A 144,179-nucleotide genomic window follows, 5' to 3' on the forward strand; every position below is an offset into this window, starting at 1 on the left:
TAACAAATAGCATGCCGAAAGCAGGGGCAAATGTATGAACAGTCAACAGCGGACAGTTTCGCAAGATCTCACACATCTTTAAATGGGATCGCTGGAGGAAGGGAGTATTAACTCCCACACTTTGGTGCCTGAGATGTAAGTACATCTCAATGAGAAGGCTTACTACTTTGCCTCGATAAAGCAAAGCAGTAAAACTTACAGCTGCACGATGTATACCTTTTTTGTAACCACTTGTCTAGGAGATCTGGAAATCATGCTTTAGAAAGTACGGTACTTGTGTATTTTAGCGGCGCTTATCGCATCGCATACCAAAAGGCATGCGATATCGCGCGATGTTGTACAAGGTCATACAATTTTAAAATTTATGACATTGTATATGGCATACAATGCGATGCGATTAAACATTGTATAAGCACCCCAATGGGTGCTTACAATGTTAGATGCACCCCCACGCCACCCCCCCACTATAAACGTGATGGCGGTACACGTCCTACGACCTTTTCATACCCCCACTATCCACGTCGGCGTGGAGTTGAGAATAGAAAGTGCGCTCGCCACCGAGCCCGAAGCGTGGCGAGCCCCACAGATACCTGTGAAGCCCGCGAGGGGACGCGGATACCTGTGAAGGTATCCACATCCCGCTGCGCTCGCCACACTTTGTATTCTCAACTCCACGCCGACGTGGATAGTGGGGGTATGAAAAGGTCGTAGGACACGTACCGCTGCGCTCGCCACGCTTCGGGTTCACGTTTATAGTGGGGGGTTGGCGTGGGGCTGCATTTAACATCATAAGCACCCATTTGGGTGCTTATACAATTTTTAATCGTATAGGGGGCCAAAATCGCATCGCATGCCATCTGGTACATGGCATGCGATTAAAACATCGGGGGCGCCGCTAAAATACACAAGTACCGAAAGTACTATTAAAATCGGACATCGTTAATAAAAAATAAGTGGTAATAGGGTTAATATTTTTCCTCATGAGATGTTGCATAAGATAATTCTCTGCGACCCACCAACCAGTAACACAGACACACAAGTTAGTCAGAATTTAGGAATGTACAGGTACAAACACAAGTATTTGTCCATATCTTTATTTACTAAGCATATTATGAATATACATACATGCTATAAAAAAAGGTTCTGTACGGGTGGAAAAGTGTATAGTGTTAATATACAATGGCACATTTAATTATTTCACTTCATTGCCCCCTTCCATGTAACAAAATATTAGAGATGCAATGTTTCTTTTTCTTTAACATGGTTAGAACAGAAATAAAAAAAAAGTATAGAGAGAGCTTGCCCAGACACTTTGCAATATAAAATATTAGTGATAAAATGCTGGGATCTACCGAAATTAGTAAGGAATGCAGCAGCTGGTTTTGTTCCACTTATCTTAAACACTATGCAAATAATAAATGCACTATATAAGTCAGTGTTGTCTTAATTCATCATTATACATTGTGTAAATGAGCAATTTCTAAATTTAATGTCCCATTCAGTCCAATTTGTTTTCTGAATTTCTATGGACCAAGGGGACAAACATGAAGTTACACAAAAAAGCTAGTTTACAGATAAAAGCATTGAAGGCTCAAGTGATTAACAAAAGGTCAACAATAGTGTGTCTGTTAAATAATACATATGGTATTCTTCCCAATGTTATTAAAAGTTAAATATACTACCTTGCAACAGGGATATATTTTCTTTATACCCTGTGGCAGCCATACTGAAAAAAACTAAAAAATAAAAAATGTTATTGGCAAAAGTTTGCACACCAGTTTCCAAAAGTTACGATGGTAGCTGGCGGTGTATCATGGGAAAGTTGTCTTGGCTACACAGTAAAATGGCGGAGGCTACCAAACTAGCGGCAGCCATTTCAGAACACTTTTTCCTGATACGGTGAGCTAAAAACTATAATTTTTTGCAGAAAACAGGAAGTTTGTGTATTAGAACAACAAATACTGTATCAGGGCATAACCGGTCAGCTCTTAATAGAGGAGATCTTTAGCAGCCTCATTTAACCATCGATGGTCACTGCTCTGTCAACCTTACTACCTATATTTTCTAACACTAGTACACACGTCTTAAACTTGGCATGCAGCCTGCCCAGGAAATAAAAATTAACCCACCTCACTGCAATTTAGTTGTTCGGCTCAGCTGGCAGACCACAAAAAGTGCGCAAGCGCTAACCTACACACTAGGCACCAAACAGGTCACAATTAAAACGGCTGTATATTCAGTGTTAACAACCATCATGTGATCATCTTTTCAGTGTGGCTTTCAAATAGGATACACATTGTAGATACAAAAATCCCCCACAGTAATAAATTTGGTGGATTTGTCAAAAAAAAAAAAAAAAAAAACACACTTACATGCATCCTTACGGATAGCGAACCAAAAAAACCCTTTGCTTTTTATGAATTCGGTGAGGAAGGCAGTGAGTAGCGTAAACATAACAGTGAAGGCAAACAATTGAAATTAGAACTCAGAAACCATGAAATTCCTTTAAAAGCCTTCTGTAAATTATGTAAAGATGTTTGTTATTGTCCCAGGTTGTGTGTTAGCTGCGCTCTTCTTGAAAATTACGGTTATTTGGAAGACATTCATTTCCAGAGATGAATACTGGATCACTGCTAAAATTAATGCCAGCAAAGCAGGTCACCAAGTCGTGATTTAGTTTTCTATTGAGAACATTCTACATTTAGGGTAAACCCATGTTAACAGAAGGACTATTACACAGCTGCTATGGGATAAATATCTCACCAGTACTGCAGAACTTGATTACCATGTTTAATGATAAAAAAAATGTTTAAAGTGTAAGTTTACATATTTAAAAAACAATGTTCTCAAAGGATTTTGATTCTAAATAAAACCATCACTGACAGTCAATGACTTAACAATGCCTTCGAAATGGCAATACTTTGTGGTGCTTTCTGTACTCAAATATTGCCGATTGATTGGTTCATAGGATAGAAAACAAGGCAGTGCTCCGACATGGAAAACAATATGTCCGACTAATTGTAGTCAAATTTGAGTCAACGAAACGTGCTGTAAATAATCCCGTCAATTGCCTATTTAACAAAATGCGCGATACAGCAACATTGAAAATAGGCCAGCAGAAGTCAGAGGGAGGGGGATGTTACCGTTAGCTAGTAGGAGAGGACAAGCCGGATTATTGGAAGAATCTCTATAGATGCATAACAATTTGCATATGTGTTAAAACATGGAAAATAATAATTAAAAAAACAGGTTCATGTTTTTTTGTTATAACAGGAGCACCAATTATTCTTTCATCTATTTACAATAGTGTTCTACAATAAAAATGAGTTTTTGCCTTACGCAGCAAACCTTGTAACATTTAAATTTGGTCTAATAAAAAGGGACGCCCCTGTCAGTTGCGAGAGTGGCAATGTCACATTTAGCCACTACTAGTGTTCAACGGATGAAAGGATGATACACACTGCAAATATAAGTCACCATCTGGCAGCTGTGCATATACTATGGGACACAAGGCACATTCAATGTATAGCCTGGCAATGTGTAACCTTAATAAGTACAGAGGGAAATCCGTGAGTTTATAGCTCATTCACAGAGTGCGTCACTAAGACAGTATCCGCCTCAAGGTGACCGGTTCGGGGAGTTTTTCCCTCACACAACAGGTGAATGGATTGTGCCTTCGCTTCAGGAGCCAGATTCAAATATCCGACATGGGTTATAACTGAATCTTGCTCCTTATCACTGCCACACAACACATAATTTAATTACCAAACAAAAAAAGTTTTCCTGCAACACATGTCTTTCAACCTGGGATTCAGACAGAATTATGGCCAGACAGCCTAATTTAGGAGTTCACTTTAAAAAGAACCATTAGGAAATAGTCATTACGACCAATTTACAACCAAAACAATCAGGTCAGCTTGGTTTAACTGTTTGTCTGGTACTCAGGATTAACCTAGGAGTATGAAACGCCATCCCCATGTTCTACACCATACCTTGTATTAAACAAAAGTTACCTATTAAGTCAGAACACAGTGCACTCTCTAGTAATGTCTACACTGACTAAAACCTAAATCTGTATTTTAACAAATGACTGATTTTAGTGTAAGGTTCCCCCCTAAACAAGGGAAAAAAAACCTCCAATAAGCTAATTTCATATAATAAAAGGGCAATATTCTTGCACTTTGCTTTCATATATCACCAAGAATAGATACATTTAAGAATAAAAGACAATGTATTTTGTTTCCGGTTGGCAATAAAAAAAAAAAAAAGAATTCTTCATTTTAAATGTGCAATAGCTAACAATGGGATTTTATTACATGCTCTCCTATGTATTTGAGAAATTCATTTATTCAAGAACATATTATTGCCTTGAGTTACCAAAAGTAAAGCACTCTGCAAGTGTTAGGTTACGAAATAGATCCCCCCCTCCCCCCCCCAAAAAAAGGGGGAGTGGGGCAGAACTGCCTGTCAGGATGTTGTCAGAAACCCACAGCTCAGCCCCTTTTCAAACTTAATACTGGGAAGAACTGAAGGGTGAGAGAACTCCACATTAGAAGAATGATTAATTGTGTTAACATTGTTGGAGCCAAATCATCAACATACAGTGTTTACCTAAGGAAATATTTAAAAAAGTCAGTTAGAAACTGGTGAAGTCCAACGCCAGGTGTCTTGAGGCTAATGCCGGTCTGCAAAACTTTATAAAGTGAGAAAGGAGGAAATAAAGGACGCTCAAAAAAAAAAAAAAAAAAAAAAAAAAAAAAAAGTCTCTTGTTCAAATAAAATGCCTTGCTACAAACACTTCCGCATCTGCGTGTTCTATTGCCATGGTAGAAGTATTAACTGCTGCCTACTTTCAAAGACAATCCAAGCTCGTGCTAGGACTCTGCCAAATCTCATAAGGACTGATTGCAAATGAGAGGGATTCTGGGACATTACTACTTTCATAACCTACACATCTGGAAACCTGTGGCAGGCAGTCTAAATGGCAGATGAAGGAAGAGGGAAACAGAGCAAGATTGTTCGCATTTTAGGAATGGGTCCAAGTCACACTCAGCTGAAGTCCTCATCGGGGTTCTGTTGATCCAGCAGACGCACATGTGTAAATGGAAAGTGACCACATTTTCCATTGCATTCACCTTCCCATTGACCACTGACGTTAATCTTTGTTACCTTAACAAGGTCACCAACCTGCAGGAGAAAAAAAGGGGAAAAGGTTAGTCTTAAAAACAAAAATGACCCCCCCCCCCCCTTTAAAAAAGATACAAACTGCAGGTGTGCAGAATAGTAAACACATTTAGCTTTACAGCAACAGTCTTGTGACGGGAACGGATACTACAGTAACCCTGACGTTCGTTTCACCTACATAATGTTCCTATGCATCAGCTTTGTACTGGTTGCTACTAGCCTCACCCGTGTGATATCAACCGAACTTAAGGTCTTATTGTGTATTTTTTGAACTATTCTAGAACATGCTGTAAACTAAGTACATTTTGCTTTATGGTGAATAATGGCTGCCAAGAGGGAGGAGAACCCTTCCAAGTACAGGATGGCTATAACGCAAGAGACATTAGGAGAGAAATAACTGGAGTCATGTAAGGCGTCATGGTCATCTTTCACCTACAGTAAGCCATTTCATGATAGGACCAACCAAGTTTTCCCTCTATGCTTAACGCCACCTATTACCCCGCACTCAAGTGTACAACCCACTGCTAAAGGTAAACTATAGATGCATACACAAGGACCGATGCTGGAAACGATCAGACATCATTACCGATGGTTTCAAATCTCTCATGCGTACAATTGAAACACCTCACAAAAGATTGGTGTATGATCTTCTTCCTGCATGAAAAAAAATCATAGACCAATCTTGTGCATAGTGAACGATTTGAACAATTGGTCATTCAGACTGATCGGGAACGCCCACATCTTGCTTCAAATATTACCGTATGTATGCACCGTAACCCTATGTTAAACTAGGGTATCATTAATGTAAATATTAAAAGAGATTTGCTATGATAACTAGAATCCAGAACGTAATTTCCCTGGCAAAATTTAACTTTACACATCTTCAACCTGCTAAATTGTACATTGCATAGCCTTGCCCGAATGTTGCTCCAGCCACACTCATTTCATGCACCAACATGGGGGGACTAAAAGGCAAGAGGTGCCGACGCAAATCTACTGTACATGCAGAATAAATCTACAAGTAGATGCATGGATCTAGGAATCACTGACAAAGACAGCATGGTGCACTACAGTACCTGGCATTAAAGCAAAATTAAATACTAATATGTGGCTGTTACCATGGTTACAGCAATTAACACTTTACCTTCTAGCGAAAGCAGCAAAGGTGTATCCACACTTGCAGTACATAGAAGCTACAGTGACCAGACCACAATGTACGAACACATTTCAGCACAATTTTCACACAACACTTTATTTCTACCTTTAAAACGATATAAAAGCTACCAATAAAAGAGGCAGAACTGAAGTTGTGGGTCTTCAGAAATGCCTGCCACCTAAACATCAGACCACTGTTTAAATATTAACCGGTTCAGACCTAACAATGAGAGGTCCAACAGGAAACTATGCAGATATAAACATGAGTCAACTTCTAGACCCATCTGCGGCTTCCCTAGTACGAGTTTCCGATCCTCACATGAATGAATGACTGAAATTTCCCATTTGTACTTGAAGTAATTTAGTTTGGGACTTCCTTCCTGTCCGACTCTTTATACTGCAAGTCAACTGTGTAATGACTCAAACTTTGGTCACAGCCTTCAGAGCTATTTACGTGGCACTCCAGTTAATGCGGCTTCATAAGTCATGCAATAAAAGACAAGTGGATTCATACATCTGACTGCAGAGGACAAAAGAGAACCAGATTATATTCTGCATAAATGTCCTGAAGTTATGGGGTGGGGGTCACAATTTTCCACAGATGTTGCCGTTAGCTTTTTAGGTATGGACAGGTCACTACTTATTTATGAAATAATATTGTAACACTTAAATATGTATTTTATGCAGAACTGTCCTTTAGAACACAGAAACCTACTGCTAAACAGCGCCACTGTCGCTACATATTAAAACTTAACATGCAGACAAGTATCCAACCAATATGCAAATAGTAGTTCAATTTACTATTTGGGCACATGCAGGTGGCACGCTGCATGGGGTGGGGGCATTCAATGCAACTGAAACACACCCCAGTATAAAAATTAAATATTTACTTTAAATCTAGCTGCATTGCTGAAATATCACTGCTGCCCACAACAGACATGTGATTACAGTAGGGCCAAAGATGGATTCTATACTAGAAGTAAAGGTGCATACACACAGAAAGACTTAAAGCAAGACGTGGGTGTTCCCGATCGATAGTAAAGACCAAGCGTTCCGTGTATTGGTCACGATGCGCATACCCCTCGTTTAGGATTGGTCTATGATCTTTCATGCCGGCAGATCATAGACCAATCTTTTGTGAAGAGTTTTAAATCATTTCAGATGTACGCACGATGAATGATTTGAAACCATCGGTAATGATGTTGGATCGTTTCCAACATCGTTCCGTGTGTATGCACCATACGACAAAATGAAACATTGGAGCCAACAAGCAGAGAATTTTTTATATATCTATCTCTCAGAATGTGATACTGGGGTTATTTGGAAATTGTCCCTTGTAATTATTATGTATATTTACTAAAGTCCAGTTTTTAGAGTTCACTCAGTATTGGGCTACAAAGTAATTCTGAGCAAAGCACTTTACAGAACAAAACCTGCTGTTTGTCACGCTGATTCTATAGACAACAGCTTGGAAAATACTGCGACACACTAACAGTTTGGACCTTGGACACAGGGTTTCAGTACTTATCTCCATTGACACCTGGGTGATTGATCCAGGTTATTCCATGGTCAAACATTAGAACAAGTGTTCCAGTGACCCACATCTTCAGTCTAGTAGTGTAGTTGTCCTCCAGGCACACCAGCATTCCAGGTTTTATGGCTATCCCTGCTTATTCACAGGCGGTATAATCAGTCTGACTGAGGTACTAATTAATCCTTTGAGTGCCAAGCAAATTTGTCAGAATAGGTGAGACAATTGCCACGCAAACGTTTTTATTCATCATAATGACCTGTAATGTTTACTTTAAATAGGAAATCTTTTTTACACAACATTTTTTATTTGAATGTATATAACAAAGGTGAGTGACCGGCATTTTTAGTGGATATTTTGCACATCTAAGATGTTGGCACTCAAAGGGTTAAGTCAGCCTGGATAGCCATAAGACAGGAACTGTTGGTGTGCCTTTAGGACAGCGGTTGAGGACCACTGTAGTAGTGGATGTTTGGAGAGGTAGTCTAAGCTCTATTGTCACCTCCAATGAACAATGTTGGGGCATGACCCAGGTCATAGCTTTCAGACATAAGTCAGGTATAACCCTAGTCCAATCGTTTCCAATTGTAAAAGCGCAACACAATATGCTGCACTATATAAGAAACTATAATTAAATAGACCCCAGACTGTCAAACTGGGTCAGATCTTTACAGACCAAAGCTGGACTCATTTCTGCAATTCAGAAATTCCTGGGTTTGTGCAGCTAATCAAATTCAATCATTGCTCTGATTGGTTGCCTCATAAAGACTGGGCTTTAGCTGCTTATCCAGGTTAAAGTCCCGGTTAGTGCACCCAAACCACAGACCTTTTTTGAACATTTCTTCTCACCGCGTCAGGATCGCTCCCTAATGTACCAATTACAAGTGTTATCGAAATAGTAAAAGACATCGAATGACTAAGGAAACATATCTACCATGAATTATACATAGACATTATGTTCTTAATTAAACCCTTAATATTTGTACCAGAATTTTATGTCATTTTTAGGTATGTTTGCTGCATAGAGATTTACACACCATGTAGCACAACAATGATACTTAAGAAATGTTGCTTAGCTCATACCAAGCACCAATATCTATTAGTGCAAACCACAGAGGCTATTTAGTACACCAGCGTCCAAAATACCAACAAAGACTTCCCACTAGACTTTTTAGCGGGGCACCATGTCCTGGCCAGTTGTAGAACTTCAAAATTCTCCCTGCCCCTATGCTGGCACCCCCCTGGAATAGGCTGCCATCTCCTGTCCAAATAAGCAGGTTTAGCAGTTTCCCTTAAACATCCACGGAATCTATTCCCAATGCAGAGAAAGATTGTCTAAAATGTTATCTTTCAAAATGTAAATATGACCTCCTTACCAGTCGGCACCCTGCACCTATAGTGACCACTAGACATGCAACACTACCCTCCTTTATAGTGTTTCCCCCCCTGCAGACAGAGGAAATGTGTTATACGGTACTATGCTAGACATCACCTTAGCAATAGGAGGCACTTGGACAGGTATTTCTAATATATGAACATTAAGCGTTCCCTCTAAGCGTCTTTTGCTGGGTGCCGCACCCTGCCCGTTTTTTTAAAACCTCAAAATGGACCCTGCCCTTTGTGTGTGGCACTGTGCGCCCTTAAGCTGCCCCCACCGCGCTGACATGCCGCTGAGAACTTTTGTGTGTGCCATCATGTGTAATGGGCATCATGGTGTGTGGTATAATGTGTAAAAGGCATTACAGTGTGTGCCATAATGTCTAAAATTACAACAGAATATGTAATGGACATAGCATGACAATGTTTAATGGGTGTAATCCTAGTGCAGTGTGCAATTTTGTATAATTTTTTTGTTTCTAATGTAAAGTTTCTAATATAAAATGTGCCCTCCTGATTGAAAGAAGTCCCCTGCCCGGTGGTCAGCGCCCTGCCTGGTGGTAAACATCGGCAATATCAACAGAAAGATGAAGCCACACAGAGTTCAGGTTGTACATTATAATTTTGCACAACTTAAGGTAGGAATTTACCCAAGAATAAACAACTGGCAGGAGGCAGTTTTGTTGAGCGCCCATTACTCATGCACCAGGTCTAAACATGTGAAACAGCTAAACCTATGCAAAGTACTAGGGTTCGGGAGCCCAACTTCGGGTGGGTTTCTGCTCGCCGCCTCAGGAGGATGCGCAGAAATAATGGGTGCCTGTGGCACTTATGCCCATTTGCAATAATTGAATCACCCATCAGATGCATATTGCTTACAGGGCACCCAAATTAACTCCTCCTAAAGCATTTAAATAACCTTCAACATAAGGTGGAAATGTAATACCCTACAATTTCCCAGTCTAACACCTTACATATAAAACCTAATTTAGTCTAAATAATGATTGCACTTGAAAGGAAAACCAATTTGAAAAGACAAACTTCCTTGATGGCTGCACCCGTTATATACCTCCAAAGCCAAGGCTGTCTTGTCGTAGGCATTAGGGACACGCTTCTGGATAACCCTGGCAAAAATGGGCCCATTCTGAAGGTTAGGCAGCGGAGTGTTGACACTGGGCTGGGCATAGGGCCCTGGCTCCGGCCCACCCAGTGGCTGCGGATGCGAATTATCCTGGTTACCTCCAATCAGAGCGGACCCGGGAGTTGGAGGCCTGTACTTTTCCACATAAGGCACAGGTATCATGCCCCGTCTTCCTTCGCTGTCCTCAGCATTCCACCACTGCTCCTCAGGTTTGTCTCGGATCCTAAGGATGTCGCCTTTCTTAAATGGAAGATCTTCATCATCATTCCCATTAAAGTCAAAAAGAGCCCGGACATACTCTGCTTCTTCTGGTCTCTGGATCATTCCAGACTGCTTAGATTTGGAAACAGGCTCTATTAAAGTGGTAGTGTCCAGATAATGTATCTTATAAAATTCCAACAGGGCAGGTAATGAGTCAAACTCTTGATCACCTATCCGGAACCGGGATTGATTCAAACCTGGGAAAACAGAAAAAAATTAGTTTTTTTTTTTTCTTTCATTTTTTTAATCTATTGAAAACAATGACTACTCTTTAGGTGCATACACACTGTGAGATAATGGCTATGGACAATTTGGACTATGCAATTTCCCCTTGAAGTGCATGGAGCCGATTTTGACAATGTGTGATTTGGCCTATTGCCAGTCTATTTTTACTTGTGATACCGACCTTGTGGGGCTATGCATTGGTATCACAGGCAGTACAAACACTGTGCTATTTTAATTTTGACTATTTAGTCAAAATCATAAGCCAAAATCACACCGTGTGTATGCAGATTTTAATACCATGGTACAGTATGTCAATTTTTCTCCATCAGCCTATATGGCTTTTCATCTCATCCACTATGCTGCAAGCAAAAGGCACTTACAATGATCCATAATGGATAGTATAATCCCAGTGGGTCCCAAAGGCTGTCAATCAAGGCACCCTAACAGTTCAGGTTTTAAGAATATCCATTCTTATAGCATATGTGAACATAACTATGTACTTTTAGGGCACCTCCAGGATAGAGCTTGGGAAATCCTGGTATAAATACAAGTAGTATGTGCTTGTGGAGAAATAATGCAGGCAGAATCACAAGCAAATAAGGTGGGCGTGTAGGTGGGTGCCAGGTGACCTCACGACAGTCGATATTCTGACTGTCACTATACCAATATTGGAATTATTCTCCCTTGTGGAGGTCCATGTCCCCCATAGAGGGAGCATAGAACCTGTAGCGATCCCGCAAGAGGCTTCTATTCGCTCACCCCTGTCAGAGCACCAGCAGTCGGGTTTTCGATGTCGGTATACGGACTGTGGGAATCATGACTGTCGGGCAGCTATACCACACCGGTGCTCTGTGGCACATCACACCTATTAGTGCAGCCCAGAAAGATTTCAAATTAACATTAGAATAATTCAAAACTGTACTGTAGCATTAACATACTTTATATTCCCACTCAGTTTTACGTAGTTTTTATTTCAATTGACAGCCACCGAAATACAGATGCACTTAGCGGTCACATGAAAATGCTCTTACAACACAGCATGTGCAGAAACATCTTTGAGACCACATCCAAAGCTGCCTATAACGTGGAGTCACATTGACATTATTGATCGGTCAGCGCTGCTGAACATTCGATTTACATTTCAGCACTAGAGTGCTTCTTACAATTTGTAAGAGCGAGAGAACCGCATATGGTGCCTATACACGGTGCAGTGTGCACCAAGCATTTTGCACTAGATTGCATAAAATCTAGTTCAAAACGAAGACTATGTGCTAAAGCAGTGTGCATTTTGACCTAGATGCAATCTAGTCCAAAAAGTATGTGTTGCACATACTCTTTGTACCTTGCGGGAGCGCGCATAGCATGATAAAATAGCACCATGTGTGGGCACCATAACTCTTTCAACGCCGTATACATCCAGTAAAAGTTTGGGCCAATATGTCCAGACTCCACCTGTAAAACATGTTTTACTTAATGGCTTCCCTAAATTGGACATTCCCTTAGAACAGTGATGGCTAACCTTGACTTGTCGTTGAACTACACATCCCAGCATGCCCAGCTACAGTTTTACTATTTGGCCATGCTAAAACTGTAGCAGGGCATACTGGGATGTGTAGTTCAACAGCTGGAGCATCAAGGTTAGCCATAACTGCCTTAGATAGTAATAACCGTTCTGATATTAATTTCTACCCTTATATTTATTTTCTAGACTTTTATTTTGGTTCTACCACAAATATTTCACACACACCAGATGTTATCTTATGCCTATAGCAAGTAGATTCACAACAAATGAAAGTTATATTTAGGGTTCAAAAACCACGAAAGCTAAAATCGAGATAAATAAGTTTATTGTCGAATTCTCACCAACACTGAAAATGTAATAGTCCTACACACGGGGCGATGTGTGCTGAGCGATCTGTCAGGCCCAGTGTTCTCTGGTGCACTGGCCTTAACTGGCGATTTGACTAGATTTAACCTGTATGCAAGATCTTAATTGCCCAGTGGGTACTTGTTTCCTAGCACGGCCACAACGATTTAGATCGTTGTGGTCGGAAGATAAAAAATCGGATCGATCGCATCACATGCGATTAGGTCGCATGCGATTAGGTCGCATGCGATGCGACCGATCCGACCGACCGATTTTTCACCCGATTTTTTTTTTTCACCCGATTTTTTTCAATTGCCCCCCCAAATGTTACTAAGTGGGCTAGACCCCACGATAGACGTCAACCCGAAGCGTGGTGAGTGCAGCGAGCCCGCGAGGGGCGGCGGTGCGCGTCCTCCGACCTTTTCATTCCCCTACTATCCACGTCGGCGTGGAGTTGAGAATATATAGTGTGGCGAGCGCAGCGAGCCACCGAGCCCGAAGCGTGGCGAGCGCAGCGAGCCCCGCGAGGGGACGCGTATAACTTCACAGGTATACGCGTCCCCTCGCGGGGCTCGCTGCGCTCGCCACGCTTCGGGCTCGGTGGCTCGCTGCGCTCGCCACACTATATATTCTCAACTCCACGCCGACGTGGATAGTAGGGGAATGAAAAGGTCGGAGGACGCGTACCGCCGCCCCTCGCGGGCTCGCTGCGCTCGCCACGCTTCGGGTTGACGTCTATCGTGGGGTCATGGCGGGCACATAAAAAATGTGAAATGGGTCATATTGGCCCATTTCACCTTTTTTATCATTTTTCCCTATGTGAGATGGACTTAATCAAGTCCATCTAATCTTGTGCCATTATAATGGCACAAGACCGACGCGATCCTCCCGATTTCAATGTTAAAAGATTTTTTAACATTGAAGTCTATGGAAAAATCGGGTGAATCGGTCGGTCGCATCGCGGCCGATTTTAATTGGTCGCGACCGACCGATTGACCCGATTTCTGTCATTCAAAGGGAAAAAATTGAAAAAAAAATCGGCCACATCGTGAGGATCGTGTCCCTTAATTAAGAGCCACGATCACTCACGATTGTGGCCGTTCTAGGAAACAAGTACCGCCCAGTGATAGCAATGCGTGGCCCTATGTCCCCTACACATGGAACAATGTTTTTGTTTTTTTTTGTGATCTAGTCTGCTTGCTTAGAAAATAGTCTGAAATTGCCCCATGTGTAGGCTCCATAACCGTGCATTACCAATTTCAGAATATAGCATACCCTAGTTTACAATTGGTTAACATGTGCTAGTTATATAATTGATGGTACTGCTAAAAACACAACTCCTGGATAGCCAATAGAAAACAGGTCAAGCAACTGGCTCAGATACACCTAAAGCTTTCTGCCATTTTTAGATCATTTCCTCTAATGCACAAACAAATTGAAATAAAATACTAGCAGTTAAAACCATGAAGGTAATGTATAACTCATGAAAATGCATCTTAATTATGACCATTTCTGGAGAATAATGCCACATCTAGTTACACAGATGCAACATTTCAGTAACATTAATAAGAATTTCAGGGTTTTTTTTTTTAAATAAAAACCACACATTTATTTTTTCTCAAGAAAACGTATTTAAAGAAGTTTGCTTAAAGAACATGAATAACCTGATATCTATGAACAACTCTCCACCCATGGTTCAAGGGCATATTATTCCTTAACAGCATGCAGTTTCTAAAATCAGTGCCCTGTAGGCATTGCATGAAGTTCTGCCATGTAACCAAGCAATGCAGTTGAAGTCTGGAACCTAATCCTATACAGAAATAAGCCAAAATGCAGTGTACAGCATAGATAGCAGTGTATCCTTACTATAGAGTCACAAGTGGGCCGTTTCAATTCAGCACACTATGAATGGCGCTGAAAGGCAGCTCCCGCAGCTATTCAAATCAGAGTGCTGTATGTCAGAGAAAGCCGCTACTCATGGGTGTTTTGCTGCTGGAACAGGCATTCTCCAACTTAGGTGCCCCGTTGCAATGCTGCCTGTGCTGCGCTAGGGCACAAAACAGTATCGACCACCTAGTGCTGGATTTCTGCTCCCGCCCTGCTATGGATGGGAGCACAAATCCATTAGTGCGGCTTAACAGCGCAGTGATTGGTTCAGGACCTCCCTCCCGTCACACTGATTTGAATCGAATAAGGTTTGAATCCTGAATGCAATTATAGCCATGTGATTACTTCAGATAACGCAAGCTTTTATTTATAGGAGACAGGCATTTCTTCTCTGAGCTGCCCAACTTGTATATGGAGTTTTGGACACCTAAGACAAACTTGCCTTTACCAATATAATATTCGCCTAGTTTGATATTAAACCGACACAAATTGCAAGTGAAGCCGCACAAAGCTTTACTTCTAAATGCAGCGGGAACACATGTTGTAGGAAGGATGCGTCTAACAGCACCATACAGTAAGTTCCATAAATGTTACAGTGGATAACTCATCTGCACACATTTAAACTACTTTTTAATACAGGTCTCAAGGTCCTCTGCACAAAAATATTATATTTGGCGTTTACTGTATTGTACAAAAACTAGTGGCCTGTGAGGCTTATGTAGGGTACACACCAGAATGATTTGGCCTCAAAACACCTAATTTAGATACAATCTCGACCGATTGTATCCGATTGTATGTAGATTGGGCATGTTTTGGGTCATTTCTGATCCGATTTGTGGCCCCGCGGGTCGTTTGACAGATTCTACCTGCAGCAAGTAGGATCTGGAAACGACCATTCAGCCGGGTACAGGTCGCAAGCAGATTGTCTGCTCCGACAGATCGTGAGCCGATCGTACAATCGTCTTACGACCTGCATCGTTCTGGTGTGTACCAGGCATTAATGTACAAAAGCTTACATTGTAAGTGTGCAGTAATAATGCTGGCAAGATGAGCACTGTAACACCGGAAGCCCCCTTAACATATTTCAGGCCAGACACCAAAGAACAGATGAAAACATTTGCACTGCACAATAAGAGGGGTGCTGTGAGTCAATTGCTAAGATTGTTTTTGGTATATAGATTCAATGCAATCCTCTCAAAGTTTTTTCTTTTTTTAACAACACAAATTCACAGTTTGCAACAGAAATCTGTGAGTGTGCCTTATATCTTCGGGCTCATCGTCTGATAGCTTCTCATAGAGGACCTCATTAAATGTGTAAATTGGGGTACCCTTTCTAGGAAAGCAAATGTAAAAATGTTTTTCTCTCCCAAAAGCTGTATTTAATTCCAATTATAAATGAGCCCCATGAGGTACCGAGTAACATGGTAAGCAGGGAACAGTTACTAATAAGTGTGCCATTAGGGAATATTGGGGATGCATATCACAGGGGGGCACTGAGGGGGTTGCACATATCACAGGGGGGCCGCTGAGGGGGGTTGCACATATTACAGGGGGCCACTGAGGGTTGCATGTGGCTGAGAGGAGGGTGACTAACTAGGCCAGAAGGGAATAGGGGGAAGGGGGCGTGGGTAACCAGTACAGTGTGACTAGTGGTGTGGGGGTTCTGTGCAGCTGACCCACGCGTGTACGTGTCCCCGCAGCTCCCACTCACCGGGCGTGCTCTGGCGGCTGTTGCTGACGCTGTTGATGATGTAGTGGGACACCTTGGAGTTCTCGCTGACTGAGAGCACGTAGTCCCCCGGGATAGTGGTGGAGTCGCGGACCAGGAACACCCCGTGCCGCTGGCCCTGCAGCAGACTGACCGCTTCCTGCCGGTTCTGCCTCCCCCAGTACCAGCTTGCCCGGTCCTCGGAGTCGAAGTTGCCGGCCATGGCCACTCCCCGCCTCTAGGCGCCTACCGACGCCGCCCGACACACACCCGCGACACCCGACCTCACCGAGCCCGAAATGGCGGCACAGGAAAGGTCTGACCTCACCTTCCGGAAACGCGTCACCCGGGAGCGACTATGTAGCGTCAGCCGAATGCGCCTTCAGGTAGTGGCGCCCTGCCGGCCATCTTTACTTGGGGCAAATAACACGTTATGGGTGTGTGAACAACAGGGACCCGGCGGCGGCGGCGGCAGCGGCAGACATTGTATTGAAGAGAAGCCGGCTGAAGAGTCCCGGGGTGCACTGCCACAAGCTGCCCCAAATAACCAGACGATTCTATGTGACCTACTTGTTGCCATTTACACAGGATTCCATTGAACAAGCTAGTGCCACACCAGAAAATGTAGGATACATTTACTTAAGCTTCTAAAAATGAAAAGAGGTGATGTTGCTAAAAGCAACCATTTTTCATTTCTCTATTGTAACCTAAAAAATGAGACAGAATCGGATTGGTTGCTATGGCAACATTGCCTCTTCATTTTTAGAAGCTTTATTTACTATACCCCTTTATCTTTAATCAATGACAGAAACAATGTTTTAAATAAAAACAGATAAAAAAAAATGGTATCCTAGGTGAACATTTCTGGTGCACACATGTATAATAAATAATAATGCCAACTATTAATTAGGAAAAAAGCACCTAAACTGCTGCCTCTCCTGTCTTACAGGCGTGTAGCGCAAGTGCAGGGCTTGTACATCTACGTGCTGATTCCCTGTGCTAATGGACTAATGATCGTCGAAAGAACCATGGAAAATAAATGCTCCCAGTCATTCTCCGGTTCATGTTGGCTTTACCTGATCCCCCGACACAGGAGAATGGGGAATGAGCTGGATACAGAGCTGCTTTGGAAGCAACCGCTATGTGCAAATATAAAAATCTGCAGGAGACATGATAGGTAAATAGACATCATCCTCTGCAGCTTCCGCTCTCAGGAAAACTGACTGGTGCCAACCTACCAGTTGGTTTTTGGATTTTAGAAGGACACCCACACAAACACAGGGAAAATATACAAATGGGTCGCGGTAAGAATCAGACCTTTATAAAGGTGCTTTGATAAAGAGCAGAAGCTCAAAACGCATAGGCAGGAGGGAGTGTTTTTCTGTTTGGTGGTGCTTATGAGGTGATGGTTTTGAGAAAAGGTAGGATCCAATATTTATCATCTTGGTGTATACGTGGATCCAGACCCAATCTCTATACATCCCCATTGCCCGACAGATTGAACTTCACACTTTTTAAAGAAAATTTCTTTATTGTATATTTTTTAAATAAAAACTTTTTTTGTCATGAGAGGCTTGGCACATACTTTGGGAAATGCAATATTCATATTTGATACCAGGACAAGGTCCAAAAGAAACCTTTTGCATCCTTGCTTGCACCCCATGAATGCTTGACCTGTTAACAAACCGACCAGTTTCATATTTTATTTTTTCATGTTCAATTGTAAAGCGTAATGGAATATGCTGCGCTATATAGGAAACTGTAAATAAATAAATGTACCCTCCATCAACAATATCAACGAGTACAAAAATAGGAGGAACCTTCACCAACACTGAAAACTACATGAATAGATAAGTATATCTGCACCTCAAATGATTCAGCACCATCTTTTCAAAACCCTTTCCCTCTTTTCCAAAAATACGTTTGCATGATCAATAGGAATTGATCCAAGGGAATTGAAACAAAGTCAGCAGAATTGTAAGAGCGCCTCACTTTCTCAAACAAAGCATAAAAATCCAGGGTTACTTGGTTGATTGATTGCAAGCAAATATTATATCAAGGTCATGATGTCTGACATTTAACCTGTAAATGCTGTATAATGTAAGGTATCACAACCAATACTGTCATGCTGGTCCCATACCTCCCAACATTTCAGATGCCAGTCACAGAGCAGGCAAATTTTTTTTGAGGGGGGGTGGTCGGTACTTATGTAATATCTGGACTCCCGTTTTTCTTATGAGACCGCGTCCCCTCGCGGGGCTCGCTGCGCTCACCACGCATCGGGCACGGCGGCTCGCTGCGCTCGCCACACTATATAAAATCAACTCCATGCATAGTTGGATAGTAGGGGTATGAAAAAATGGGGTGCATTTAACATGGGAGTCCAGATAATACATAAGTACTGGGTGGTCTATATTTTCAGCGCTGCCTTGAGGCCACACCCCCATTTTTCGCCACTGTGGGGGCATGCCCAGCAGCTCTGTAAGCTGCTGGCCAGCCCCTCTGCCTGAAAGAATAGATGCATTCACACAGCGTCTATTCACGGAGGACAGGAAGGGACTCCCAACTGCCCATGCCGCAGGACACTGCTGGCTGCGGGAGGGACGTGGGAACGTTCCAAAATACCGGGACGTTCCCACGATAAGCGGGACAGTTGGGAGGTATGTGGTCCTGTAGGTCAGCTTTTCATTTATATAACTATTCTATTGCTGCTACATCTCATAATAACCTGGGACAGAGCTTAGTGGAAAATGGGGGTCCCCCCCAAAAAAACAACAACCATAAAGCAGTACACTACCCCAGGTTAAGGGGCAGTGTAAACAGGTCATCCTACCTGGTCCCAATTACAGCATGGGTACGGTGTCTGTTTCTACCACCAGTGCGAGCTGAAATGCTGGTGCTGGCAGCCGGAAGCGCCAGATTGGAGCTACAGTACATTTATAGCTCCATTGGGCGCCCTATAGGTGATGCCATCGCAAAAACATTTGATTATGGCCTAAAACGTCAATTGAAGAAAAAAACTGTGTAGATATATTTAGAAGTTAAATGGCTATCGTGTTACAAAATTCCGAATGTATACAAGATCCGTTGCTAAAAGAAAAACTGGACAGATACCCAATAACACTTTGAGAAACGTGTGAGATTACCATCATCTCACCAATTTATTTTATTTTTTTTATAGCTTGCAACTTCCTGATTAACTATTTCAAGACTAATTAGAATGTATCTTACTGTTGTATATTTATTTGCCTAAATTGTATACTAAGATACGGGTGCATAGCGCACGCTAGCTGAAGGGACTTAGTCTCTGGTATAAGAGGCAGTGTGGGATATTACAGTGTGCATCCAAAACGGAGCACACGTTACAAACAAATCCCCACTGCTTAACTACCAAAGTGCAAATATCTGCAAGTGCGGTTTACTGTACTAAAAACATCCGCAACTCTCAGTATTCTGACACCTTGCGGCTAGTGTTTAAAAGGTGTGGAAACACTGTGTTGTACTTAATCACCACCATTTACAGGCAGTGTAAATAACCATTGCTTGAAAATAAGTCCAATTTAGGAACCAATTTCGGGATTGCTCCATGTGTACGCAAGATGTGATGAGATTAATAACATCTATGAAGTGAATCATATTGAGGAGGGGTTGCGGGGGTCCGTGAATCGTGGGAGGGGTGCGGGAGTGCCGTGAATCAAGGGAGGAGTGGTGCGGGTGTGTGTGTGTGTCTAGAATTGCGGGAGGGGGGGGGCGTGGGGGTCCACGATTTGTGGGAGGGGGGGCGCGGGGGGGGGCCGTGAATCGCGGGAGGGGGGCGTGAATCGTGGGAGGGAGGCGCGGGGGGCGCGAATCGTGGGACGGGGGGCTCGGGGGGAAATCGCTGGAGAAGGAGTCGTGGGGGGGTCGTGAATCGCGGGAGGGGGGGCGCGGGGGTTGCCGTGAATCGCGGGAGGGGGGGCTGTAAATCACTGGAGGGGGGCTTGCGGGGGTCCGCAATCACGGGAGGTCCGCAAATCACGGGGGGCCACGAATTGCGGGAGGGGGGTTGTGAATCATGGGAGGGGGGGGCGCGGGGGTTGCCGTGAATCGCGGGACGGGGGTCTGTGAATCGCGCGGGGGTCCACAATCGCGGGAGGTGGTCCGCAAATCACGGAGGGCCGCGAATCGCGGAAGGGGGGTCACGGGGGTGTCGCGAATCGCGCGGGGGGGTGGGGCTACAGTGAATCGCGGGAGGGGTAGTCATGAATCATGGGGGGGTCGCGGGGGTGCTGCGAATCGCGGGCGGGGGGGTTGCGGAGGGGTGTGTGTGTGTCGTGAATCGCGGGAGGGGGGTCGCGGCAGGTGCTGCGAATCGCAGGAGGGGGGGTCCGGGGGGTGCTGGCAGAGGGGGGGGGGGGTGCGGGCAGACCTGCCGCTCACCTGGTGGCTGTGGAGTAATGGTGGATGGTGGGCGTGTACTGGTAGCCCTGGCTGGGCGGGGGGAGGTGATGTCAAGGGGGTGGTGGTTTGTAGAATTTCCCTAGCGGGGGCGTGTTTGTGTATCCCGCTGGGCGGGAACGTTATACACATAGAACACTGGTCTTTGCCCCAGGGGGGGGGGGCGGGTTTGTGTATCCCGCTGGGCGGGAACGTTATATACACAGGGGATGAGTGCAGTGTTCCCTCTAAGCTGTGCGCACGTGCGCGCGCACACACCTTGACGAGCGTGCGCACAGACATTACAACTGAGCGCACAAAGCAGCAGTGGTCCCTTTTTGCAGTTGTGGACTCAATTAATGTGTGTTTCACCCACATTGTGTACTGTATTTTGAATGTTTAAATGTTTAATATCATTTTGAAGTAAAGTTAACACAAATGCTGAATGTCATTTTCCAGTTATATATAAGTGACGCAGAAAAATGTAAATTTCATTCCAAAGTTGCACAGCCAAAATCTTTAGCCGCACACAGCCTTCGTAAAATTAGAGGGAACATTGCCCGCGTGGTCAAATCTGTCTGCCTCACTGCCTCATTTCTTATATGCTCAAGGGCTATAAAGCTCAAGGGGTTACATACGGATGACCAGCGGACTGTATTATTTTAACCTACCCCATGTGCATTCTACCCTACTTCCTAAATTTGACACGAACCCAACATCTCTGCCCTTTGGTTACAGTATATGTATGGAAATGCCATGTAGTTCCTAAATGGGGTCACAGCTATATACGATACAATGGATATCCGGTACTTGTGTATTTTGGCGGCGCCCATCGCATCGCATACCATAAGGCATGTGATGGTATGCGATGCGACGCGATATCGTGCGATATTGTACAATGCCATACAATTTTAAAATTGTATGACATTGTATATGGCATACAATGCCATACAATGCGATGCGATGCGATGCGATTAAACATTGTATAAGCACCCTAATGGGTGCTTACAATGTTAAATGCACCCCCACGCCACCCCCCCACTATAAACGTGAACCCGAAGCGTGGCGAGCGCAGCGAGCCCCACGAGGGGACGCGGATACCTGTGAAGCCCGCGAGGGGACTCCGATACCTGTGAAGGTATCCGCGTCCCCTCACGGGGCTCGCTGCGCTCGCCACGCTTCGGGCTCGGTGGCTCGCTGCGCTCGCCACACTTTCTATTCTCAACTCCACGCCGACGTGGATAGTGGGGGTATGAAACGGTCGGAGGACGCGTACCGCCACCCCTCGCAGGCTTGCTGCGCTCGCCACGCTTCGGGTTCACGTTTATAGTGGGGGGGTGGCGTGGGGGTGCATTTAACATTGTAAGCACCCATTAGGGTGCTTATACAATCTTTCATCGCATAGGGGGCAAAAATCGCGTCGCATCGCATGCCATCGGGTGCATGGCATGCGATGCGATTTAAACATCGCACGATGGAGATCGTGGGCGCCGCCAAAATACACAAGTACCGGATATCCTGCCAGAACTGCACACTGGTTATATTAGCCACATGCCCGTATAGAGTTTTCAGAATTTCTTAAGAAAATATGAATCAAAGTTTCCAAATAAGACAAGTTGAGACGTTACCCCTAGCAACCAATAAACTTCTAGCTTTAATTTATCAAGTACATTCTATAAAATCATAGGTAGAGAAGTAGTTTCTTTGACATTCTTGAAAAATCTCAATTCTCTCATTTTAGACAGAGCGGATTTTACAAAATGGCAATCACGTCATCTTATTTCCGGCACCCGCAAGGAGGTGAGCGCTGACCGCAAGTCCACAGCGGTGACATTCTTCAACGGAGATGTGAAACAAGTGATGGCGGATCAGAGAGTGGTAGGTGTCTGAGCTCCGCGATATAGAGGTCATCATGGGGGAATTGCTTTGCGCTTCCCTTATAAATAATCCATTATTTTATTTCTAGATTTATTACTATGCTGATGCCCAGACTACACACACAACTTATCCAGAGGGACTTGAGATACTTCAGTTTTCCAACGGACAGATGGGGTTTGTATTTACAAGACTTACCTTTCCTTTTATTATCTGGTTACTCTTTTGCCGCAAGAACTTTAATTTAAATAAAAACTTTGATTTTGCGAAAGATCCATTTCCCCCCATCTGTAACTTTATGGACAGACACGTTGACGGCTATCATTCTGAAATGAGATTCTAGAAAAAATAGAGCTTGTTTCGGGTTCAAAATATATTAGGGGCAAAAGTATTAAGCTAAATACGCATAAAATAGGCGTATTTGTATTTAAAAATATGCCAATTTTATGCATATTTGTATTCTCGGCATTTACTATACCGAAAATACCACAATTCGTATTCATGGCACATTCGTATTTGTATTTATGCATACGAATGTATACGCCATAGAAAGAATACGAATAGGAATCACCATTCAAAGAACAGTGATTCTTAATTTACTAAGCGTCCATATATAATATGAGGTTGATAATTAGCGGGATACGGTCGCTAATTGGCGATAAAATATGCCTGGAAAATACAGTACACTTCATTTTCCAGGCGTATTTGTCAGAAGCCTGCACGTATCAGTCAGTTGTCAGTAAGTGTCACTTTGTGCATTATGCAATCATATTACAGGTTGAGTGTCCCTTATCCATATTTTTTATTTTGCTAAAAGCTCTACTGGGGACATGATTGGCACTACTGGAGACATGAAACTGTACGTAACTGGCACTATTGGAGACATCTGTAACTGGCACTACTGGAGACATATGTAACTGGCACTATTGGGGACATCTGTAACGCACTACTGGAGGCATGATTTGTAACTGGCACTACTGGGGACATGATATGTAACTGGCACTACTGGGGACATGATGTGTAACTGGCGCTATTGGGGGCACTACTGGAGGCATGATTTGTAACTGGCACTACTGGGGACATGATATGTAACTGGCGCTATTGGGGACATCTGTAACTGACACTACCAGCGACATGATATCTAACTGGCACTAAATATGTGCAAGAAAATTATTGCTTGGCATTCAAATTCAGTGCTTGAGATAGTACACATTTTTTTTCATGCACAAATAAAATATATTTGTGGGTATTTCATGTGTTTGATGTGTTCATACAACATAAATGCAAGATACCTCAAGATATCTCACTGAACTATAAAAATATTCCGAATTATGGAATCATCCGTTATCTAATATGTTTCTGGTCCCGAGCATTTTGATAAGGGATACTCATCCTGTATTTTGATAGTTTTCAGTTCTGCAATCCTCCTAAAGGCATTATGTTAGTTAAATGATTTATGTTATATGAGTAGTGGTTGAGGGGGGGTTTGAACATATTGTTTTTTGCAATATGTTTAAATGTATTATAAATCATCTAACAATTATTTTCCATTTTAGAAAAGCATTTTTTCGACTTAAAGAAAGAGATAACGTTCCAAGACCAGATTATGAAGAATCCGTACCACGATGGGAAGGAAGAGAGCATCTTCCCGGATGGGACCATAATAACAACTCATCTGTAAGTTACTGGGGGGGAGATTCTCTAAGCTAAAAATGCGGTAAAAACCCCGTTACCAGGGTTTTTACTGCATTTTGGGATGCTGTAAGCATCCCCGCTGGGTTACCGTGGCGGGGGGCATCGCTAGAAAAATCTGGCGATGCCCCATAGAAGCCAATGGGCTTCTATCGCAACCCTCCACCGCCCCCCCCCCCCCCTCACCTGTGTCCGGGCAGCACAGCGCAGTGCTGCCCGGACCTGTGACCTCCTCCCTGCACTGATCCTCTTCCGGGTGCAGGGAGGAGGAGAGCCCGGCGCAGCAGCGCCGTGTGTGGGAGGGAGGGGAGAGCCGCCGGGACCTGCTGGGACCCGGCGACTCTCACCGCAAAGGACAGCTCTTAACGCAAGAGAAGTCCTTTGCCTTAATTATCGCATATGTTACAGCATATGCAATAATTAAATATGCGATGGGCGGCGAAGGGGGGCGGAGATTCTTAGAGAATCTCCCCCTATATCTTTGTTTATTCTACATTATGATGAATGTAATTTTAGGCTTTATTACATACTGTAAGTGTTTGTTTGTCTTCCTTTAGCGATGGGACCAAAGTAATACAGTTTGACAATGGGCAGCGAGAACTGCACACAGCGCAGTTTAAGAGGTGAGAATACCCCAATGGAACAGTGAAAACTGTGTATACTAATGGCCATCAGGAAACCAAATATGCATCTGGAAGGGTTAGGGTTAAAGACAAGGATGGAAATGTCATCATGGACACTAAAATGTGATCCCTTATGTTTAAGAGGGGCCTGAAGTTAATCTATTTATATCATTATTTTAAATGTTGCTCCCAGCATGTACATAGGTTTTGTAAATACAGAACGTGGATTGATGTACATGTATAGTATATATCAACTGTACATATTTTATAATGGACATTTATGTAAAATACTTAATGATATATTAATAAAAACAAGACCATGTGTACACAAATTGTCCAATTTAAAATAAAATGAAACATTTGGAATTTGTTTGGAAATAGAGGTAATGTGACATCCTTCACCCCAAATGCATTTACATAATCACTTTTAAATATTTGAATATTTCAGCATCCGCCACCAGGGTTCGCAAAAACACGCTATAGCGTGTATTTTACCCTAAACCGGTCCCCGGGGACGCGCTGTGCTCAACCTGCGAGCCGCTGCAAGCCAATCACTGCAGCGGCTGCCGGGACCAAATCATTGAACAGTGGCCGCCCGGCAGTCAATTACTGTAGGTTTTACAGGTTGCGTTGCAGCCGCTGCGCACCCTGGGGTAGGTGCATGTTTTCTACATCTCCTTCCGCATCCTGTAGCGTCCGCGGTAACCAGGCAGCGTCAGTAGCTACCAGCCGGCGCCGGACACCATGGCGAGGACTCACCGGGACTCCATGCTGGCCGCAGCGTGTGTCCAGACCCCCGTGCACCCCCACACGAGGGGCCCGGTCACCCTGTACGAAAGGCAGGAGGCAGAGCAACAGCGGTTCATCAGCAGCAGCAGGGCATCCCCAGGAGAGGTGAGAGCCAGGTGTGCTCAGCTTTGCCCGCAGTGTGTATTGGCTGATATTGCCCTAAATGCAGCCCCCCGCCATGTAAGTCCAGTAACAGCCGCTCTCAGCAGAGTAGGTGAGCAGGCTGTCAGGGTGGCGGGGGACTGGATGTGGCTAAAACAACTCAGAGCAGCGTGTCAGCTATTCCAGCCACATCCAGTCCCCCTCTGCTGAGCAGCATGTCGGCTTTTCCCCCCCTCCGTGGCAACAAGCAAAAAATGCCCCACTCCACTGTGGCAACGAACCTAAAGTGACCCCCCCCCCCCGCCTCATGGCAACCAGCATAAAACGCCCCCTCCCCTGTGGCAACCAGCATAAAATGTCCCCCCTAGCATGTAACCCCAGGCAAGGAGCATATAACCCCTAGCAACAAGCATGTAGGTAAGCAATTGTCAGTGACAGATACTGAGAATTACACCTACTGGACATGATTGGAGAAGTGGTACTGTGCAATTGTCAGTAACATATACTGTATTCTGAGAATTACACCCATTTTACATGATCACAGAAGTAGTACTTCAATTGTAAGCGACATTTGCTGAGAATTACACCCATTGCCCATTATTAAAGAAGTAGTACTGTGCAATTGTAAAGGTGGCCATACACACGCAGATTTATCTTCAGATCTGGTTGGTTGAAACAAAAACATGGTTATGGATGAGAGCAAATGACAGTTGACCATTTGCTTAGAAATGCTGGAAAACTGTCACTCATCCATAACCATGTTTTTGTTCCAACCAGCCAGATCTGAAGATAAATCTTACTAGTGTATGGGCACCTTAAGCGACATATGCTGAGAATTACACCCATTGCACATTATTACAGAAGTGGCACTGTGCAATTGTCAATAATAGATACTAAGGGCAGGACCTTTCTTACAAAAATTAGTTAACTTTCCCCCAGTTGTATAATTATAGTAAGAGAATAATATTATTTATTAAATAATGATTAATGGACAATGTTATCTTTTATGCTAATGGGGCAATAAAAGTCTTTATGATGGGAGCAACATTTAATATTTTATTATTTGACCATCATTTATATATTGGTAATATAATAATGATTGCCCACATTAGTAATCTATAAAAATTGCCTCGAAAATCTAATAAAGTATTGCTACCTTTGATTATATACAGGTTTAGTATCCCGTATCCGAGTATCCGTTATCCAAATTATTCCGAAAACCATACATTCCAGAAAGTGACATTTTATTTATTTTTTTGCTAAAAACTCACTGGGGACATTTGTAACATCACTACTGGTGACATGATATGTAACTGGCACTATATATGTACAAGAAAATGGTTGCTTGGCATTCAAATTCAATATCTGAGATAGTACACAAATTTTGTTTCCTGTTTTAAAACCGTGTTTTTTGAACAAATAAAATATATTTGTGTGTATTTTATGTGGTAATAAAATATATTTGTCTGTATTTTATGTGTTTATACAACATAAATGCAAGATACTTCAAAATACATATTTGAAATATTAAAATATTCCAAAATACGGAATAATCCGTTATCCAAAATTCTCCTGGTCCCGAGCATTTTGGATACGGGATACTCAACCTGTATTTATTTTTCCCCCCAATATATGAATTAAATAATATTGCCCACATGGTATAACTAATAATGTTTGTTGTTTCCTTAGCAGCATATAATTGTGCAAAAAAAGGGGTGGGGTCACAGCTCATAGGGGCGGGTTCACATAGTAAATGAATGTAAGCTCTCACGGGCAGGGCCCTCTCTCCTCATGTGCCTTTCTTAGAATATATAAACCACTGCCACCCTGATAATTGCTTCAGTGTCCTGTCCCCTGATGTAACTATCTGTATTAACCATGTACTTGTCCTAAACTGTCTTGTAATGTAATTTTGTTTTGTGTTTGCTCATAACTATGCTCTGTACAGCGCTGCGGAATTTGTATGCGCTATATAAGAAACTGTTAATAAATAAATAAATAAATAAATAAATAAATGTATTGTACCTACTTTTGTGCTGCTTTTCCCAATTGTAAAACCGCTACAAATACAGTATCCCAATGTTTTATCAGTATAAAGATGCAGCTGTATGACGGTGTTATGTTATAGTTAGAAGACACTGAGATATATACAGTTATACCCACTAACACTAACTAACTGACTGCATAGCGGCCATCTTGTATCATGACATCATTATGACATCACAAATGCTCTGGCAGAGGACATTCTAACGGCATCAGGAGAGGAAGCTGATTTTATCTCTTGTGCTTCAGCTCTAACTTTTTGGAGGTTACCTATTACTACAGGTGATATTATGGGCTGCTTGTGCAGTAAACTGTGCATCCCTGCACCCAGCAGGAAGGTAAGAGTGCCGTTATATTTATGGATTGTACTTTGTACATACAAAGAATTATCATAGGCCGCCATAGGGGGAGCTCAGCCGATATTGGGAGTTTCTGGGCAGATATGGTGGTGATTTGTCCAATTCTGTAGCCTAAATACGGGGGTATAGGTATATTGTATTGTTATTCTCACTGTTCACACATTTCCACTTTAACTTAAGTTTTTTTTTCATGTATTGAACATCCATGTAACAAAAAGGGTAACGCTGCTCTTCAACTCTATGGGGGGGAATTCAAGTGGTTTTAATGCCAATGACCAATTTATGGTTCATTATTGTTATGTAGCATTAGGGGTACACGGGTAGGTGATGCTCCTGTATGTAGTATTAGGGGTACATGGGTAGGTGGTGCTCCCTGTATGTAGCATTAGGGGTACATGGTAGGGGGATGCACCTTCTCCTTTGCACTGTATAGGTGACCCAGGGTCCTGCTCATGTGGGTCTTCTAGTAACAATCATATAGGGACACATAGTGGTATGGGGGTACAGTGCATAGGGGTGTCTCAGTAACATGGGCACAGACTCAATGGGGATTTATTACGCTCCCCCAGGTCCTCCCCAGCACAGGGCCTGAGATGTAATACTTACACCATTATGTACATCTCCTATACCCTCCCCTGCACAATTCCTAGGCAGCAGTGTCTCATAATGTGGGCATGTTGTGTAGTAATACTCACATTTCACCATAAGCCTCACATTATCAGTACTGAAGTGTCTCCCTGCAGTGTGCGCTTTTCTCCTGCTAGTAGCTGCCTCCTGCCAGACTATAACTGCCACTAACTGCCCATGCCTCCTGGTGACCAGTGTTGCCAGATCATCATTTTAATAAGAGCATATATTAATTACACAGGTCCCAGGTGTCAGAGATCATGCCAACAGTCATTATGTCCGATGAGTAGACAAGTTTAGCCCCAGAACCTGTGTTAAAAATATATTGATTGCTCATTGGATGTAATGACAGTTGGTATGAACTCTAACCACTGGGACCTGTGTAATTCATTTGTGCGCTTATTAAAGGGATGATCTGGCACCCCTGCTGGTGACCCTCATACCAGGGGAAACGCAGGATGTAAGATGGGGGTTTCTCCCAACATGACCCATTCCAGGAGGGACATAATGCTCTGTTCCTGGGATTCCCTCTGATATTATAATTGCTGCCACCTGTGTTGAACTAGTTACTTGTTAAGGTGATAGCAATCCTAAAATAAGTAGGAATTGCCAACAACCATCGATGATTCATAGTCATTGATGGTTTCTGGCTGATGTTGAATAAAACTTTTTTGCCATCAATGGGGGAGAATAAGATGTTTGCCTTCATCGATGGTGCAACATAACACCTGTGATGCCCTGCCCCTGGAACTGATTGGCCCATGAGCCAGTCTGTCACATAAAAGGGATGACCATCGGTTGGTGAAGCCACAATTACACTCTGTAGATGGCTACCATTGATGACTACATGCAATATCACCATCGATGGCAACCACACCGATGGTCATCCCTAATTAAGAGAGAAGTCTTAGAAAATAGCATTTTGTCCATTGTGGAGTAAGTCAAGTTGGAAGCAGTGCCAGATTAAGCCTTCGGGGGGCCCGGGGTACTTTAGCCAGGGGTGCCCCCTTGCACTTGTCATTACTTGCCGCAGAATATTACACTGTCAAAACACAGAGTAAAGGCAGTACAAACTTGGTCAATGGGTAACTGCATATATATATATATATATATATATATATATATATATATATATACACACACACATACACATAAATACATACCATATGAAAAGCCTGTGTTTGTCCCTCTGCACCTTACTCTGTAGGAGACCTCACAGTCCTAGTGCTGCCTTTGATTAAAAACCCTCCCATGACTAAGCTGCTGCTGTTCTCCATGGGCATGTAATGAGCTCCACCAATTAGAGCTCAGCACAAACCTCTCAGCCTCTGCCCTCTGGTTTAACGTGTCATGGGACTTAGTCAACTCCCAGTAAGGCACTGCACACTTGTGCAATCAGTGTGCCTTGGCTCCCGATGCTCAGCACCATTAATCATTGTCACATTGGCAGACAGGTGAAGCTGCAGCACTACCCCACTCCCATGCACAAAACCTTTAGCTAAAAAAAAAAATATTTTTTTTTTTAAATACATGCCAGCAACAGGGGGCCCCTAGCTAGTGTGGGGCCCAGGGGCACTGACCCCTTGTGCCTCCATTATAATCCGGCCCTGGTTGGAAGGTATGTAATATTATATATATGTGGATGTTTCGGTGCTGCGAGCTGGCACTCTAGTCGATAAGGCAGACACCAGTTAAAGTTCTCCAGACAGACTAGCTCGTGGCCAATCAGATCCAGAGACAGGGCATGACACGTGTTATGTTGCACCATCGATGAAGGCAAACATCTGATCCCCCCCCCATTGATGGAAGTATACATATATATATATCTCCCAAATAAATGGTGTCACTCACCAGTCTGTTTTTCTCAGTCAACAGAGTTTATTCAGGCAGCATGGCAGAGGGTGCAGGGCATCTACGTTTCGGTCCTCCTCCAGGACCTTTGTCAAGATAACATGTGGATGGCATTGCCTCTCTATTTATAGTAGACATGACTCAGAAGTACTGGCTGTATTGTGATTACTGTGGGCCTTATTCTGATCGGTGCGGCCGGATCCGAATATGCGGCCAGGACCGTGCGTGCGAAACCCCGCCTTCCATACGGATCGCCAACTCCGTCCGTACGCGGTAAGAAGCTGGCCGAACGGACCGCACGTGTATTTTTCATGGAATACGCCTCCTCCATCTCAGGGAACCTCCCCCATCATTCGATGGTCGCAGACCATCGAATGCAGGACCGAGTGCTCCACCAGCTCCCGCAACCTCAGACCACAAGGACAATTTTCCGTGCAAAAGCAGGGATCTGGGAGGGCAGCTGACATCCGGCGATGTCACATGTCCGCCCCCTACACGTGCGTCACGACTGCATTACCATACGTACGCCCAGCGTTTGCATGGGAACGCCCATGAAACGCGGGGCGTATGCATATGGTAATGAGCCCAAATAGCCCTTCACGCCCCTCTCCACCCCCTGTTCGGAGTGTTCACATTTCATGCGGGATTTGGCCGTACGTCCCGCTCGCACATGCGCAGAGACGCCTCTGCACATGCGCAGACACAAAACATCGGCGGCACGAACGCACGCGGATATTACCGCACCAACCAGAATAAGGGCCTGTGTCTCAAGTAAAGAGCCAATACACAGCAGTAAATAATGTATCAGTATTGCCAGTCATATGAAGTATATATATATAATTTGTGAACGTTTGTATTGTGAGACATATGGTTAGAATTGTATAAAAGATGCCTGTATTGCAACTTGAGTTATAGGTGAAATGTGTTAGAGAGCATATGATTTGGAAGGGGGTGTGCATTGTTTTGTTTAATTAAAAAGCGACTATCTGCACTATATAGTCTATGCAGCCAAGACTTTCTGCATGAGATCCAGATGAGATTTTGACTATATAGTCAAAATCTCATCTGGATCTCATGCAGATTGTACAAGTGTGTACACACCATACATTGATAGTGTGGAGGGTACAGTGACTTTTGTAGGTGTGTGGGGGGTGGGGGTGTGTGTGCATGCGTGTTGTTTAGGTGTGTGTGTGTGTGCAATAGTATAGTAGGGTGTTTTTGAGTCAGCGGATTCCCACTGGCGGAGGTCACGATACAGGAAAACAGGAGGCTGGGTAGTGATGGGGTGTGTGGGCTAAGGGGGACTAAAGAGGAGGGTGGGAGACACTGTGCAGCTTCTGCCAGTGGGTGAGGGTCCAGCATGGCAGCACAGGAGTACAGGACAGTGGCCCTGAGTCAGCGTCTCCTCCTACTGGGTGGGAGTTAGGGTGCATGAGAGCAGGAGGCTGGGCTATGAGGCATGATAGGGGAATGTGGACAACACAGAGTGAGCGGGGCATGAGAACAGGAGGCATCGCAGTGATAGAGGTGTGTGGGTATGAGGGGGACTAAAGCTTTTGTGCTGGTGCAGAGGAGGGTGGGGGACACTGTGCAGCTCCAGCCAGTGGGTGAGCATCCAGCGTGGCAGCGCAGGATTACAGGACGGTGCCCCTGAGTCAGTGTGTTCTCCCACTGTGAGGCCGTAAGGGTGCATGAGAGCAGGATGCTGGGTGGTAAAGCATGATAGGGGAATGTGGGCAACACAGGGTGAGCGGGTCCCCACTGGCGATGGTTGGCATTGATGACGATTTTGCACCCTGCCATCGGTAATAGTAAAATATTACTTGGATAACCATCGATTGTTGTAGCTATCGATGGTCATCCATTATATCTGACTGAATAGGCCGTGGGTCAATCAGAACTCGGTGGCGGGACTTCCGGGTGTGGGGGGTGGAGCTATGCTCCGTGTCCCGGCTCCTTAAAAAAATTTGAAACTTGATCGGTTCTCCTTTGCCATCGATGTAGGGAAACCATCTGGTCCTCCCACATCGATGGCAAAAGTATTCAACATCGGTCATAAACATCGATGATTTGAAATCATTGATGGTCGATGGGCATCCCTAGAACTGGAGGAGGGTGGAGGACAGTATGCAGTGGGTGAGGCACGGGCCTAGGGGCGGCACCTATTAAGGGCGGCAGCTGTCAGACTGAGTCACTGACAGTTGCCAATGAGCGGAACTTTCGGAGACCATGTAATTAATTACCGCACGTCTAAGCCAGAAGGGGGCAACTTCTCCATCGTCTCCTGTCCCTCTAGCTGCAGGAACTAAGGGCTCTAATAGGGCTGCTGCTGACCGCTAGTCGCTGGCAGCAGGCCAGCAGCGTCAGTGTCCTGTGAGGGAGCGTGGTGAGGGGGAATGGAGAGGATGGGAGCACCGCGACTGAGCACTTAATGTGCGCACGCTCAGAGCCGGGGCGGGACTCTGGTTCAGCATCAGCAGCGCTGACTGAGCACAGCGGCCGGCCACCGGAGGGGGGGGGGGGGAGGGTGGAGACATGCTGACTGAGCTCCGTGATGTGCCCCAGCGGGTGACTGTCTGACTGACAGGCTGTGCGGCAGCGCGGTATTCCAGCTGCTGTGAGGTGAGGTCTCTGTGTGTACTGGATAGAGTGAATAACAGGGGTAGGGGGGTGCAGGTGGGCAGGCAGATATGCCTGCCATGAGGAGGAGAGTTAGACATAAATAGAGGGGATAGGGAGCTGATTAGAGGGGTTAGGGAGCTGTCTGTCTGGTGTACAGTAGGGGTATGTATTCACACAGAAGGAGATCTGCTGCCATAGTGACTGCCCTCAACAGTCTATCCCCCTTATCCCTCTATCCCTAACTGTCATTTCCTCTGACAACTTTATCTTCCATTTTCACCTCATTTCTGACCACCGATTCCTCTAATGGGGGGGGAGGGGGCGGCCAAAAATGTTGTGCCTATGGGCGGCATGACACCTAAATCCGTCCCTGGTGAAGGGGTGGGGCAAAATTTATGTGATTCTTTTGAATTATGTCATATTATACCCTCCCCCTCACCATAGCCCCGGGGGGGGTGTGTGTGTGTGTGTTTGAAGTTACTGGGTACCCGCCTTTGTGCTATAGTGCATACCCCCTGGTGCCCAGGGACATGGTCACTTTGTACTCTCCAGTGAGTGTTACACTAACAATGGTTATATGTTACTGACAGTATAAGAAATTTTGTGAAAATACAGCAAACCAAAAAAAATAAAATAAGCGCATCTAATCTCTATCATTATCCATTGCTATAATCTTATTATAACGGCTGACATTGGCACTAATAGTTATAGCAATAACTTATAAGCCACAATGGTGACGCTCCAGCTGATTCCACTGCCCTGATCTGTGCTATTGCTTCTATGGTAAAAAGTGACTAAACTGTTATGTAGAGTTATGTAGTCACAGCTCATGGTGTCTCTTCCTCTGCTCCTTATAGACAGGCAAGTCCGCCAAAGTGAGGAGGATCATGGTCCAGCCCATTAGTGCTGCGAATCCCTCCACCAGCCGTTGCTCCACTCCTCTACGTGTGGTGGGCAAACTTCTGGAGCAGGAGGACATGGTCCAGCCCATTACTGTGAAGGTGGGCACACCTCTGGCGCAGGAGGACATCTACCTGCCCAGTGAGGGTAAGCTTCCTCAGGTGTTATGTATGGGCTGGATGTAAGCTTCCCCAGGTGTTATGTACAGGCTGGATGTAAGCTTCCCCAGGTATTATGTATGGGCTGGATGTAAGCTTCCCCAGGTGTTAAGTATGGGCTGGATGTGAGATTCCCCAGGATGTTGCCTATAACAAGCAATCTGATTCTATCTATCACTTTCTAGAAATGTGTACTGATTCCTCAGACAGCAGCAGCTGTGCTTCTGAATCCAGCAGCAGTGACTCTGACTCCAGCAGCAGCTACACCACAGGGCACCTCACAGAAGCATCACCTCCACCACCAGATCCTGCGGTGGTAGCAGCAGTGAATGCAGTTATATCGGAGAGAGTCGCCTTTTTCCTGTTCGGTGCAGGTAAGCTTCTGCAGGTGTTATGTACGGGCCGGATGTAAGATTCCCCAGGTGTCATATACGGGCAGGATGCAAGATTCCCCAGGTGTTATGTACAGGCCGGATGCAAGTTTCCCAGGTGTTATGTACGGGCTGTATGTAAGATTCCCCAGGTGTTATATACGGGCAGGATGCAAGATTCCCCAGGTGTTATGTACGGGCAGGATGCAAGATTCCCCAGGTGTTATGTACGGGCCGGATGCAAGTTTCCCAGGTGTTATGTACGGGCTGGATGTAAGATTCCCCAGGTGTTATATACGGGCAGGATGCAAGATTCCCCAGGTGTTATGTACGGGCCAGATGCAAGATTCCCCAGGTGTTATGTACGGGCTGGATGTAAGATTCCCCAGGTGTTATATACGGGCAGGATGCAAGATTCCCCAGGTGTTATGTACGGGCCGGATGTAATATTCCCCAGGTGTCATGTACGGGCAGGATGCAAGATTCCCCAGGTGTTATGTACAGGCCGGATGCAAGTTTCCCAGGTGTTATGTACGGGCTGGATGTAAGATTCCCCAGGTGTTATGTACGGGCCGGATGCAAGATTCCCCAGGTGTTATGTACGGGCTGGATGTAAGGTTCCCCATGTGTTATGTACGGGCTGGATGTAAGATTCCCCAGGTGTTATGTACGGGCAGGATGCAAGATTCCCCAGGTGTTATGTACGGGCCGGATGCAAGTTTCCCAGGTGTTATGTACGGGCTGGATGTAAGGTTCCCCAGGTGTTATGTACGGGCTGGATGTAAGGTTCCCCATGTGTAATGCAACAGAAACCACTCGATTTTAGTGGTGAATTGGGCGCTAGTTTGAGAAATAACAGAATTATTATATATAAAAGAAAAAAGGTTTTTTTTTTTTAAAGAATATAAATGAATTTATAATTCAGCTGCAGTCCTCCTGTGTGTACCAGTGCAGGTACCCTACAACTGTCTATCACCTGAACCAATGAAGGTGCAGGTCACAAACAGATACAATTGAAAACATAAAAAAATGGAGTCTCTGCGCTATTATTTTGTTCAAAAATGCACCATGGATGAAGTCACTTCACACACACACATTTTCATTAATTTTAGTTGGTAATTTTATGTATATTTAATTTCTTAAAAAAGAACATATATAAAGACAATACAATTTTATAGGCGGCCACCTGCAACTTCACAATATAGTACAACCAAACAGCAAATAAATATTCCTGTTATTTATAAAATTATTATGCAATAAAAAATTATGCAGTAAAACGATTTTGAGCCTTGAAATATATAAAGATACTCAGTCCATTCGTCTATGGAATGGAAACACTTACTTCTTTTGCAAGAATGTTTGCGTGTGCAGGGCGCTAATAGCCCTTGCCTCCAGATACAGTCCCTTTAGTTGAAATATAATGCGGGACCTACAACGTCTGTGGTAAGTTTGTGAGAAATATTTAGTAACTGGTAGTAGCGCACAGTGGCGCGTCTCTCACCTGCGCACAATGTGCGCTTTGGTCCCAGCCGATACGGAGCGTCCCTCCGGTGAGCGGGTTGTGGGGGGGACACCGTGGAGATGTTAGAGCTGGCGTGTCACTCACCCACGTGGTTGGTCCGGGCGACTAGCGCTGCTCTCACCTGCACTGCCGTTTCTCCCCAGTCTCACCGGAGTTCTCCTAGCGGCTTTCAGGTGCGTGGTGACATCAGATCTGTTCCGCTCTCTCCCCAGATGTAGTGGTGCCAATGTAGATTATGCATAGGAGGCTTGTAGATCCGGAATTAATGGTGTCTGGGCAAATAATTCCAAAAAGGCTTTTAGCTGGGTAGCCCTTTAACGCGTTTCGCCCTATCAGAGGGCTTTTTCAAAGAGTCCACATGTGTTATGCATTGGCTGCTTGTTTCTGATCACTTGTCTAATTGTAGTGTTGCTTTGTTCGGGCACATGCACAGGTGGTGCTGACATTACTGTTATGTTCCGTCAGTGTGACAGGCTGGTAACTAGTATATATGTACTAAGCTGGGAGTTCTGTGACAGGCAGGTAACTAGTATACAGTATGTAATAGGCTGGGATTTCTGTGACAGGCAGGTAACTAGTATATATGTAATAGGCTGGGAGTTCTGTGACAGGCTGGTAACTAGTATATATGTAATAAGCTGGGAGTTCTGTGACAGGCAGGTAACTAGTATATATGTAATAAGCTGGGAGTTCTGTGACAGGCTGGTAACTAGTATATATGTACTAAGCTGGGATTTCTGTGACAGGCAGGTAACTAGTATGTATGTAATAGGCTGGGATTTCTGTGACAGGCAGGTAACTAGTATATATGTAATAAGCTGGGAGTTCTGTGACAGGCAGGTAACTAGTATATATGTACTAAGCTGGGAGTTCTGTGACAGGCAGGTAACTAGTACATATGCAATATGATGGGAGTTCTGTGACAGGCCGGTAACTAGTATTCATGTAATAGGCTGTGAAATCCATATCTCCCAACTGTCCCGTGGTTTTTGGGGATGTTCCCGTGTCCCTCCCGTGGCCGGCAGTGTCCCGCTGCAGGGGGGGGGGGGGAGTTGGGAGTCTCCCCCAATCTGACAGAATAGACGCTGTGCGCATGCACACAGCGGCTAGTTGCGACCGAAAATGGGGCACGGCCTAATTAGCATATGCCATGACCTTTTGCATATGCCACATCCCCTTTTGAGGCGAGTGTCCTATTCTGACATTCATAAGGTTGGGAGGTATGGAGATCTGTGACAGGCAGGTAACTAGTATATATGTAATAAGCTGGGAGTTCTGTGACAGGCTGGTAACTAGTATATATATGTAATAGGCTGGGAGTTCTGTGACAGGCAGGTAACTAGTATGTATGTACTAAGCTGGGATTTCTGTGACAGGCTGGTAACTAGTATATATATGTAATAGGCTGGGAGTTCTGTGACAGGCTCTTAACTTCTATACAGTATATATGTAATAGGCTGGGAGTTCTGTGACAGGCAGGTAACTAGTATATATGTAATAGGCTGGGAGTTCTGTGACAGGCTAGTAACAAGTATACAGTATATGGGCAGTATTCAATGAAAAAGTTCTCCGTGCATGGAGAGCGTTTTATTTCGCTCTCCATGCACTCTCCGTGTTTTAGCGGAGATTCTCCCTGTTCCGGAGCCTCCTGCTCCCACTATTCAATGTATTTAAGACTCGCCGCCACTCGCGGCGAGTCTTAACCCCTGCAGCGGACGAGCGTCCGCGGCAGGGAGTTTTCAGGGAGCCGGGGGACGGAAGAAGCCAGAGAGATTAAAGTCTCCCTGGCTGCTCCAGAGGAATGTGGAGGGTAGGGGGGCTCCCGGGACCCAGGCAGCACAGGCTGCCCCCCCCCTATAGCCAGCGGGGGACCCAGTATTCACTGCACCCGATCTTGCATATTAACGATCGGGTGCAGTGAATATATGAATATCTAATGAGCGGCTCGAGCGCTCCGGCCCCCTGCTGGCTGCACTGTGTAAAAAAATAAAAATAAAAAAATATATATTTTTTAAAATTAAATATATATTCATATATAAATATAATAACATGCCCCTTCACAGAAAAAAAACCCTGATTTTTTTACACCAAAATTAAAAAAAAAAAACCTTTTAGTTTAAAAGTTCACATTCCAGCTCCCCATCAAAAGATGGAGAATTTCTACACGGAGAGAGACGGAGAAAATCACTTAGAAAGACGGAGAATATTTCACATTGAATAGGGTTGCTCGCTTTTGGAGAGAAAAATGCTCCGTCCAAGGCGAACAAAGCACAAATTCTCCATAAAACACAGAGAATTTTTCTCATTGAATACTGCCCTATGTAATAAGATGGTAGTTCTGTGACAGGCTGGTAACTAGTATATATGTAATAAGCTGGGAGTTCTGTGACAGACAGGTAACTAGTATATATGTACATTTACTACAAAGTAAAGAGGTGATGTTGCCCATAGCAACCAATTGGATTCTGGCTTTCATTTTCAGATGATACGACGTCTCTGGATTCCTCTGTTAGCGGCAGCAGTGGCTGTTCAGAGCTCTTGGACCTGGTGGAAACCCCATCAGATAACAACAGAGGCTCTTGTGCGAGCAGAGACTCCTCCCCCTGGTAGGTACAGATAAATGTACTCAGTAAGGGCCACTAACATGGAGCAGGCGCTGGTAGCAGCAGGGCAGGGAATAATGACATGACTTGTACATGGGAAACATTTGTGTCTTCACAATAACAGTCACTGATCAAGGTTTTTATTTATAGGAATGACATCTACTACAAGCCTGCCTCTGTGGGCTTCCTGTGCCAGGACGAGGAGGATGGGATGCCCAAGGTGGATATATAAGACCAGAACCTGGACATCGGACTCACTGAGTCATTTCCATCTTGTGCTGCATGTCCCAGAATTTGGGAACTTGCAGCTTTAAAGTTTATATTGATTGTTATATGCATAAAACTTGAATCATTGAAGTTTATGCAAGTTTTATAATTAATGTTAAAAAGCATGTCCTGTTGACATGTCCTGCTGTCCTGTTGACAGCTTATCCCCCTACCCAAGCCTGTCCCGTTGACGGGTAACCCCCTACCCCCAATCTCTGTCTTCACAACTCCCTCTCTCCATATCCAGCAAGTTTGAAACATATCATTTTGCTTACACTTTCTGAGGAGTCATTTGGTCCGTTGAGTGGCCTATTATGTGTAATATACACTCACATACAGATGAATGTATACAGTATATGTATCTATCTGCTGTTTCAACAATAAAAAGTAAGACAAATCAATCAGTGTCTGATGTGTTATTCTCCACTTACTATTGAGCATGTTTCCCATTGTACTACTGTATTAGTCTGACCCTTACTCGTGTTAGTCTGACCCTTACTCGTGTTAGTCTGACCCTTACTCGTATTAGTCTGACCCTTACTCGTGTTAGTCTGACCCTTACTCGTATTAGTCTGACCCTTACTCGTGTTAGTCTGACCCTTACTCGTGTTAGTCTGACCCTTACTCGTGTTAGTCTGACCCATACTGTATTAGTCTGACCATTACTCGTGTTAGTCTGACCCTTACTCGTATTAGTCTGACCCTTACTCGTGTTAGTCTGACCCTTACTCGTGTTAGTCTGACCCTTACTCGTGTTAGTCTGACCCATACTGTATTAGTCTGACCATTACTCGTGTTAGTCTGACCCTTACTCGTGTTAGACTGACCCTTACTGTATTAATCTGACCATTACTCGTGTTAGTCTGACCCTTACTCGTGTTAGTCTGACCCTTACTCGTGTTAGTCTGACCCTTACTGTATTAGTCTGACCCTTACTCGTGTTAGTCTGACCATTACTCGTGTTAGTCTGACCCTTACTTGTGTTAGTCTGACCCTTACTCGTGTTAGTCTGACCCTTACTCGTGTTAATCTGACCCTTACTCGTGTTAGTCTGACCCTTACTCGTATTAGTCTGACCCTTACTCGTGTTAACCATGTGAGTGCCAAGTGAATTTGTCAAAATAGATGTAAAATTACCAAGCAAACATTTGTATTCATCATAATGACCTGTAATGTTTATAGGACATATCATCTTTTTTTACTCAACATCTTTTCTTTGAATCTATATAACAAGTGTGAGTGACGCTGATATTTTTTTAAGCCGATATTTTGCCGAGATTTTGGCACTCAAAGGGTTAAATAGTTTGGATATTGTAATTTGCAATAAGAAGAATATGGTAGGTTTGTACAGTACTGTGGGCTATAAGCAGGGGTTAAAGGGAGGTGGAACTGGGTGGAACTGAGTTCCACCACCAGTGTTCCCTCTAAGCTGTGCGCACGTGCCCGCGCACACACCTTGACGAACGTGCGCACAGACATTACAACTGAGTGCACAAAGCAGCAGTGGTCCTCTTTTGCAGTTGTGGACTCAATTAATGTGTGTTTCACCCACATTGTGTACTGTATTTTGAATGTTTAAATGTTTAATATCATTTTGAAGTAAAGTTAACACAAATGCTGAACGTCATTTTCCAGTTATATATAAGTGACGCACAAAAATGTAAATTTCATTCCAAAGTTGCACAGCCAAAATCTTTAGCCGCACACAGCCTTCGTAAAATTAGAGGGAACATTGGATGAGTGTCAGATCTGGCTAAATATATAAGAGATATGTGGAGATACATATATGATTCACCCCCCTTGGCAACGAGCAATTTCACCCCCCTTGGCAACGAGCAATATTACCCATTTTTAATGACATCCACAAGAAAAAACAGGGCTGACCCAGGTTCAGTGTAAATGGTGCAGACCCATGTCGAAGTGCTGTGTAAGGGTATACAGTAGCGCACGCAGGGGGGGTTTCTGGGTACCCAGAAACCCCCCCAGGAGTCTCAGGGCCCTAGGCTGAAAGCTGAGGGTCCCCTCTTTCCATGGGTACAAGAATTTTAAAAATCGGCCCTTGGGAACCGGAGATATCTGACTTCAAAGCAGTGGTCCCCATCCAAGCCTGTTAATTGCTCTTCCAAGTCAGACATTTCAGGTTCTGTCTGACTCAGAGTTTCTCTGAGGGTATATTCCAAAAGCTGGGACTCTCCCCCATTGGTGGACACTAGTAACTTGTCTCTACTGTTCCCAGAACCAGAGATATCAGCCTTCCAGCAGCTGGTTACTGCTCCAGCTCCACACACCTGGTATGTAGTTTTATATTCTCGTTGGTAGATTGCTCTGCCTCCTGAACTCTGATCCCCTAGTCCCCATTACCATTTAGTAGGTGGGATTCTCTAGTTTTTAAATCCATTAAAATCTAATAAATGTATTTCTGGGAACTGGAGACATCTGCAGTCAAGCAAGCTAAAAAAAATTATGAAAATTATGAATAATAAGCCCACTCCACTATACACCCCTCCTCTGCATATTAAACATCCTCTACCACCCTGGAAGTTATGTGTCAGGGCCCCTTCATTCAGCCCAGTGCCCCCTTCTCCCACCCCATCTCCCACCATCTGTGCAGTAAAGGGGTAATTAATGGAAATTACTGATCCAGGCCCTACATGCTGAGCAGTTGATATAATACCCCCTACCACCCGGGGGACATCAAAGCTTCCCCCACCCCTACCGCTGGAGGATCAGTAGTGGCCCCAATACATTGCTATGCCCAGGGGTCTACACTGCTGTTGACACCCCTGTATGTATGTATGTATGTATGTATGTATTTATATATATATATATATATATGGTACTTGTTTCCTAGCACGGCCACACCGATTCAGATCGGGGTGGTCGTGTCGGAAAAATCGGGTCGACGCGACCGACCGATTTTTGACCCGATTTTTTTCATTGAATCCAATGTAAATTGGGTCCCTGGGACCCAATTTTACATTGGATTCAATGAAAAAAATTCCCAACCCCCCCAAATTTAAGCGCGTTAACCCCAGCCCACGATAGACGCCAACCCGAAGCGTGGCGAGCGCAGCGAGCCCGCGAGGGGCGGCGGTACGCGTCCTCCGACCTTTTCATGCCCTACTATCCACGTCGGCGTGGAGTGAGAATAGAATAGTGTGGCGAGCGCAGCGAGCCACCGAGCCCGAAGCGTGGCGAGCGCAGCGAGCCCCGCGAGGGGACGCGGATACCTTCACAGGTAAACGCGTCCCTTCGCGGGCTTCATAGGTGTCCGCGTCGCCATGGACACCTGTGAAGCCCGCAAGGGGACGCGTATAACTGTGAAGGTATCCGCGTCCCCTCGCGGGGCTCGCTGCGCTCGCCACGCTTCGGGCTCGGTGGCTCGCTGCGCTCGCCACACTATTCTATTCTCACTCCACGCCGACGTGGATAGTAGGGCATGAAAAGGTCGGAGGACGCGTACCGCCGCCCCTCGCGGGCTCGCTGCGCTCGCCACGCTTCGGGTTGGCGTCTATCGTGGGGTGACGACGGGGACATCTATAATGTGAAATGGGTCATATTGGCCCATTTCACATTTTTTCACATTTTTACAGCATTTCAATGTTAAAAAATATTTTAACATTGAAGCCTATGCAAAAATCGGGTGCATCGCGTCGCATCGCGTCGGGACCAATGTTAATGGTCCCGACCGACGCGATGCCCCCGATATTTTACCTTTCCCGACAAGATTTCAATGTTAAAATATTTTTTAACATTGAAGCCTATGGAAATATCGGGGGCATCGCGTCGGTCGCGTCGGGACCAATGTTAATGGTCCCGACCGACGCGATGCCCCCGATATTGTCTCCTAGCCGGCTAAATGGACCTGATTTCAAAAGAAATCGGGTCCATCGGGGGTAATCGTGTCCCTTAAGTAAGGGACACGGGCCCTTATTCTGATCTGTGCGGAAATTCCCGCATTCTTACGGAGCGGTCCGCACGCCACGGTGTTTTGCCGCATGCGGCCATCGTCCGTAGAAACGCCCACGTGTCCTCCGCATTCGGACGGACTCACTCTTTAAGAACAGGGCGTGTTTACGGACGACATACAAACCATGCGTGTGCGGGAGAAACACTCCGATTCGGCACGGTATTACAGAGTATTACAGAGTATGCTCGGGAATACCGCATCCGACCGGGAGCCAAGCGGTGCTACCGCACGTAAGCGGAGTATTTACGCCAAACAACCCACTATGAAGTATCTTCTGCAAGACATCACATGACCCACTTATTCAATTACCTATCCTCATAAAAAACTGCTTATTTGGAATTGGAATCAATTAGATTCCAATATATCCTTACAAGCATGCCTAACACATGCATTGCACACATTAACCCTTACAGCAATGTAAGTGCAATGGTTTCAATTAAAGCACTGACAAGCGTCCTATTAGTGAGTAATGAGTAAAGGAGTAGATTGTATTGGGTTCAGGTGTTAATGGTTGTAGTCATTAGGCGTACGTTCGCCTACCGCATGAACGAGTGGTGTCCGCAAAGCAATAGTACACTTGTGGACACCGCACATTTCAGCCCTTTTTGCTCGCGTGCATTCGGAGTGGTTTCCGAATGTACGCCCCCCAACATAAGTGTACTCCCCCGTGTCCGCCCATGTTTCCGCCCCGTTTTGCCCACTTTGAAACTACGCCCATGTGTCATTCCGCATGACGCCCATAATACGCCCCTATTTCCCGACTGATTGCGGGGACCAGTTTTGGACGGGCTTTGTCCGAACTGGTACCGAGTCAAGGCGTGGCACATGCGCGTAGCGTTCTCCACGCATGCGCAGACGCCGTAAAGACGCTATCCGTAAGAACGCGGTAAAGTCCGCATCAATCAGAATAAGGGCCACGATTACTTAAGATTGTGGCCGTGCTAGGAAACAAGTACCATATATATATATATATATATATATTGGTCTATCTATAATACTTTAACTGACCCGGCATATACTGGGTCATCTAAGTGTCCATCTCTGTGCTTTGCTCCGCCCCTCTGGAAACCCCCTTCTGAAAATCCTGCGTTTGCCACTGGTATAAAGCAGGGTCAGATCCTGGAAACTCCAAAACTCCAGTGTTCAAAGACCAGGGTCCGACGAGGGTTTTTGGTGTAAAAGGGGTATTACTTTGGTGAGGGGACAAAGCCACTACTCTGGGCAGGGACACATCTTAAAAAAAAAAAGTCAGTAGCAGACAGGCGGACTAATGGGACCTACACATGGGGTGATTTCAGGGCATTTTCTAAGCGATCTTACTTGATCGCTTTAAAACACATGGTAATGACTAATTAATGATGGCCCGTGTCGCGCTGTTAATGGAAACTATTGATGAAGGCCACATCGATGGCCAACCCTAGACAGAAGCTCATGTTCAGTTTATCCCATAACTGTTATGTGCCAAGGAACCCAATGTCCTTATTGCCATGCTTGATCTCACTTCTGAGGAAAAGTTATGCATTTAGGAGGTCATTCTGGTTGGCTCGCAAAGCAGCAGTATTTCGTTGCTTTGTGAGCCATGTAACACCGCCAGTCGGGCGAGCAAATCCCCACTCCCGCTGCACAGAAACCACGCTGCAAATGGATGTGGGCAGCTGATGTCCAGACGTTTTTGTGGGTATGCCCAGGAAACGCAGCATTCCAACATCCTCCACGCTTCTCCTAGTGTGAGCACCATGGCAACTATGCAAGTCTTTGAAGGCGCCTGCACATGCGCTTAAGTGAACATGCGGAGGCCTTCGCAATCGGTCCCTGTTGCAAATTTGCAGGGGAACGAATCAACTAGAATGACCTCCTTGGTCTCTGGTGAACAGTATAGAAAAAAAATGATGCTGCACTTGGAGTTTGTGTTGTGTGGTATTGTGCTGCTCTGGGGGTGCACAGTGGGCACGTGTCATGCCTATGGGAATGCCCAGCATTTTATCGGCGTGCCCATGGTAATTCGGCCGTGACGCAGGTGCCATGGGTGGGCAGCGGACGTCACTGGATGCCAGCCGCCCGCCCTCTTCCCATACTAGGGCGCCGCAAATCTGAGTCAACAGAGAGTGACTTAAATTTGCGATCTCTTTAGAAATCATTGGATGGTCAGCGACCATCCAATGATTTCTAACCCGGAAAATTGACGTCCGTGCGGGTGGCGCTTAGTTGACTCGCAAAGCTGCAGAATTTGCAGCTTTGCGAGTCAACCAGAATGACCTCCACAGCCAGCAGACGTTTTGGTAACTTTTTCCCCCCAATATCCATAGCTTGAAACAGTAGATGGAGGACATCTAGTGGATAGAGGTAGTAATTACAGCCCCTCAAGTTATTTAAATACTTAAGCTAAATTTAAAAAAGGGATGCTTATTTTTATAATTATTATTCTTTATTATTATTTTCATTTATTTACAAAATACAGAACATAAAGGAAAAAATAATTTGTCACAAATTTGGGTACATGTGAGTTATCCGGGCTGCCGATTTTGTCCTCCAAATCGGGGGCATCGCGTCGGTCGTGGCCGTTATAAGGGGCCGCGACGCGATGCCCCCGATTTCCCATAGACAGTAATGTTAAAAGACACGATATCGGGGGCATCGCGTCGGTCGTGGCCGTTATAAGGGGCCGCGACGCGATGCCCACGATTTCCCATAGACAGTAATGTTAAAAGACACGATGGACCCGATTTCCCATAGACAGTAATGTTAAAAGACGCGATGGACCCGATTTCCCATAGACAGTAATGTTAAAATAAAATTACAATGTGAAATTGGGCAATATGTTTTTTAAAAAAATGTTTCATGGCCCCCCACCACCGTTAACGCCACCCCGCTATTGACGCCAACCCGCGAGGGGCGGCGGTACGCGTCCTCCGACCTTTTCATGCCCTACTATCCACTAGGGCGTGGAGTGAGAATAGAATAGTGTGGCGAGCGCAGCGAGCCACCGAGCCCGAAGCGTGGCGAGCGCAGCGAGCCCCGCGAGGGGACGCGGACACCTGTGAAGCCCGCAAGGGCACGCGGATACCTGTGAAGGTGTCCGCGTCCCCTCGCGGGGCTCGCTGCGCTCGCCACACTATTCTATTCTCACTCCACGCCCTAGTGGATAGTAGGGCATGAAAAGGTCGGAGGACGCGTACCGCCGCCCCTCGCGGGCTCGCTGCGCTCGCCACGCTTCGGGTTGGCGTCAATAGCGGGGTGGCGTTAACGGTGGTGGGGGGCCATGAAACATTTTTTTTAAAAACATATTGGCCAATTTCACATTGTAATTTTATTTTAACATTGCTGTCTATGGGAAATCGGGTCCATCGCGTCTTTTAACATTACTGTCTATGGGAAATCGTGTCGGAAATCGGGTCCATCGTGTCTTTTAACATTACTGTCTATGGGAAATCGTGGGCATCGCGTCGCGGCTCCTTATAACGGCCACGACCGACGCGATGCCCACGATTTCGGGCGCGATTAAAAAATCGGCAGCCCGGATAACTCACAAGTACCCAAATTTGCAATGACAGAACTGAGCTTACTTTTCAATTGCATACTCACTGTTATGTTTGCAGGTAATCTTTTATATGCACGTATTTAGTATACCTTCATCAAATATTGAATCAGAAATATACAGTAAAGGTCTATACTTATTTTGCTTTCAGCTTTAGGAGGTTGTCTCTGTATGAGGATACTCCGCATGGCATCCAGCATATTGCTGTATCATACGGACACTTTTACACTAAAAGGTCTACTTTAATTGATTTCAGAACCATTGCATAACCAGGGCTGAAACACAAATTTACCATAATTGCCTACTTTTGAAAAACTAGTTTCAGGGAGATTATAGTTGGTAGCAGAATTTTGCACAGAGCCCCATTGATGGGGCGTGTCATGCTCCACTTAAAGGGCGTGTCTAGTTCCATAAATGGAGAGATTATGAAAAGAGATTGTGAACGTGGCACCTAGAAGCGTGGTTGTGTACTGCTACATCTGAGAGGAATCTTTCATAATTACTTATATCCAAATGTAGATGAGCCCCAAAGCAGTTAGTAAGAGCTACTATACTACTACTATAGCGCTAAAGTGCTGGGAAATGGTGCTGATGATTCAATGTAAATGAATCTGTCTCTCATTCCTTTTTTCCCCAAAAAATGTAACAGTGTAATGTGGTCTAGGTGAAATGAGGGAGATTGCTAGACTAATGAGGGAGAGAGGGAGATTGCTGCTATTTCAGGGAGTCTCCTGCAGAATGCTGGAGGGTAGGCAAGTATGATTTACTAACATCCGTGCAGATGTAGATAAGTCCGTCAGATACTTGCCTTGAGTGAGAAAATGTTTCTGATGATATCAAATTAAAAAGTGCCTCTGTCAATAACAATACCCATAAAACAGATAAATATAACATAAGAAATTGGCAAGTTATTGGATCACTATGTAAAGAAAAAGAGTATGTACTGCACTTAATTAGCAGCTCAGTATAGATATCGGTAGTATTGGTGCAGAGAAATAGAGCACTTACATATCTATGAATGAATTAGAATAAATTAAAATGTGTAATATGTTGCATGCCGTTTATTAAAAAAAAAACAAAAAAACATGTCACCTTGAATGAAATGTTTACAACTCCTTTTGGAGTATCTGTGGGGTTGGTGAGTATGCCGTGACCTGGTTGTTATATAGGTCTGAGGCTGGTCTGTTTTTCACTGAAAGTTTTTGCTGGGAGGTTACCATCCTTCAGCAGTTTTCTTTAGCAGTGTGGCAGACTCCTTGTGCCGGAGCGCTTCCTCTGTACCGGAAGTTCGGGTTGGCGCTTCCGGTCAGCGTGTTCAGCGGCTCGGCATGTTTGGCGGCTCCAAGTGGCGTTCTCAGCTTTCCCCTGTTCACCCAAAGCATTTGGAAGCTCTAGGCTTCCTTGACAAAGAAGCCTAGAGCTTCGAAACGCATTGGTTGAACAGGGGATATTAATACCCTAAAATTCTTCACCCAGCGTAGTTTATTCCAACTACGTTTTGTCATATAATTAAAAGCCTCTATATTGTAGCAGCAATCGAGTTGTGTGGCTCTTACAAGATATCAAATATTTTCATTCTGTACAGCTAGATCTTCAGTAGAGAAAAAAGCGTTTGTTAATAGCCTTATGATCCCGTTTGTTAGTACAGAATATTAATATATGTCTGTCCAGACTATAAAAGGTACATTTTTCAAGTTCAGCTTGATAGTGTCCCAGCTGCTGGTGCTAATCCTTTAATATGCAGCTATATCCAGAAACTCAGTGGCTGTATTAGCTTCTCGGTACCATGGCAATAAGGCATAAATCCTTATGGCATTCCAAGGTGGATGGCAATGGTGTATGACGCGTTTCACTCTTTCCAGTATCAGCTGCTTTTCAGGTAGCGAGATCGCTTAACTTTAAATGTGACAGATTTTAATTCCACTTCAAAAAGCGATAGACTACGCACGCAATCAGGAAGGAAAATATAGTGCTATAGATTGCTCGATGGAAGATTTCCCAAAATCTGCATAGGGCCCCATGAGATATAAATCTGTCTCTGATAACAACACAAGGACAATTACTCTCTTAATATTATCTTTATTGGCTCAGTTTTAAAGTTAGAGAACACAGTACAGTTCAGGATGTCCTTCAGTGTGCACCATGAAATGCATAAAGTTACATAAACCTTCATTCCTCCACTAAAATAGGATGGTTTACTGTGCACAGCTGGGTATTTACAGCAGATATTGGTGCCTAATACTCATAGAAAAGGGTGAAAATCAAGATTTTCATTTGGCATTTCCCACTTATTTGTTCACCATTCTGCTTCTCGTACAAATGCAAGCTGTGAGAACACATTTTCCATGGAATGTCCGTTATGCAATAAGGTCACATTATGAAATTACATAGGGAGGAATTCAATCAGCCTGGAGGCAGGAGAAACAAAAGCCACCATAGAGTTCCGTCATAGATGTCATTTGTACAAACCTGATTCAATAGGTGGAAATGTTCTCTATATCCAACGTTGCGGATATACGCATGTGCAAACCCTCGGAGTGAACGACTTCGGCGAGTTTCACATTCAGCGGGCAGATCCGGATGTCGGATTTGGCAGCTGACTGATGATTACCCAGCCTGTGCGGGGACTGGGTGAGCACGGAGGCAGGCTGAAGGAGCCGGGCTGGGGCCAGGTTAGATGCTCTCACCTGGCGGCAGGACAGGTGAGTGCGGTGGGTTTCAACATCAATTGAATATACCCATAGGCCTGAATCTGAGTTGGGCATAATCAAAGAGCAAGTAACTTCATCTTTACACAACCGCAGATGGGGCATATTTATAATGTACAGAGAGATTTAGAGTTATATTTACTATAGTGCAAGTTTTATAGAAGTACAACGTTGCCTATAGCAACCAATCAGATTCTAGCTATGGTGTTCAAAAAGGTGCTGGTAAAATGCTAGGTAAAATCTGATTGGTAGCTATGAGTAACCCACACTTTAGTAAATATACCCCACAGAGTTGAGAAAGGCGAGTCCAAACTGAGGGGGTTATTTTGGTTCACTCCTGACAAATTCCTTCTTAGATGGAAAAAAACATGTGCAGGTGGGGCAGATGTAAAATGTGCAGAGAGAGTTAGATTTGGGTGGGGTTTTACTTCAAAGTGAGATCAATATTGCAGTGTAAATATAAAGCAGTCAGTATTTTCCCTGCATAGAAACAAAATAACTCACCCAAATCTAATTCTCTCTACACATGGTTTTGTGCATCTAAGAAGGAATTTGCCAGAAGGAGTGAACCAGAATAACCCCCTGAAATCTAAATTGCAGCGTAAAAATAAAGCTGTGCAGCATTTGTGGGCTACATGCAATGGCAACCAGTATTTACTCTGCATGCAAAACAGTAAAACATGTATTTGCACTAACTGCATTGTATCATGGTTAATCCAGGAACGCAGTTATTTTCTCATTCTTACTTTATTCCACACTCAGAATAATGGTTGTATCCAATTAGCCCAATACATTTTAGCCAATAAAAATGGTCTGATATCTCATTGAATGACCTATGGTCATCATCGCTGTATCCAATTAGAGCCTATTTTTATCGGAGGAAAAATGGACTCATAATCGTATGAAGACAGATGGGATCTTGCATAAGTCCATGAGGCATGAAAAGCATAGTGGCCGATAACTGCGGATATTGGGAGAAAAGAAAACCGGCATCGGGACTAATAGTAAAATTGCTAATAGGATACCCCCCATGGCTCAGAATCGAAACTGGAGCCCTGATAAAAGTATTCTGATTAGAGTGATAGCTACACGAAAAGGATTACCCCACATTCTTTATAAAACACGTACATACCTCCCAATATTGGGATGGAGGAAGTGGAATCTTTGGTGTGTCCCGCCAAGAAGGGGCAGAGCCTCACGGTGAATGGAAGTGGCCTTGTGACAAACCCCCATTTCCATCAATAAGTTGCCCTCAGGCTCTGCCTTCAGTGTGAACTTTTCGGCCCACAGAACATTGCGGTTCATAGGTGAAAAAGCGGGACATACAATCGAACATCACCCTATATTGCTAAACTTGGTATAATGTCATCTCATTTCACCTGGCCTGTGTTTAAAGGACAGCCCTGAGCATCTTCATAGTTACACTGTGCATAACAGAACAATGCCTTTCAATGACGGAACGTTGTACTCTTATTAGTGCAAAAGTTCTAACTTCCTGTTAATGAAAAAACGGTACTCTTTACCTAGAACGGCGCCCGCGATTGGCATCGCGGGCAAAAAATCGCGGGCTTCGCGGGTACATAAAAAACTGGTGCGACGCGATGCCCGCGATTTTCCCATAGGGATCAATGTTAAAACTGTGATTGGACGCGATTTTACTGTAAAATGCCTCAATGCCCGCGATTTGGCCATAGGAAACAATGTTAAATGGGCCACAGAGCCCTAATAGTGCCCTTGAACTGTGAAATGGCCCCCACAATTGTTAACGCCACCCCACGATCAACGTCAACCCGAAGCGTGGCGAGCGCAGCGAGCCCACGAGGGGCGGCGGTACGCGTCCTCCGACCTTTTCATACCCCCACTATCCACGTCGGCGTGGAGTTGAGAATAGAATAGTGTGGCGAGCGCAGCGAGCCACCGAGCCCCGCGAGGGGACGCGGATACCTTCACAGGTAAACGCGTCCCTTCGCGGGCTTCACAGGTGTCCGCGTCGCCATGGACACCTGGAAAGCCCGCGAGGGGACGCGTATAACTGTGAAGGTATCCGCGTCCCCTCGCGGGGCACGCTGCGCTCGCCACACTATTCTATTCTCAACTCCACGCCGACGTGGATAGTGGGGGTATGAAAAGGTCGGAGGACGCGTACCGCCGCCCCTCGCGGGCTCGCTACGCTCGCCACGCTTCGGGTTGACGTAGATCGTGGGGTGGCGTTAACAATTATGGGGGCCATTTCAGACTTCACGGTGACTATTTGGGCTCTGTGGCCCATTTAACATTGTTTCCTATGTAAAAATCGCGGGCATTGAGGCATTGAACACTAAAATCGCGTCCAATCTCACTTTTAACATTGATCCCTATGGGAAATCGCGGGCATCGCACCCGTTTTTTAGTGCATTCGATGGTCGCGATGGGCGCCGTTCTAGGTAAAGAGTACCGAAAAAACAATCAACTTACAAAAAAACATTGTCAATGGTTGTATAAACATATTGGTCTTTCTAGTGGTATCCAGTCGATAGCTCAACAGTAGATATGTCAACGCTACAAGGATGACATAGTCAAAAGGTTGACACATGAAAATGTCAACATCATTTAAAAAAATAAAATATATATATATATATTTAAAAATCTTTTTATACTGTTACCATCCACTAGGACTTCGATTAGGAACGGTAAAGTGCGTAGAGCGCAGTGGTAGCGGAGCTTGCCCGAAGCATGGTGGGAGAAGTGGTACACTAATTTGGGGTCTGTGTGCTTAAACCTACAATTTGATAGCAAAAAACCCCATGAAAATGAATGTCAACATTTTTTCTTGTGTCGACCATTTTAACAATGACCTTTTTCTTGTGTTGACCTTGCCCAAGTCGACCATTTGGGGTGGACTTGGACACTGCTGACCAATGTTCCCTCTAATTTTATGAAGGCTGTGTGCAGCAAAAGATTTTGGCTGTGCAACTTTGGAAGGAAATTAAAATTTTTGTGCGTCACTTATATATAACTGGAAAGTGACGCTCAGCATCTGTGTTAACTTTACTTCAAAATGATGTTAAACATTCAAAACACAGCACACAATGTAGTTAATGGGTGAAACGCACATTAATTGAGTCCACAACTGCAAAAAGGGACCACTGCTGCTTTGTGCGCTCTGTTGTAATGTCTGTGCGCATGCTCATCGAGTTGTGTGCGCACAGCTTAGAGGGAACACTGCTGCTGACCTTTTTGACTGTACACCTTTTATACCAGGGATGGGGAACCTTCAGCCCTCCAGCTGTTGTTAAACTACACATCCCAGGATGCCCTGCTACAATTTTGCTATTTGGCCATGCTAAAACTATTGCAGGGCATGCTGGGATATGTAGTTCAACAACAGCTGGAGGGCCGAAGGTTCCCCATCCCTATTTTATACAATAACCCTTTTTAGCTGGTTCTCTAGAACCATCTGTACCTATGGCGGTATCGGGAGGAAATAATGATTCAAGAAACAAGAATCCAGAGGACGGCCGCTGTTTGCACAAAAGACGATGCCCACCTGGCACATATTGCTAAACCGTACCAACACAGAAAAATTGTGCCCAAGTGCAAATATGAAGTTCACATTTTTACTGCCGAATACCTGCATCTGGTTGTTGCTGAATATGGATTTTGCTTTTCCATTTCATAGCCCTATAGTTTATTAGTCACAGATAGAACTAATGGAGTGCGTGTATCCTCAACATACTCCATAAAAAAATAATAATAAAAAAAACCCATATATTTGGCACTTGTGCAGCTGAGGATAGACAAAAAAGCAAACAAGCAGAAGTCCAGTGTTGGTGCAGCATAGTCCATATAATAAAAGAAAATGATATAAATTAAGCAGAAAGTTCAAGTAGAAATGTTTTCTGTATACCGCACCTTGTGTACGGTCATGGTCTTCAAGTATTCAGCCCTGGTCCCAGAGCGAGCTTAAGGCACTAGGTTGCTGCAGAACGCAGCGCGCACAAGCAGAAAGGGATGAGTCACCTCTGTGCTTACTACAACATTCAGCTTCCTGCTTCCACATGTGTCACTCCCACATCATCCTCATCTGGATCATATAAGTGGCTGGTCTCATACATATCAGGGACATCCACATTTCCATTCATTGGTTGTAGCTGTTGGTATGAATATCTCCAGTCTGTCCGTCTCTTTCTGCAAGGCCACACCTGTCTGACATTAAATGCAGCACTAATAACAAGTAGTGTCCCAAAAGTGCAGCTTAATATTGCCCAGGAAATCCTGCGAAGAACAAGTATAGTGTCAGTCATTTCTAAAATGCAAGACATTGGTACGGACTCTGGGGGTGATTTTGGTTGATTCGGTATCTCGTCCCACCCGCAATCCCATTGGAGCGCCCAGCATTTTCATGGGGACGCCCTCGCTCAGACGCTGCCTGGCTGTTCCTATCCCGGATGTGCGGCTCTGTGCAGCGCGACGCGGTCAGAGGTCACTCTGTGCATCATGGTGTGCAGCCCCATCGGCCGCACCGCTGCTGTCCAGTCGCGGCCACTTTGCAGTTCCGGCCTCAACATCAGGGTTTCCTGGACCCTCCGTGCGGGGCGGGCAGTTTGGAAATGGGGGGGAGCGGGGCTTGTTTTTTTTCATTAGGGAGGCCCATCCCAGGATTGAGATTTTTTCAATCCCAAATCCTGGGATTGAAAAAATGCCTCCGGATTGGCATCCCTACTCGGTACCCTAGGCAAAACTTCAATATACTAGGGATGGCCATTGACCGATGTCGAATACTTTTGCCATCGATGGGGGAGAACCAGATGGTTTCCCTCCATCGATGGAACAGCAAAACAATGTTTTGCTTTTTTTTTTTTCAAAGTGTCGGGACACGGAGCATGGCTCCGCCCCCGACACCCACGAAATTCCACCCACAGGCCAATCAAACACAATGGATGACCATCGATATGTAAAAAACACTATCAATGGCCAGTTGCAGAATTGCCATCGATGGCAATGGCAATGATGGCCATCCCTACAATATACTGCTATCTAAATTTCAGTGTAAAAATAAGGCTAACATTTGTTGGCTACAAGCAAAAGCAGTCAGTATTTACCTTACACAGAAAAAAATTGAATGTTCACATGGTTTGCTCCAGACACAAAGTTAGTTGCTTTTTTTCTTCTTGCTTTACTTTAAATAAGTCATGCGCTATGTTACAGAGCAATACTTACTCACGGAGATAAACTATTTTGGCATCAGACGGGACAGCTTTCCACCAGGAGGAGTATATTACTGATTCCATACATTGGCCAACTGAAACAAATTTATAATAAAATGCTTGTCTTAGATGTATGATTGGAATTTTTTTAATTTTCATGCCAATATAAAGTTATACCAACTTGAATATATTTATTATTGAAGATAAAAGGATACTTCAAAAGTTAGTCATTCCTGGATATTATGTAAGAACTTGTCTGGCATGCAACATTTATTAGATATCATGACTTCCGTCTTGAATAGAAGTAGATGAAACACATCTGAAAGGTTTTGTAGTAACCGCAGGAGATTACTGCTATGCAGAGTATTACTGACATTACCAAGGCCAGCTACTTGTGCTATACGAACTACAGATGGGAAGGAACAAAAAAAAAATAATAATACATATATATATATATATATAAGGTGCAGTGTGGGGTGCGGCACTCCAAAAATACAAGGCTCAGTCAGGTATCTGCATTTAATAGCAGTCAGCAACGTTTCAACGCCCCAACGGCTTTGTCATCAGGCTATATATATATATTTATATATATATAATCTTGGTGGGGCGGACCGACACTCTGTCCCTCAGTTTTGTGTGCTGAAGTGCAATTGGTAGTTTAGGGAAGAACATAGGCGGCACTTGCAGGCTTGTAGTGAAAAACTCAATTTATATCCAATCAAAAAAACCGGTGCAAACACAGTGTCTGACGTTTCGGGGCATAGCCCCGTTTTCAAGGTGCAGGAAGACAATGTTTATATATAAAAACTCTTATTTATGCTTATAACCAGTATTCGGAGGCACAAAAAAATGATAGAAGATGCAAAGGTAACTAAATCTATGTAAAGTCCATCTGCAAAGTGAAATTATTTATTGCAATCTTTATAGGGAGTATAATTATACCTTCTGACAGAAATTCTCCCAGACGAGGCTCATGGGTAACATTGCAGCTTCCTGTCACATGATGGCAGTAACACTGTTTTCCACACTGGCAAACCTCCTGGCATTGCAAACCATAATGGCCAGATGGACAAACTGAAATAGAAACAGATAACAATTCTGTGTAGAGAACGTGTATAATATAAGTCTCCTGAACTCACAGTCATTATAATGTTATACAACATTATACTAAACAGTATTATATGTTGCCAAAGTTTGCTGGCTAAAATCTGCTAATTCTACATTAATTTATATACATATATCATAATTTCTTATTTTTATCAAGCTAGTAACAGACAAATTCAGCTTAAGGAGGCCAACAAATAAACATACCACCAAACCTCCCATTTTTCGCGGGACTGTCCCGGTATTTGGGATGGTCCTGTCCCCCTGCGGCGGGAGCTGGCAGTTGGGAGTCCCCCCAGCCTGAAGGAATAGACACTGTGCACAGCATCGCAGAGGGTAAAAATGGGGCGTTACCATAATTTGCATCTGTCACACCCTCATTTACATAGGCCACACACCCTTTTTGGCGCGGCTTAGCAGCGCGAGAGTGCCGCTTCTTATGTTCTGGAAGTCGGGAGTTTTGCTTTGAGCGGGCTTAGCTAGTGTAGAAATACAAATATACATACCAACCAGTTTACATAATGAGTATTAAAAGACAAATGGGGATAATAGTAGCTGGATGGATGTCCCAGAGCTATTCAATTGTCAAGGTACAATCAAAAAAGAGAAAGAGAAATTGCACTATGGATGCACACCTAGGAAGATAATTTTAAAAAATTGATTAATACTTTATTGAACTTATTCTTTAAAAATAAGGGAGAATTAATCCGTTTTCGTTTAATTAATAAGTCTGCGGATAATCTCACCTTATTGGTTGTGAAATTTGTTTAAGAGTTAAAATTGTTGACACACAATGACGAACAAACATATATTGTGATTGGCCAATTGGCACTTTAAAGAGGTTAGAAAAGTGTGTATATAGATTTAAAACATAGGCCTTGATTTCTATGTATTTATATTTAAGTTCATACGCTCCCAAATAAACTTGGTGATTTTACCCAGTCTCTGAGTAATATAATATTTTAATTAAACACCTGTTTGTCTGCGGTTGTGTCTTTTATATTATTCGTGTGTGTTCCATCACAATTATCAATTGGAGTTACTTTGGACACATTTCTATAATGAATAATATATTTTTATGCAGGGTCTTAATGATCCTCTGCTGACCTCTGGTGGTTCTTAAACACAATTGCAGTTATGTTCCACACACTTGTGGTTAACTATACTGTACGTTAATATGACCGTTAATCCCTTCAATCAGGGTTTATGGGTATATCTTCATATTTATTCTGCTATGTAGCAGAACCCGGCCATATAATAGGGTCCCATTGGTTTTGACACTGAAGTGACACAAATGCTGCTTTAGAATTCTAGTGTATGTTGATTAACTTTGCAGCTACTGTCATTAATTTCTTGCAGGAGGCAAAAACGGTGAAAGGCACGTTCTCTCACAACCTGCCTCACCGTAGTGTTATAAATGGTATATAGTTGAGCAGTATTTTATCTGCACATGTTGTGTTTATTAACTGCGCCCTGCTAATTAGTCTTCCAATGGGACAACTGTCATAAAATTATTACAGAGGTGGTTGGGCAGTATATTACCTACACAAATTGGGGTTGTATAATACAATCTGCTAGTTAGCCTTCCAGTGGAAATTCTGGCCCAGAAAGGTCTTTATATCTAGGATATCAGATATTTATCCAGATACCATTGTTAGCCAGAGAATATATATGTATTGTAGGATTATGTTATTCACTGCATACTCTCTCACTGTATGCAGTCAATATTCATAAATACTGGTCAAATTCTGCCTTTATAGGTTCAGCATTATGTTTCAAACCCTTCTTTCAATAGAGGTTAATCACTCTTTTAGATTAGTGGTTATTTACTGACCCCTGGTGGTAGGCTACTGGTCATGCACCTATTGGTGCTTTAACTAGCAATTATATTACAACTAAAATCCCCGTTAGTGGTGCGTGGAAGTTTGTCTCTTACAGGGTTATCCCTTCCCTTCACAGGGGAGAGAGTGCAAGCCCTTCACTGGGCAAGCAAGTCCCCAGAGTCTGGTGCGTGAACTGTAACAATTATTTAAGATTAATAACACATTTGTTTAAATTAACATTGCTAACATAGATCATCAAAGGCCTAAGGTCATAAGGTCGACACGTGTTTCACAACATGCTTTATCAAGACACAAGCCGGTTGTCATTGATTGAAGATATTTATTGATTCCCATCGGCCAATCATTTGGCCGCCTGGGATCACGTGGTTAGCCTCCTCCTATAGTGATTGCCGCTATGTGCCAGGCTTTATGAAGCTCCTTCCGCCCTTCTCTCGGCGTTTAGGAGCATGTGACCGGCGTCTGACGTCATTCCGCCGGTCACATGGTCTGTTTAGACCAATCACGGCTCTAATATGCCGTACCCGGAAGTGCCCCGCACTGCTGAGGCACCCCGGACTGTGTATTGAGTATAATGTACAGTTTGATTATGCTTCATACTGTGGATTTAATTGCGTTCTAGGATCCAAGTTTATGATGATTCAGGTGACGCTCTAAAGGGGGTTGTTCATCTGTAATGTTGCGCTATGGTTTTGATTATAGCGCAGTGTTCTGTATATTTTTCCTTAACTCACGCTGGTTCCGTTGTGAACCCTGCGACCTGGATATTCTAGATCTGGGTTTAATAAAACTGGTTTTTATACGATCTTACTTCTATTGATCCATTGTATATTTATAGCGGTTCATAGTTAGAAATCAAGCTTTTATGTATCTAGCTATTGTTGTTCTTAGTGGTTTGAATGAATCTGTTTGGGGTATCTTATATTTATAATATACTCATTCCCTGGTGAATTTTATTTTAATTAGCAAGGACATTATGTCATTTTAACGTGATTGATGGGTCATATCAGGGTGGTTGTAGACTTTTAATGATGGTACAAAAAAGAGGGGGGGGGAAATAAGTGATAAAGTGAGGAAAAAAGTATAAATATAAATTCTGAAACTGGGAACAAAGTGTGATGATTGTGAGGGACGTGCGAATACATAATAATGTAAGATGGAGATTATGTCTCCAATTTTAATATTGTGTGATTGAACTGATACAGTTATATTGTTATATTTCCGCTTGAGTGTATTGTGCATACAATGTGTTCATCTGTTATGGCATCATTCATGACGTCACTGATAGTAGGTGTGATCATCTAAAATTTACTTGGTGGAATTACTTGGCTGTATCCACTCTGTTGGTGTGTCATACATGTGATTTATTCATGTCTTTTAGCATCTTTTGGTAGATACAGCAGGGAATGGGGTTATTTGTTTTGATTTCTGTTATAGGTTTCTTTTTCTTTTTATTTGTTTTTGTTTTACAGTATTCCAGTGAGCATCAGTATTCCACTGATCCCACATATTCATGTCGACATCTCCGGTGTTCATCCATGGATCATATCGAAGGTAAGTTTTTAGGTGTTATAGTTTTCCTATTTTTATGTATCTCTTTTTCCTTTTTAGGTGTGTAGTGCTCTAAAGAATATTGACACTTCATCGATCTTATATGTGTCTAGGTAAGTATTGATAGCGTTGAGCATCATATACATTGATTGTTTCTTGATTACCCAAGATTTCAATGCTGCAGTTAGGGGTTGGGGATTTAATCCCAGTTAAAGCAATATTTGAGTTCATTTGAATGCTCTAATGGCTGTTCTTGGATCGTTACAGAGAGAAAATAATAAAGTTGGTTGGTCTTATAGTTGAAGTACGGTTTACAGAACCTTTCAAAGGGGGTGGGCAGATTATCTAAGATCCTCAGAGGAACGGCAGATAACTGTTATTTTCATTCAAGCCTCTTGGATGTAGGCTATCTATTAGATAGATCATCTTTGTCTCTGCCTTTAGCAGTTCCTGATCTAAATTTCCTCCTCGGATATTTAGTCTGACATGTTTCATCCCAAAGAACTTCAAGTCCTTGGGGTCACTGTTGTGAGCTTTCATAAAGTGTTTTGCCACGGGGGTGAGAGTTTTGAACTTATCGCGGTCTTTTATTGCGTTTTTTATTGTGCCTATATGTTCAAGTATTCGAACTTTGAGTGTTCTGCTTGTTTTTCCTATATAGGACTTGTTGCAAGGGCATTGAAGATGGTAAATTACCCCTATGCTTGTGCACGTTATATGTTCTGAGATCATCCATCTCTTTCCAAATTTATCCAGGTAACTTTTGGTTGGTTCCATATATTTACATGCCTTGCATTTTCCACATTTAGTGGAGCCTCTGATTTTAGTTTTTATTTCAGGTTCGGCAAGGTGACTGTGAACGAGATGGTCCTTTATACTTCTGGATCTCCGCCAGCTTGTTTGTACCTGGGTTGGGAGGACTTTATTTAGGTCATTATCCGTTTGTAGGATTGACCAGTGGTTCTGGAGAATTTGTCTGATTTTTTTCCAGTTTTTGTTGTATGTCCCGATGAATCTCACCGGTTCTTCTTTAGTCTCTCTCGTTTTTGGTGAGAGTAGAGATTCCCTCGGGATCTTTTCCACCTCCTTTATGGATTTTTTAATGAGTTTTTTGCTGTAGCCCCTTTCAATGAAGCGCTCAGCCAATTCTGTCTGTCGAGTTAGATATATCTCTTGGTTTGAGCAATTCCTTTTGGTGCGTATAAGCTCCCCCTTTGGAATAGCCTTGATGGTGCTTGGCAGGTGGGAGCTAGACGCATGAAGGATGCTATTCGTCGCGGTGTCTTTCCGATATATATCGGTTTGGATGTTTCCTTCATTGTCTATCTCGATCGTTAAATCCAGGAAGTGGATTTTTCTTTGGCTTGCTTCATATGTGAGTCTCAGGTTGAGATCATTGATGTTTAATAACTTCATAAATTCATCCAGTTCTTTTTTACTTCCCTCCCATAGGATCAGGATGTCGTCTATGTACCGGAGAAAAATAAGAATATTGTCAGTGTATTTTTCATTCCGGTCTTGGAAGACGATTTCTCTCTCCCACCACCCCAGGTAGAGGTTAGCATATGTTGGGGCACATGCGGTCCCCATAGCTGTTCCTCTAACCTGGAGGTAGTGGGAGCCGTTGCACGTGAAAAAATTTTTGGTTAAAATAAACCTCAATGAATCTATCAAAAAGATATTAAATTCTTGATTATGGTTCATATCCAAAAAATATATTTTGGATATGAACCATAATCAAGAATTTAATATCTTTTTGATAGATTCATTGAGGTTTATTTTAACCAAAATTTTTTTCACGTGCAACGGCTCCCACTACCTCCAGGTTAGAGGAACAGCTATGGGGACCGCATGTGCCCCAACATATGCTAACCTCTACCTGGGGTGGTGGGAGAGAGAAATCGTCTTCCAAGACCGGAATGAAAAATACACTGACAATATTCTTATTTTTCTCCGGTACATAGACGACATCCTGATCCTATGGGAGGGAAGTAAAAAAGAACTGGATGAATTTATGAAGTTATTAAACATCAATGATCTCAACCTGAGACTCACATATGAAGCAAGCCAAAGAAAAATCCACTTCCTGGATTTAACGATCGAGATAGACAATGAAGGAAACATCCAAACCGATATATATCGGAAAGACACCGCGACGAATAGCATCCTTCATGCGTCTAGCTCCCACCTGCCAAGCACCATCAAGGCTATTCCAAAGGGGGAGCTTATACGCACCAAAAGGAATTGCTCAAACCAAGAGATATATCTAACTCGACAGACAGAATTGGCTGAGCGCTTCATTGAAAGGGGCTACAGCAAAAAACTCATTAAAAAATCCATAAAGGAGGTGGAAAAGATCCCGAGGGAATCTCTACTCTCACCAAAAACGAGAGAGACTAAAGAAGAACCGGTGAGATTCATCGGGACATACAACAAAAACTGGAAAGAAATCAGACAAATTCTCCAGAACCACTGGTCAATCCTACAAACGGATAATGACCTAAATAAAGTCCTCCCAACCCAGGTACAAACAAGCTGGCGGAGATCCAGAAGTATAAAGGACCATCTCGTTCACAGTCACCTTGCCGAACCTGAAATAAAAACTAAAATCAGAGGCTCCACTAAATGTGGAAAATGCAAGGCATGTAAATATATGGAACCAACCAAAAGTTACCTGGATAAATTTGGAAAGAGATGGATGATCTCAGAACATATAACGTGCACAAGCATAGGGGTAATTTACCATCTTCAATGCCCTTGCAACAAGTCCTATATAGGAAAAACAAGCAGAACACTCAAAGTTCGAATACTTGAACATATAGGCACAATAAAAAACGCAATAAAAGACCGCGATAAGTTCAAAACTCTCACCCCTGTGGCAAAACACTTTATGAAAGCTCACAACAGTGACCCCAAGGACTTGAAGTTCTTTGGGATGAAACATGTCAGACTAAATATCCGAGGAGGAAATTTAGATCAGGAACTGCTAAAGGCAGAGACAAAGATGATCTATCTAATAGATAGCCTACATCCAAGAGGCTTGAATGAAAATAACAGTTATCTGCCGTTCCTCTGAGGATCTTAGATAATCTGCCCACCCCCTTTGAAAGGTTCTGTAAACCGTACTTCAACTATAAGACCAACCAACTTTATTATTTTCTCTCTGTAACGATCCAAGAACAGCCATTAGAGCATTCAAATGAACTCAAATATTGCTTTAACTGGGATTAAATCCCCAACCCCTAACTGCAGCATTGAAATCTTGGGTAATCAAGAAACAATCAATGTATATGATGCTCAACGCTATCAATACTTACCTAGACACATATAAGATCGATGAAGTGTCAATATTCTTTAGAGCACTACACACCTAAAAAGGAAAAAGAGATACATAAAAATAGGAAAACTATAACACCTAAAAACTTACCTTCGATATGATCCATGGATGAACACCGGAGATGTCGACATGAATATGTGGGATCAGTGGAATACTGATGCTCACTGGAATACTGTAAAACAAAAACAAATAAAAATAAAAAGAAACCTATAACAGAAATCAAAACAAATAACCCCATTCCCTGCTGTATCTACCAAAAGATGCTAAAAGACATGAATAAATCACATGTATGACACACCAACAGAGTGGATACAGCCACCAGTAATTCCACCAAGTAAATTTTAGATGATCACACCTACTATCAGTGACGTCATGAATGATGCCATAACAGATGAACACATTGTATGCACAATACACTCAAGCGGAAATATAACAATATAACTGTATCAGTTCAATCACACAATATTAAAATTGGAGACATAATCTCCATCTTACATTATTATGTATTCGCACGTCCCTCACAATCATCACACTTTGTTCCCAGTTTCAGAATTTATATTTATACTTTTTTCCTCACTTTATCACTTATTTCCCCCCCCCTCTTTTTTGTACCATCATTAAAAGTCTACAACCACCCTGATATGACCCATCAATCACGTTAAAATGACATAATGTCCTTGCTAATTAAAATAAAATTCACCAGGGAATGAGTATATTATAAATATAAGATACCCCAAACAGATTCATTCAAACCACTAAGAACAACAATAGCTAGATACATAAAAGCTTGATTTCTAACTATGAACCGCTATAAATATACAATGGATCAATAGAAGTAAGATCGTATAAAAACCAGTTTTATTAAACCCAGATCTAGAATATCCAGGTCGCAGGGTTCACAACGGAACCAGCGTGAGTTAAGGAAAAATATACAGAACACTGCGTTATAATCAAAACCATAGCGCAACATTACAGATGAACAACCCCCTTTAGAGCGTCACCTGAATCATCATAAACTTGGATCCTAGAACGCAATTAAATCCACAGTATGAAGCATAATCAAACTGTACATTATACTCAATACACAGTCCGGGGTGCCTCAGCAGTGCGGGGCACTTCCGGGTACGGCATATTAGAGCCGTGATTGGTCTAAACAGACCATGTGACCGGCGGAATGACGTCAGACGCCGGTCACATGCTCCTAAACGCCGAGAGAAGGGCGGAAGGAGCTTCATAAAGCCTGGCACATAGCGGCAATCACTATAGGAGGAGGCTAACCACGTGATCCCAGGCGGCCAAATGATTGGCCGATGGGAATCAATAAATATCTTCAATCAATGACAACCGGCTTGTGTCTTGATAAAGCATGTTGTGAAACACGTGTCGACCTTATGACCTTAGGCCTTTGATGATCTATGTTAGCAATGTTAATTTAAACAAATGTGTTATTAATCTTAAATAATTGTTACAGTTCACGCACCAGACTCTGGGGACTTGCTTGCCCAGTGAAGGGCTTGCACTCTCTCCCCTGTGAAGGGAAGGGATAACCCTGTAAGAGACAAACTTCCACGCACCACTAACGGGGATTTTAGTTGTAATATAATTGCTAGTTAAAGCACCAATAGGTGCATGACCAGTAGCCTACCACCAGGGGTCAGTAAATAACCACTAATCTAAAAGAGTGATTAACCTCTATTGAAAGAAGGGTTTGAAACATAATGCTGAACCTATAAAGGCAGAATTTGACCAGTATTTATGAATATTGACTGCATACAGTGAGAGAGTATGCAGTGAATAACATAATCCTACAATACATATATATTCTCTGGCTAACAATGGTATCTGGATAAATATCTGATATCCTAGATATAAAGACCTTTCTGGGCCAGAATTTCCACTGGAAGGCTAACTAGCAGATTGTATTATACAACCCCAATTTGTGTAGGTAATATACTGCCCAACCACCTCTGTAATAATTTTATGACAGTTGTCCCATTGGAAGACTAATTAGCAGGGCGCAGTTAATAAACACAACATGTGCAGATAAAATACTGCTCAACTATATACCATTTATAACACTACGGTGAGGCAGGTTGTGAGAGAACGTGCCTTTCACCGTTTTTGCCTCCTGCAAGAAATTAATGACAGTAGCTGCAAAGGTAATCAACATACACTAGAATTCTAAAGCAGCATTTGTGTCACTTCAGTGTCAAAACCAATGGGACCCTATTATATGGCCGGGTTCTGCTACATAGCAGAATAAATATGAAGATATACCCATAAACCCTGATTGAAGGGATTAACGGTCATATTAACGTACAGTATAGTTAACCACAAGTGTGTGGAACATAACTGCAATTGTGTTTAAGAACCACCAGAGGTCAGCAGAGGATCATTAAGACCCTGCATAAAAATATATTATTCATTATAGAAATGTGTCCAAAGTAACTCCAATTGATAATTGTGATGGAACACACACGAATAATATAAAAGACACAACCGCAGACAAACAGGTGTTTAATTAAAATATTATATTACTCAGAGACTGGGTAAAATCACCAAGTTTATTTGGGAGCGTATGAACTTAAATATAAATACATAGAAATCAAGGCCTATGTTTTAAATCTATATACACACTTTTCTAACCTCTTTAAAGTGCCAATTGGCCAATCACAATATATGTTTGTTCGTCATTGTGTGTCAACAATTTTAACTCTTAAACAAATTTCACAACCAATAAGGTGAGATTATCCGCAGACTTATTAATTAAACGAAAACGGATTAATTCTCCCTTATTTTTAAAGAATAAGTTCAATAAAGTATTAATCAATTTTTTAAAATTATCTTCCTAGGTGTGCATCCATAGTGCAATTTCTCTTTCTCTTTTTTGATTGTACCTTGCCAATTTTTGCCCGGATAGCACCCCCGCCATAAAGAAACTACATATAAAGGCGGCCCCCATAGACCCACAATAATCAGAAGGGTCACAAACAATAGTGTGCGGATTATTACCTCCACCTCCCCCATACCCTGTTTTTTGCAGCTATTCAATTGTCAGCATGGCGCCCTGCACTTAGTTAAGAGATGTCTTAAACCAGGCGTTTAGTTGTGGTAGAGAGTGTGGGTTTTTTGGATTCCGCACAAGGTTTGACCCACCTAGGGAGGGGGAGGTCAAGTGAGACCTGTCCTCACCATGGTGGGGTACGGCCTGAGTAGCCCATGTGTCTAAAGTGCGGCTGCTAGCCTAGGCAATCAGACGCACTTTAGACAGAGAGACTGTACCGGAGTGGAATACCACATGACCAAACCGACATCACTGTCTGTACTCTCAGCCGCCCAGTAAGGTACTATATCGCTCTCTCATTGGAGGCTTGCAATACACTGACCCTGCTCTGTCTGTGTACAACAGGGAAGTAAGAGGCACTTAACTCCAACAGCAGAAGCGATCCTTTTTTTACTTTCTACCTTCTGCTGGACAGGACGGGGGTGTACCTCTCTCATTACGGAGTCCTCTGCGGGAGCATGACTCTCTAACAGCAGAAGGTTACACTCCTTTTACTTACTCCTTTTTACATATCTTTGTTCTCTACTTTTACTGTGGAGACCATCTGATTATATACTTTTTTCCTATCCTGACATATCTCTCGTTGCAAAGAGTGAAGCAACCGGACACCCTGCAATGCTGTTTATCAACAACAGGGTGTAGCTGCAACACAATGGGGCAACATGAGAAGTGTCAACTCTATCCATTCATGACCCTGCCGACCAGTCTGAAACCCTCTCATCCTCAGTCCTATGCACGATTGTATGACTGAGAGAAAGCAGAAACTCGGACTAGGAACTAAAGGGTCACCCTAGCACATAGATAGAATTAACCCCTCTCAAAAAAGCCCACATAGGGCACAGACGGTTACAGAACAGGACCTCCCTGTTATACTTGGGATGCGGTCATTCGTCAGACTGCATTTAGGTCTACAGTCATTAGGTCGACCCCACTAGGTCGACTGGCAGGAAGGTCGACCTGACTTAAGGTCGACATGGGCCAAGGTCGACATGACTTAAGGTCGAATTTGCATAAAGGTCGACATGAGGAAGGTCGACTGGTCATAAGGTCGACATGGGTTTTTCACTGTTTTTTGAGCCGACATGTGCCGACAGGCGGTATTTCATGCCCTACCATCCACTAGGGCGTGGTGGGAGAATAAAATAGTGTGCCGAGCGCAGCGAGGCACCGTGCCCGAAGCATTGCGAGCGATGTGAGGGTCCGATTCTCATTGCCAACTGTGTCCATGTCGACTGTGTCGACATTCGGATCAAAAAACAGTGAAAAACCCATGTCGACCTTATGACCAGTCGACCTTCCTCATGTCGACCTTTATGCAAATTCGACCTTAAGTCATGTCGACCTTGGCCCATGTCGACCTTAAGTCAGGTCGACCTTCCTGCCAGTCGACCTAGTGGGGTCGACCTAATGACTGTAGACCTAAATGCAGTCTGACGAATGATCCCATTCCTTATACTTATTGTGCTAGCTTGACATTTATGCCATATGGATCATATGACCTTCTGTGCTATCTTGAATAGACAAAACAACTGACACTCTGACCTTTTATGATGTCTCTTTTTTGCATGATTAAACATGTTCTCTCTAATACCCCTTTTACACCACTGAAAAATCTGGGTCAGCGGCGGGTCAGTCCCGGATCATCGGCGGTGTAAATGGGACATGCCGTGTCCCTTTACACGGGACTTCTACCCAGGTCCTGGGTAGAACACGGCCAGGACCTGTGTAGAGGGCGGTGTAAATGGGTACGGGAACGTGCAACCTGCGGACCGCAGTGTCCGCAGGTTGGGCGGGGGGGGGGGGGGCGCACACACAGCCTGCGCTGCTGTCTGCTGTACTCTGCAGACAGCAGTGGCGGCAGCGGAGGAGGTGCCTGTGTGCGGCATCCATTCACCTCCCGGACAAGGGCTGACGGGGTGCACGGGGACTGGGGGCAGCCCAGCAGATTGCCTTAGTGCTGGGCTTGCCCCCAGCGCAGCGGTCCGGGTCCCAGCGGCGGCGATCTGCGCTTGGAGATGATGTCCTCTCCAAGCGGCGGCGGCTCAGGAACCGCCTGCGCCGGGCACCGTTGTAAAAGGGACAAAACGGCGGGTCGCACCCAGCTTGATCCTGGGTCCAAAAAGCCGGGTGCGACCCGGCGTTTCGGTGTAAAAGGGTTACACCAATACCTATGTGAGATACAGGCTGGGAATTTGAGAGTACCATAGAACTCAGCTGGCTACAGAAATACAGTGTTGCCATCTGTGGTCTCTCTAAAGATTTGATACAATTAACAGTGACAGACACATACTGTATTTAAATTAGTTTCAAACCTGTTACACTGTTTAAACATTGCCTGCAAATAAACATTTACAGTGTATTAACACTTTTCTACAAAGCAGTCTTCACACTATAGGGATTTTAACCCCTACCTATATTATATTGAATTCTCCACTTAATTTGCCTCCTACTAATCCCAGTTCAATCGAGCTTTTGCCGCACTGGGTACACACTTGTTACTAAGCATTCCCAACTTGGAACAATCTTTTCCTACACGCCACTGAGGTGCATAGCATATTTTCCAAAAGCTCACTGCACTACGGATGTAAAGAGGAAGTTTTAAACACAATGGGCTCATCAGTTCCATTTATCTTAAAGTGAAATTTCATAAAAGTTACATTTTAAATTTATCAAATTTACATTTCAAGAGTGCCCCACAAAGAGTCCTCTTTTTCTCTCTGGTTGCTTATGTTTAGTGGGGTAACCAGCTTTCCCTGGCTTAAGTTTTGGTTGGTATAAGGGGGTTTACTATGAGCAGAGGTAATTTATCGCTGCAAATAGCTTACCCAGATGTGGTGCACTCCTCGTTCCGGCTCTGATGCCGGAACTTATAGGGGACTAGGCTTATGGTGCCTCAAACACACAAAGAATAATCTGCAATAAACAGCCGCTGGAGCTGCGATAACACATAGGAGTGAGAATTTATCCCAGAATTTATATAGCGCACACATATTTTGCAGCGCTTCACATAGAATATTCAAACATTCACATCAGCCCCTGCCCCAGTGGAGTTTACAATCTATATTCCCTGCGTTTTTTTAGGGAGAGGGGAAGTGGGGAGGTTAAATAGTGCACAGGTTCAGGTCCAAGACTTAAGTTTGAAAAATGATGATAGGATGTCAACAAATGGTCTATAAAGAGAGAGGGAACAAGCCTCTCTAATAATTGAGATGTCTGAAGGTGCACCCTTGAGAGTAAATAGAGTATTTAAGGGAAAAGTAGAAAAAAAGACTATTTTTTTTATTGGGGCACTCTTTGAAAAATGATTACATAAAAGTAATCTTAGATATTAATCTGATATGGTTTTTAACAGTTTAATGGTATGTGGTGGGACATAGCCGGAGATCAACTGACTGGGAGCCTCTCCTGAGATGAGAGGAGTGCTAGGATAACACATTTTTCGGAGCTGGGAAAGTGCCCTTATTTGATTAAAAAGAGTACTAAAATTTAACGGTACATTTCTTAAAATAAATCTCTGTTTGGATACAGCGATTTGAATACACTTTCTTGCAATTTTATTGGGAAAAAAAATCCCCACTAGTGGCAAACGCAGGATTTTTAAAGGGGGGGGTTCCAAATTAACAGTACAGATGGTCTAAAGTACAGGCTATTTCAAACCATTAAATAAGATAAGTGGTCAGGAAATGTTTAAACATATCATAATAAATAAATACACAAACATAATAAAACCAGTACTGCACTTTCTAATCTAACAATCTCCCACCTCATGGTAAGGCTCCTGTCTCTTCCTCCTGGCAGCTGCTCTCTGGTCCATTGCTATGTTTGAGGACTCAGATCCACACATACAGTAAATGTGGTAGAAGAAGCTGGTACACTGGGCATGTGCAGCAGCTCTGCTCTGTCCCTTACACTGCATGATGTGGCGGCAGCTCTAATAATCATATTATATACCAGTGCTATTTTCATAATTTAAGGCACTTGCCAAGAGGAGGGGGTTTCCGGGCAACCAGAACCCCCCCCCCCCTGCATTTGCCTATGCGTGGCACTGTAATTTCGAGTAGATTTCCTTTACCAGGCGTTATAAACAAACCAATGTTACTTTCTGAAAAAAACATGTTATGTATCCTTTGTGTGGCTACTGCATAAACATATGACTGATTTTCACGTGGGAATGCTATCAGTCCAGAAGACCTAAAACAGGCCCAGCACAAGGGTGAGAAATGTCTCAGCGATAAAGATATTTAACTCAACAGCGAGAACGTAGATTTGTCTCAGCATGTTTTTTCATATTAAAAAATTAAAAACTTTTACACTTAATTCTATTACAGTAGAATATTTATCAATACCTTCATCACAGTACGGTCCTATGAATCCAGCCAGGCATTCACAGGTCCCATGAACATGGTGACATGTCCCATTGTTCTGACAGTGGCACTGACTGGTACATCCATCCCCATAGAAACCCTTATGACATGCTGGAGAGAAGAATGGAGCAAGACACATTATATGAGACTAAGGATTGATAAAAGCACTTACAATGAACTATTCATATCCAATTTTACAGTTACTCAACCACTTAACAAAAAGCAATTACGGTTTTAAAAAATATATATTAATATTCGTTCCAGTTGCGAATGTACTAGAAAGGAATAAAGTTAGAGAAAGCTGACATTCTGGATAAACACAGCTGACTTAACACCCGATAATATATGGTCATATAGTCATGCAAGTTATAGATGTGACTTTAGTGCTGATTGGTTGCCATGGGTAACTTCTCATCTGACTCACTTCTCCTCCCTTATCACTGCTTCATACATCTGCCCCAATGTTTGCCTTCAGTTTGTTGTCATTGTATGTCATTTCTCTGTATCAGCTCATGATTCCCACAATGTATAGCGCTGCGTATTATATCAGTGCTTATTAACAAAAGATAAGATAGTGTATAAAGCTTGGTGCATAACATGTATAATGCTAAATAAAAATATATCTAAAATGTGCCTTAATGAGAAATGCAAGGTGCCCATACATGGTGCGATGAACTCCGTGCTTCTAGTACTAGATTGCATAGCATCTAGTAGCATACAATGTGCTACAGCACTGTGCTTTTGGTACTAAATACGATCCAATCTAGTACTATAAGCACGGGCTGCACAGACTTTATGTGCTGTGCGATGGGATGTGCACGGGAGCGCGCATCTCATCGCACTGCCCTGTCGCACCGTGTATGGGAACCTTTACTCTCTCTCTTTCACCTCCCTGGGAATTTTTGTCTGAACCCTTGTCCCATGTCTACCTAGACACCTGTCGACCTTCACCCATGTCGACCTAGAACCCTGTCGACACAACGGTGTCTACTCAAGTCGGGTCGACAATACGATCCACACCCATTAGTACTTGGTACAGGATCTTTGACAGAACAGGAAGGGAGGGTTTCAGGCATTGCCAACATCTATAGTATATCCGTTTGACACTTTTATTAGTAAGGGCCCCCACAAACTCTATTTTGGAGGTGAAATTACCATTGCTACATGTGCTGCCCATCCATCCAGGATCACATAGACATCCACCTGTAAAATACAGAGAGAAATTCATTTTTTAAAATAAACATTCTACTTTTGTCAATTAAGTACCATTAACATTTTCACTTGAAGGGGGATGCTCTAAGTGTAAGCAATCAAACTATTGCTTTCTTTTTCTAAACGGCAGTAGGAATCTGCCAGAATCTGAATGGCTGGAATGGACAATGTACCAGATGTAATAAAGTATTTCCCAGAACCACTTGAGAGTGTATCAGAATGTGTTGACAACTAGGTAACCACAGCACATGATGCTTGAGATCACTAGCTACTTGTCCTGCGCATGAGAAAGCTACTACACCAAAATATGTATAGTGCTTAATACTGTATATTTCTCTTTTGGGGCCAGATGCACCAAGCTTCAAAAGTGATAAAATGGAGAGTGATAGACCACCAGCCAATCAGCTCCAGACTGACATTTTCAAAACAGTCTGTGACATGGCAGGTAGGCGCTGATTGGCTGGTTGTTTATCACTCTCCATTTTATCGCTTTTGAAGCTTAGTGCATCTGGCCCTTGATGTTAACAGATATGTATATGGTGTCTACTTAAGGAACCATGCCCATCTTTATGGGGATTGTGTATTTATTTTACAGTACATTGAAGACATGTGTTGAGCCTTACATACCCTCTGTGCATTTTCCTTGAGAGCTGCAGTTTGAAGGTCCACAGCTGAGGACGCCACAGGAGCTCCCTGTCCAGTAGCCTGTACATTGACACTCTCCAGAAACACACTGCCCATGGCCTCTACAGTCAGAGGGATCACAGAGGGGTTCATGGACACACACAACAGTAGACACGCTCCTTGGGCAGCGCCACATTGGCTTCAACACACTGTGGGCACATCAATTAACATTGTAACAACCTGACGAAAGATATGAACCTTTTATCTATTTTTACATATTGCACTCAAGGTGGTTTAAAGAAACAAAAATGTATATGTATGTATGTATGTATTATATATATATATGGTGTAGATCAATAAGTTAAAATTAGAAAAAAGCTTTTACTGGGAATACACTGTGGCCCTTATTCTGGTTCACTCGAAAGGCAAATCCCTTCTCAAATGGACAAAACCATGTGCAATGCAGGTGGGGCAGATGTAACAGAGAGAGTTAGATTTGGGTGGGGTTTTATTTCAAGATGACATCTAGATTGGGTACTTGTGAGTTATCCGGGCGCCCGATGTGGTCATCGCATGCCATTATAATAAGCATACGATACGACGCGATGCGACGCGATTTTCCATCGCGTCGTATATCGTCGCATCGTATGCTTATTATAATGGCATGCGATGGGATACGATGCGACGCGACGCGATGTTTACACTTCCCGCCCATTTTTAAACCCGCCCTCTGGCACATCTGGCAGAAAATCAGTGTGAGGTAGTTTCCAGAGGAGAGAGCAAGTGTTTGAGTGAGAGAAATTGATTTTCAGCATTGTTGCATATTACTGAGGTGAATTATTGGACATTTACCCCAATATTGCCCCATTTGGCCCTTTACACCTGCCCCATTTCACCCCTTACACTATTATTGGCAAAATGGCTGTGGTTGATGGCATCTTCAGCCTCCCAAAAACAGAGGAAGAGACAGTCACATTCCTCCAGGAGAAAGGGCTGCTCCCATTGACTGCCACATGCCCAAATGGCCACCCTATGCGCCTGTCCCTGAAAGAACGCAAATGGCGCTGCTATATTAAAATCTGCAGCAAAAAGCAGACTCTGCGGGCCTCCCTGTTCTATCCTGGGTGCAGGCTCCCCTTCATGACGATCCTGCGGTTTATCTGGTGCTGGTGCGATGAACTCACATCCATTGAATTCTGTACCAAAAATCTAAAACTCTGCAATAAAAGCACCATTTTCTACAATGCCCTGATGCGGGAGGCATGCCAGTGTGATTTAATGGCACAGCCACAGCAACAGATTGGAGGCCCAGGGAAAATGGTGGAGGTTGATGAAAGCCTCTTTGTCAAACGCAAGGCCAATGTTGGCAGAGTACTCCCACAGCAGTGGGTGTTCGGAGGAGTGTGCCGGGAGACAGGAGACTGTTTTATGATTGCAGTTCCGAAAAGAGATGCACCCACTCTCATTGGTGCAATTGTGCAGCACGTGGCACCTGGCAGCACCATCGTAAGTGATTGCTGGCGTGCCTATCAAACCAGTGAACTGGAGCGGGCTGGTTACAGCCACTTGCGGGTTAATCACCGCTTCAACTTCGTCGACCCAGAGACTGGTGCACACACGCAGAATATTGAGCGACTTTGGGGGTGTGCCAAATGGCGCAACAAACGCCAGCGGGGAACAGCACGCCATCATCTAGATTCCTATATGCAGGAATTCGTGTGGAGAAAATGCCTGGCGAGAGACAATGTATTTGAGCGTATTCTGCATGCGCTCACATTACTTGATAAATCATGATGTTGATAAATCATGATGTTGATTAAGATTATTGTGTGCTTTATGATTATTTGTTATGCTAATTTATTTCATTCTTATGTTAATTACACAGTTATTACCTTTAATTCAGTTGTCGTTAATGTGTCAGATATGCATGATATGGATGAATGATATTGGATGCTCACAGCCAACCCGAAGCGTGGCGAGCGCAGCGAGCCCGCGAGGGGCGGCGGTACGCGTCCTACGACCTTTTCATGCCCTACTATCCACTAGGGCGTGGAGTGAGAATATAATAGTGTGGCGAGCGCAGCGAGCCACCGAGCCCGAAGCGTGGCGAGCGCAGCGAGCCCCGCGAGGGGACACGGATACCTTCACAGGTAAGCGCGTCCCTTCGTGGGCTTCACAGGTGTCCACGTCACTGTGGACACCTGTGAAGCCCACGAAGGGACGCGCTTACCTGTGAAGGTATCCGTGTCCCCTCGCGGGGCTCGCTGCGCTCGCCACGCTTCGGGCTCGGTGGCTCGCTGCGCTCGCCACACTATTATATTCTCACTCCACGCCCTAGTGGATAGTAGGGCATGAAAAGGTCGTAGGACGCGTACCGCCGCCCCTCGCGGGCTCGCTGCGCTCGCCACGCTTCGGGTTCACGTTGATAGTGGAGTGGTGTTAACAATGGGGATGGGACTGACATTGTGTCACTTTTTGGGACACTTTATTGGGGGTTTTACACTGCGAAAATCGGGTGGTATCGCATCGCATCGCATCGCATGCCATGTGGTTAACATGCCATGCGATGCGACACTTTACATAGTACCCGATGTAAAATCGGGTTCGGGTGGTCATCTCGTCGCGTCGCATCGCATGCCATTTGGTTAACATACGATGCCATGCGATGCGACGCGATGCGCATACGACCAAAAATCGGGCGCCCGGATAACTCACAAGTACCCTAGATTGCAGTGTAGAAATAAAGCAGTCAGTATTGACCCTGCACAGAAGAAAAATAACTCACCCAAATCTAATTCTGCACAAGTTACATTTGCCTCACCTGCAGTGCAGCATGGTTTTGTCCATTTGAGAAGGAATTTGCCTTTGCGAGTGAACCAGAATAAGGGCCTGTATCTATAAGGGGCCCTATTGTCTGCAGGTGTCCCATGTGACACTCTCTTCTCCTTTAACAGCTCTGCCTGTCAACCAAGGGGTCATCAATGCCCCTCCCATATGGAAGTGGAACTAAGAACTGCTTAGTCTGCTTCAGTCCTACGATGTCAACCATGACCCCTAGGGGCTGATGTGAAAGACAAATAAAGAATTGTGTAATATGTGTGCACTTTATAAAGAACTTGCAACCACAGTAAGTACAATGTAAATATGTATATTAAGTTACTTAATTCCACCCAAGAAAACAACAGGAAGGACACAGATTTTCAGGGGTTGCATTCTGACAACAGGGAGGACACAGATTATCAGGGGTGGCATGCTTAAAAGGGGGGCACAGTTCATCGGGGGTGGCATGCTTACAAGGTGGGCACAATTCATCAGGGTTGGCATGCTTACAAGAGGGGCACAGTTCATCAGAAGTGGCATGCTTACAAGGGGGGCACAGTTCATCAGGGGTGGCATTTTTACAAGAGGGGCACTGTTCATCAGGGGTGGCATGCTTACAAAGGGGGCACAGTTCATCAGAGGTGGCATGCTTACAAAGGGGGCACAGTTCATCAGGGGTGGCATGCTTACAAGGGGGACACAGTTCATCAGGGGTGGCATGCTTACAAGGGGGGCACAGTTCATCAGGGGTGGCATGCTTACAAGAGGGGCACAGTTCATCAGAGGTGGCATTTTTACAAGAGGGGCACAGTTCATCAGGCGTGGCATGCTTACAAGAGGGGCACAGTTCATCAGAAGTGGCATGCTTACAAGGGGGGCACAGTTCTATAGGGGTGGCATTTTTACAAGAGGGGCACTGTTCATCAGGGGTGGCATGCTTACAAGAGGGGCACAGTTCATCAGAGGTGGCATTTTTACAAGAGGGGCACTGTTCATCAGAGGTGGCATGCTTACAAAGGGGGCACAGTTCATCAGAGGTGGCATGCTTACAAAGGGGGCACAGTTCATCAGGGGTGGCATGCTTACAAGGGGGGCACAGTTCATCAGGGGTGGCATGCTTACAAGAGGGGCACAGTTCATCAGAGGTGGCATGCTTACAAGAGGGGCACAGTTCATCAGGAGTGGCATTTTTACAAGAGGGGCACAGTTCATCAGGGTTGGCATGCTTACAAGAGGGGCACAGTTCATCAGGGGTGGCATGCTTACAAGGGGGACACAGTTCATCAGGGGTGGCATGCTTACAAGGGGGGCACAGTTCAACAGGGGTGGCATGCTTACAAGGGGGGCACAGTTCATCAGGGGTGGCATTTTTACAAGAGGGGCACTGTTCATCAGAGGTGGCATGCTTACAAAGGGGGCACAGTTCATCAGAGGTGGCATGCTTACAAAGGGGGCACAGTTCATCAGGGGTGGCATGCTTACAAGGGGGACACAGTTCATCAGGGGTGGCATGCTTACAAGGGGGGCACAGTTCATCAGGGGTGGCATGCTTACAAGAGGGGCACAGTTCATCAGAGGTGGCATGCTTACAAGAGGGGCACAGTTCATCAGGAGTGGCATTTTTACAAGAGGGGCACAGTTCATCAGGGTTGGCATGCTTACAAGAGGGGCACAGTTCATCAGGGGTGGCATGCTTACAAGGGGGACACAGTTCATCAGGGGTGGCATGCTTACAAGGGGGGCACAGTTCATCAGGGGTGGCATGCTTACAAGGGGGGCACAGTTCATCAGGGGTGGCATTTTTACAAGAGGGGCACTGTTCATCAGAGGTGGCATGCTTACAAAGGGGGCACAGTTCATCAGAGGTGGCATGCTTACAAAGGGGGCACAGTTCATCAGGGGTGGCATGCTTACAAGGGGGACACAGTTCATCAGGGATGGCATGCTTACAAGGGGGGCACAGTTCATCAGGGGTGGCATGCTTACAAGAGGGGCACAGCTCATCAGAGGTGGCATGCTTACAAGAGGGGCACAGTTCATCAGGGGTGGCATTTTTACAAGAGGGGCACAGTTCATCAGGGTTGGCATGCTTACAAGAGGGGCACAGTTCATCAGGGGTGGCATGCTTACAAGGGGGACACAGTTCATCAGGGGTGGCATGCTTACAAGGGGGACACAGTTCATCAGGGGTGGCATGCTTACAAGGGGGGCACAGTTCATCAGGGGTGGCATGCTTACAAGGGAGGGCACAGTTCATCAGGGTTGGCATGCTTACAAGGGAGGGCACAGTTCATCAGGGTTGGCATGCTTACAAGGGGGCACAGTTCATTAGGGGTGGCATGCTTACAAGGGGGGCACAGTTCATCAGGGGTGGCATGCTAACAAGGGGGCCACAGTTAATCATGGGTATTATGCTCACAACAAGAGGGGCACAGATCATTAGGGGTGGCATGTCGACAATGTAAGAGACACACAGAACAAGATGGACAAAATCAGTGGGCATGACATGATAACAACAGAAGGTACACATTAGATCATCAGGTGCAACATGCTGACAACAGAATGGACAGATCATAGGGGGTGGCACGCTGACAACAGAAGGGACAGATCATAGGGGGTGGCACGCTGACAACAGAATGGACAGATCATAGGGGGTGGCACGCTGACAACAGAATGGACAGATCATAGGGGGTGGCACGCTGACAACAGAATGGACAGATCATAGGGGGTGGCACGCTGACAACAGAAGGGACAGATCATAGGGGGTGGCACGCTGACAACAGAATGGACAGATCATAGGGGGTGGCACGCTGACATCAGAAGGGACAGATCATAGGGGGTGGCACGCTGACAACAGAAGGGACAGATCATACGGGGTGGCACGCTGACAACAGAATGGACAGATCATAGGGGGTGGCACGCTGACAACAGAATGGACAGATCATAGGGGGTGGCACGCTGACAACAGAATGGACAGATCATAGGGGGTGGCACACTGACAACAGAAGGGACAGATCATAGGGGGTGGCACGCTGACAACAGAATGGACAGATCATAGGGGGTGACACGCTGACAACAGAAGGGACAGATCATAGGGGGTGACACGCTGACAACAGAAGGGACAGATCATAGGGGGTGGCACGCTGTCAACAGAAGAGACAGATCATAGGGGGTGGCACGCTGACATCAGAAGGGACAGATCATAGGGGGTGGCACGCTGACATCAGAAGGGACAGATCATAGGGGGTGGCATGCTGACAACAGAATGGACAGATCATAGGGGGTGGCATGCTGACAACAGAATGGACAGATCATAGGGGGTGGCATGCTGACAACAGAATGGACAGATCATAGGGGGTGGCATGCTGACAACAGAATGGACAGATCATAGGAGGTGGCACGCTGACAACAGATGGGACAGATCATAGGGGGTGGCATGCTGACAACAGAATGGACAGATCATAGGGGGTGGGACGCTGACATCAGAAGGGACAGATCATAAAGGGTGGCATGCTGACAACAGAATGGACAGATCATAGGCGTTGGCATGTTGAAAACAGAATGGACAGATCATAGGAGGTGGCACGCTGACAACAGAATGGACAGATCATAGGGGGTGGCACGCTGACAACAGATGGGTAGTCACCTGGAGTGAGTGAACAGAGAGGCAACTGTGATTATCATATAGAGAATAAGGTGTTGCCTTTCACTTATCCAAAATGGAAAAAGGACATGACCAAATATACATACCAGTGATCAGACGGATAATTGGCAAGAATTCCATTAACAATAAGAGTAGCCGATCCTCCACCATCCAGGTTTATGGCATTATAAACTCCTTGTTCCTTTAAGAAATTTGCCACCTCCCACAAGTTCAGGCTGAAAAATGAAAGGGAATTAAAAAAATAATATTTTTAAAAGCATACACGATATTACAATCTGATGTAAGGACATTTGTCTATGGTGTACACAGTATGACAATGCTGTTTCTATAGCGTAATGTGGCAGGGACAGCAGCTGAACATGGATTCAGTCCAGGTTTTGGTTGAGGTCAAGAATGAACTGCAGCCAAGTTGATTAGTTGCACTTGTTAGCTGCCTATACGAATGCTGACTGAGTGTACACAGAGACATTTTTTAAGGTGAATAACAAAGGTATACATTACTACCACAACAACAAAAATATCAGTATGGTACTCTGTTTTCTGTGTGCACATGCCGGGTCACCTCAGTCTGTCCCCTGCTCCCCTCTGATTTGTCAATCCTTGCCCCCCTTTCACCTGCTTAGTCCATCCCAGCTTGGCTCTACTTCCATACTTACACCGTGCCTGGAAGCCAGTGCTCCTCCTACGCTACACATGTCCCATCTCCTACATACACTGGGCATGTATTTAAGAGACGGGACGGGACGGGGGGCTTTGGGCAAATTCACCCTTTTCAATCCCTGTGCCGATTTTTCACCTAGGTGAAAGATCTAGCATCATTGAAAATCACGGAATTCACAGAAACTGTCATGAATTCACGTGGTTTTGACAAATTCCTGCCCATACTGACCCCCCGCCCCCCCAAAAAGTTAAATAGCATGGGCAAAAATGTACTGAAAAATAGACGAAAACTGATACCATGATTGAATACTGATAGGTGGATCTTTGCCGTATTTTTTTTTACCTGGTGAAAAATTTAGTCAAGATTGAATACGCCCCAGGACCGTTATCTTACAGGTGATGTAAATTATGAGGTTGATGGTGATGGCAGCACAATGATAAAGCAAATGCAATTTTCTCAGTTAGTTTTTTTTTTGCAATCATTTTTTTTGGTTTGTTTTTGAGTACACCAGGGGCCTTATTCTGGTTGGAGCGTCCGGGCCGTACGCGTACGTCCCGGGGTTTTTTACGATCTGCGCATGTGCAGATACGCTAATGCGCCGGCGCGAACACTCCACAACGCTTACGGCCGGTGTCTCAACGTGCGAAAAAACCTGTACGCGAGTGTACGGGTAATGGGGCGGCATAGGGGCGTGTTGATGGGAGCGGCCGAAATAATGAGGGAAAATGGGCGTAAATATGGGCGTACACGGGTGTGTGCACCAAAAATGAGCGTTGCTACTACCGCACGATCGACTAAGGCACCGTTCATTTCGGACACCAAACAGGCGGCCGCCAGCCGCCAGCTCAAACCACCCCTACAGATACCGCATGCCAGCGTGCGCCTGAGTTGGCTAATTAACGCTGATTACTACTCAAACACATACACCTGAATGTAATAAGCAATGCTGCAGTCTATTAAGTCCAAACCATGATTTCACTGCCTGCAAGCCACACATACAGCACGCAAACACATTGGAAGCTTATGTTTCTATACTTCTCCACATTTAAAGGTTTGTTTAATTTAAGGTAAGAATCTTTTTATACGCTAAGGTAGGTATTTGCTAAACAGACACATTCACTACGTGCTTTCATAGACTTTACGCAGTAGCACACTCAATCTACACAAGTCGACATGTGTCAACGTGTTCACTCTAATACTAACATAGGTTTTGTATTTAGGATACATAGGATTGATGTAAAAGTAACAGCAATATGGGGACACATAGATAGTGATTAAAATGCCACATTAGAACATAACAAATATACATGTAATGAGGGTTCAAATGTAGTTTTATTAGGTCTTTATTAAGGTAGACAATTGAGTTAATAGAAAACAATAAGTGAATAACAAATAGATTAATTAATCAATTGTCAGATTAGTAGTTGAGAGGCAAGATTTGCAGGTCCATATATGTGAAGGGTATGCCAGCGTGCACGGACGTACGCTCACTCTCACGAGCGGTGACATAAGCTGAGTTTTCCATTGAAAACAATAGGGACCCGTCCGTGCAAACTGGCGTACGCTCAGATCTCCGCAAGAAGTCGGTGGGGAGACGGAGGAAAGACGGCCGTACACGGCGCCGTACGCTCAGTTGTACGCCTGTTGTCGGAGTGCAAGGGCTGGCCCGTAAGCGTACGTTGCCGTACGCTCATTTGTACGCCACTCCCCTTCTACGTTATTTCTGCCCGTACGTAAGCGGCTGATTTGTGGGTGGACTTAACCCTAACGGCCGCGTACGGCTAGCGTGCGGTAATGGCGAACGTACGCACGTTTGGCCGCTCCGAGCAGAATAATGCCCCAGAGGTAGTAGCACTCATTTTGGTGTAACGTGGAAATCTAGTAAAGTTTATGGTAGTCAGAGGGAGTTGGAATGTCCCTGTGTGAGGCGAGCAATAGCAATGTACATTTTACATAAAAAGTATTCCCGCAAAATTGTAGGGACTTCCAGATGTGTTTTGTTTTTTGGATAATCAGTGTATGAGATGTATGTGTGTTCATTACCAGTGAAGACTTACCCTCTCTCATTAGTCTGGCCATCTACATGGAAAAGAACAAGTCTGCCTTCTTTATCATGTCCCACAGCTGTCCTAGCCGAAGTCACATTAATAAAATAATCAAAAGAACCTAGTCAAGAACATGGAAGCAAAATAAATTGATTTGAAGGGGAAAATGAAATTATATACTAAAATGTTACATAATCCCTCTCTCATTTTAACACAGGAGTAAATATGATATAGTTTTAGCTAAAGGAGCCCATACACTCTGCGAAGCGCACGATGCGATTTAAACTAGATCGCATCTAGTTCAAAACGCATGCAATGTGCTAAAGCGCCGTGCAATCTGAACTAGAAGCAATGCGATCAAATTCAAAAAGTATGTGCAGCACATACTTTTTGTGCTGTGCGATGGGATGTGCGTGGGAGCGTGCATTGCATCACACCCGCTAATTGTACTATGGGCACCTTTGGACCTAAAATTTGATACATCTAATCTCATGTAACCAATCACCAATTACAGATTTTAATAATTTTTTATGGGACCAAAAACAAAAAAACAATGTAACAATGTGTGCGGCACGGCTCCCTGGCCGTGCGGGATTTCACCATCCGGCAGGAGCCGGAGTGTGTGAAACCGGCCTTACACAAGTGTGTTTCATTATATGATCATTAGGAATTGCGGGCTCTGCGTTCTTACTATGCAGAAGAGAGGCGATATCTCCAATGGTCTCCGAGAAGCAGTTGTTACCGGTTATTAGCATAGATGGAGGAAATCATTTGTGTCTATCATGGAAGCTCTTCAATTATTCATGCTCCTGGGTGTGAATGCTATGGGTACCGATTCCTTATTTTGGAAATCTATTTATTTTGGGGGCTTTAATTGCCACTTGGGGGCCCATACTGCAGCACGCCAGAGTTTGTAGTCTGCAGATCTGTGTAATCCATCTGTTTTGTGTGGTCTGCTTTATGTTGCTAATCCTAATGCATTTGGATATAACATCGGTGCTAAGCTATGGGCAAGAGGCACCTGCGCCCAGCAGCTTAAATATATGTATTGTTCCTCACTGTGGATGGGAGCTGCAGCCACATGAAAACAATCAATATCCCCAAGAAAGTCTTATATATCCATTTATAAATGATTTGATGTCTGTCATTCCATAGTAGCAAAAATTACTTAGAGCCTAATTAAGTCCCTGCACTTGGCTCGCCTACAAAATAGAAGCGACGCCCCCATTTTGTAGAATGGTCCCGGTCGCCACTCCGCCCCAAAATGCTGCAGGACACATACTGCACATGCACAGTTCCCCAAACATCAGATTAGTAAGTGACGTCACCGACAATGCACCCCTGGGACCGCCGAAGAAGATCCTGAATGCCGCTGGGGGACGCCGTGGGACGCCATGGGACCATACCAGGTAAGTATGTTAAAAAATATATTCCAAAAACCAGAAAAATCCCTTATCCGAAATGCTTGTGGTCCCGAGCATTTCGGATAAGGGATACTCAACCTGTAAATACCCCGTTTGCATACAATCCACTACAGGACCAAAGTGAAAATCAAAAACAGTGTGGTGTGGATAGAAAGATCTTCAGTGTCTAGGTCGACAGGCCACAGGACGACACCAACAAAATGTCAAGATGGACAAGGCCGACAATGACAATAGGTTGCCATTCATAAGGTCGACATTGACACAAGTTAGACACAAGCAAAAAGGTTGACGTGAAAAAGGTTGACAAACAAAAAGGTCAACATCCAATTTTTATGGGCTTTTGTGTCCATGGCAACGCCTGTCGACATGGACCCCAATTAATGTATCGCGTACCCTCGCTTGCCATGCTTCGCTCCCAGCGGCTCGCTCCGCTACTCCCAAATAGAGTCCATGTCGATGTTAAGGTATGAAAAAGTTCAAAAAAAATAAGATTTTTTTATTTTAAACTGTGAACCTTTTGCCTGTGTCATCCTATTTCATGCTGACCTTTTGGTGTCGACCAAGACATCATAGATCTATCAACCAGAACCAATAAAAATGTGATGAGTTGTTTTATAGGGACTTCAGTGTAGTAAGGAGTAACAGGACAAAGACTGAAGATATCGCCTATATATTTAGCCAGATCTGTCAATCACTGTGTATATAACGCTGGGAGGAGTTACATTTACACACTTAACTCCGCCCCCCTCCCAGCGTTATACACACACACACAGTACTGTCCAACAGATCTGGCCAGCCCTGCAGCAGGATCAGGGGCGGGAGCAGCCAGGCCAGGAGAGCCATGCGGCGGGAGTAGGAGCAGCAGCGGTGGTCTGAAGACGCAGTGAAGAACTGCGGCAGCAGGATCATCAGAAGTGGCAGTGGGAGCAGGAGAGCCGGGGAGCGCGAGCAGTATAAGAAGCCCTGAGCGGCAGTGAGTAGCCCCATTTCCATATGGGAACGCCCAGCATTTCATGGGCGTTCCCATGAGAACACTGGGCGTTCTCATGGCAATGAGGCCGTGACGCAGGTGTGGGCGGCAGGCAGCTGACATCACCGGGTGTCAGCTGCCCGCCCATATCCGTCCGTGCACTTATATGGAAGTGACTTGAAAATCACTTTTATATGCGTGTAATTTCCATATCTTTCGATGGTCGGCGGCCATCGAAAGATGTAGGTATTCCCCACAGCATGCGAATGGCTGTTCATGCTAATGTTATTCACAGTGTAACAACTAGCCCCGCCTTCCCCTACGTAATTCACTTTATTCAATCAATTCAGAATTATTTATGTATTCAAAGCATGCAAGGTCTCTTAATAGTTTTATTTTAGTTAAAACAAAAATAATAATCAGAAACTAACATCCGTTCAGATAAAACTTTAATGCTGTAGGGACACTGTAAGCTAACATGCTGTTTTTTACCCACATGTTATTACCAATAAGGAGATGATCAGATTGGCTACAAGGGCAGTGGAGAGTCCGGCCGGGCCCAGGTACTTTTTAGGAGGTGTGGTCTAATCGAGGGAGGCGTGGCCATGCACCGTTAGAATAGAGTACAGAAAAAAATAGCACTTTAAGCACCTCCCTGGCCACACTGCAGCCCAGCTGACAGCACCATGTGCTGGATTCAGAATAGCTACTGCAGATGCTGCTGCCAGGTAACAGGTGGACTCACTGGACCTAGGCCTGGGTAATTAGTACTCCCTCCCCCCTCTCTTGACGAAATGGTTGGCTACAAGTTGTCCTAACCCCGCCCACTTCAAGATGAGGACACACAGATTAGCAAGAGATGCAGATGAATAACAAATAGGTGATTGGACACACATCATGCTAAACCTACCTGTATCCTGGCTTTTGTCACATTCTACACTCTTGCTCTGATCAATGTACACCTCACCATTCCGCAGCAGCCATACTACTCCACTCACTAGCTGCACAAAGGGGTTTTCTGTATCCAGGACCTCCTCTTCCGACAAATACCTGGAACACTCATATATTAAAAAGAAGGCACCAATGAAGCTCTTATTTCCTGCACTCACAACACATACACACCTGAACAAAAGAGCTTGCAAACATGTAAAACATAAACATGTACAGATGTTGATGAAGTTAAAGAGCTAAATATTAAACTTATATTTATATATTTATTTATATACAGGTTGAGTATCCAAAATGCTCGGAAGCAAAAGAATTTTGGATAACGGATTATTCCCTATGTCGGAATATTTTTATATTTCAATGAGGTATCTTGCATTTATGTTGTATAAGCACATCATACACATGAAATACACACAAATATATTTCATCTGTGCACAAACAAGGTTCCAAAACATGAAACAAAGGGCCTTATTCTAGTTCACTCTTAGGCCAGTATTCAATGCTCCGGATTCACAGTTTTTTTGGCGAATCGTGCTGTTTTCTCTCCTTGCAGTGAATCTTTTTCACTGAAAATCTGATTCACCCTATTCCATGTTCACCGAAAGCGAACAGTGAATGCCGGCCAGTTCTCCGTTTCATGCCCGCTGCAAGTCGCTGGTGTATTTCAATGGGGTTTTCACTGGGATTCGCCGAGAGTGTATTCAATGCTAGGATGGAGAACTGCTTTCTCTCGGATTTTTGCCATGTTTCACCGTTTTGCATTTGACATCTTTTTAAGGTGAACTGGAAAGTGATCTTTTAAAATAAAGGGTTTGTTGGTGTCAAAAAATCAGAATTTTTTTTTTCTGTGAAGGGGCGTGCTATTTTTATTCATGTGCTTGAAGCACATAAAATTATTATTTTTTTTACACATTCGCCAGCAGGGGGCCGGGAGCCGCTCATTAGATATTCATATATTTACTGCTCCCGATCATTACATATGCACGACCGGGAGCAGTGGAAGCGGCTCCCTACCCGCGTCCCCTGCTAGCTCTCCCGGGGAGCAGCTTTTGCTGCCTGTGTCCCCGGGAGCCCTGCTTCTGCCCCACAGTGTCCGGCGCAGGCAGGGAGGCTTCCATCTTCCTGCCTGCCGGCGTCCCCCTGCGGCATTGAATACAGCGACAGGGAGGGCTGCCAGCGAATGCTCCAGCCCTACAGAACATGGCGACTGTGCAGCGAATCCTAAACAGGATTCGCTGCACATGCCGAGTATTCTCATTGAATACTGCCCTTCGAGGCAAATTCCTTCTCAAATGGACAAAACCATGTGCACCGCAGGTGGGTGCAGAGAGAGTTAGATTTGGGTGGGGTTTTTCTTCAAAGTGATATCTATATTGCAGTGTAAAAATAAAGCAGACAGTATTTTCCCTGCACAGAAACAAAATAACTCACCCAAATCTAATTCTATCTGCACCTGTTGTTACATCTACCCCCCTGCAGTGCACATGGTTTTGTCCATCTAAGAAGGAATTTGCCTCTAAGAGTGAACTAGAATAAGGCCCAAAGTTTGTTTCCTATCTCAGATACTGAATTTGAATGCCAAGTAATCATTTCCTTGCTCATATTTAGTGCAGTTACATATCATGTCACCAGTAGTGGTTTTAGCAAAAAAAAAAAAAGTACATCCTGGAAAGTATGGTTTTCAGAATAATTTGGATAACAGGTTTTTGGATAAGGGTTACTCAACCTGTACCTCTAAAACTGGTAAGTGTGTGCATTTTACATAACACATCCGCCACAGTATTGCTCAGGGATTCCAGCTTGTTTGGCTTCTGTGATCATATTTAGTATCAGTAATCTGATGTGGATATACTGTTCCATTAGTGTGTTCTTTAATACCAAGATTGTTATTTTACCCCCGTCTAGTTTTCTGACATCTGTGATAATTTGAATGAATCCTACAGTTCTTGGAAACTGTTAAAATCCAATGCATTTACATGTTTTGGAAAATTTGAAAATGGTGAATTGTTCCTCACTTGATACCTTAATATTAGCTTCATTGTATGTATCATTTATGACTTGTGAGGTTCAATAAAACATATTTTGAAAAAAAAAAAAAAAATCCAATGCATTGTTTTATTGTCCGGTTTGCGTATGGTCAAAGAAGGACAATCTGCTATTGCAGTAGTTCTTAAACACAGGCCTAAGGATTCCACACAGTTTACGTTTTCCAGGTCACCTGTGGATCTTTAAAATGTGACAGTTGGTGCTATGCCTGTGCCCAGCTAGGTAACATGGAAAAGTGTGACCTGTGTGATGTCCTGAGTAGTAGTGATGCCAATTCCCGGGCCTTTTTTAAATCCTGGGATTCAGGATTGAAAAATGCCTAATCCCGGGATTCCCAGGATTGAGTTTGTCAATATAATTACAAACTTTAATCCCCCTCTGTCCCCCTCAACCCAGTGTCACTTACCCGGGCAGCGGTGCGGTAGAGGGGCGACGGTGGTCTGGTGAGTGTGAGTGGAGCATCGTGCGGGCTGCGCAGCATGACCTCTGACATCAGGTTACGCTGCCTACAGCCGCAGAGCAGCGCGCCAGAGCCAAGAGCAACCGGGCAGCGTCTGAGCTGGTCTCTCAGCCCAGCATTAGATTTGCGCATGCGCAGGCCAATCCCGGAATTGGAAGCTCCAATCCCAGTGTTTTTAGGGCTAAATCCCAAGATTGCGATGATCCCCATCACGGGATTGGCCACCCTAGTCCTCAGGACCAAGTTTGAGAACCACTGTGCTATTATGAGGATTTCAAAGTAAAGGGATCAGGAGCATTTTGTAGAGTAATGTAACTCTGCTGTACAATCATCCAACAGACACTAGTGTAGCAGCTCCCAAACTGTCTCTTGCAGTCATCCATCAGACAGTTCTAACATGACAGTACCAGGCACTAGTCTAATAATCTAAAATGAGCTCGCAGATCAGTGCTGGCCAAACCAACAGTCCATGTTTTCCAGGCCACCAATGGGCCTTATTCTAGTTCACTCTGACAAAATCCTTCTTAGATTTGCACTGCAGGTGGGGCAGATGTTACTTGTGCAGAGAGAATTAGATTTGGGTGGGGTTTTACTTCAAAGTGAGATCTATATTGCAGTGTAAAAATAAAGCAGCCAGTATTTACCCTGCACAGAAACAAAATAACTCACCCAAATCTAGTTCTCTCTGCACATGTTACATCTGCCCCCTGCAGTGCACATGGTTTTGTCCATCTAAGAAGGATATTGTCAGAAAGAGTGAACTAGAATAAGGCCCAATGTGACAGTAATGACTGCACCTCTACACCAGCTAGGTGGTCTGGAAACGTGACCTGTTGGTAGATCTCGAGGACTGATTTGGCCAGCCCAGTCCTAGATGATTTATTTTACTACTCCTTCCATCCTATATAATAAAAGGCTAATGCTGCTCCTCACTTCTATAGGGGGAGTGCAAGTGTTTTGTGTGCTGGGGGCCACTAGATGGTGCCGACATAGCAAATCAGGTTTTGCTGTGCACAGGGGTATGGGTCATTGGCTCAACAAACTTTAGGTTGACATGCATTTGGTCGACCACTGAAGGTCAACATGTGTTAGGTAGACACCTGAATTAGGTCAACATGGATGGAAGGTCAACACAAGCATTAAGTCGACACTGGCTATGTCGGCCGTCAAAAGGTCGACATGGATTTTGTCCCTAATGTCGACACAGTTGACATGGGCACCGTCTAAATGTCCCACGTGCACTCGCCATGCTTCGGGCACACTATTATATTTTCCCTCCATGCCTTAGTGGATTGTAGGGCATGAAATATTACATGTTGGCACATTTCGGCTCAAAAAGAAAAGTGAAAAACCCCATGTCGACCTTTTGACTGTCGACCTAGCCAGCGTCAACCTTCCATCCATGTCGACATATTTCAGGTGTTGACCTAAGGCATGTCGACATTTGCTGTGTCACCTAATGACCGTATACCGCACACAGGTGCTGGTGCTGATATTACGGTTATGTTGCTTGATCATGTGATGACCTAGTAACCAGTACTGTAATATAGGGCCTTATTCTGGTCGGTGCGGATGGAGCCGAATATGCGGGCAGGACCGTGCGTCCTAAACCCCGCCTTTCGTACGGATCGCTCACTCCGTCCGAATGCGGTAAGCCGCTGACCGCACGGAGCACGAGTGGATTTCTCACGGATACACCTCCTCCATCTCTTGGAACCTCCCCCATCATCCGAGTGGTCAGGCAGCTCCCACGAGCTCAGACCACTCGGGCATTTCTCCGTGCAAAAGCAGGGATCTGGGCGGGCAGCTGACATCCGGCAATGTCATATGTCCGCCCCCTTCACGTGTGTCACGGCCGCATTACCATACGTACGCCCAGCGTTTTTATGGGAACACCCATGTAAACATATGGTAATGAGACCAAAGAGCCCTTCACACCCCTCTCCACCCCCTGTTCGTAGTGTACACATTTCATGCGGAATGTGGCCGTGCGTCCCGCTCGCACATGCGCTGAGCCGCCTCTGCACATGCGCAGACACAAAACATCGGCGGCACGAACGCACGCGGACATTACCGCACCAACCAGAATAAGGGCCATAGTTATAGTAACAATGGGTTCGTTTTTCTCTTTCTACATATTGGTAGATTGTTCTATAGCTTTGCTGCAAGTGATTGTGCTGCAATCACTGACAATCATTAAAGCTTTGAAGAATATTTATGCCTAGGTAACCGTGTACAAATGGTGCTATTAACCAGATACTGTCATTTCTTTGGTACAGCTCAAAAAATGAAAGCAGCGAACTGGTTACTCACGGGAACAAAATCTTTTTCATACAAGGAACAGTGCACCAGATTTCTCAAGTTTTTTTTTCAATTGATAATTGTTTTTGACATATCAGGGGTGCGGCCCTCCAGCTGCCATGGAGCTACACATTGCAACATGCGCTGCCACAGTTTTAGTATGCACTAACAGAAAGACTGCCGCAGGGAAAGCTGGGATGCGTAGTTCCATAGCACCTGTGACGCCAAAGGTTGCCTGATAACTAATACATGTTATATAATTTTTAGGTCAATTTCTGATGATTTATTGTTGCATTAAAATGGTTAAATAGAATTTTCATGAAAGAATATCAATACAAATGACGCATGCAGAATGGCAGCACAACACAGCAACATTGTAGGTTTACAGTGACAGATTATGTAATTTTAAATTACTTACCCAAAGACCATGGAGCCATCTGCCCTGATGCCAAATTGAGCATTTTGGACGCCTTTCGAGTTCTGTGCCAATTTGCCATTACTCACAACATTCCCAAGACATTCCTTAGTAGCGGTATTAAAAAATCCTCCATTCTGGGCCACAATGCACTTTCCATATTTCACAGTTTCTTCCACGGTTGCAGTAAAGTTTCTACTACAACTCCCGGGTCCACCAGGCTCCAGCACAGACACAGTCCTCAAGGGATTGTTTATAAAAGTAAAGTGACCATACACAGTCTTTTTTAGATTGTTTGTATCAGGAAAGACGGATTCATATGTTCTAATGGTGGCCACTGGAAGTGCTGTGTGATTATTACTAGGCCACGATTCATGTGTCGTATTTCCATTAGCAACAGGAAGACAGTCTCTGATCTCACGATGGCTGCGAGTTGGACCATGCTTAGAAAAGGCTTTATAAGGCAACAGCAAATCATCTAGCTGTGAATTCCTGAAACAAAACAAACTTTTACTATTAATAATACATTTAAGATGAATAAAATGATCGCTCATTGTGGACATTGTGGAATACTGATTGCTATTCTCCTTGTAGTACCAATGTTTGTCATGATCAGCTGTGAACTCCTTGAATATTTTACTGGCTTTTTGTAAATCACAAACTCCAGCTTGAATCTGCACCGATGCCAGGCTTGGCCAAGCTGTAGGACTCCAGCTGTTCTGAAACAGCTGGAGTTGGTCAGGCCTAACTTACATTATAATCAGTATAAAGGATACACTGCTTAACAGGCATAAATGCGTACCTAACATACCCTGGGTGCCGGATGTGGTCCCAACAGTCTAGATCCCGACAGTCATTTACCCGACGTCGGGGTCCCGACTGTCAAAACGCTGACAGCCGGGTGCCCGACGGCCACCCGCTATTTTCCGTCGTGGGGGTCCACGACCCCCATAGAGGGAGAATAGCATAGGTGGCTCGCATAGCGAGCCACTGTGCCCGCAAAGGGCTTTTTTTTTGCGCACACCATACTGTCTGAGTCCGGACAGTCGGGATCCCAACGTCGGGCTAATGATCGTCGGGATCCCGACAGTCGGAACCCCATACCACACCCACATATCCTATTATACAGTCTCTATTTACCTAGATATACATCTCCTTCCATTAACAATTATAACTGTGGATAGGGAGAGTACAAGATTAATCGCTACACCACATTTCAATCCTATTTCTGAAGCGTACAAAGAGATACTGCACTGAGGAGCTAACAGACGAATTGTCAGTATGAAATTAATTCTGACTAGTTCATCTATTGACAGCCATATTAACAACTTGGACAGGAATTAGCTTGTGGAACTCACTCGTACCTAAATATTATTATTTAATCCTTCTTTTTATTTGTGCTAGTTAGCAATCTCGTAGTTGGTTGAACCTCCTATTGTCAGGGAATAGAATGTTTTCATTTAATAAGGCAGAAAATCGATACATGACCCAGCGTTATTCCGTGTAGTTCACTGGTCTTTGATCAGTATAAATACTCACTCTGTATAAACTTATACTTACCACACTATCCCTAAAATAGAAGACATTCATGAAGCACACAGGTTCTGTATGTGTTTAAGTGTGTACCCGGCTTTAGCCTGCATTTTTACCTGATATTAAAGATGTATCTGTCTGGTGGGAACAAAAATCTGGCAATGAATTTGAGAAAATGACATGGGACCATCTACTCCTAAATGCTGGAAAGCAGGCCATGGTTATTCAGACAAATTGGTTAAAGCCGTTTGGTTTAGCAAACTAATCTGAACAATTGTTTTTATGCATTTTCCAGCATTTGGGAGCAAATGGTTGCTTGCCATGTTAAATGCACAGGAGTGCTTGTACAATGAAATATCGCATAGAATCAAAGCGTGTCGAGCCACGCTTCGGGCTCGTCTTACGCGTCCGCTCGCCACCCTGTCTAAAATCAACTCCATGCCGACGCAGATAGTGGGGGTATGAAAAGGTATCGCCGCCCCTCGCCGCGCTTTGGGTTGGCGTTGATAGTGCGGGTGGCGTTGACACTGGGGGTGACACTAAATGATGGAATCACATTGTAAGCACTCATCTGTGTGCTTGTACAATTAAAAATCGCATCGCATGCCGCAATATTGTGTGCGATGCGATCCGATGAGTTGTCTTATGATGGAATCGTGGGCGCCGTGCTACGAAACAAGTACTGATAAATCTTTGTGTGTGTACTCAGCTTAATACGTCAGTGTCCTGGTTAAAATCAATACAATGGTTAGCCTACATAAACTATATTAGTGCAGGAAATAGGTAAATTTACTATTGAGTGTTTTGCCACAAGGGCCTTTAATCAGCTTTGACCAGTAGTTTCAACCCAGCAACTGAAATGAATGCTAAAAAAGCCTGTTTTAGGATATATTTATTTTGATGGTTCAAAACTATTACCTTGACCAACTGCTCCTTATTAAATGTATCCCACAGTGTTTTTCTGAAACTCTTCACTGATAGGAGTAAAATGTAATTTCACATACTTTACACCACCAAAGTTTGGCCAAGATTTGCATAGCCAGTTAAGCCATGTAGCCAGGGACGGAATAATGGGCACTTGGGACTGGGTCTGAAAATGTTCAACAGCCTACATATTAAAGGGGAGGAGCTGTGGAATGTGGTCAGTGCCCTGTGGATGTGTACAACCCCTACACTATCAGCTACACTCAACATGTAACAGTAGAAAAATTGCATCAATGTGTGAACAAAATAAAAAATGTAGTTTTAACTCATACCCTATGATAACTGCCCATGTAGCCAGCTGGTCATCATCATGCTGCCAAGATAATGGGCCCATTTTATGTGGAGAACTAAGGGTAAATTTAATAAGATGGGAATTTTATAAAAAATGAGTTGTTGCCCAGAGCAACCAATCGGATTCTATCAGTATCTTCTAAAAGGTGCTAAATAAATAAATAAATAAAATCTAATTGGTTCTTAGTAAATTTACCCCCTAGAGCGGTAGCTCCATCTGATTTGCCCTATTATTAATCCGGAAGCCAGGAGCAAAGATATTTCTTTAGTGCACTATTTATGACTATGCAGTTTTGGGTGCCGGATGACTGCCCGACAGGGGGATCCCAACGGTCAGTATTCCGACATCGGAATCCCGACTGCCGGTGCACCGACAGGGGGGGGGGGTCACTTTTTGGGGTCCATGACCCCCATAGAGGGAGAATAGAACCTGTGTCAAGCGAAGGGAGCCACCAGTAGGGATGGCCATCGACCATTAGAAATCATCAATGGTTTATGGACGATGTCAAATAGTTTTGCCATCAATGGAGAACCAGATGGTTTCCCACCATCGATGTCAAGCTTAAACAAATAGTTTTGTTTTTAGTTTTTCCCCAAGGTGCCAGGACACTAAGCATAGCTCTGCTCCGGCACCCAAGAAGCCACGCCCCTGCATTATGATTGGCCCACAGACCAATCTATCAAAGAAAATGGATGACCATCACTATTCAAAACCATCGATGGTCAGTTGCACTTTTGCCATCCCTAGCCATCAGCGCGGTGAGCCCGCAAGGGGCTTCTTTGCGCTCGCCCCCCTGTAGGAGCACTGGCAGTCGGGACTCCGACCGTCAGGATCCGACCTGTCGGACCACTATACTACACCCAGCACTTTAAATATAAATAGAAAACCCATTCTTAACAAATTGGGGAATACCCTTCAGAAATACTGAGACTTTATAGAAAACTGTAACACTTGTCTAACAAGCTGGAAATATTAGAGCTGTATTATCCATTCCATATGTCAGTAAAACACAAGTGTTAGGAGACGCAGCAGTTGGAGAAATACACAAAACAATTACTTTATATATAATTTAATTAAAAAGAAAAATAAACTGCAAAGTTACGTTAAGTTAGTGATACGTCAGCTTATGCAAACTATTCCCCAGCTTCCTCTTCTGGTTACCTGGCGCTAACATAGAGCAAACACTGCACAAACAGTGCGATCCTCAGAGTGTCCTTATAGCATGCCCTGTACTGTGCACCATTCCGCTGACACGCTGCCGGGACATAATGAAGAAAGGCATCTAACAGAAACACTGGTCTCTCTCTTCTCCTGGGCGCAGCCATGTTGTGTACTAAGTCGGTCACATGACTGCTTCCTGCTGACGTCCCTCGCACAGTATACCGTGAGAACCTGCAGCAGAGCCTATCAGTTTGTCACACGTTGCTCTACACTCAGTCATTAGTCATTACTCCTGTCCTGGGTCCGTCCTCGGCTGTGTTACTACTCTGAGTCTGCGGGTCACTGCTCACTTGCTCAGTGCTCGTGTCGTTGTTGTACGGAAACGCACATACAGGGCACTGCAGTCTATGGGGTTTTACTTGAGAGATAACTTTTCCATAGACCACTGCAGCTGCTCCTGGGTGACATTTCTGTCACAGTGTCCATTGCTTTAGGCCAGGGCAGTGCCTATGCCATTTTATTACTATCATCTATTGTCTTGTGTATTGTGAGGCTCCCAATACCTACATTTGTTTTGGTACTTGTTTACTAGCACGGCGCCCAGATTTCCTACGTACGTTAACGTAGTGAAATCGCATCGCATGGGACATTTTAGGGCCCTGCGATGCGATGCAATGCAATTTTTTTATGTAATTCAGGGTTGCCTACCCTCCCAGAATGGCCGGGAGGGTCCCGGAAAGGGTGGCAATCCTCCCGCATGTCCCCCCCAGCTCCTGCAATGTCTCTCGGCAGGGGGGTCCGCAGGTAAAATGCCTGAAATACCTGCATTGCACGACGGGGGGCAGGGTTAAAATGACGCAATGCTGTAGGCACGCCCCCTACAGGGCAGCATCTGTGTGTCCACACCCCTGAACCGCCTCTTTTTTTTCAATCCCAGATATGGCCCCGCCCCCCTGCCTAACAGAGCTGGCTGCCCTGTCCCGTAGAGGGCAGCTCAAAAGTCGGCAAGTATGATGTAATTTATTCACTGCTCTTTATGTCCCAGGGGATTGCATCGCATCGCACCTCCCGCTAAATTGCATGTGATCGCATGCAATTTTATAGGGTGTACGATACATTAGCTATACAATAATATGATTGTATGACATACAATGATGTTTTACGCACCCCCCACTATCCACGCCACCCCGAAGTGTGGCGAGTGCAAAGAGCCCTGTGAGGGGCGGCGGAACTTGTCCTCTGACGTTTTCATACCCCCACTATCCACGTCGGCGTGGAGTTGATTTTATATAGTGTGGTGAGTCACCGAGCCCGAAGCGGGGTCCGCTGCGCTCGCCACACTTCGGGCTCGGTGGCTCGCTACGCTCGCCACACTATATAAGATCAACTCCACGCCGACGTGGATAGTGGGGATATAAAAAAGGTCTGTGGACGCGTTCCGCCGCCCCTCGTGGTGCTCGCTACACTCGCCGCGCTTCAGGGTTGCGTGGATAGTGGGGGGGTGCCTAAAACCTTTGTATGTCATACAATCATATTATTGTATAGCTAATGTAATGGCATCGCACACCCTATAAAATCGCATGCAATTGCATGCGATTTTGCCGGAGGTGCGATGCGATCCCCTGGGGCATACAGAGCAGTGAATAAATGACATTAAAAAATCGCATCGCACTAAAATGGCCCATGCGATGTGATGCGATTTTCCTACGCAGAATAGCCCACTAAGCAATTTGCTTTAGTGGGCGCTGTGCTAGGAAACAAGTACCTTTGTTTTTTATAACCTTTTTTATTTGTTGTTTTTAATATTTATATATTTTAATGTTCCCATTAATGTTCCCATTATTACCAGCAGAAGGTGGAAAACACTTTGGGGGTTATTCTATTAGCAGCATAAGATAACAGTATAGAACAGGGTGTGACAATTTTTTTTTTAATTTAGGAGCCAGACATTTTTTTTTTTTAGAAAAATATTTATTGTTTTCTCACAAAAAATTACAAATTAGCAAAAATACAATCATTACGTATTAGAATAGAATCAACTTTATTGGCAATGTGTGCTTGCGCACACTAGGATTTTTTTGTGGATTACAGTGCAGCATCAAGCAGGGATGAAGGGGGGAGGACATTAACCCTTTCCCGACCGGGCGTTTTTTGTTCATTTTTTTTTTTTCCTCCTCGCGTTCAAATAAGCGTAACTTTTTTAATTTTCTGGCTATATAGACACATGAGGGCTTTTTTTTTGCAGGACAAGTTGTACTTTTTAATGGTACCATTTACTATACCGTATAATATTCTGGGGAATCAGGAAATAATTCAATGTGGGGTAAAAAGGAAAAAAAACGCAATTCCACAATTTTGCGCTGGTTACGTTTTTTTTGGAGTTCATAGTTCGTTTAAAATGATGGGTTATCTTTATTCTATGGATCGTTACGATTCCGGTGATACTAAACTTATATAGTTTTCGTTACGTTTTACCACTAAAAAAAAAATAGAAAATTTTATGTTTTTTCTAATTTGCGTCGCGTCGCCATGTTCTGCTGCTTATAACTTTTTTATTTTTCCACCTACGGACCTGGGTGAGGGCTCATTTTTTGCGGGCTGAAGTGTACTTTTTAATTAATACCATTATGGGATATGTGCGACTTTCTGATCTCTTTTAGTTACATTTTTTTGGGTAGGCGATGCGACCAAAAAACGTAGTTTTGGCGTTGGGAATGTTTTTCCGTTTACGCCTTTAACCTTGTGGGATAACTAATGTTATATTTTAATAGATCGGACTTTTAGGAACGCGGCGATACCAAATATGTTTAATTTTTTTATTTTTTATTTATTTTTATTTGTGAAATGGGGAAAGGGGGGTGATTTGAACTTTTAATATTTTTTAATTTTTTTTTTATTTTTAAACTTATTTATTTTTATTTTTTTACTTTTACTACAAGGCCCCCTAGTGTACTTGACCACTAGGGGGCGCGATCGCCTGTACTAGGTTCAGCCATAGAGCTCTATGGCTGAACATAGTGATTTTCAGCACTTCCTATTACATCCTGCCTCAGGCAGGATGTAATAGGTATGCTGACATGGCCAGCACAGGGGTCTACATTAGACCCCTGGCTGCCATGGCAACCGATCGGCACCCTCCGATCTCGCCGCGGGGGGCCCCGATCGGCGCCGGAGGGGGGCGCCCCCCCTCCGATCAGCTATTTAAGCACTGCGGGCGCTTTGCCCGCGGTGCTTAAAGGGTTAAACGGCCACGATCGGCAAACTCGCCGCTCGTGGCCGTGAGAGCAGGTACCTGGCTGTAATATACAGCCATTACCTGCTCTCTTTCAAGCCAGCTCACTCCGTGAGCTGGCTTGATTCCCCCGCAACCGACTCATGACGTATATATACGTCATGTGTCAGGAAGGGGTTAAATACATTCCTTTGAGACATTATACACATTACATTGAGAGCATTAAGACATTACTTGCAGGGATCACATGCCTGCCGAGCTACACATCGCCTAGGCAGCCATCAGCGGCGCCACTGGTCCTTGCATCAGCCAGGTAGGTAACATTATGAGCAAAGACAGCACAGTTGTAGCAGGGACAGTACAGTTATCACACAGGAGACACTGGATACATATTGCTGAGTGCACAGTTCCTAGGCAGCCTTTTGCGGCACCATCTTGAAGGCCTCCCCAGGCCACCCTCCTGGAATCGGTACATCTGTTAGAATGAACTTAGGTCTACAGTCATTAGGTCGACCCCATTAGGTCGACTGGCTGGAAGGTCGACCTGATTTAAGGTCGACATGGGCCAAGGTTGACATGACTTAAGGTCGAATTTGCATAAAGGTCGACATGAGGAAGGTCGACTGGTCATAAGGTTGACATGGGTTTTTCACTGTTTTTTGATACCTATGGTCCCCCTGAAAGGCAATATTAAATTAAGGTACTTGTGTATTATCACGGCGCCCCCGATAATTAGTCGTGCAATTTTTCATCGCATCGCATGCCATACACCCGATGCACTGAATCGCCATTGATGGCGTCTGCACCGATGGCCATACCTAGAGAAGATTGTCAAAATTTAACTTTACACACATTACCACAGACTGGCAAAATCATTCAAAGTTCACAGATACAGGTAGCAAAATTTTCACAATTCGCTAATTTATTTTTTTGCAGTTACCTCCAACTTTATAGATAAGATATAATGAGGTCTGAATAAAATCAAGCCCTAAATTATTACAAATTACACCAGTCTTAAGGCCCAACAAATTAGAACGATTGTTTTTGCCCGATTGTCCGATTTCCAACCGATCGGCCAAAATATCGTTCTAGTGTGTGGGAGACTTTAGCGTAAATCTTTCTATTTTTCCACACCACAAAATTAGGACGCCCAGAGAATCACTCACAAGCAGTCCTAGTAACAAAAATTATGCTTCCGAAATCTCTTGATATCGATTCCGCACCACAGTCCCCTAACAAGGAGACTATGATGTGCCATGCATAGCACAAGCCCTTTTTAACTGTGCTTGCTTTGACACAGCGACCAGCAGCAACACAGCTGCGCCCTGACTTAGGGAGACCCTGCTCTGTGCCATGCAGTACTGTGCCAGCATGCAGAGGGACATAAGGGGAACATGTGGCATCATGCTCTAAATTGCCTCATTGCTATACAGCTACCGTAAGCAGGAAAAATATCTTTGGGACAGAATTAGCAATATGTAAATATATGCAAATGAATGAAGCATCATGGGAAGTCACTCAGCGTACCTGTCACTCACTTGTGTGTCGAATGTAGGGATGGCCATCGTTGCCTTGACCATCAATAGTGTATAAGTATGCAATGGATAACCATCAATGTTTTTACATATCGATGGCAGCCCGAAGCGTGGAGAGCCCCCGCGAGGGGTGGCGGAGCGCATCCTCCAACTTTTTCATACCCCCACTATCCACGTTGGCGTGGAGTTAATTATATATAGTTTGGCGAGTGCAGCGACCCACCGAGCCGAAGTGTGGCGAGCACAGCGAGCCCCGCGAGGGGATGCGGATTACTTTACATGTATTCAGTGTCCCCTTTGCGGGGCTCACTGCGCTGACCACGCTTCGGGCTCGCAACACTGCATAAGATCAACTCCACGCCAACGTGGATAGTGGGGGTATGAAAAGGTCGGAGGACGCGTTCCGCAGCCGCTCGTCACGCTTAGAGGTGGAGTGAATAGTGCGGGGGTGCCTAAAACCTCATTGTATGTCATGCAATGCTATTATTGTATACCTAATGTCATGGCATCGTACGCATGCGATTTTGCGGTAGATGCGATGCGATCCCCCGGGGCTAAGTGAGCAGTGAACAAATTACATAGGAAAATCGCATCGCATGCCCCTTAAAATGGCACATGCGATGCGATTTTCCTAAGTTACCGTACGTATGCTAATTGGGCGCCCAACTAACATATAAGTACATATATGCGATATCGGTCGATATATCGATGCCATCCAGAGCGATTTTTTACCTGTTCATAACCCCACTATCCACTACGCATGGAGTTGATTTTATATAGTGTGGCGAGCACAGCGAGCCACCGAGCCCAAAGCGTGGCAAGCCCCGTAGTGGATAGTGGGGTTATGAACAGGTAAAAAAAAATCTCTTTGGCTCGCATCGATGTATCGGCCGATATCGCATCCGATATATTGTGCGCCGTGAAACTACACAAGTACCAGTGATGGATATCATTGCCATCAATGGTTCTCAACGAGCATTTAACTCCCCCCAGCAACGAGCATGTTTGCTTCAACTGTCATTACTCACTGACACACTTCCCACGTCACCGCACAGACACACAGGTGTACTCATTACTCACTGTCACTTCCCAGGTCACCACGCAGACACACAGGTGTACTCATTACTCACTGACACACTTCCCACGTCACCACGCAGACACACAGGTTTACTCATTACTCACTGTCACTTCCCAGGTCACCGCGCAGACACACAGGCAGCGGTGTAGCTAGGTGCTATGGTGCCCGGAGCAAGGGCATATTTCGCGCCCCCCTATGCCGGTAATGAATTGGGGGCGTGGCTAACATGTGTTTGCATGTTACATTTGAAAAGAAAAAAACTTAAAAAATAAGACACTATATAAGACGCTGTAACGGAATCTGCTACGCTATATAAGACGCTGTAACGGAATCTGCTGCGCTATATAAGACGCTGTAACGGAATCTGCTGCGCTACATAAGACGCTGTAACGGAATCTGCTGCGCTACATAAGATGCTGTAACGGACTCTGCTGCGCTATATAAGACAGTGTAACGGACTCTGCTGCACTATATAAGACACTGTAACGGAATCTGCTGCGCTATATAACACGCTGTAACGGAATCTGCTGCGCTATATAAGACACTGTAACGGAATCTGCTGCGCTATATAAGACACTGTAACACAGCACAAAACTGTTGTGCTATATAAGAAGCTGACAGCTATAAATAAATAAATATACAGCACAGCAGGTTAGCAGCAGATGCCAGAGAGATTCACTTTGCACCCCCCCCCCCTCCTCCCCTCCCCTCCCCCAGGAAACAACGAATCACCCAAACCCCAAGTTAAACCCCATCATTAATTAGCTGTAAAAAAATAAATAAAAAGAAATCCACCTTGAATAATGATGGCACGGGCGGCAGCAGAAACTTTCTCCTCACCAGCGCTTGGGATGGCTGTGGCTGATGACGGAGGAGGGAGTGAGAGCCGAGGCAGGCGACTCTGAGTCTGAGTGCTGCTGCGCTGCGCTGCCCGGAAGCCGGTCCGAGCAGCAGCAGCAGCAATTTAGATTGGACGGAGTTAGTCACTGTAAGCCGCCCAAGCGTCACAGACCGGGCGAGCAGGCCAGGGCAGCTGGGCAGGCGCCGGGCACGGCAGCCGCCGGCGCACGCTGCCCGCCGTAAGTACAGATGATCTTACTTGTGCAGGCAGGGATCATTTTTGCGGAGGGGGGGCGGGCCGGCGGCGCCATTCGACCAATCGGCGCCCGCAGCAAGAGCTCCGGTGGCTCCGCCCTCCCTACGCCTCTGCACACAGGTGTACTCATTACTCACTGACACACTTCCCACGTCACCACGCAGACACACAGGTGTACTCATTACTCACTGACACACTTCCCACGTCACCGCGCAGACACACAGGTGTACTCATTACTCACTGACACACTTCCCAGGTCAACACGCAGACACACCACCAAAATCCCTAACCCAACACACCTCTTCCCGCCAACACCATCTGCCCCACCCCAAAATTAAACACATTCATCCACAAATAACAAACATAATTCACATTAAAATATATTTATAATTTTAATGGGGCGTAGCCCCTTACGACGGTGTGAAGAGCGCCCGTAGGGCGCGATGAAACACCTAGTTCCTCAATACATCCATACTATCATTGCCCTTATCTCCCGATTGAGGCGTTTGTAAATTCTACTGACTAATTTTTTTTCCCCTCCAAACCTTATTATTGTTTTAATTGGAGATTCAAAGAGGACCGGATAGCCCCCGGGGAACTGAACCTCCATTGCAGCCTTCAGCTGTAAATACCGATAGAAGTATGATTTAGTTAGACCAAATTCAGCATTCAATTCCGCAAAGGTTTTTATACGACCAGAGGAGTATATTTGACCAAGAGTTATGATGGAATAGCTATTCCAGACTTCTTTAACTTGAATTGTTATTAATTCCTTAAAAGTTAAGGAATCGTTTATTGGATGAGATGGGTCTATGCCTTGTGTATTCATCATTTTGTCAGCCTCCTGCCAGATTTTAATGGCTTGCCTCACTAATGGTGGATCTGATGCGTGGATGCACGGTTGCAAGATTCTATTTTTAGGGTGGAAACGTGGTGCAGCCAACGCTACCACCGCTTGATCACTATCCTCTTCGTCTATTAACCATGGACGTAGTTGCAACATCTGGGCAGATATATAGCATAATGTGTACTGGGCCTTGTGGTGGTGTGTTGTGTAATGTGTGAGTGGCATTGGGGGTGGGGGGGGGGGGCGCCCAAAACTATTTTGGCTTGGAGGAGCAAAATTTATAGTTAACGCCACTGTGTCCCAGCAAGCCTGCCCACATGCTGATATTTGGATAACCACAAGTACCAGCATTTGGGGCAAAAAGGCACCCATGGTACCTATGGTCCCCCTGAAAGGCAATATTAAAATAACCACAAAACGTCAATTGTTTTCATTTTTATTTCTCTGGACCTTCAGCTAGGGACGGTGGCCTTTAAGCTCTATTGCATGGCCAACCCCTCCCCAGGGCTTCCACCAGCATCTTCATCTGTGATCTTCACCCAGGGGGCATGGCATTAAAGCTCTTTTACAATGGCCGTCGGCATCCAGGAATTTGGGGTGAGATTTAATAGGATGAGAGATTCAAAAAGTGAGAGATTTGGTAAGAAATCTCCAGGTTTTTTTTAAAGTGGCAATCATTTACACTGATTAATCAAACTGGTTTTGCAGTGTAAATGATTGCCGCTTTAAAAAAACTGGAGATTTCTTACCAAATCTCTCACTTTCTGAATCTCTCATCCTATTAAATCTCACCCATAGTGTCTACAGGTGCACTTCCCAGCTTCCCTGTCTGCACCGTTTTGCAATAATATAACTAGCTCAAAGGGACAGAGCGATTGGCTCCTTTTCTTTTTTTTCCCAAGTTGCCGGGACACGGAGCATAGCTCCGCCCCACAACATCGGAAGTCCCACCTCCAAGTTTTGATTGGCCCACGGGCCATTCAGTCAAGTATAATGGATGACCATTGATAGCTAAAACTATCGATGGTTATCCATAAAATATTTTATGACTATCGATGTGAGGGTGTAGAATCGCCATCGATGGCAACCATACCTAGAGAAGATTGTCAAAATTTATCACAGGTTTATGAGCCCCTTTACACACATTACCACAGACTGGAAAAATCATTCAAAGTTCACAGATACAGATAGCTAAATTTTCACAATTCACTAATTATTTTTTTTGCAGTTTTGCACCCTCTCCCAGTCACCTCCAAACTTTATAGATAAGATATAATGAGGGCTGAATAAAATCAAGCCCTAAATTATTACAAGTTACACCAGTATTAAGGCCCCCACAAACTAGAATTTTTTTTGTCCGATATATCGGCCAATTTTTTTTTACCGACAATCGGCCAAAAAATCGTTCTAGTGCGTGGGGGGCCTTTAATGTAAATCTTTCTATTTTTCCACACCACAAAGTTAGGACGCCCGGAAAGTCACTCACAAGCAGTCCTAGTAACAAAAATTATGCTTCCGAAATCTCTTGATATCGATTCCGCACCACAGTCCCCCCAAACAAGGAGACTATGATGTGCCATGCATAGCACAAGCCCTTTTTAACAGTGCTTGCTTTGACACAGCGACCAGCAGCAACACAGCTGCGCCCTGACTCAGGGAGACCCTGCTCTGTGCCATGCAGTACTGTGCCAGCATGCAAAGGGACATAATGGGAACATGTGGCATCATGCTCTAAATTGCCTCATTGCTATACAGCTACAGTAAGCACGAAAAATATCTTTGGGACAGAATTAGCAATATGTAAATATATGCAAATGAATTAAGCATCATGGGAAGTCACCCAGCGTACCTGTCACTCACTTGTGTGTCGAATGTAGGGATGGCCATCATTGCCTTTACCATCGATGGCAAATGTGCAACTGACCATCGATAGTGTATAAGTATGCAATGGATAACCATCAATGTTTTTACATATCGATGGTCGCCCAAAGCATGGCGAGCCCTTCGAGGGGTGGCGGAATGCGTCCTCTGACCTTTTCATACCCCCACTATCCACATCGGCGTGGAGTTGATTATATATATATATATATATATATATATATATATATAGTGGTGAGTGCAGCGAGCCACCGAGCCCAAAGTGTGACAACTCGCGAGCACAGCGAGCCCCGCGAGAGGATGCAGATTACTTGACATGTATTCCATGGAATGAAAAGACATGTACAATTGCTGTTTTCTAGGCAAGTCTTTGTGATACGGCACATATGTACTTATAGGGCCACTGGGTCTGGTCCTCATTCAGATGTGATTTGCATTGCTATCGCTTCAACCACAACTAAGGGGGATATTCAATCTCCTGCAGCCATCTCCCGACGGGGGAGATGGCTGCAGGGCCCTATTCAATGCAGTCTTCCCCGGACAGCATTAAACAGGGTATCTCGGCAGAACGAGCCCGACTTCACAAGCAGTCGGGCTTGTTCTGCTGAGAACGGTGGGGAAGTGACGAGCTCCCGGCTGTAGCTCGCCTCTTATCGGCCACAACTCTCAACAACGCACCCTTCTCGTCCCGCTACATGCGGGATATTGAATCCCGCCAGCCTTTTCTCGGTCGAGCAGACCAAAAATGGGCCGGACCAGCTCGACAGCTGTGGCCCATGATTGAACACCCCCCCCAAATCAGGCCCAGTGACTGGTATTCCTATAATTCCAACGCTGTATGGTAATGCACCAGCATTAAAAGCAGATGCCTCCTGCTGCAGTGGTGATCTGAGTAATGCAGCATGGGATCTCTTACCCTCCATCAACAGAGATCCTCGGTCACCTTTCCTCCCCCTAAACAGGGAGAAACAGAGGGTGAGATTTAATAGGATGAGAGATTCAGAAAGTTAGAGATTTGGGAAGAAATCTCCAGTTTTTTTCAAGCGGCAATCATTAACACTGCAAAATCAAACTGGTTTGGCAGTGTAAATGATTGCCACTTTAAAAAAACTGGAGATTTCTTCCCAAATCTCTAACTTTCTGAATCTCTTATCCTATTAAATCTCACCCAGAGTCAGTCACCTCTCTTTCCTCAAAACAGCACCAGACTGTCAATCACGGAGAGTCTCATGCCGATCACCGCCCAGGATAATGGATACTTTGCACGTGATGTCACACCTCCAACCACAGCTGAATAACCCTCTATGTGCAGTCATAATAATATCATGGCTAAAGAAAAACCAGTGAATCTGGAATCAAACCGCAGCAGATGGCCTGGTATTCAGGAACTGTCCTGTCAGCTGAACAGTACTGTGATAGAACGCAACAAGATAACTGCCACATCACAATTGGAGTAATATTTCTTATGGTCAACTGACGCTATAAAGTTGTATATAAAATAAATGCACACCAAATAAAACAGGAGTTCGGATCCATAGTAAAAATGTGCACCTTTTATTTTTGAATAAAATATATACAGTTATATTTTACATTTCTTTTATTCTTCCCACTGACTGAGCAAAACCAAATTTGGGATATACTGTACATATTTCTCTACAAATAATGAATTTAGGTGCATAAAACCAGAATTTAAGAAGAAAATCTATAGATTTGTTTTTTTAGCTAAAGTTCTTTCTTGCAATAAAAGAAGTTGGAACAGATGCGAATTTCAGAGATACATATTTTACCATTAATCTCTTCCCAGCTATGGTTGTTTGTATGGGCCTTATTCTAGTTCACTCTTTCTGACAAAATCCTTCTTAGATGGACAGAACCATGTGCACTGCAGGTGGGGCAGATGTGACTTATGCAGAGAGAATTAGATTTGGGTGGGGTTTTACTTCAAAGTGAGATCTATATTGCAGTGTAAAAATAAAGCAGCCAGTATTTACCCTGCACAGAAACAAAATAACTCACCCAAATCCAATTCTCTCTGCACATTTTACATCTGCCCCACCTGCAGTGGGCCCTAAATACTGTGCTCAGGCCTTTACGCAGCATTTGTGCTCATAATATTCTAACATCAATAAATATTATTGATTTTATTTTCATGCATTACCATTGACGACTGCAGGCTAATTGATCCCTGGAGCTATCCAATTACCCCAAACCCAGGAGTTATTGGGGATTTAGAGGGAAAAAGTGTCCTTCGTCCATCTAACAAACAACATTTTTTTTCTGTAATACTGGGGGAGCTTCTCTGGTGAGCAGACAAAAGATATGAAGGGGCCACATAATTTAAAAAAGGAGACTCTCCTCTCTGTTATTTGGGTGCCCCACCATGTATAGGTGCAAGGAGGAGTGTGATTGTCTACAAAGGGGCCTGATAGCATGGCTTCAAATTTGCAAGGACAATTATCAATACACGGAATTGACTCCTTGTAAAGCAGCAGTTCCCAGGTAACTGGGCTTGCCTGGAGAATCAGAGAGGGAAAGGAGTGTGTGTTTTTAAATGTGTATGCATGTGTGTGAACATCAAATAAAAGAGGTGCATGTGTGTATTAAAGGAGGCGTGTGCGCTTGTGTTTTTAAATGAAGGAGGCTTGTGCATATTTTTTAGTGAAAGTGACTTTTGTGTATTTGTATATACTCATGACTGACTACCAAAAAACTAAAGTAAGTTTCATAAAAAAAAAAGGGCTTACTGATGTGGGGCATATGTGTAAGCGGTGCTATTACTGTGTGGTGTAATGTTCATAAAGGGCACTACTGAGTGGTGTAATGTCAAAAAGGAGCAATATGGTGCAGTGTAATGTGAATAAGGATTAGTATGGTGCAGTGTAATGTGAATGAGGAGCTGTATGGTGTTGTGTAATATGAAAAAAGAAGCTATACGATGTGGTCTAATGTCAACAAGGAGTGATATGGTGTGGAGCAATACAGTGTGATGTAATGTCAATAAGGTGCATTACTGTGATAAAAAATATGAATTAGTAGCACTACTGTGAATAAGGGACACTAACACGTGATGAAACATGAATAGGGGACACTATCGTGTGATGTAATGTGAATAATGTTGCACTAGTGTGTGTCATAATTGGAATTGGGGGTACACTAAGAACACCAGCCTTTTTTGATGAGTTTAGCACGCACTGTCCCTCCTTCAAATATGGGGCAAGGGGCATCAATGCTCTTGCTGGCATAGGAAACCAAAATGAGGATTGTTACAGGTGATGGTTGTTGTTGGATGATTGTTGCTATGCTGGGAGAGGGGTGCTCAATCAGAGGTGCAGTACTAATGGCGATGCAAGGGGGCACTGGCCAAAATCTTGCCTAGGGCACATATTGGTTAGGGCAGGCCCTGTTCTAAACTGAACACTGGCCATGAGAATCAGGCCCATAGTTTCCCTCCTACAATAAAAAAACAATAGTGCAGGGTGAGATTGTTAATATTGTCTGGCGACCTCCAAATAGTAGTTACAAGATGCTCACGTCATTTAAAACAGGGGGTGCCATCCCTGAATGTGGGCACCCAAAATTTTGTAGGAAGCCAGAATGGGAATTATCTGTCTCTCTGAACATCATTATTTTTCTGCAGTGTGGGGGTGACAGCCTGTTAATCTCACTGATCTCCCAGCAACAACTTTCTAGATGTCGTTGTTGGTGAAATAGAGGATACATTTACTAAAAGCTTCTAAAAATAAAAAGAGTGATGTTGCCTATAGCAACCAATAAGATTCTGACCATCATTTTTAGCATGCAATAGAGAGGCAGAATCTGATTGGTTACTATGGGTAAAGTCACCTCATTTTATTTCCAGAGGCTTCAGTAAATTTACCTCATAGAAATTTGAAGCCTATAATTTTTCTAGGATGCAATAGAGAAATGAAATACATAGGGTGGGATGTACTAAAGGAAAAATGCGGTAAAACGGGTGTCTAGTCGCATATGTTAGTACATATGCGGCAGTATCGCGGCAGCTGTCAGTCGAAGGGCGGCGATGTATATTAATACATCCCGCCCCTAACCTCATTAGTTGCTATGGGTAAAATCACCTCTTTTTATATTCAGAAGCTTTAGTAAATTTACCTCAGAAATATTTGAAGCCCCCATCACCATATATTTTCCTTATATACAAATGTGCAAGGTTTACAATGATCTGCATTGGCGAATGCCTGAAGTCCTCCCAATTTTAAAGGTAAAACAGAGGACAAGTCCCAATCTGCCATGGAGGGGTAAAATCACTCATGTTTAAAATGAACCAAGTTTCAAATATTACACATACGTTAAAATATCTTTTTATATCCATTAAAAAAAATAGGGATATTCTAATCATAATATTTTCCATATAGCAACAATGTTTTTGTCCGTTAAAGCGACTAGATGTTCCAAAGCTGGGTCCACAAGGACAGTGTTAATAACAGGTTCCTTCACTTTCTCTTTTCTTGACACTGGGGATGGCCAGGAAACAACCTGTTTGAAGATAATAAGAAACAGTTATATCTAGAAAAACAAAGGTGAGTACAGCGCTAGGTTTATTACAGTAGTACACCTATTCATCTATAATATACATTTTTATTAGGGTACTTGTATACATATTTGTGCATGATCTTGAGAATTGTTCATTTCAGCATTGTGAAAACCAACGGATCAGAAAAGCCGTGTCTGCACCTCACAGCAGATTTGGTAAATGCCATGTGAACCAGTCACAGTATGATGCATTGACTATAGCTACAGAGCTTATTGCAATGATTAGCAGTGCTTAGGGTGTGCACCTGCAATTTCTTGTCTATAAGAATGAACAAGCGATACACCGCTATTTCTGATTACATACTTGTAATATTTACTTGACTCTGGCAATAGAAAAAGGGAAAAGTCAGAAATTTGCACCAGGTGGAATATGAACTGTGGCTTACTGGAATCAAAAACATACTGCTCATTCCATGCTGCATCATGAATTATATCCAAGTAGAAGAGCAAACTAGGTATTCTGGAGAATTCTCTGCTCATCTGTTAGTAAGAAGAAATATAGGCGACATAACCAGAGGTCAAAGAGCATAAGCACCTTGTTCCAGGGGACCTGCACATTTGCAGTAAACTCTGGCATAATGCCATAGTCTACTTGCTGCCAGAGAGGAGGTGGTGCCAGTGTGTCGCCACCCACTCATATACACCCACCTAGTCACATCACATACCTTGGTAGGCTCTTGCAGGGCACTGCATGGTACTCCCTTCTGTAATTTCTCTTTGCAGGATTCAAGATCATAAATCCAGACTTTTCCAGCCTCATCACCACAGAACACACAAGATCCTTCTGTAGATACATACAAATAAAAACATGCCACATAATTAGAGGTCATAGGGAATGTCTGTCCTTCAGTACAGGAACAGTCAATGCGCTTGAGCTTAACGGACTCCTGTCTAAAACATTTTTTTTTTCTTTTGAAATACAGGTCGAGTATCCCTTATCGGAAATGCTTGGGACCACAAGCATTTTGGATAATGGATTTATTCAGATTTTGGAATTATTTTTTTTGTGTCATACTTACCTGGTCCCCTGGTGGTGCCCCGATGATTCCCCTGACGTCCACGGTGGCTTTCAGGATCCTCTTCAGTGGCATCTCCATTCCTAGGGCTCTCCACCCCTGGGACCGGAGGATGCCACTGAAGAGGATCCCGCAGGCCGCCGTAGAGGTAAGTATAAAAAAAAAAAAGGGGTCGGGGGAAAAAAAACAAAAACAAAAAAAAAACCCCCAAAATATTCTGAAAAAAACCCCACAGTTTACGGAATATTTTGGTTTTCGGAATGCACGGATAAGGGAGACCCGACCTGTATATTTTTGTTATATGGGTAATGAAAACTATGAATCTATTAATCAGTAAAATAAAAAGTTGATGAACCCCCTACCATAAATAAATTAAATGGATAACAGAAGTCCATAGGCAAAATGTAATAACCACAAAGACACAGTAGTGGTCACATTACTCATTGGTACCTTCGGAGGTTGCGAGGGAGAGATATGGTAGATCCGTTTCTGACCACTTCAGCTCTGCTAGGACACTGGCTTCCACCTTCTTGCCGCCTTTGGGTCTTAGCTTCTTGAATGACTCCTTCCAGCTCCATATGTATATAGATCCCTGCATTGTACTTTTGGAAGCTGTTAATCAAAAAAGTGTTATTCCAGGACAGCTGGGACATAAAAACCCCACCAGTACACTTCACGCAATGTCCCCGTCCCTGCTACGAAAGGCCACTTTATTTGTGCTATCTAGGCTGACAAGCCGAAAACATTAATTCTGCTCCATGAATATTGGCAGTAAAAAGCCTCCGTCATACCACAGACTCCTAGTGAATTACTAGGCGGCATTCCCAAGACTACAAACTTGCTTCACGTCTGCTTTAGCGCTGAAGACAGAGCAAAATTCCGGCTTTTATTGTATTTAAATGTTTTTTTTTTTATTTTATTTATAAATGGCAAAACAGTACAAAGCCCATGAAAAAGCAGTCATATAGTATAAAAAGCCTCCATCCAGCAGAGACTAAAAGCAAATTCTGCTTTTGTTTTGGATTCTATGATGGGTGATGGAGATGGCGTTGGCTCAGATAGTAACATTTCCGACAGTGGAAATATAGGAAGTTCAGTATTCAATGCCGGCTGGGACTGGCCTGCTACAGACCTGTCTCCCTATGGAGTAGAGTCTGTATTGTAGGAAACGGCCACGGATTGTCGAAACCTCAGCTGTTTTTCGGCAACATGGACCCGTTTTCGCTGATCCACGAACTACTACCCTCCAGAACATCCAGCTGTCGGGATTATGTCTGTCGGGACGGTCCGACAGTCGAAATCCCGGATTAAATCCCCCTCTGATGTGTTTCAATATTTGTACATGTTTCTCAAAAGCATGTTCATATTTATTTACACCCGCCACCAGAAATAAAGAGAATAATAATTCCCTCCAACTTTCGTCCTATTGGGATACGGTGAAATTTGATTGAGGGCCACAGTGATAAGTACTAAGCCAATTCAGGTACACAAAGCAGACTACCATTTGCCCAGGTATTTCACATAAACATTTCGAAACAATAAATACGTTATACAATCTAGAAATGTCCATTAAAATGTACATTACATACACAAACCTTCTATCTATAGGAAAACCAGTACAAACTTACCTATGAGGTCATTATTCAGAAATGCCAGTGAATCTATTATATGGAAGTCTGCATCCTTCGATTCTTTTTTGTAGATTGGAAACCTGAATTCGATGACATGGGAGCTGATTGGAAAAGAACCATTAGTCTAAGTTATCGTGACCTGAGTTTACAGCATTTTACATAGGATTCTTTTAGTATGGTCAGTTCTGCCAATACTAGTGACAATTACCCCTACTTTGGTACATAGGGGGTCATTCAGGTTGGTTTGCAAAAGTCCTTCTTTAATGGACAAATCCATGTGCACTGCAGGTGGGGCTGATGTAACACGCAAAGAGAGTTACATTAAGTGAGTTATTTAGTTTCTGTGCAGAGCAAATACTGGATGCTTTATTCTTACACTGCAATTTAGATTTCAGTTTAAACACAGCCCACCCAAATGTAACTCTCTCTCTGCACATGTTACATCTTCCCCACCAGCAGTGCATATGGTTTTGTCCATTAAAGAAGGAGTTCGCTTTTGAACCAACCTGAATCACCCCCATAGTGTACAATAAAAGTTGACCCAGCCTGAAGAATTTGCAACATTGATAAGTACGTATGTGAAATTTCCTGTTAGAGAGCATACATATTTTAAAATGTTGAGGGTTGACAGGCAATAACAGTGTACACTACAGACTTTGTTTTCTGCTGGATGATTCTCAGCTGTATCATACAAGAGCAATATCCGAATGGCAGATTCAGCCGCTTGGCCGGTGCACTGAGCAGCTGGATGTCTCCCCAATATGGCCACCCAATGGGACTAAATTGCACAGATTGGGTTGCTTGTTGCAAAAGTCTCATTGCCAGGTGACTCTCAGGCACAATAAGATCAGACTGGCTGTCCAAATCACTGAGTATAAGGTCAGCTTTGAACAGCCTTAAAACTAAAATAGCAAAATATAGATCTACACTCCAGTGATTAAAAAGATTAGAAATAACTAACTCTAATATCTCTTATGTTCTGGACATCTACCCATCTCCATTAAGTCATCCAATAGTTCATTTTATTAAAAAAAAAGTCACAAAAATATTACCGTCTTCCTTGTTGCTTGTTAAGTGTTATGTCAAAAACAAAGCAGCCATCTTCACAAGCAGCCAGCAAGTGCTCATCTGGGCTTGCAGGAACAGGGCAGAGCCGCAGAGGAGGCGATGTGGTATCCAGCATCAGCAACTGACTAAAAAGACAGAAACACTAAAATGTAAGGAGACTTCTAGCTAAAGATATTAACATAAAGTGCTGGCAATTCAATTTGATAAACAGCACATTGTTTATTTATTAAGTTTCTTATATAGCGCACATATATTCCCTACCACATGTATACACACAAACACAGACATTCTAGGGTTAATGTTTGTTGGAAGCACATTAACCTACCAGTATATTTTTGGATTGTGGGAGGAAACCGGAGTACCCGGAGGAAACCCACGCAAACACAGGGAGAATATACAAACTCCACACAGTTAGAGCCATGGTGGGAATTAAACCCATGACCTCAGCGCTGTCAGGCAGTAATGCTAACCATTACACCCAGCCAGCTCACAGGAAACCCGGCCTAACATATTGGGCAAATGTGTGCTGCCGAACATTGCAGGCCCATCGCCACTTATAGAATAACTAGGTGTTTCATCGCGCCCTACGGGCGCTCTTCACACCGTCGTAAGGGGCTACGCCCCATTAAAACTATAAATATATTTTAATGTGAATTATGTTTGTTATTTGTGGATGAATGTGTTTAATTTTGGGTGGGGCGGATGGTGTTGGCAGGAAGGGGTGTGTTGGGTTAGGGATTTTGGTGGTGTGTCAGCGTGTTGACCTGGGAAGTGTGTCAGTGAGTAATGAGTACACCTGTGTGTCTGCGTGTTGACCTGGGAAGTGTGTCAAGTGAGTAATGAGTACACCTGTGTCTGCGCGGTGACCTGGGAAGTGAGAGTGAGTAATGAGTACACCTGTGTGTCTGCGTGGTGACCTGGGAAGTGTCAGTGAGTAATGAGTACACTTGTGTGTCTGCGTGTTGACCTGGGAAGTGTGTCAGTGAGTAATGAGTACACCTGTGTCTGCGCGGTGACCTGGGAAGTGAGAGTGAGTAATGAGTACACCTGTGTGTCTGCGTGGTGAACTGGGAAGTGTCAGTGAGTAATGAGTACACTTGTGTGTCTGCGTGGTGACGTGGGAAGTGTGTCAGTGAGTAATGAGTACACCTGTGTGTCTGCGTGGTGACCTGGGAAGTGTCAGTGAGTAATGAGTACACCTGTGTGTCTGCGCAGTGATGAGGGACGTGTGTCAGTGAGTAATGAGTACACCCGTGTGTCTGCGCAGTGATGAGGGAAGTGTGTCAGTGAGTAATGAGTACACCTGTGTGTTTGCGCAGTGATGAGGGTAAGTGTGTCAGTGAGTAATGAGTACACCTGTGTGTCTGCGAGGTGATCTGGGAAGTGTGTCCGTGAGTAATTACACCTGTGTGTCTGCGCTGTGACCTGGAAAGTATGTTAGTGAGTAATGAGTACACGTGTATCTGCGCTGTAACCTGGGAAGTGTGTCAGTGAGTAAAGAGTACACCTTTGTGTCTGCACGGTGACCTGGGAAGCGACAGTGAGTAATGAGTACACCTGTGTGTCTGTGCGGTGACGTGGGAAGTGTGTCAGTGAGTAATGAGTACACCTGTGTGTCTGCGCGGTGACCTGGGAAGTGACAGTGAGTAATGAGTACACCTGTGTGTCTGCGTGGTGACCTGGGAAGTGTCAGTGAGTAATGAGTACACTTGTGTGTCTGCGTGGTGACGTGGGAAGTGTGTCAGTGAGTAATGAGTACAACTGTGTGTGTCTGCCCGGTGACCTTGCTGCTGTGTGCAGGTGGGTGTGTGTGTGTGCCAGGGGTGGGTGTGCAGGACGGTGGGGTGTGCAGGCCAGGGGGGGGGGAGCGGGTTGCTGCTGCCTTGTGCACCCCCCCCCAAGTTATTATAGACAACCTCCTCCACTCCCCCTCCTTCCCCAGACTTGCTGGCATCCCCCTCCCACATGTGACATACCTGTGGCGCCTGACACTCACAGGGCAGTCTTGCTTCACCCGGCCAGCGGCAGATTGGAAATGCCTGAGAGGAGCTACAGCCAGCCCAGAGCTTTACTATAAAGGAGGAGGCAGCTCTGCCGAGTCACAGCTGCATCATGCTTCTCTCCTCTCAGGCTGTGACCATGTGACTCTGTCTGCGACTCGAGGTCAGCCTGAGAGGAGGCAGAGCTGCTCCCCCTGGCTGCCAGAGGCTGCTATGTCAGCACCACAGATCTGCAGCTGCGCAGACTTAATTTTATTTACTGCACTCCCTTCCGCCCCCATCGACGCTGGCTGAGCTACATTATGTCTGTGGTATTGCGGGGGGTGTAGTGCAGGCAGGCAGGGGCCAATATGTGTGTATTATCTCTTATATATTAGGCTACATGTGTGTGTGTATTATGTGTGGTGTGTGTGTATAAGGCTGGGTGGGGGGTGGAGTTTCATGTGTGACCCTGTCCAGCATTATACACACACTCTCAGGATGATTGACACATGTAGCCACATATATAAGAGATTTATTGGAGAAAACAAATGTATAATTTATCTGATAATAAACTTTAACTTGCACACTATCTACATCCTGTTTTAGCAGATATTTCTTAATGCTATGTTGAACCTGTAGTGGCAAATTTCCGTATATGTTCCAGACAGCTATGAACCACACTTCTGTTCCACGGATATCTACGTTTTCAAATGAGAGTAAGACCACACTATTGTCCACCTCCCCCCTCACTTAAACTATTAAATGTGAGATATTGAGCTCCCTTTATTGGAACAAGTTCCCTCAGGCTCTTCCCAATGCGCACTGGAAACTCAGCTGTTCATCATAGTGTACCCTTCCACCACATACCCTTGTCATAAGGCCAATTTCCTGATACTCTTATCTCCATCATCTCTACCTCGCATACCTCCTGCCTTCAGGTCTCCATTTATATGCTCACCCCTATGTAATGTGTCAGTCTCCCTCTCCCCTAGATTGTAAGCTCCTAGGAGCAGGGTCCTCCTCCCTCCCTGACAGCCTTCACCCACTCAGTGGCCATTCAGCTCCCTCACAGCTGTTTATCTCTACCAGCAGCTCTAAGCCTGGCTGCTATTTGTGCCATCACTACTGGCAGAGGCGTACCTAGATATTTGTAGGCCCCATAGCAAAAGTTTGAAAGGGCCCCCTACTTAGCAACTGATAGTGATAAATGTATGTAAAACATCTTTGTTAGACAGCAAAGATGGGCCCCCTTCAGCTCTGGGCCCCATAGCAGCTGCACCTGTTGCACCTATGGTAGTTACGCCCTTGACTATTGGAGTTAGGTTCCACCCTACGCTGATTACGCCATCACTCATCTTGCTTTCCAACTGTATTGTGTACCGAGAATTGTGTTGCTAACGGTTACCTGTGCGCTGTTTATTTCTTTGTCACTGTAATGTTATGCAATGTTCTGTCCCACTATTACCATATCTATAGTGCAGAGGGGGGAGCACTTGTGTCCCCTTATAAATAAAAAGTAATAATACTAATAATTTATGGTTAAGCTAGAGAAGTGATACAAGCAATCTGCACCATTGTTAGTCATCTGCCTCCTCTTCCTGTACTTCCCAATGCTTGATGTTCTGTTACAGACAACTTCCATGGCTGGTACTCACTAGCTGCAGAAGGGCAGAGATGCCATGAAGTCCTGCGCTACACAATTGCCATCACTATGACACAGGGCCTGATACGGATGTGGTTGTTCTTGGAATTGCTGTTGCTATCTTTTACGTTACTCAATTGCTATTATAGGTAACCTATGCATAGGGAAGACCAGTTGCCTCTTTGTTTTTTTATTTAATAGCGTACAATTGCTGAAACATCAATACTATCATCACAAACTGAGTGATAACGTAGTGACTCTGCAGCTGCTCTCCTAGGACGCAGACAGCCATCCGTCAGTAAGTAACATTGCAACTGCTAATTTATGCACAACCAAAAACCGCTGCCTGAACAGGTCTGCATAGGCCGGCCATTCTCCATTACCAACCCCAAATGCTGTCTTCTCATCACTCACTTTGCGGCTAATCCCTCCAAACAATCTGCAGTGCAATTCACTCACCGCACATGCGGCTCAGATGACACAATAACTGCTCTGCAACTGCATCTGAATAAGGCCCAATTTTAGCTGTAGGGTTGTACTACATCAACATTTTCCAAACAATACCCAATCATCCGGAGGGTGTAGCAAACCTTGGAAATAGACAAAATACCAACCTAACAATAACAGAAGCGGATTGGTTAGTACTACCTCATCTCTTTCCAAGGTCTGTTACATCTCCCTGTAGATTGAGGTAATTGTATTGGATATTAAACATAAAATGCAAAAAAAAGCTGATTGGTTGCCATTGGCCACTCCTCCACTGGTCAGTTTTAAAAGGATTGCACTCTCCCATTTACTGACAGTCATAGCAAAGTAATACTTTGTATACATGAACCATACCTAGATCTGAAGTTGTATTCATGGTCAGGAACTCCTATATCCCATAAGATAATTCTCTTGTCATAGGAACCGGCTTGTGAGAGAGAAAGAAAAGCATACATCACTATAGGCTTACATTTGTGAGACGGACATTGTTTTCAAAAACTTTTTTTTTAATGGATTTGGTCATCAACAGATTTAGAGCAGAAGACATCCAAAACCAAGTTGTAGTATGTACTTGCTTCACTCTAAGGCCCTAGGTATCCTCTATAGCAGTGGTTGGCCACTTTTTTTTTCCCCCATACCCCTTGATTAGGCTTTTCATTTAGGAGTACCCCTCCTCTCAATTTAAAATATCCACAGTACTTACTAGTACTGACCACACAGGCGACAGCCATTCTGCAGTAGCTTGGGGTCCTCTAATCATTTTGGTAATTGTTTCCTAGCACGGTGCCCATCGGGTCCCATCGCATACCATTAGTTAAGGTATGCAATGGGACCCGATCAGACCCGATATAAGCCTTTCTGGAGTTCATTGTACAATTTTTTATTCGCGTCTTATACGCGATTATACCCGATTTCCCATTGAGTTCAATGTTAAATGCACCCCCAGACCCGATTTTTAATTGTATACCCACCCTGATGGGTAATTACTATGTGAAATGCCCCCCATTGTTAACGCCACCCCAGTCTCAATGCCAACCCGAAGCGAGCGCAGCGGTACGCGTCCTCCGACCTTTTCATACCCCCACTATCCACGTCAGCATGGAGTTGATTTTATATAGTGTGCCGAGCCCGAAGCGTGTCGCGCTCAGCGAGACCCGTGAGGGGACGCGGAATACATAAGGTAATCCGCGTCCGCTCGCCACGCTTCGGGCTCGGTGGCTCGCTGCGTTCGCCACACTATATATGATCAACTCCACGCCGACGTGGATAGTGGGGGTATGAAAAGGTCGGAGGACGCGTACCGCCGCCCCTCGCGGGCTCGCTGCGCTCGCCACGCTTCGGGTTGGCGTTGATCGTGGCGTTAACAATAGGGGGGCATTTCACATAGTAATTACCCATCAGGGTGGGTATACAATTAAAAATTGGGTCTGGGGTGCATTTAACATAGGAATCAGCCATCAGGGTGGCTGTACAATTAAAAATCGGGTCTAATCACGTCGCATCGCAATTTCACAGACCCGATGCCATACAATGAAAATCGGTGGCGCCGTGCTAGGAAACAAGTACCATAATTTTTATTGTCTGATGGGGTACCAGAGCAAAATAGTTTGAGAACCACTGTTCTAGAGCAGCGGTTGCCAAACTCAGTCCTCAAGGTGCACAAACAATTCATGTTAGTGTTTTTTGAGGATGGCGTTTGGGAACCACTGCTCTAGAAAGGATGGAAGAGGATCTGTAAATATATTGTGTGTTTTAGCTTCTCTACCACATTAGAACCTTTAGGTCTGACACAGAAAATGTCAGAGAAGATTGGGAAGTAGTGGGCCACATCAGCTTGCTGTGATGCTCTTCCAATAGAGTTGGTGAACATAATATATAATATATCCTGCCTGTGGTAAGCACAGCCTGCTCTCCTAAACTGGCAATCTTGCTAACATTTATATGGTGCATTCTATCAGTGGTGGAACTTGTGAGTGTTGTGCCCAAAGCAAAATTTAAAGGGAAAACTATGGTCCTCAGGGGGCCCGATGCCGTGCACCTGCTACCGCAATAGTGGGTCCTCTGCATACAATAAAATCCGATCTGTTGCTACAGGTAACAACCAGTGGCAGCTCCAGAGATTGGGCTGCAGCACAGTTCAAAATTCAAATAGGGGAGACACACCCACTGCTACCAACTGCCATTCCAAACTGACTCACTGGCAGTGGGTGTGGTTCCCCTATTTACATTTTGAACTATGCTACAGCCCCACCCCTGGTAACAACTGGAAGGTCCGATAAATCTCTCCCCTAGGGTATGTAAAGGAGCGTAAACTACTGCAGTTAATGATATTTTACCTTATCATTAAAAGTTATTCCCTATATACAACTTAGCATGTAGACGGTGTTTGGAATTTGTAAAGCACTTACTGAAAAGGAACGTGTTCTCCGTTGGGCTGAAACACATTATGGAAATGGCTTTCTTATGGGCTTTTATCTCCCCGTAGCACAAACTGACTTTGGGGTGCATCAGTCTTACAACTCCATGTTTCCCACCGACTGCCAATATATTGATTTTTCGTCTCTGGCCCTCATTGCATATCATGGTTAGTGTTGTCCAGGCCAGTGAGAAGAATTCCTAAAATGGTAAAAAAAATTAAAAATCATCTCTGCATAAGCTGTACACTTATTGTTTTTCATTTTAGTAGATATGTGTCATTGAAGATTATGTTTATCTGCCGCATTTTGGTCATCAGGTTATACCCACAGCTATACGGATTAATGGTTTTGCAGAGAACTCCAATATAACTTATTCTAATGTACAAGAAGAGGTGATTCTATGGCAAGTTCTGATAAAGTGAATAGGAAAGGGAATTGGGTGGAAGAGTGCACAGTGTTATAGAGTTGTTCATTTATTCCCTAATAGTGTGTACATTTTTAACTTTACATTATAACTGTATACATTTCCTGTTTGTCAAAACAGCATTAACTCAGTTGAATTACCTTTACATGGAATCACTGTTAAGGGTGTACACATGGTGCAATTTACTTTTTATTCGATCCTGATCGAATCGCACGGCGTGGTGTACACATTCGATATAGGGGTCTGTTCAATTACAGTCAGATTTTTAGTCAAATCCATTATTCAACCTATTCAATTTTTATTTTTTGCCGAATAGCTGCCAATCTGCGTGCTTTGTCAGAAACAGGGACAAATTCAACAGGTTTTGTCCCGTTTCCGACAATCTCAATCCGAAAAGAGTCCAATTGAGGAGGGGAGGACAGTACCGGGTGAGCAGCAGCAGCAGCCAAATCCGACAGTTGGATTTGGCCGCACAAATGATTAGGAATTGTCGGATCTATTCAGACAAATGCATGTCGAAATGGATCCGGCTTTAATTGAATACACCCCTTAAACTATATAGTACAGATCTATAGTATAGTATATAGTCTTACGCATCGGGATCGAACGAATGCGTTCTATTTTGCTTATACAAGCAAAGTGGAATAAAAAAAATGTATGAAATCGAACCGTGTGTACGCCCTATGAGGGAATTCCTGAGAAATACCCGCAGTATTTTCTGTTTCTTTGTTTCAACAGGATTCCACCTACCTCTCCAGGCACTTTGTATTTCTTTAGAACTTTTCCAGTCTCACAGTCGATGACGCAGACAGATTCCCCACCACATGTCGCGATAACTAAAAGTACAGTTCATCTTTGAATAACATGGACTTGAAATTATAATTATCAATAACAGCAATCTACTAGAAGTGATGACGCTTTATACCTGGGGTAGCCAACCCTGGTCCTCGAGAGCTACCAACAGTGCATGTTTTGCAGGTCTCCTCACAGAATCACTAGTGAGCTAATTAGCTCCATCTGTGGATCTTTTAAAATGTGTCAGTGATTAATGAGTGCAGCTGTGCAGCAGCTAGGTTGTCTGGAAAATGTGAACTGTTGGTAGCTCTCGAGGGCTAGGGTTGGCTACCACTGCTTTATACTATTGTGGTACTAGTACATGGTGTGGCTGATTTAGTGTAATCACACTGTGCATAGTCTGTTCCAAGACAAGGGTGCAATGTCCTGTTGTGGGGAGGGAAGTGGGAGGCCACAGAGTTCTATAGTGGAAGAAACTGGCTTGTCCAGCAGAACAGTGCGGTGATGTAAAAGCTTCCTAAAAATAAATTAACACCAGTAAATGAAACCAACAATTATTATTTTTGTAAAATGCAAAAGGAAAAGCAAATAATTGTTTAGCAAGTACAATAAATGGGGGGGCATTTCAATAACTCTACAGATGAAAAATAGACTGGTAATACGTCAACGGGGTCAAAAGGTCGACATAAAAATAATTGACACAAAAATGGGCAACAATTTTTTGTCTTATTGAATGTTTCACTATATATGAGCCACATTAGTGGAAACGCGTGTGTACCCTCGCTGGCTCGCTAGATATGATGTGGGGAGGTTCCTATTCCCATTTGTAGTCCAGGTGGAAGAAAAATAACAATTTTTTTTTAAAAATAAATGGGCAAAAAAATCCTTGTGTCAACCATATCACGTTGACTTTTAGAACCTGTCTACCTTAACCCCTTACCGATGCAGCCTGTTTTTGCCTTCCTGACAGAGCCCTTTTTTTCAAATCTGACATGTATCACTTAAGTGGGGATAACTTTTTTTTGCTTTTACTTATCCCAGTGATTTTGAGATTGTTTTCTCGTGACACATTGTACTTCAAGTTAGTGGTAAATTTTGGTCGATACAGTCTGTGTTTTTTTGTGAAAAATACCAAAATGTCGTAAAAAATTGAAAATTTTGCAATTTGCAAAATGTTAAATTTTCTGCTTGTGAGACAAATAATCATACCACTCAAAATAGTTAATAACTAACATAGACCATATGTATACTTTATGTTTCCATCATTATTTCAACCTCCTTTTAATTTTTTTGGACACTAGGAGGCTTAAAATATGAATAGCAAATTCTCAAATTTTCAAGAAAATTTCAAACACTGATTTTTTTAGGGACCAGTTCAGTTCTGATGTGACTTTGAGGGACTTGTATGTGAGACACACCCATAAATGATGCCATTTCAAAAACTGCACCCCTCACAGTATTCAAAACAGCATTTTGGAAGTTTGTTAACCCTTTAGGTGTTTCACAGGAATTAAAACAAAGTGTAGGTGAAATTTCAAAATTTCATTTTTTTAGCAGATTTTCAATTTTAATACATTTTTCTAAGGAACACAGTAGATTTTACTAGAGAAATGTGACTAAAAATTGATTCCCCCAATTCTTTTGTTTTCATAAATATCCTATATGTGGCCCTAGTGTGCACGTTGACCAAACCACAGGCTTCATAATAGAAGGAGCACCTACTTGATTTTGGAGCCTCCTTTTTATGAGATTATTTTTTAGGCACCATGTAGGTTTCTAGGCACCATAAGATGCTAAAAGTTAGGAACCCCCCCACAAGTGACCCCATTTTGCAAACTACACCCATCAGGGAATTCATCTAGGGGTATAGTGTACATTTCAAACCCCCAGGGGTTTCACCAATTTTGGTACAACTGGGCTGTGAAAATGAAAAATTACATTTTTTTACACAAAAATGCAGTTCTGGCTCAAAATTTTTCATTTTCACAAGGAATGAAGGAGACAAAGCACCCCAAAATCTGTGCCGCAATTTCTCCCGAGTACGGCAATGCCTCATATGTGACCAAAAAAATACCATTTGGGTGCATGGCAGGACTCAGAAGGGAAGGAGTGATATTTGGATTTTGCAGCACAGATTCTGGTGGAATGAATGGTGGGTGCTATGTTGCATTAGCAAGACCCCCGAAGCACCAATACAGTGGAACCCCCCCACAAGTGACCCCATTTTGCAAACTACACCCCTCAGGGAATTCATCTAGGGGTATAGTGTACATTTCAAACCCCCAGGGGTTTCACCAATTGTGGTACAACTGGGCTGTGAAAATGAAAAATTACATTTTTTACACAAAAATGCAGTTCTGGCTCAAAATTTTTCATTTTCACAAGGAATGAAGGAGACAAAGCACCCCAAAATCTGTGCCCCAATTTCTCCCGAGTACGGCAATGCCTCATATGTGACCAAAAAATACCATTTGGGTGCATGGCAGGACTCAGAAGGGAAGGAGTGATATTTGGATTTTGCAGCACACATTCTGGTGGAATGAATGGTGGGTGCTATGTCGCATTAGCAAGACCCCCGAAGCACCAATACAGTGGAACCCCCCCACAAGTGACCCCATTTTGCAAACTACACCCCTCAGGGAATTCATCTAGGGGTATAGTGTACATTTCAAACCCCCAGGGGTTTCACCAATTGTGGTACAACTGGGCTGTGAAAATGAAAAATTAAATTTTTTACACAAAAATGCAGTTCTGGCTCAAAATTTTTCATTTTCACAAGGAATGAAGGAGACAAAGCACCCCAAAATCTGTGCCCCAATTTCTCCAGAGTACGGCAATGCCTCATATGTGACCAAAAAATACCATTTGGGTGCATGGCAGGACTCAGAAGGGAAGGAGTGATATTTGGATTTTGCAGCACACATTCTGGTGGAATGAATGGTGGGTGCTATGTCGCATTAGCAAGACCCCCGAAGCACCAATACAGTGGAACCCCCCCACAAGTGACCCCATTTTGCAAACTACACCCCTCAGGGAATTCATCTAGGGGTATAGTGTACATTTCAAACCCCCAGGGGTTTCACCAATTTTGGTACAACTGGGCTGTGAAAATGAAAAATTACATTTTTTACACAAAAATGCAGTTCTGGCTCAAAATTTTTCATTTTCACAAGGAATGAAGGAGACAAAGCACCCCAAAATCTGTACCCCAATTTCTCCCGAGTACGGCAAGGCCTCATATGTGACCAAAAAATACCATTTGGGTGCATGGCAGGACTCAGAAGGGAAGGAGTGATATTTGGATTTTGCAGCACACATTCTGGTGGAATGAATGGTGGGTGCTATGTCGCATTAGCAAGACCCCCGAAGCACGGTGAAATGATGAACCTAATAATCCATAGATGTGTGGTATATCTTAAAGCACTCCTTCATACATAGGCCGGGTTTGTCGGGGCAAGTTTCACAGTGGAAAATAGTTTGCTTTCGTATTCCCTTTTTATAGCAAACTTTGCACCTTTTTTGTGTCCTGCCCTTTTTTCCAGTGGAGGGGATTTCGTTAGGAAAATGCTGCCCTGATACAATACGGGGGCCAGTACTAGAAGTACTGGGGCCAGTACTAGAAGTACTGGGGCCCTCTGCCTGCTGGTTCCCAAATATTAGGCCCTTTATGACTTCCTCTTGAAAGTGCATAAATGTCCCCGTCTGGCTGGTAGAACGGAATAGTACGTAAGCGTTATACAGTGCCATCTGGATGATATACACGGCCAGCTTCTTATACCATATTTTTGTTTTCCGCAGGACACTGTACGGCTTCAGTACCTGATCTGAAAGATCCACTCCGCCCATGTACTTATTGTAATCTAGGATACAAATAGGTTTTGAGGTGTGGGTACTGGTACCTCGTACAGGGACGGAGGTGGTACTGTCTCCGTGAATTGTTGTCAGTATAAGGACATCCCTCTTGTCCTTATATTTGACCAACAACATATTTTCGGTGCATATTCCCCTGCTTTCACCCTTTCTCAGTAATTGGGCAATGTGCGTTTTTGGGAGGCCTCTTTGGTTCTTGCGCACAGTACCGCAAGCTGCTGTACCTCTTGAACCAAGGGCCTTAAACAGGGGGATGCTGGTGTAAAAGTTATCCACATAGAGGTGATAACCCTTATCCAGGAAGGGGTGCACTAAATCCCAGACAATCTTTCCACTAACACCTACGAGGGAGGGGGGGCATTCTGGCGGTTCAATTCTTGTGTCCTTCCCTTCATATACCCTAAACCTGTGGGTGTACCCTGAGGTACTTTCGCACAGCTTATAAATTTTTATGCCATACCTTGCCCTCTTATTGGGAAGGTACTGGCGGAATTTAACCCTTCCTTTAAAATGTATAAGTGACTCGTCTACACAAATGAATTTTTGGGGGATGTACATCTCAGCAAATTTGGCGCTGAAATGATCAATGACCGGCCTGACTTTGAATAGCCGGTCAAAGGTGGGATCATCTCTGGGTGGGCACTGTGCATTATCGTTGTAATGCAAAAATTTAAGGATCGTCTCAAAACGAGTCCGGGTCATGGCCATACGATGAAGTGGGGTGCTGTACAGAACATCTGTACTCCAATATTGCCTAATTTCTGGCTTTTTAACTATGCCCATATGTAACACCAGACCCCAAAACGTCATCATCTCTACTGCATCTACAGGGGTCCACCTAGCAAATGATGACGTGGGGTTTTGGGCAATAAACTGCTGGGCATATAAATTACTTTGGTCCACCATTAAATTTATAAAATCATCAGAGAAAAAGACTTTGAAAAAGTCAATTTCTTTGAGGCCTGTAGTATCAAATTGGATTCCTGGGTTGGCCAAAAACTCAGGAACCTGGGGCTCAAAATTGTCTGGTGGTGGGGTCCATACGAGATCAATCATTGGGGGGGGGGGGGGGGGTGTCTCAGCTGCTCTACGGGGGCGTCTTTGAGGGGGTCCCTCATCACTAGAGGAGGAAGAGGAGCTTAAGGCGAATGCAAATTCATCGCTTGCATTACTGGCTGTGTCAGTGTCAGAGGCAATAAGGGCATATGCCTCCTCCGCTGAAAACAGTCTTTGCGATGATTGGGACATTTTTATTATTTTTGTGTAGGCGTGTATAGTGTAGGGGGGGGGGGGGTACAAACTTTATTTCAACACGGGGGGTATGTAGTGTGTATGTAGTGCTTTAACACGTGTAAGTTAAAAGAAAAAAAAAAAGCTCCTGCGCCAAAAATTGAGCACAGATGTTGGTCAGTAACGTCCGTCACTGATCAGCGCTCAGCGGGCACAGGACACCCACAAAAGCACCGTGGGTGGTAAAAAAATAAAAAAAAAAGACTCCACAGCACCCTCCAAAAAAAAAAAATTTAAAAAAACTTCTGATGAGTCAAAGACAACAGGAATTTGATCCCCAAAAAAAAAATTAGATCAAAAATGCTGATCAGTGATGTACGTCACTGATCAGCGCTCTGCGGCCACAGGACACCCACAAAATCACCGTGGGTGTAAAAAAAAAAAAACCCCACAGCACCCTCAAAAAAAAAAAAAATGCTGATCAGTGATGCAACACTGATTAGCAGTGAGGGGCAGCAGGCACACAGCTGTGGGTGCAACCTGACAGGGTATATATAAAAAAAAAAAACCTGCACCCCAAAAAAAAATGCTGATCAGTTAGTTTACACTGATCAGCACAAAAGGGGGGCAGCAGATACAAAATTATATCACACAATTATAAATCTCTGACACAATGACGCTGCTGCAGCAGCAGCACCAGCAGCACAAGCACCAGGAAGTCACAGCAGGAGCTGGCAGCACGGATGCCACCAACGCTGATCAGGTCAGTATAGGCACAGATGGGCACGGAGACCGCTCTGCACGCTGTTCCTGACCGGAATGGCGGCTGCAGGGCTGTCTCCGTTATTTCATTTGAGGTGAAATGGCTGTGATTGGTCCGTCGGTCCGACGGACCAATCACAGCCTTTGGGGTGAGGTGGGGTGACCACCAGTGACACCCTTACACCCGGTGGTGATTGGTGCTGTACTTAACAGCACCAATCACCACCGATCCCTGTGTCACCGGCGAACGTTATTCGCCGGTACACAGAAAACGCTGTAATTGGCTGTTCACATTAAACAGCCAATCACAGCGATCGCCGATGGGTGGGGGCATCACTGCCCCCCCTGGGCAATGAGGGAAGATGTCTGCTGTCAGGGACAGCAGACATCGTCCCTCTGTCACCGCGTCTATAGACGCGGTGACAGTTTAATGGCATGACGTACATTTATGCCATGTGTCGGGAAGTACATCCCGACCATGACGTAAATGTACGTCAAATGTCGGGAAGGGGTTAAACATTCCCATGTCCACAAACAAATAGTATATTTTAGAATATGACCTATATACACCTGTAGACAGGAGGGGACAGAGAGCTTATTTACCTTTCAAAAGTTAACATTGGATTGACTTCTCCAATAAGCAGAGCCGGAGGGGAGGGGGACACGGACGGGGGGACGAGCACAATTTACGGATTCTCTTATATATAAATGGCTGGCACCATCCACCATAGAGCTGGCAGACATCTGCGTATAGACGCTACCTCAGCACATGCCATCAGAAGGTTGGTATCACACTGGCCCAACTTAAATCAGCATTTGTCAGTCAGACAAAACAACTCTGTGGACATGTTGGCAAATGTGTGTGGCTAATGTGGACACAGGCCCTGATTCTGGTTCTTTTGCAAAAGCAAATTCTCTTTAATGGACAAAACCATGTGCACTGCAGGTGGGGCAGATGTAACATGTGCAGAGAGAGAGTTACATTTGGGTGGGGTGTGTGCTTCAAACTGATATCTATATTGCAGTGTAAAAATAAAGCAGCCAGTATTTGTACTGCACAGAAACAAAATAACCGCCAAATCTAACTCTCTCTGCACATGTTACATCAGCCCCACCTGCAGTGCACATGGTTTTGTCCATTAAAGAGAATTTGCTTTTGCGAGTGAACCAGAATCGAGCCCCCAGTTTTTGCCACATCTTTACATGTGCGCTTACAATTTGGACACTGGTCTTGTACAAAGGCTTACCTTTACTTGACAGAGAGTCCAGACGAGGTTCAAAAGCACAGGACCATAACTGGGTGCGGAAGTCACCAGAGTCATTATCTCTACTGTGAGACTGAAGGAAATGAAGTGGTTCCAAATCAAGCTGTTTCTGTGGATAAAGCAGATAGATTAAACTTCAATGCAAGTACACAGTAATAAATGGGATATGGTCACTAGCTCTGCAAGCATTAGGTCGACAGTCAAAAGGTCGACATGGGGTTTTGTCTCTACTACGTCGACATGAACAAAAGGCCGACAAAAGAAAAAGGTCGAAATTTGAAAAGATGAGTTTTTCAAGGATTTTTGGGTGTCAATGGCAACACGGACCCCTAATAATTGCAGCACATACTCACACCATGCTTTGAGCACTCAATTGGAGTCCGCGTGGATGCTAAAGCATGGAAAAGTCCAAAAAAAAAGAAAATAAAAAAATCACTGAAAAAAATTTAAATCGTTATACAGCTACTAGGTCGACCAAAGGAAGGTCGACCACTGGAGGTTGACATGGCTATAGGTCAACAGTGTCATTAGGTCGACATGGGCAAGGTCAACAGTCAAAATGTTGACATGGTTTTTTTCACTTTTTGAGCCGACAGGCGGTATTTCACGCCCTACAATCCAACAGGGTGTGGAGGGAGAGTAGAATAGTGTGCCCGAAGAATGGCGAGCGCAATGAGCCATTGCCCATGTCGACCTAATGCTTGTGTCAACCTAATGTCCCTGTTGACTGAAAGCCATATCGACCAAATGATGCTAACCTAAAAAATCATGTTGACCTTTTGTAAATGTCGACCTGTCATCCGGATTCCGACTAAGGCCTCCTGCCTATGCAATACGGAAGCCTGTAACAAGAGCTGAATGGACAGTAGCTGGTAGTAGACTGCCCAATGGAATAATAAGTACTGCCCAATGAAATACTATGTACTGCCCAATGGAATACTAAGTACTGCCCAATGAAATACTATGTACTGCCCAATGGAATACTAAGTACTGCCCAATGAAATACTATGTACTGCCCAATGGAATACTAAGTACTGCCCAATGAAATACTATGTACTGCCCAATGAAATACTATGTACTGCCCAATGGAATAATAAGTACTGCTCAATGAAATACTATGTACTGCCCAATGGAATACTAAGTACTGCCCAATGGAATACTAAATACTGCCCAATGGAATACTAAGTACTGCCCAATTAAATACTATGTACTGCCCAATGGAATACTAAGTACTGCCCAATGGAATACTAAGTACTGCCCAATGGAATACTAAGTACTGTCCAATGGAATACTAAGTACTGCCCAATGGAAAACTAAGTACTGCCCAATGGAATACTAAGTAATGCCCAATGAAATACTATGTACTGCCCAATGGAATACTAAGTACTGCCCAATGGAATACTAAGTACTTCCCAATGAAGATAAAAGCAGTACAGGGTAGAAGTATATGTGTATTATATGTCTATATATAAAGCAGTTCAGGAATTATCACAACCAAACATACTTTGTTTTTAATTTTTTTCTTTTGGTTTCCAACAGATACTGCTCGATCTTCCTCTTGTTCTTGTTTGGATGGTGTAAGCCTTAAGCTGACTCTTTTAGGTGTTGCCAGAGCACAGTGACCACGTTCCTTGACTGGTGTACTTTTCTGCCTGTCCTTAATTGGCGAGCATCTTGGTTTATCCTTGACCGGTGTGCATTTCTGTTTATCCTTTGTTGGTGTATTTCCGCGTTGGGGTTCCTGCAGTGTGTTTGCTCTCCTGGGTGACAGAGCAGTGTTTAGCGCATTACTTGAACGGAGTCTTTTGGCAGGAGTCCCGACCTCACAATCTGATTCATTGCCACGTTTTTTCTTATTGGGAGTGACAGGAGCCTTTGGGTAGGATAAGAAAAAAACAGCATTTCCACATTGTGATTAGGGAACAGCATGTTTCGGTCTTACCAATCAACAGAAAAGTGTATTTGGCTCATTTGAGGCAGCCGTTCTGTGGCAGAAATGCTGCTATGAACCGGTGATAACACAAATTCAAAAAGTACCTGCTAAATGGATAGGATAGCTACAAATCAGCTACCGCCACCGTACTGTGGGGGGAAATGTAATAGGATGAGAGATTCAGAAAGTGAGAGATTTGGTAAGAAATCTCCAGTTTTTTAAAAGCGGCAATCATTTACACTGCAAAACCAGTTTGATTTTGAAGTGTAAATGATTGCCGCTTTTAAAAAACTGGAGATTTCTTACCAAATCTCTCACTTTATGAATCTCTCATCCTATTAAATTTCATCCTGTATGTCTTAAGGTGTGTACACACGGTTAGATGTGGAATTCGATATGCCGTTTGATTAGATTTCCACTTTATAGTCCTGACTGGCAAGACAATTTTTTATTACCATTTCCACTAAACGTGAACGCCCATTGGGATACAATCTGCATCGAATGCTGCTAAAACATTTTTATTTTTACTATATAATCTAATCTAAATCTAAATGTTATTTCTAACCGTGTGTACACAGCATTAGAATTGCACTATTTATGCTTTACAAATTTGAATGCAAGCTTTAGAGAGACTTGACCTTAACAGTGTTACCAATATTTGGAAAATTGATGTATAATACAAGGCATACATTGTACTTGAACATAACTTCATTCTTTAACCCATATCTGAAAATCTATGTGTGTAGTCAGGGCTATTTTTCAGCAGGCTCCAGCAGGAACTGAGGCCCTTATTCTAGTTCACTCTTTCTGACAAAATATTTCTTAGATGGACAAAACCACGTGCACTGCAGGTGAGGCAGGTGTTACTTGTGCAGAGATAATTAGATTTGGGGGGGGGGGGGGGGGTTACACCTGCCTCACCTGCAGTGCACATGGTTTTGTCCATCTAAGAAATATCTTGTCAGAAAGAGTGAACTAGAATAAGGGCCTCAGTTCCTGCTGGAGCCTGCTGAAAAATAGCCCTGTAATTAGTCGTATAAAACATACGTGCACATATCTATCAATGCAGATGTCCAGATACAGAAAGACATTTAGTTTTATCCGTAAGTGCTAATGCTGCATTACCCTAATTGTGTACAACAGTGTAATGAAGTGCAACATATACAATAGCATATAGGTGATCATAGATGTGAAAGTCCCAAATTCCATACAAAAGTAATGAAATAGAAACAAGTTCACATCTTGTTACTCTTTTGAGATGTTATGTGAATCTTCATTTCTACAGTGATCCAAAATGGAATAGACATCAGAGACATAGGGGGTTATGCAATCCCGGATCACGGCTGTTAGTCGTGATCCTGGCCCGTTTGCGGTTTGCCCGACAGCAAAATCGGCAGATGGGATTCAATGTTCCGCCTGCCGATCAGCGAAAAAGGGGGCCTGTCCATGAAAACGGCCGTGGATTGTAAATATATGTCCGGAATCGCGACAAGCAACGGCTGTTATCGGCAGAAGGGGCTCGACAGCTTTTAAAGTCGGGCTGGTTCTGCCGTGATCCCTCTTCAATGCTGTCAGTAAAGACTGCATTGAATATGGCCCCGCTGCTATTTCCCCTGTTGGAAATAGCGGCAGAGGATTGCATATCCCCCTTAATGCAGTGCAGTATATGTAAGGAGATCTATCTCCTACACAGCACATATGAGGTTATGCGTCCACATTCGCTGTGTGGGAACTATGTGAACAAGCATCTTCTACTGGTCTATCCCATGTTGCCTATTCTGGCGTAAGGTGATGCAAGTCAACGATATATAAGAATGTATGAGAACATTTCCATTCATCTGCAGTATGCAGCTGATACTCATAACCAAATAAATGACCACATGGCCAACTGTAACCTTGTATACAGGGGGTTATTCTGGTTCACTCACAAGGGCAAATTCTCTCTCTAATGGACAAAACCATGTGCACTGCAGGTGGGGCTGATGTAACATGTGCAGAGAGAGTTAGATTTGGGTGGGGTGTACTTCAAACTGATATCCATATTGCAGTGTAAAAATAAAGCAGCCAGTATTTACCCTGTTCAGAAACAAAATAACTCACCCAAATCTAACTCTCTCTCTCTGCACATGTTACATCTGCCACACCTGCAGTGCACATGGTTTCGTCCATTAGAGAGTGAATTTGCCTTTGTGTGTGAACCAGAATAACCCCCACAGTGTAAGCACTCAGTCACCCTCCGCACGCAAACAATAAGCACACACAACAATACTCACCTCTACCGCATCATTATTTGCCGGCTCCCGCTCATGCTGTGCTTCATTACCATTTTTCTTTCCACCCAACAAGGATGAGATTAAGTTTTCTGCTATTATTTGCACCTTTAGAAGTAAAGGATATGACTTAATTACAGGTCCAAACTTACACACATTGGTTGGCTATAAAAGAGCCATTAAAAAGTTACACATCATACTCAAACATAATACTGGTTAAAGGGAGATTTACCAAACTAGCATTCTAAAGAGGAAGAGTGGAGGATTTTCCAATAGAAACCAATCAGACTCTATATAAAGGAAACGGGTGGGAACTGGCACCTGAAGAGGCATTAAACGCTGGCAACGGCACTCCAACTCACATTCTTCAACCAAACAATTCACACAAAAACGACTAAGGGTTATCGAACATTTGTATGCAAGATCTCACCGTCATAAAGTGCAAATCTGATTGGGCAAAGATCGCCGGCAACTAAATGTACTAGATCAATTAAACACTTCAGGGCCACTTCGGGCCACCCTCTAACATTTAAAGTAGCTATACATTACTTTTATTCTCAGTTGAATACCATCTCTGTACTAGATAAATAATAGCTCTGACCTGATTGGTCACTGTGGGCAAAACTTTGACTCCTCCATTACAGAAAGTTTGATTAATATGCTTCTAAGTAATATATAAAGGACAGAATACCTCGCAAAAAGGCAGTGACCAATATAATGTGACACATTGGCCTTTATTCTAGTTGACTTGGTCGGATGCGTATTTCGGACGGCCACCGAGTGTTCTTAGCCCCGCCTACCGTACGGATCGCACAGACCGTCCGAATGCGGTAAGACGCTGAACGAATGGACTGTGAGTGGATGTTTCATGTGAACACCTTCCCCATCTGTGGGAACCTCCCCCATCCTCCGATGGTCGCCGACCATCGAATGATGGACCGAGCGGTCAGACAGCTCCGAGTGCTCCAGAACACTTGGACATTTTTCCGTGTGAAATCAGGGATATGGGCGGGCAGCTGACATTCGGCTAGGTCAGCGGTCCACCCCCCACACGTGCATCACGGCTGGATTACCATACGTACACATAGCATCTTCAAGGGACCGCCCATGAAACGCGGGCGTACGCATATGGTAATGAGCCCAAACAGCCCTTCACGCCCCTCTCCACCCCCTGCTCGGATGGGTCCGTACGATCCTTTTCTGCATGGAATTCACGCCTTGTTCGAACGTGTGAGGCGTTCGCACATGCACAGAAATGCCTCTGCACATGCGCAAACACAATACATCGGTCGTCCGACCAAACATGCAGCCGTCCGACTTAATCAGAATAAGGGCCTTTGAGGGGACACGTGACAGGCTAGATGTAGCACAATATTGCTTACTTTCCACTTGGTGAAGTCTTTCAGCGAATTTGGTCCGTACTTTATTTGATTCCCAACAGATTTTAGAAACTCTTTACTAACAGATTTGATCATTGCAGGAGAAGGCTCATCCGGTAGTTTGTCTTTGTAGTTCTTTTCCCAGTAGGATTCAACCTATACATAATAACAAGTAGAAGTACACTGAATACAGGAAGACTATCACATCAATACGTCATTACGTTATTATAAACAATTATTATTTATATAAATATATATATATATTTTCGGCAACACTTTTCAGAGAATATTTTGGCGATTCCCATCAGACCCTGCCCCTGGAGTTTACAATCTATATTATCTGCCAAATGTACTGAGTTTTACAACCTCTGTCTTCAAGGCACACTAATACCCCTTTCACAATGGAAAGCTCTTGCAAGCCAGGTCCAAAATTCCGGCTGCGTCCTGGCTTACAAGCGCTTTCACACTAGCTGCCTGACCCAGCATAAAGCCGGGTGAGTGATGTAATTGGGAGGCGGGGCTGGGAGATGTCAGCATCTCCCAGCTGCACCTTTACAGTGCATTGGATGGGACACGGGTCGATACCCGTTCAGAGGGGATGCAGTTAAGATCCCGGCGGTCGGGATCCCGGCGTTCAGAATCCCGACCTCCGAAATCCCGACACTTTCTCCCTTCGGGGGTGTCCACGACACCCCTGGAGGGAGAATAAATTAGTGTGCCGAGCGTAGCGAGGCACCGGGCCAGCTGCGTGGCGAGCGCAGTGAGCCCGCAAGGGGGGGCGATCCACGTCCCCCCCTTGTCGGGATTTCGGCGGTCGGGATTCCGGCGTCGGGATTTTGAACGCCGGGATTCAATACTGAATCCGTTCAGAGAAAGAGTAACAGAGAAACAGTGGAGTGGTGTAGTAGCAGCAATAAGCTGATACCACTAGGTGGTGCTGCTTTTCTCAAATAATATCTCACAGGCAACGCCACCTAGTGGTATCAGCTTATTGCTGCTACTACACCACTTCACTGCTAATATATAGAGGTACACAATCCCTCTGAAAGGTGGCTGCAGCTGACTCATATAATAATAATCTGTAACTGACCACCAATCATACCAGCGCTACTGTGTGACCGTAGGTCACTTGTTTTCTTTTAACAGAGAAACAATTGCACAAGACGGAAATATTAGCTATTTGAAGTATGGTCATATAGGGCCCCCCAATTTTATTTTTAATTGATCACTAGATTGATTCTTTTAGTGAATTTGTGGGGGTGTGCTATCACTGGACAACATTTGGAATAGTACATATGGAAAGAAAAAGAATTGTCACGGTGTGAGGCACCGGTAGAGAATTGTACAGATAAAATGAAACTTTTAATGTGATGTATTAAAAACACACAATAAGCGGAACAAACACAATGGGGATGTGATTAAAAACTAACTGACGTGGGCGTTTGATTGTGCTTTTTTCTTAGTCAAATAAATGGATTCGGCATGAAAAGCCGGCGGTCGGGATCGCGGCGTTCAAAATCCCGACGCTGGAATCCCGAACGCCGAAATCCCGACAAGGGGGGGGGGAGGAGGGGGCGGTGCCTCGCTGCGCTGGGCACGCTAATTTATTCTCCCTCCGAGGGCGTCGTAGACACCCACGGGGGGAGAAAGTGTCGGGATTTCGGCGTTGGGATTCTGAACGCCGGGATCCCGACCGCCGGGATTTAAACTGCATCCCAAATAAATCACTCTAGTAAGTGGATTTTATTTATACAGTGTACTTGCTTCCCAGCAAAATTATTTTTGGTCGAGATAATGCCTCAAAGTTGTACGGAGTTTATTAAACTGCCTATAGTTGTATCACACGAAATGTATGAAAGGCTATGTTTCACTTTCAATGGTTAGTACAGTGGTCCCCAAACTGTGTGCCGTGGCTCCCTGGGGTGCCTCGGGACACTTGCAGGGATGCCCCAGGTTGGTGAGCCAGGACCAATTCAAATTATTTATGGTTAATTATTTATGAGCAAAACCAGTGCTGGTGGCTGCCAATCCTTAACCACTTGAGTGGTATGCCTGGAAATTTTTTATGCCGCCAGTCACATACTGTAGTGACGTGGGCGGCAGGCTTGGGGATGTTCGGGGCGGACTGGGGGGACTCGGGAGAGTTCAGGCACCCGAGTCCTCCCGAGCTGCCGCAAAACATCCCCGAGCCTGCAGCCTGTGTGATGACAGGCGGCTGGGCATGGGCGGCAGGGGAGATGAATTGAGGGGGGGCGGCGGCTTCTTATGATCTGTGGTGGGTTTTGCTGGGGCAGGACAATCCTGCCCTGGTAGGTTTGTCCTGCCCCAGCAAAACCCACCACTCAAGGTGTTAAATGTGGACAAACCGAAGCATATCCTTCCCTTTACCACATTACTGACCCTAAGAACCGCATATAAACCCATCTACCTAAAGTTATATTTATTCTGCTTTTTTTTTTGGCCTAGGGGTGCCGTGAAAATTTTTTGATACTCTAGGGTGCCGTGATTCAAAAAAGATTGGGAACCCCTGGGTTAGTGGAAAGACCTTAAGATCCATGGATACTTCTGCCTCTGTATGTGGTCAAATTGGTAACATTTGTTGCATAGGTAAAAATCTCACCAATACTGGCTGGATAATAGAATATAGGGATCTTAATCAACCAGAGTTCTGCAGAAGCTAGATAATGTATTATAGTGATTTTAATATTCATATAGGTAATCGCAGATATATAATTTATTTGGTCATAAGCTGCATTGATCAACTGGTTTTATGGTAGAATTAAACTTCTGGTCTGGGCCGTCCTCTTATATAGATATAGGTGTAGGTCTGCTCAACGCAGTGTGTTTCGAACATGAAACCATAAGTAGGTTTTTAATTGTGGGCCCTATATCTGCACATATCATTGCAAGTCGGTATGATGCTACGGATGTAAATGGTTATATATGGGTGTAGCAACAAAGAAACAAAAAAACTGTGTTGCTTCTAATCATTGGGCATATGAAGTACTGATGCAACTTATGTCTCTTCAATATCAATAGGCACATGCAGATCTATCACAATAGTCTGCTGTGTCTTTGTTCATATATATAACCATGCACAGCACTTCTGATATATCTTATAGTGCAACAGGTGATTTACTTAGTACCTCAGTTTGACTTGACCATCTGTGCTGAAGCCTGGATATCACCAATATCAATACTGTTTAGATGGATACACACCTTTCTATCCAATCTGACCGGTGGAACATAAATCTGGCCGTGTATAGGAGCAAATGACCATGAACCATTCGCACTTAAATTGTAGAAAACGAATATAAGCAATTATATGGATACATTTGTGAAATCAAATGGCTTTATCCAATTTATCGGAATGACTTGTATGCTTTAAAGGATTTGGGTGCAAATGGTTGAATGTCAATGACTCCCATACATTACCAGATTTTTGTACCAACCAGACAATTATACAGTTAAATCTTTAGGTGTGTGCCTTCAGGTTGGGAATGCCTGACAAGAGTTTTTGGGGTAAATTTACAAAGATGTGAATTCTATTGAAGATGAGATGTTGCCCATAGCAACCAATCAGATTATGGGTGGTATTCGATCCCCGGGTCACGACTGTCGATCCGTCCAGACAGCCGTAACCCTGGCCCGTTTTCGTTTTGTTTGACTGCAGATAGCCAGGTGCAATTCAATGGCCCGCCTGCCGATCGACGAAAAGGGGGCGTGTCAGCGGATCGTCGATATTCGGCCGCGATCCCGACGATTCACGGCCGAAATCGACAAAAAATGGCCCGACAGCTTTTAATGTCGGGCCCGTTCTGTCGGTCTGCCCTTTGAATGCTGTCGTAAAAGGCAGAATGGAATAGGCGGTCACCGCTATTTCCCCTGTTGCAAATAGGATTCTGATAAGATCATGTTTATAATATAATAAAAGGAGGGAAACAAACTGCTGACAAAAAAAAGTGCCTGTTTAAATTTTATGCAAAAACACAGAGGATTCTGGAAAAGTTCCCAGATCCATGTGATTATGGCCGCACAAAAATGGCACTTATTAGAGATTTTTTCCCCCTCTGGGCAGTGACAAAAATCCCAATAGTGACGGCTTTCAGGGACTACTGAATAACTCCCCTGAATTTCCCCCGTTTATAAAATCATTGATTTGCAACTGATCCCCAGTAACTATGTCATTACTGATCATGTATTTTGTGCACTTACCCTGTTGGTCAGCTCTCTGTGGTTGACAAACCTAATGTGATTGGCCCATGAGGTTATAGATTTGTTATTCAGTCGCTGCAGCTTAGGTAGAAGGCAACAAACTTTGTAGTTATCACTGATCTAGGGGAAATACAAAGAAATCAACACGTTACAGTCACACCAACATTATCTTAATATCACTCCATTGTGGCCAACACATCTATAGGTCATTAAGTTATTATAAGTTATTTATATAGAGAAAATATATATGGCAACACTTTACACATAATGTGCGAGATTTAATGCCGCTCGAGTTAAGCGGCAGTGTGAGCTGTCCGCCGAACTTGGACGTTTTTTTAAAGGGGAATTCATTTACAAGGCAAAACCATGCCTTGTAAGTTAACCCCTTGAGTGGTGGGTTTTGCTGGGGCAGGACAAACCTACCCACCAGCAAAACCCACCACAGAGTTGTGACCCCCCCCCCCCTGCATCTCTCCCTCATCTCTGCTCCGGCGCCATACGCCGGAGCTCCTGTGCCCTGCCGCTGATCATAATGGGTGGCAGGCTCAGGGATGTTCTGGGCGGCTCGGGAGGAATCGGGCGCCCAAAATCCTGAGTCCCCCCCCTAGCTGCGCCGAACATCCCAGCCTGCCACCTGCTTATTACTAGAACTAATCGCGGCGGGGGCAGGGGAGCTCCGGCATACAATCGCCGGAGCTGAGGGGGATTGATGGGAGGGGAGAGCAGAGCGGCCACTGGGGGGAGGGGTGCCTAGACAGGTGATGCGCCAGTGGTGCACACCTGGACACCACTGGCGCACACCTTCATTTTAGTGGTATGCCCAGAAATTTTCCAGAACAGCCCGGGCATACCACTCAAGTGGTTTATTCCCCTTTAAAAAACGTCGGAGTTCGGCAGACAGCTCACACTGCCGCTGAACTCGGGTGACATTAAGTCTTGCCACATATTTCAGTGATTCCTATCAGTCCCTGCCCCTTGGAGTTTACAATCCAAACATAATCCTCAAGGCACCCTAACAGTCCAGGTTTTAAGCAATATTTTTAATAATATATAATATATACAGAATATAATTAATATATAATGAATCAACTAGTATGTTTTTGGAGTGTGGGTGGAATCCGGAGCACCTGGAAGAAACCCACACATTCACTATCGTCATTTCATTAGTTAGTCACATGACTAGTCTAAGCAAGTGAGTTCTGACCGATAATATATTACACTGCAACAATGTCAGCGCCGGCAGTATTGAACAGATTGCTTATATCCAGGTTACAAATAGTGTATTAGCACTTACTGTCAGGTAGAGATTCTCCTCATACATAACCTCTTCCAGACTGGGGAACTGCTGCAAAACAGTCACATCTTCAACCTGATTGTCGCTGAAGTTCAGAACCTTGAGATTAGGAAGACCGAGCTTTGCTGGAATTTCAGACAGACAGTTGTCAGAGATGTCCAGCTCCTGAAGATTCAGCATTTGAGAAAATAGTTTTGGGTCAATATCTTTTGTTTCCAGCTGCATTTTTGTCAAGCTGCAGGAAAGCAAAAATAATCATAAATATAAAACACGATTCAAACATATAAATATCAGAACAAAACAGAACAGCGACACTCCCCACCTATATTTCTTACGCTAGCTATAGCATAGTCCAGGGGTTCCCAAACTTTTTTGAATCACGGCACCTTACAGTATCAGAATTCTTTTCATGGCACCCAGTAAAAATAATAAATGAAGTCAATTGTGTTTATGTCATCCTTAGGGTTAGTTATGTGGTACGGAACAGGATTCACTTTAGCCTGTCCACATATTTTATTATGGGAAGCTACAAGCACTGGTTTTACCTACTATACTGACCAATATGAATTTGAAATACTCATGGACCACCAAGCCAAGGCACCCCCTGCAAGTGTCCCAAGGCACCCCAGGGTGGGAACCGCTGGCATAGCCTCTAAACCAATATAGCGATTGTGCATCCATACCATAGCAAGCTATCCTGTACTTTACAAATCGCATGTAAAGCTGGGTGCACACTTTAAGGCTAGGTACACATTAGAAAGATGTGTTCCGAGAAAATCGGCTGGTCGATGGGCCAACATATTGCACTGAGGGGGTTATTCTGGTTGATATGCAAGACTCGCCATGCGCAGATGCAAAACATCGCTCCCCCACAATGGGGAGCGAATGAACCAAAATAACCCCCTGAGTGTACGCACTGCATGCTGCAATGGTACGACGGCATGATGTACCATACGATGCTCAGATTGTACATTACATCATCTGAATGGCTGTGTAGCTCAGCCAACCAGAAGAGATCTTAGCACACTGCTGGAGAGCGCAATTGAGGATACACACTGAACATCATACCAGTAATGTCAGCACCGACACCATGCATGAATAGGGCAACACTTGAATTGCTCTGTCGGCTGTTATCTAATGGCAGTAGGGATACAAAACGCTTGAATCGCGCCCACCACCAGACAGGATTAAAATCACTGCATACTGCAATTCAATAGAATAATACAATAACAACTTATTATCTGCATGTTTTACATTTTCACGTATCCAGAAAACAAAGTAGGGTTAATAATCTGATACAATATTTAATTAGTAAAATGCATGGATACACAACAGTTTACAAGTAGCAAAATCCTATATGCATACAGAGGTTTGTCACTATTCTCTGCACACACATACAAAAACAGTAAATCTTTATTGATCTGAAAAACAAACAAACAACAAAAAAACAAAACATACTTGAGGGTCTTCAGGTCCTTCAGATTGTTCGATTTAGGGAGTCCTTTCTTCAGCAGAATGTCTTTGGTTAGTTTGGCCATCGCAGAGTTCTGCAACTTTTCTCCAAAGAAAAGCAAAATAAGACCTTTGGCTCTTCCTTAGGTTTTTACATCAGCAAGAACCTAGTAAAATGTTTAAAAAAAATCATAATTATATTGGGCTGCAAAAAATATATATATATATATCATATGAGGAACAACTTATATATCATGGAAGATAAATTAAAGATAAGAAAAAAAACCTCTATTTAACTTAAAATGACATCTGGCACATAAAGTAACTAGGCTTAACTAAAATATTATATCCCAAACCTTAAATAGCAATGTTAAATCTACATTGTTTGTAAAATCCTTCCTATTCTTAGAGCTCCGTGTCCCAAACTGGGTGAGGATTATTAGAAAGAGCCCCCTTTCAGCACCCGATGTCGCATGCCATCTTGAGATGGCACATCGGGTGCTGGAAGAGGGCGGGCAAAGGACAGCAGAGTAGCGTAGCCCTAGAAGTAGCGATAGGGGGCGTCAGGGGTCAGCGGTGGTGGCAGAATTGTTTAAAACACTGGGCAGCCCTCTGATTGGCTGAGAGCTCAGCCAGTCAGAGGGATGCCCAGTGTTTTAAACAATTCTGCCGCCACCGCTGACCCCCACTAGTGCTACTTCTAGCACTAAGCTACTCCGCCGCCCTCTGCCACGCCACCAATGGTCCCTCTGGCCCCCTCTCCCGAAACCCCATGCCACCGAAAGAGTTCCCTCTGCCCCCCACCCGCAGACTGCATTTCAGCAATCGCATGTGGTTAAAAACCACATGCGATCGCTCCCGCAATTCGGTAGATATTATGTGCAGAACATAAGATCTATCGACGCGACATTCAACGACGTGCCAAATGGTCCCTTAAAAACGCAGGCAATCATTCGATTTATTGGCCAGATGTGGTGGATATCTAATGATTGCATGCAATATCTCACAAGTGTATGGCAGCATTAGGTCAGTAAACTGCAAAGGGTCTCTCAGAGTGGATGACGTGTATCTGAATGCAAAGAAACCTTGATATGCATATAGGGACCAACATCAAGGTCAGTGTGGCTCCATAGTGTCTTCATGGGAGAACACTTGATATTGGTCATCATTGATTCTAGACAGCGCCTTCTGGGTCACACTATTTTGTAGAGTTTGTAGTTTCACTTGCTGCCAACAGATGGCAGTGTTTCGCATGGACACTAGACATATATATATAGATTATAGGTCGACCCCAAAAGGTTGACATACAATAGGTCGATTTAGGAAAGATCAAGAGTCAAAATGTCGACATGAAAAAGCTAGAGAAATGAAAAGGTCGACATGAGTTTTTACCGTTTTTGGTGTCAATGTCGACAACTGTAACGCTTCGCTCGCCAAGCTTCGGCTATTCTCCCTCTATACCGACATGGATGGTGAATTAAGAACAAAAAATAAAACTCATGTCGACCTTGTCATATGTGTCTCCCTATTTAATCACCAAAACTGACAAACTGTATACAAGAACTTACCATCATAATGGCTTTCCAAATAGGCAGTTTATAAATGCCATAGACCCACACTAAAAAACGCCCCTGGGCAGGTGGGAGAGGTGCTAATTCAAGCTTATTATAATTATTCTTATTACAAGTGCATGGCTTTGTATGCCATGCGTCCGGTCAGGTGCTCAATACAATTTACAATAATAATACCACATACTGTATTTTGCATACAATAAACGGCTTAGTATTTGCCCTGCTTCTTTCTTTTAGTTGTATCAGTCTCTTTTATTCTTATTGTTTTGCCATCAATTCTCCTTGTTTTTTACACATCTACTGTACAATGACCTCTATTGTAGCCCAAATTACCACCATAGGGGGTGATCAGACATTTGTAGCCCAGGTGTAAAATGAACATCTTACGTGATTGTAATGTCTGGACAATAGTAAATCAGGAACTCAAAGCTTTACAGACCATGGCTCCATAGCAGACACACCCTTGTGTACATAATGGCCCTTATTCTGGTTGCTTTGCCCCATTGAGAGTTCGCAACGGGGACCGATGCTGACAGCCAGTGTATGTGCAAAATCGCTTATGTGCATGTGCAGGTATTCACTGCGGGTGCCTGTGGACACTTCACTTGCATAGTCTCCGAAGAGCACGCAGTCAGGGGGGGCGGGGGGGGGGGGGGCTGGTGACGTTAATGAAGAATGGAAGAAAATGCTGGGCGCCTCCCAGGGGTGGGCAGCTAATCATGATATCACCGGATGTGGAGCTGGGCGCCGCTAATCGAAGGCACCAGAGAGTGACTTAGATCAGTGAGCGTATCAAAAATCATTCCACTGTTGGCGAATGATTTCGGGCCTGCACGCGAGCATGGATATTTATGTAAAACATCCATAGGCAGTGCGGCGGGGACATTCGGCGTCTATCGGGGGGCGGGCATTCGCACGCCCAGCGACCAACGTTACTTGGCTCGCAAAGCAGCAAAATACCGCTGCCTTGCAGTCAACCAGAATGAGGGCCAATATGCTAATCTGGTAAAGATTACAACTCCACCAAAATTATATATTTCTGTATACTGTATATAGATCTATATATACTATTTGCTGTAAAATTATTATTTTTGTAAACATAAAACCCTTAAAATAAACACCACAAACTGCAACTGATTTATACCATTCTCTCCCTCCCCTGGGGCAAATAAATAAATATTTGTAGGATTGTTTCTTTTATTAAGGCTTATTATTCTAAACTCCCTGGGTAATGCAGATGCTACCGTTGCCATATATTTGTGCTCACAAGTGTAAAGGTGCCCACAACCGGTAAGATTTTTAAACAATATGTCCGTTTCTGGCCTATCAGAACGACCAATCGTTTAAAAACTTTGCGTGTGTGGGCATGATCACGATCCAATGTGGGTGCCAGCCGGTCGTTCATTAAGCCTGCTGATCCCTTCAGCAGGCAGAAAGATGAACGACCTGTTGTGCATGATTATAGTCACATCATGTAGACACGATGAACGATGTGGCAATGATGTGGTATATGATTTGCAATCCTTAAAAGACCCATCTTTACCCTCTGATCATTTATTCAATCACTCTGTGTTTGGGCATGATCAGGAGTGTTCTAGATTTCAAGGGAAACTGGATGGACATTGGATTATACATTATGGGGGAGATTTTCTAAGAATCTCTGCCCCCCTTCGCCGCCAATCGCATTTATAATTATCGCATATGTTCTAACATATGTGATAATTATAGCAAAGGACAGCACTTGCGTTAAGAGCTGTCCTTTGCGGTGAGAGTCGCCGGGTCCCAGCAGGTCCCGGCGGCTCCCCCCTCCCTCCCACACCCGGCACTGCTGCTGCTGCGCCGGGCTCTCCTCCTCCCTGCACCCGGAAGAGGATCAGTGCAGGGAGGAGGTCACAGGTCCGGGCTAGGGATGGACATCGGAAGCCAACCATCAAATGATGGCAGTGCTTCCACCATTGAAACTTTCGATGCGATGGTAACTAACCATCGAATCAAAAGTATTCGATGGTGAAAACTAGTTATATGACTAGTGCATGCACAAAAGCCTGTATTGCCATTTGTAAGGTAGTAATTGAGTTTGGTGGCAGGGCCCAGGCTCTGAGCAACATATTACTTTATCATTGGACATTGTGTGTATAATATACATATATATTATTCACACAATGCCCAATGATGAAGTAGTATATTAATTGTGTATACATTATTAACACTTTAAGAGCAAGTAATCAAAATGTAATAAAATTAGATAAATTGTAAACTAACTCGTTTTAGGTTTCACTATTTTTCCAGATAGGAAAATGTCTATTTATTAAGGCAAGTGTAACTACACACACACACAAATAAGGGAGATGACGGTATAGTGGTCATCACATCATTTATATGGTGAGATAAATATTGCAATAAGCAGGGCTGGCTCTACCATTAGGCAGCTGCCTAGGGTGCCAGGATCTGTGGGGGCACCACTATAATGCTACACACTAGGCGATTCTAGCTTCCATCGTCAGCTATATGGTCGCTCAGTGACCATATTGCCGGTGATACCTAGCGACCTTCGCCGTGTGTGCGCTCCCACCGCAGCCCAGCGACGGTCGCTGGAACTTGCTAGAATCACTGGTCCCCAGTAAAATACTGATAACCAGCAATTCGGTCACTGAGCGACCAATCGCTAGCGACAAGGTCACGTAATATAAAAAATAGTTCACTATATATAAAAACAGTTAAGGTGCCCCTACACTGAGGCGATTTGGTCCGATTGTGGCCAATTGCGACTAATCGACCCCTTAAATCGGACCAAATCGCCTCTCCCTGACATGCTGTTGGGTCCCGTGCGCATCGGACCCGACCAGGTGCTCAGACCGGCAGGCAGCCACCCGTTCCTCCTGGCGGTGAGGCGGGTGGGAAGCAGGGATGCATGCAATCTATCACATCGGATCGCATGCGTTCCTGCCGCCGGGAAGGTCCCTGCAGCCTGCAGGCTGTCCTGTGTCCGTACACTGCTCCGAGACGTCACAGCAGTGTATGGGCACCTTTATCTTGGTTCATTCCACTGGTACCCCAGGACTGTGTATATTGTTCCTCACTATCTCACTATATTCACAGAAACAGACAAACTCTGACCAACACTTCACTGATGATCATATAGTGGTTGCTGCCTGGTAATACTAATGCACCTTATTAATGAGTGTTGTATGTGACTGACATTCACAAATATCTGTAGCTAGTTGTATTGTGTACCTATTATTATTATTATTATTATTATTATTACTATTATTATTATAGCTTGCCTGAGCTGGTATAACCAGTGGTGCAAGTAGAAAAAATGTCATAGTGGTACTGTCCTGCGCACCGAAGGTGCGCATCCCCCCCAAAAAATGGGCGTGGTCAGGGGCGTGGTCATGACACTAGGGGGAGGGGCTACATGACAAAGCATTAGAACATGAACAGATAAACTACAGAGATATTACGTGCCTAAGGCGTGCGGACAAAATTTACACAGTAATGCCTGTTAGGCGTCACACACCCAATACATATGCCCCACACCATAATGCCCGTTACACATTATGCCCCACACCATAATGCTCATTGCACCGCACAACTGATGCCCATTACTAATATGCCCCCACAATGCCAGATATGCCCCCACAGTGCTAGGTATGCCCCCAGGGCCAGATATGCCCCTACAGTGCCACACATATGCCCCCACAGTGCTAAGTATGCCCCCACAGTGCCACTCATATGCCCCACAGTGCCACACATATGCCCCACAGTGCCACAGGTATGCCCTCACAGTACCAGATATGCCCCACAGTGCCACAGGTATGCCCCCACAGTACCAGATATGCCCCTGCAGTGCCACACATATGCCC

The 144,179-nt window shown here is 44.2% G+C and overlaps 4 protein-coding genes and 2 non-coding genes across 10 annotated transcripts in view; 1 reads left to right on the forward strand and 5 right to left on the reverse strand.

The window, feature by feature from the left end:
* Nucleotides 1-1,078: 1,078 nt before the first annotated feature.
* On the reverse strand, nt 1,079-16,692 carry CRK (CRK proto-oncogene, adaptor protein). Of its 2 annotated transcripts, none has more exons than XM_083172182.1 (3): nt 16,340-16,691; nt 10,317-10,846; nt 1,079-5,187 (listed from the first exon to the last, which is right to left on the reverse strand). In XM_083172182.1, the coding sequence occupies exons 1-3, from the start codon at nt 16,557-16,559 to the stop codon at nt 5,050-5,052; spliced, it is 888 nt and encodes a 295-aa protein (XP_083028308.1). In that variant the 5' UTR covers nt 16,560-16,691; the 3' UTR covers nt 1,079-5,049. The 2 variants fall into 2 exon arrangements, with proteins under 2 accessions (XP_083028308.1, XP_083028309.1); XM_083172183.1 differs by having other exon boundaries at nt 5,045-5,187; nt 10,487-10,846; nt 16,340-16,692.
* On the forward strand, nt 16,348-39,546 carry LOC146059723 (centrosomal P4.1-associated protein-like). 3 transcript variants are annotated; one of them, XM_083172184.1, is made up of 10 exons: nt 16,744-16,960; nt 17,286-17,513; nt 22,494-22,630; nt 22,719-22,804; nt 24,184-24,304; nt 24,877-24,942; nt 34,193-34,382; nt 34,579-34,767; nt 38,769-38,892; nt 39,040-39,546. In XM_083172184.1, exons 7-10 carry the CDS (start codon nt 34,223-34,225, stop codon nt 39,119-39,121), a joined length of 555 nt encoding a protein of 184 aa, XP_083028310.1. In that variant the 5' UTR covers nt 16,744-16,960; nt 17,286-17,513; nt 22,494-22,630; nt 22,719-22,804; nt 24,184-24,304; nt 24,877-24,942; nt 34,193-34,222; the 3' UTR covers nt 39,122-39,546. The 3 variants fall into 3 exon arrangements, with proteins under 3 accessions (XP_083028313.1, XP_083028310.1, XP_083028311.1); XM_083172185.1 differs by lacking the exons at nt 24,184-24,304; nt 24,877-24,942 and having other exon boundaries at nt 16,745-17,513; XM_083172187.1 differs by lacking the exons at nt 34,193-34,382; nt 34,579-34,767; nt 38,769-38,892; nt 39,040-39,546 and having other exon boundaries at nt 16,348-17,513; nt 24,877-27,848.
* Nucleotides 39,547-52,943: 13,397 nt separating this feature from the next.
* Nucleotides 52,944-93,599, reverse strand: NAGPA (N-acetylglucosamine-1-phosphodiester alpha-N-acetylglucosaminidase). 2 transcript variants are annotated; one of them, XM_083172188.1, is made up of 11 exons: nt 93,377-93,598; nt 89,410-89,898; nt 84,147-84,286; nt 80,855-80,963; nt 78,223-78,351; nt 71,656-71,861; nt 70,972-71,019; nt 69,799-69,927; nt 55,498-55,629; nt 54,569-54,650; nt 52,944-53,623 (listed from the first exon to the last, which is right to left on the reverse strand). In XM_083172188.1, the coding sequence occupies exons 1-11, from the start codon at nt 93,538-93,540 to the stop codon at nt 53,389-53,391; spliced, it is 1,863 nt and encodes a 620-aa protein (XP_083028314.1). In that variant the 5' UTR covers nt 93,541-93,598; the 3' UTR covers nt 52,944-53,388. The 2 variants fall into 2 exon arrangements, with proteins under 2 accessions (XP_083028314.1, XP_083028315.1); XM_083172189.1 differs by having other exon boundaries at nt 53,465-53,623; nt 54,573-54,650; nt 93,377-93,599.
* Nucleotides 93,600-97,750: 4,151 nt separating this feature from the next.
* On the reverse strand, nt 97,751-97,886 carry LOC146061859 (U11 spliceosomal RNA). The gene has a single exon (XR_014471303.1). It is a non-coding gene; the product is annotated as a U11 spliceosomal RNA (small nuclear RNA).
* A 4,740-nt stretch (nt 97,887-102,626) lies between these two features.
* LOC146061861 (U11 spliceosomal RNA) lies at nt 102,627-102,764 on the reverse strand. Its single transcript, XR_014471305.1, has one exon. It is a non-coding gene; the product is annotated as a U11 spliceosomal RNA (small nuclear RNA).
* A 1,831-nt stretch (nt 102,765-104,595) lies between these two features.
* Nucleotides 104,596-144,179, reverse strand: part of LRWD1 (leucine rich repeats and WD repeat domain containing 1) — a 42,563-nt gene continuing 2,979 nt past the window's right edge. The window contains exons 2-16 of the mRNA XM_083172190.1: nt 138,749-138,909; nt 137,291-137,525; nt 135,997-136,116; nt 131,785-131,937; nt 130,406-130,510; nt 127,704-128,072; nt 126,182-126,308; nt 119,028-119,113; nt 117,845-118,052; nt 115,791-115,863; nt 111,311-111,451; nt 110,256-110,359; nt 109,078-109,239; nt 108,277-108,395; nt 104,596-107,554 (exon numbers count right to left, since the gene is read on the reverse strand). Of these exons, the coding sequence (XP_083028316.1) occupies nt 107,414-107,554; nt 108,277-108,395; nt 109,078-109,239; nt 110,256-110,359; nt 111,311-111,451; nt 115,791-115,863; nt 117,845-118,052; nt 119,028-119,113; nt 126,182-126,308; nt 127,704-128,072; nt 130,406-130,510; nt 131,785-131,937; nt 135,997-136,116; nt 137,291-137,525; nt 138,749-138,828 (2,223 nt within the window). The 5' untranslated portion in view covers nt 138,829-138,909 and the 3' untranslated portion in view covers nt 104,596-107,413. The remainder of the gene's footprint in view (nt 107,555-108,276; nt 108,396-109,077; nt 109,240-110,255; nt 110,360-111,310; nt 111,452-115,790; nt 115,864-117,844; nt 118,053-119,027; nt 119,114-126,181; nt 126,309-127,703; nt 128,073-130,405; nt 130,511-131,784; nt 131,938-135,996; nt 136,117-137,290; nt 137,526-138,748; nt 138,910-144,179) is intronic.

This window comes from Crinia signifera, chromosome 2, assembly GCF_055691185.1.
Source record: "Crinia signifera chromosome 2, ASM5569118v1, whole genome shotgun sequence".
NCBI classification, from domain to species: domain Eukaryota; kingdom Metazoa; phylum Chordata; class Amphibia; order Anura; family Myobatrachidae; genus Crinia; species Crinia signifera.

Excerpts from the sequence above, each read along its gene's own strand:
- LOC146059723 (XM_083172184.1), top strand. The coding sequence starts at position 34,223 with ATGGTCCAGCCCATTAGTGCTGCGAATCCCTCCACCAGCCGTTGCTCC. Across the intron at positions 34,768-38,768 it reads CTTTTTCCTGTTCGGTGCAG|ATGATACGACGTCTCTGGAT; the intron begins GTAAGCTTCTGC and ends TTTCATTTTCAG. Across the intron at positions 38,893-39,039 it reads AGCAGAGACTCCTCCCCCTG|GAATGACATCTACTACAAGC; the intron begins GTAGGTACAGAT and ends TTTTATTTATAG.
- CRK (XM_083172182.1), bottom strand. The coding sequence starts at position 16,559 with ATGGCCGGCAACTTCGACTCCGAGGACCGGGCAAGCTGGTACTGGGGG. Across the intron at positions 10,847-16,339 it reads CAGCCGCCAGAGCACGCCCG|GTTTGAATCAATCCCGGTTC; the intron begins GTGAGTGGGAGC and ends CTGTTTTCCCAG. Across the intron at positions 5,188-10,316 it reads AGACAGCCTTGGCTTTGGAG|GTTGGTGACCTTGTTAAGGT; the intron begins GTATATAACGGG and ends TTTCTCCTGCAG.
- NAGPA (XM_083172188.1), bottom strand. The coding sequence starts at position 93,540 with ATGGCTGCGCCCAGGAGAAGAGAGAGACCAGTGTTTCTGTTAGATGCC. Across the intron at positions 69,928-70,971 it reads GGGCAGCACATGTAGCAATG|CATGTCATAAGGGTTTCTAT; the intron begins GTAATTTCACCT and ends TCTTCTCTCCAG. Across the intron at positions 55,630-69,798 it reads AGGACCGTACTGTGATGAAG|TTTGTCCATCTGGCCATTAT; the intron begins GTATTGATAAAT and ends TTTCTATTTCAG.